Raw genomic sequence first — 144,179 nt, 5'->3', positions numbered from 1 at the left:
GGTAGCAGGCTTCAAACTAGTAACAGAAAGTTCTTCTTCACAAAACAAAGAGTCAACCTGTGGAACTCCTTGCTGCAGGAGGCTGTGAAGGCTAGAACTAGAACAGAGTTCAAAGGGACGTGAGATCAAGTCATGGAGGTTAGGTTCATGGAGTGCTATTAGCCGGGTAGGAGTGGTGTCCCTGCCCAAGGTTTGTGGAAGGCTGGAGAGGGATGGCATGAGACAAATGGCTTGGTCACTGTCTTCAGTCCATCCCCTCCAGGGTCCCTAGGGTTGGCCGCTGACGGCAGACAGGCTACTGGGCTAGATGGACCTTTGGTCTGACCCAGGACGGCCATTGTAAGCTCAGGGCTCAGGGTCGGGGGTCTCAGTGGACCACCTTGATTTTCATGCACACCTGCTCCTGGGTGGCCAGGTTGGCAGCTCTCCTGCCCTAGCCGGCCTCTTTCCTGTGCCTAGTGCGGAGGTCGTGGACAAGGTCCACGATGTCCGCACTGGCCCAGGCGGGTGCCCGCATCTTGCGGTCCCGGGCAAGCTCCTGGGAGCCGCCAGCCTGGTCCCGGGAAGAGGGGGAGGGCTGGGGGGCATCGGGTGGGTGGCTCAATCCATGCCAGGTGCAGGGTCTGCTGGCTGGGTGCTGGCAGGCTTGCACCTGGCACGGGCACCGTAGCCAGCCCGTGCCCCTTTAAGGGGTCCGGGGCCGGGAGGGGGGCATAGAGTTTCCCTGGTGTTGGCCAGAGTGGCCACCAGGGAAACCTGGGGAGGGCTAGCCTCCCACTCGTTCGAATTAAGGGTCTACACAGCCCTTAATTCGAACTAGTAAGTTCGAACTAGGCTTAATCCTCGTGGAATGAGAATTACCTAGTTCGAACTAAGTGCTCCGCTAGTTTGAATTAAGTTCGAACTAGCGGAGCGCTAGTGTAGCACCTATCAAAGTTAGTTCGAACTAACGGACGTTAGTTCGAACTAACTCTGTAGTGTAGACATATCCAGATTGATCAATATCTATTCCCTGCTTGGATGATCATAAACCAGCTAGGCTGCCCATACATATTCCACAATATTTGGTTAAAACTTACTCTTTTTGTGCCAGTTAACTTGTGACAATATTCAGAGAAAGGGAAGGAAAAATAGGTTAAATCAAAGCAGGAGCACATTCATTAAAAAGTGGACATATATTTACAATATCCATCCTGCATCAATGAAATTAAATGATCAAACATTTTATGTGGGTTAGTTCTCTTTTTAGCTTTTTTGCCCTTACACTCTGGAAAGATTCTTCCTTTTTAGACAAGAATGCATCATGCTACAGCAGTTCCATATTTATTATTATTATTATTGTTGTTGTTGTTGTTGTTGTTATATAGGAGACCAGGACCCATTGTACTGGGCACTGTTCAAACACAGAATTAAACATAGACCCTGCCCCCAAAGAACTAACAAGCTAAGTACAACACAAGATATCAAGTATATACAGAAAGAAAGATGAGAGAGGACAAAAGAACAATGAGACAATATTGATCAGCATTTCAGATCACGGTTTCAACATGCTAGCTACCTAAACGTTGTCAATTTTTTTGTTTGTAGGCATCACAGCAAAGGAAAGTTTTAAGAAGAGATTTGAAAGAAGACATTGAGGTAGTAGATCTCCTCAAAAGCGTGAAGGGACATACAGGAGAAAACATGAAGATACTTGTTGCAAAAATTAACAAGTGGGCAATGAAGGCTGACATTATTGGTTGATCAAAGGACAGTGAGGGTATGTCTAGACTACAGGCTTTTGTCGACAGAAGTTTTGTCGACAGATACTGTCGACAAAGCTTCTGTTGACAAAGAGCATCTAGACTACATCCAATTCTGTTGACAAAGCAAGCCACTTTGTTGACATGACAGTGTAGATGCAAAGGACAGTGTAGATGCAATAACGCCTTCTGTCGACAGAACTCTGTTGACAAATGGCATTATTCCTCGCAGAATGAGGTTTACAGCCGTCGACAAAACTGCTGAGTTCTGTCGACGTTATGTCAACAGAACTCAGCGGCAGTGTAGACACAGGTATAGTTTTGTCAATAAAAGTCCACTTTTGTCAACAAAACCTTGTAGTCTAGACACACCCTGAATGAAAGGAGGAGCGGGGATAGTCTGTGAAGGGTCTTGAACGAAAAGACAGTATTTTATGTTTGATGCAATGGAAAATGGGAAGACAATGTTGGGATGCAAAGAGAAGGGGTGAAAGGATCAAAGCTATAAGGTATGGAAATTACCCTTGTCAGTCACATTCTGAGTGCCTATGATCAGGAACAAAATTTCATTTGTCAAAGATGGAGAAGGAGCTGTTGGAATAATCAAAAGGTGATGTGATGAGAGTCTGAATGAGAATTTAAGCTCTATGAATAGATAGGAAAGGTTGTATTTTATTGATCTTATACAGAAAGTCTTAGGCAAAAATTACACTCAGCCTAGATTCAAGGCTTTAGAAAGAGGTCTGAGCCAAAGATGCTACTGGAATTATTGGACATTGTGTTCAGAAGTGGATATTAGACTTCTAAACACAAATATAGACTACAGTACAGGAACTTAAGTTCACTAACATTGAATTATGATATGATCTTTATGTCTACACCAATGCACTGTAACTACATTACAAGCAAAGGATTTACTTCTCAGTGGGTTCAAATAAAAAAGAGGGGTTTGTGAGAGGGAAAAGCATTTATTAAAACACAAATGGGCCATGTTCTGCTCTAAGTAATATATTCCTACTGCAGTAGCTGGGCAGGAAGAAATTGACAGAAATCACATTATTTGTAGTTTACTAGTCCAGAAGAGTCAACTGTGGTCATCTAATCTGACGTCCTTAAGGCAGGCAAAGAAAGCCGAAATACTAGACAAGCCAATTCTTTCAATGCATGCTCACTTTTTTCAGTTTTACATTACTTTGTAAGTCTTCCTTTAAGCCACCTTTGCTTAACGTTATGTCTTATTAAATGGGGAAAAAACTATGTTAATTCAGAATTAAGATTGCCAGTGGTATATAATCTCCTTGCAGAATATTGAGCTGAAAAAGACTTAAACTTCTGAAACCTGGGAAATATACAGGAAAGAGTGTCCCAATGCTACCTTGTGCCCAAATATGTCTTGTTAATGCACACATCTTCATCCTGCTTGCAAACTAAAGAGGATTCTATTTAACACTGTTAAAGAACAAAAATGCATACATGCAAATGAATAAAAAAAAATCACATACAGGGATTTTGTCCCAAAACGCAGGCAATTTTATTATTTCGCTGAAAGATTCTCTGATCCCTGTCCAATAGAAATACCCTCTGCTTCTGAAGTGACAGAGTTTATAATATTTCTGTACCATACCATATACCTTCTCTGGTCTTCCATGAATCCTCTGATTTTCCAATTAATGTTCTTTCAGTGCTTATTAAGAACTGTCATTGGTGTTATAGCAATTATTCAAATATGCAGACAAACCAGAGTAAACTATCACAGCTCCTAGACATACATTTCGATTGTGGTCCAAACCCGTTGTCATATGAGGTACACACTGAATCATCTATGCCTACATGAATTACCATAATGTCCAGTAGATCACAACCTCTTAAGTCATCACTTAGATGCTGCAGAATGGGCAAACGACAATGCCACATCTCTTTCCACTCAAAGCAATAATTGTCCAGGGATTGTCCAGATTCTGCATGTTTGAAGCCCTGTAAGCACACACACATATTTTCCCTCATTAGTGAATCTACCAGCACTGTCAGTTCCGAACATCCATTCTATGTGTCTTTCATAATGCCACATCAATCTGCCCTTAGATCCTGAAGTAGATAGATACTTGGCTCACCTTCTCCCTACCTCCAAGAGCTAGTAAAATACACTTCAGCAACTTCTCCGAGATTTGCATACCACCCATCTTTCTTTCCCATTCCCTTTGTTGATGCAACTCCTTGTCCCTCTCATGCCCCTCCAAAACTTTGATCTCCAGCTCCCCCTCACTTGATATATATACAGTTTAGACTGGCTGTTGACAGCTAAATTCACAGTGAACATACCCTGAAAATAAAAACACATTACAATAAAAAGAGAAAACTTGAAACAAACAACCTGAGTCAATTGCACAGAGGGTCAGATTAAAAATGTTCGTGGAGACGTGTTCACCAGGAGCAATGGTGATGGTACATTCCCTCAGATTGGGGAGAGGTCTACACTACAGTCTTTTGTAAGAAAAAGCTACGCAAATTGAGCCCTGCAATTTGCATAGCTTTTTCCAATCGCTTTTCCGGAAGAGGCTTTTCCGCCATTTGGCACAGTCTAGAAAGGTCCAAATGGTGGAAAAGCCTCCTCTTTCGGTGGATCCCTTATCCCTCATAGAACGAGGAATACAGGGCTCCCCAAAAGAGCGCATTTGCTCTTCTGCAAAAAAAGCGGAAGAGCAAAAGTGTTTCTTAGACGTGGCAGAGTTTTTCCAGGACACCTCTGGTATCCCAGAAAAACCCCACAATGTAGACATAGCCTAAGTAGGAATATATAAAGTGGCTGCATAGAAATCCTCTCATTTTTGTTCTTTATTGTTGCATGTACAAGTAAAGAAGCAAATATGTTCTTAAACACTAGTCTCAGTTTTGGTTCCCTAATATTTAGTAGGTGCATCCCCCTGGATTAAACTTGATCATGTTGACCCACATCACACAAATAGTTTGGTCTCTAGTGGTGCTGTGGGGAAGACAGGGTAGAAGTAATACTGAGAAACTTTTAATTTTGTAAAATCTTTTTTAGGGCTTAAATATGTTCAACATCTACATCAAATAATCCCAAATTTTGATTTTTTTACCCTATTTTACCCTATCCTTTTGAGGCACGTCAAATTTCAGAGTAATCTGACCAAGCATGTTCATTTTACTGAACTTAGAAATGTTACCCTTTAAATAGAAGTCACGATGCAACATTAGCTAAGTGGCACTGGGCACCATTATAATTCCACATAAGGAATTCCTAGTAGTACAAGACATTTAGTCTGTGTCTACACTGGGCCACTTATTCCGGAAAATCAGCTGCTTTTCCGGAATAAGCTGCGAGCTGTCTACATTAGCCGCTTGCTTTTCCGGAAAAGCAATGACGATCTACTGTACGAAATCAGCCGCTTTTTCGAGCAAAAGTCCTTTTTCCGGAAAAGCTTTTCCAGAAAAAGGCCAGTGTAGACAGCCAGCTAACGCTTTTCCAGAAAAGCAGAAGAAACGGAAAAAAGCGGTTTGGTCGCCAGGAGACCCCGTAGGAGCCCTGGACTTCCTGGTAACCTGAGCTCTTAAAGAGCTCGCAGGCTGCTGGGCGCACGTGGCAGGAGCGTGCCGCAGACTCTGCAGCCTGAGCTCTGCCACGCGCCCCTGTGCTGCCCAGCCAACCATCTCACCGTGCCATGGCAGCTGCACCCGGTGAGCCCCCTGTACCCCCAGCGGAGGAGGCCCCCAGGGGCCACAAACGGTGGGCCCCATCCTGGACCCCCAGGGAGCTGGAGACCCTCCTTGACCTATGGCAGGAGGAGGAGGGTCTCCACGACATAAGGTCTCGGCGCTGCAACGTGGACCTTTACACGTGGCTGGCCGAGAATCTGGCCCAGCAGGGGCACCCCCCCGGAACTGCGAGCAGGTCCGGGCGAAGGTAAAAGAACTGCGGCTGGGGTACGTCCAGGCCAGCGAGGGCAGGGGGGAAGTACCAGACGCCTGCCCCTACTACGAATGCCTCCATGCCATTCTGGGCCAGCCAGCCCCACAAGCCTTGGATGTGCCAGTGGACACCTGCCAGCGCCCCCCCGTCGTCTGACCCAGAGAGGCGGGGGAGGGAGAGGACAGCGGCGGCGCATCTGCTGGAGAGGAGGCCAGCGTAGCCACCACCCAGCAGGCCCCCTCCAGCAGTTCCTCCGAGGCCGAGGCCGGGGAGGAACCCACTGGTGAGTGTTTGCAGTTTGCACTACCAAAGGGCGGGGGGGGGGAGCCAGGTGCCCGGAGGGAGGAGGGGGAGAGCATGTCACTCAGGCTGCGTGAGCTGCACGCTGCGTAGCATTAGGCAGCAAGCAGCACGTGCAACCACATGCAGCCTGGTGACCGAGCAGCATGTGGTCACAGCAGGCAGCTGCAGGGCACGCCTGGGACCGTGCTGCTCACACACGTACGGCAGGACCAGGGGGAAGGGTGGATGCCGGCTGGAACCAGCCAGGGCCCCAGGGACCCAGCCCAGAGCCCGCACCTCCGCCAAGGGTGCAGCACGGAGAACGGCACACTGTCCCATGCCTGGCTGTGAGGCACAGCCAGCTGCTGTTGGGTATGCTGCAGTGTCATGGTCCTGTGACCGTGGCCCCCACTGAACCCCTCGCCTGCTCCCGGTGCCTTGGCTGCCTCCCCAAGGGAAGTCCCCACTGTGGCCACACATGTCCCTGGGCTACCGGGCTTGCGGGAGGGATAGTGGGAGGGAGAAGGGCCCCTGAGTTTTGCTGCAAGGATGTGACACTCTTTTGGTTCCGTCCAGGAGATATCCCATGCGAGGGGATCTGAGAGCCCAGACTGTCTCTGCCAGATGTGCTCCCAGGCACTGTGTGGGGATGCATCTTGCTCCCTGTCAAACACCAGTGATTAGCCCAAAGCTTTTCACAGTCTCCACCAGCAGGGAGTTCCACAGGTGAATGCAGCACAAGCACCCTCCCGCCCTCCACCGGGCCAGGACACAGCCACTTAAATTTAACAGGGTTACAAACTGTGGAAAACAAATTCTTTAATCTATCACGGGGGGGAGGGGTGCCCTTTGTAAGTTGTCATTGGTTTGTGGCGCATAAATAAATACTGAGACTTTTCAGTAAAATTTAAACCACAAACCATATTTACATAGCTAACAAACAAGCAAGAACGGTTAAAAGATGCATACTAAAGATTATTAAACATAGTCTAGGTGCAGGGAGGACAATTGGGTAGTGTTGCTGGCCACCTCAATCCTTTGGTCCTTCCAGGCCTCAGGAGAGGAACAGCCAGGAGATCCCTCGAAGACGACTGGAATCAGGTACGTTGACTTGAGCCTTCCGCACGAACCCCGAATCCTCTTCGCTGTTCTTCGGGACAGGAGATGGTGGCCTAAACCCTAGCCTAAACTAAAAAGAAAAACCCTAACTAAACCCGACACACCCGACGAACATTCACGATGACGGCTGATGTGCTTTGACCCGACACTTTACAATTGGGGGCAGGCAAGAGGAGGGGGTGGGGAAGGGTAGGGGATGGGAGGGAGTAGTCTGGGGAGACTCAGGCGACCCTACTATGGGGCTTGGGCAAACATGTCCACCAGGGCCTCTCTGATGCGCACCGCATCCTGGCGCGCCTGACGGATGGCAGCTGTGTCGGGCTGTTCGAATGTCTTTGCCTCAGCTGCCATCCATGCAGGGAGGAAGGCCTCCCCACTGTGCTCCACAATGTTGTGGAGCATGCAGCATGCGGCCAGTACCTCCGTTGCATCCTGCTCACTCATCTCGAGACGGGTGAGCAAACAACGGAAGCGGGCTTTTAAACATCCAAAGGTGAGCTCCACTGGGTTTCGGGCCTGGTTGAGGTGGTCGTTGAACCGGGCCCGGTTCTGGTCCAGCTGCCCTGTGTAGGGCCACATTAGCCAGGGCATCAGGGGATAGTCTGCGTCCCCGATGATGCAGATGGGCATAGGCACATCCCCAATGGTCAAGTCCCGCTGGGGGAAGTGGGTGCCCACCTCCAACCTGTGAAAGAGTCCAGAGTTGTGGAGAATGTGCGCGTCGTGTGCCCGGCCAGACTAGCCCCCCTAGATGTCCAGGAAGCGGCCCCGGTGGTCCACAAGGGCCTGCAGAACAATGGAGCAGTGCCCCTTTTGGTTCATGAAATGGGCTGCTCGATGCTCCGGAGCCCGGATGGGGATGTGGGTTGCATCCAGGGCTCTCCCACAGTTGGGGAACCTGAGGGCAGCGAAGCCGGCCATGGTAGCATCCATGTCATGCAGGCGGATGACTCTTGGGAGCAGAACGTCGTTGATGGCGTGGACCTGCAGAAGGGTGCAGAGAAACACAAGGGAACACATCACATACGGCAGGGGTGAGTGTGCGCTCCCTTGGGCCCCCCCTTGATTCCCTCTGTCCTCACGCACACACACACACACACACACCAGGGCCCCCTCGCCCCATGTCCCCCCCCCCACCAGCGGGCCTGTGCAAGGGAGGGATGGCCCAAACCCCTGGGTGACCCAGCCTGGAGTCTTGGCTTTCCCTGGGCATGGAGTGCAGTGCCCTCTCCCCACCCCACTCCGCCTGGGACTTACCTCCACGACAATCACACCGACGGTTGATCTTCCCATCCCGAATTGCTGTGCCACCGAGCGGTACCTGTCCGGTGTGGCCAGCTTCCACAGCGCGATGGCGACCCTCTTGTTCACGGGGATGGGTGTCCGCAGCCGGGTGGTGGTTCTCTGCAGCGCGGGGGTGAGCCAGGTGCACAGCTGCAGGAAGTCTCCCTGGTGAGGGAGTCCAATGCGATCGCTGCCTCCTGGTCCTGGAACACCAGGGCACCGGCCTGCAGCACGAGCCGCAGGCATTTGTACAGCTCCAACAGGGGCCCGAGCAGGCACAAGGCCACCCACGGCTCCATGGCAGACAGGGCAGGGCAGAAAAAACAAATCGCAGGGAAAAACAGTTGGGGGCCAAAGGGTGGTGTCCCCAAAACTCAGAGGGAAACCACCAAACCTGGTAAGGGTGTCAGTCCCTGGCAGAGGCCCCAAGGCACGGGAGCAGGAGACCAACGGCTGTCCGGCGAGACCCCTTTAAGCACGTGTCTGAACGACGCTCTGGCCCTGCCTCCAGAAAGGTCTGGTGGCCTTTGCCCTCTTCAAAATGGTTCCGGGCTTCTGCTTTTCCGGAAAAGCGCGTCGTTATAATGGTAACTCCGGGACCAATGTAGACGCTCTTTTTCCGGAAATACTTATAACGGAAAACTGTTCCGTTTTAAGCATTTCCGGAAAAGGGTGCCAGTGTAGACGTAGCCTTATATTTTCTAAACAATGAAACCTTTCTTTCTTTCTTTCTTTCTTTCTTTCTTTCTTTCTTTCTTTCTTTCTTTCTTTCTTTCTTTCTTTCTTTCTTTCTTTCTTTCTTTCTTTCTTTCTTTCTTTCTTTCTTTCTTTCTTTCTTAAATAAGAAAGGAATCTTTTCTTTTCTCAAAGTCAGATATAGCCACATAGGCTTACAGCCTTAGCAAATTGTAAAATGCTGTTTTTTTTGTTTTGTTTAAGTAGTCCATAAAATAAGTTTAATTATATAAGGCTATTGTGATGTCCTGTCTCTTTACATGTTTAGACTCTCCTTCTCAGTGCAAAATCTCAGTTTCATGTTGGTTTCAATTTTGCAGTGTGAACAGTAAACATTTGCATAACATCTAGATATAGAGACACAGCTCATTTAAGCACATTAGTATCTTTCTGCTGGGTTCAGATATAACGTTTGGTGATGAAGGATTCCATGAGTGTTTAGGGCTGCCTCTGCCTGAACAAGAAGAAGAAAAAGTAAGCAGATAATGCTGTAAAAAGGGGGAAAGCTCTCATATAGACACAAAGTAACATGCTGCTGTTTTTGCTGCTGGGACAACATGAACCAGAGGGAAGTATGCATGTAAAGATAGAAGAAATAATAAGTGGTTTGCAGTTACAGTTGGACCTGTTCAAACAAAGCAGTAAGAGGGAAGCTCTTAGCCCTCTGCGCTGACCATGTGCAAGCAGACAGACAGAAAAATAGACAGCCTTCATTGAGGGTCTATCAAAGTAATGATTCTCATGAGTAAGTATTATTCTTTATTCTATAAGTAAAGGCAGAAGTGATATGACACCGAAGGTTCATGCTGTACAGTACTAGAGAAACTCTCTAAGGATTCCACTCTCCCTACAATTCCCCTGTTCCGTGCATTCTTTACCTTCTGTTTTAGTGGTCATACTGACTAATAAAAATACTTCAATAATTTGACAAGAGATTTCCCCTAGTAGTTTATAGCAGAAACATAATTATATGCTATGGCATGAAGAATAACTAACTATCAAGCCAGACAAGGGGAAAAAGTTATTTTTTAAAAAATATATTCCTCCTGGAAATATTAAGAGCAGCATGTAGTGGTTTGTTTTGTGTCTATTCCCGGTTAATTTACTGTATTCTCACAATACCCTCTGTCTTACTCTTGAAAATAATGAACTGTTACATGCATTTTACAAGTTGGCCCTCCCTTGAGTGCTTTTAACAAGCTGTACCTTTTGAACAACCAGCACAGATTTAATGGAGATTGAGATAGGGTACAGAGAAAAGCTAAGAAAAAAAGATTATCAGAAAAAAAAGACTGCAATTTACTAGCTTGACATTTCCCTGCACTACTACTTCTCTTTTGTGCAAGATTTACAAAAAATTGCTTGCTGAAATAGTAACAATATTTAGAACTGTTGGAATTCATGGCAAACTACAAATATGCATTTGTCTCCCCTTCCTTCCCCAGTTTTTAACTATTTTTGTTAAACTATAACTAAATCTAAAATATCTAATATAACTAGTTTCTGTTGTGTTTTTGCAATGTTGGTCACAGAATATAAGAGTATGAGAAGGTGGATGAGTTAATATCTTTTACTAGACCAACTTCCATTGGTGAGAGAGACAAACTATTACACTTGGAAGCTTGTATCCTCCAGAAGTTGCTCTAATACAGTTATTACCTCGTTTAACTTGTCCCCCTAATATACTGACATAAATGTCCATTGTTTGAATAGGGAAATTATTTTCTCTAATCCAAGAATATTTTTTCCAGTGAGCCCTATTCAGCCTGTTATTTTCTAGAGTGAAGCCAGGTGCCTGATTTTCCATCATATAGTACTTAAGTGCAAAGTAGCATTTCATGCCTACTTTGCCTAAATTTAAATGTTTACACTATGTGCAAGGCAGTAATGAATCAGGTCCAACAGATCTCCTGGGCTCTGAAGCTAAAACAGCTGCTCCTGTTTACTTCCAGTCTGCACACAGGCAACGTCTTTAGATATTTAAAGAATATAATCCACAAAGAACCACACTGTTTTCTCAGCTATATACATCACAAAAATGTAAGGTGACGAATGTAGCACATATAACTCACTTTGGTAATTATTTCTTTTTTTAATGTGCCCACTGAATCATGCATATGGTATTCTGCCTTCTGTGCCTCTAACAACTCACCATAATATTTCCCTATTATTTTCTTTATATCCAAAAATAGTTTATTCTTCTTCATCCTTAATATGTAAGTTGATAATTCTCTGCCTCCTTCCGAGTTTTAGGAAATCTTTATTACAATCCTTGTGTTTGATATTTTACATTAATAGTTTTTTAAAAGAATTAGAATTTGTGTTGGTGTATATTTAAAAAAAATAGTTATGGTATATTAATAACTAGCACGTTTGCCTAGTGTTGCTCAGATCCTTAACTCAATTATGGAATTTTTTTAAGTAAAATGAAAATCTAAATGCTTTCTTTAAATGATTGTATTTTTCAGAAATACAATATTATTTTTATGAAGTTAATTTTTATTTGGATTTCTTAAAATAGGGATGGTTAAATTTTTTTTGCTTAATTTTTTAGTAATTTTTTAAAATGGTAATTCCATCAAATATATTTTTTTCATTCGTATGAACTCTTTATCATTTGCAATTGTAACCCACACACCTTCTGCGTGTGTACTTACAGAGAGAATTACAAGTCTATGCTGCAGCTTTGGCTAATAGCAAGGTGTTTTGAAGCTCATGCAGTTAAGCTCAGAGGTTCCCAGGTTCAATTCTGTCAGCAGACCACTGGGGTCTGTTGTCATTACACTCTGTTATTACAAAAATGGTTATAGTCAATGTGTTTCACAATAACATTTTCTTCTGGTTTTCAAACTTTAAGCATTCATTTAGCTGAGCCAAAACTCCAAATTTCTCCACATTCTCTTTTCTGAAAGGTTAATTGAAAAGCAATTCTTCACCAGGGGTGAAAGTAACTTAATATTTTTACAGGTACTTCTGTATCACAACCTTCACTCCCCCACACATCCCCTCCCCCCAAAGCTGGAGGCTGAGGAGGGACTGAGGGCAGGAGGCTGTGTTACCCCAAGTGTGTAAGTAGCAAACAGTTGTTAAGATGACACACAGAGCCTTTGTCGAATGTCAGGATCAACCATTCTATCAGGGTCTGTCACCTATGAATTAATTAAATATACTAAAGAGGAACCTATTTCCTCGCTCCTCTCCCTCCTGTGTAGGACTAGCAAAGAAGAGACTGTGAGATGCACAGATACTACTGTGACTTTTGGGGTAGGAGGTAATAAATAAGTAGCTAGAATAGTTTAAAAACAAATAAGACCACAAAGCAGGGTAAAGTAACAGTCCTCTGGTGAATTTGTGGAATTACAGAGTCCTTTTCGAAAGGATTGTTTAAACTGCTTTTTAATTCCATTGACATGAAATATATAGATAAATATGATAAACATTCAATACGGTAAGGTATATTTTAATATTGTTTTGAATATGAGGAAACAGTGTGCTTTTCCATATGAGACTTTAGAAATATTCACACCATAGACAAAAAAAAATGCTTTTACCTGTACATTCACTAGTGTAACTTTATTCCCTTTAATGTTGCTATCAAGATTAAAAAATAGAAGGGTACTTGCCTATCCAATAGTTGTATGTGCAATAGAAGTGTTTCATTTTCATCAGTGCCTTATCTGTCCTTGAAGACTGATAGGTAAGAGGTAAGAATTGGAAAACTGGTTGTAACAGGGTATCGTAATCTTCAATATCTAACCATGAGGACTGGCAATCCCCTGGAACAAAATATAATTATAAAACATCTTGAAGGTTTGTATTTCAATGCTTAAAAATAATGTCTCTCTAATGGCATTCCACCTTTCATTTCCAGTCCACTGCAGGCATCCCCTCTAGTAACAACAGACTGTAATACTGATGAACATTGACATTTGTTAATATTAAATAGCAAAACAAAGGCCTGGGAGATAATAAACCCTAGAGGAGAGTACCCACGGTTCTTAATTGTCAGTGCCACCACTAATCCCAGATTAAGAAATATACACAAATCTGTTTTATTATGATCTCTTTTGAAGTAGCTGCTCAGAACAAAACAAGAGTGAGAGGACAAGGGCTTGGGAATTATGAGACAAAGGTCTAGGGGAGAGACAGGAGTCTGATTGCAAGAACAACAGCTCAGTTCTAATAAGACTTTCTTCATGTTTTTATATTTAAACATTGTGGCATGTTGTTGTAAAATACAGTTAAATTAAGCTGAGGAACTTTTGACTGGAAAAAAAATACTAGCTAAAGCTACTTTGAAGCAGTGGTCATTCTTTTTAATTACTTCTGAATCAGACTATCATAGGGAATTTTCCTTGTCTAAGCTGAATTCTTATTTAATTTTGTTAATGAAGGGTGATTAAGAGGCTTAGCAGAGCTATAGAATAAATATGGCATCTATGAATGGAAATAGTACTGTGAAATTTTATTTCTAGCCTTCTCTGGAAATATAGCCTCAGCTTGCGATATAGTAGAGTATCAATTTTAAAAAGTGAAATTTTCAAAGCATGGCCTCTATGGTGAACATTGTGTATGCATTTAGTTCTGTAGGCAATTAATAGATGTCTGCTAAGAGGTATATGTGTGTGTGAATGCGGTAGAAATTGAACAGAAAGGAGTTAACATTTATTTTGCACTTGATAAATTTGATCATTTGTGTTTACAAGTACGCATGTAAAATTTTCTGTGTGAGTAATTTGTAAGCAAAATAGTCCTTACTATAGCACAAATGGGAACCAACTAGGAGTCATTTGGAAAGTTGACCTGAGAGATGCAACCACCTGACACAGAGAGACTGAAGAGAAGGTTGTTAGAGAGTCTTGTACATTTCCATGTCATATCTTATCTGGATTTCTCTCAAGTTTTTCATGTACTTTACTTTAAATTGTTGATTTTTGCTTCCAAATGAGTGCTATTTACAGTTTTTGTCTGGGACTGTACAAATGCACAAAGTTAAAAAAGTATGATATTTTTCTCTTGTCTTTTAATACTGTGATGCTAAGGAGCTAATTTTTTAAAAGCGTAAGCAAAATCATTTCCTTTAAGGAAGGATATGATACAAGTGAAGGTTATCAGCTTGCACAAGGTTTGAGGGGAAATTCTGAGTATAAGGGCAGCAAATGAAAGACAGAGTTGAGATTTAGAGAAGGACGCAAAGGGAGAGGGTAGAGTGTCGTGAGGGGATCAAGAAAGAGTCAAGGTTTGGAAATGCAAGCAGGAGCACAGCTATGCAAATGAAGACCAGAAGTTGGATTGTGGTGCAAAAAAGGAAAATAAAACCAGAGCAAGCATGACAGCCTCTGCAGCTATAGAAGATGGTAGTATTCTCAGCAGCATTTTCTAACATTCCAGCTTCCCCAACCCTGCCTTCTAGGGGGTGGCCAGTCCATTCTTCAGGAGGGGGTGATGGGGTTGCCCCTGGGGTAGGGCTTGAACCCTCAACTTCTGTAACAACAGAAAAAATGAAGTTTACAGGGTTCTTTCGAAAAAGGGTTTTTTTTAAAACAACTGCATCTAGATTGCTTTTTTTTGAGAAAAAACCTTTTTTGAAAAAGCAATCAGACATGATTATGCAAATGAAGCATGAGATATGTAAACCTGCGCTTCATTTGCACTTTTTATTTCCTTCATTTACATTCCTCTTTCGAAAGAGCAATGTAGTCTAGCTGTCCCTCAGTGAACTCCTTCCTTTGAAGCCATTTTTTTTATGATTCAGCAGAATCAATGGAAGAAGAACCTATGTCATCCTCTTACCTTAGACATGACCTTAGATATGTTATTATTTTCAATATTATTTTTTAGATCATACACAGACACTCTTCAATTATGTCTTAAATGCGGACATGGGACCTAGATGTTAAAAGCCAATGCTTTAATGAAAAGTACAACTAATCTCGCATATTAAAAGATAAAATAACTCTTTCTTATGTTAATTCTGGACTAGCTACATTAAATGTTTTTGAAGGCAGCAAGTTGGACTGACTTTTCTCCAGTTCCAACCTTCTGATCATTTCAACTTAATACTTAATTATGGGAAGAAAAATGGGGAGAACAAAATGGTACAGTACATGCATTTATTAGCATTTTTTTATTTTTTATGAATTTTGTTTCTTTTCTATATCAATTAAAAATCAGAATAAAAAAATAGTTGTGAAAGCCAAAACCTACATACAGACACACACAGACACAGACAGCGATATACACTCTCTTTCTTTCTCTCTCTAGTGACTATTTGTAAGCGTATTATTTGTTCTTCAGAGGCACTTACAGCACCCAATCTCAGTTGGTACCTAATTTTCCTAGGACTTTTAGACACAGAATAAAAGACAGCTCCTGTAGCGAATAGTATACAGTTGACAAAAAAAGATAGATAAAGGGTGGAAAGGGAAACAGAAGCACAGAAAAGTGAAATTACATTTCTGATGTTTAATGACTCATAACAGTTCAGTGCCAGAACCAGGTACCTAACTCAATAAAAATTGTCAGTGAAAATCTTTAGTTGTTTACATTGTATACACCATCAAAATATTAAACATATGTGTATGAAGACAGTTTTTAAAGCAAATTAGAATAGGCTATCATATAGTTAGAGACAGAAAAATATGTTGAAATATGTGTGTAGATTTTTAAAAGTTTAAATAATGATTAATGGCGATTGGATCAGAAATAGAATAGAGAGGTTTTCATTTCTGGGATTGTATCCATCGTAACGATTTTTTGCAAAACATTGCTAGTAATGATACTACCAGAGCTATTACAACAGTGGTAGTAATGATTATATTCGTACAAGTATCCAAAGTTTTACTATTTTTTGTCTAACTCTGTTTACAGTAGGTCTTAAAAAAAATCTGGTGACCTTAAGAATATAGGTGTTAGAACAAGCTATATAAAGTGATCCAAGATCATTCTAATCCTAGTTTTGACAAACCCTCAGATTCCCAATGATTCTAATGCTGGCGGGGCTCACAGCAGAAGAAAGCATGGATTTTGGTTTGAGATAATTGGATGAAGAAATGTAATCCTGGGTAGTATTGTGAGAGAAAGAAAAACACCAAAGTATGGTTAGAATTTTCCTCAGTGCAGATTCCCTGGTTTATTGTTTTGGAACCAGACAAAGTGGACTTTGTTAAACCATGACTCACCCACTTGAAAAATTATTCCAGCTCTAACAGTATTCCCATTCAATGTATAGTGAAAATCTTTCAAAAGAATGGAAATTTTTTAACCATGTCCACTGATCAATCTGTTTCACACATACAAAATGGGAAGTGATTGCCTAGGATGGAGTACTGCAGAAAAATATCTGACCCCCCCCCCAAAAAAAATCCCCACCATGATTCTGGGATGCATTAATGAGATTGTTGTGAGTAAGACACAAGAAGATATTCTTCTGCTCTACTCAGCACTGATTAGGCCTCAGTTCGAGTATTGTGTCCAGTTCTGTGCTTCACATTTCAAGAAAGATGTGGAGAAATTGGTGAATGTGCAGAGAAGAGCAACAAAAATGAATAAAGGTCTAGAAAACATGAGCTATGCAGGAAGACTGAAAGAACTGGGCTTGTATAGTTTAGAAAAGAGAAGAGGGGGCATGATAGCAGTTTTCAAGTATCAAAAAGAGTGTTACAGTAGAAGGGAGAAAAATTGCTCTTCTTGGCCTCTGAGGATAGGACAAGAAGCAAAGGGCTTAAACTGCAGCAAGGGAGGTTTAGGTTAGATATTAGGGAGGGATAGCTCAGTGGTTTGAGCATAGATTGCTAATCCCTAGGTTATGAGTTCAATCCTTGGGGAGATGATTTGGGGCAGAAATTTGTCAGGGATGGTACTTGGTCTTGCTGTGTAGGTAGGGGACTAGACTTGATGACCTTTCAAGGTCTCTTCCAGCTCTAGGCAATCTCCATAAATTTAAATTAGGAAAAACTTTCTAACTATCAGGATGGTTAAACACTGGAATAGGTTATGGAATGTCCATCACTGGAGATATTTAAGAGGAGGTTGCATAAACATCTATTAGAGATGATCTAGATGGTTGGTCCTGCTGTGTGGGCTGGGGATTGGACTTGATGACCACTCAAGGTGTCTTCCAGTTCTGTGATTCAGCCTAGGATTTTCCAGGATTTTAGGAAAAAAGCTGCATTATTTAGGCCTTTTCTACACTCACCAGCACCATTGATCTACTTCAGCTATCCAAATAATGTAGCTGATGTCAACATATCACAGCGGCATCTTGTGTGCAGTAAGGTTGGCAGAAGCTGCTCTCTCATTGATGCTAGCTATTTTCTTGTCTTGATGGGGTATCAGTGTCTGTGGGAATGCTCTCAGAGACTGATTTAATACATCTACAGCAGATGCGATAAATTGATGGCTGGTGGATCAATTCTTGCAGCATCAATCCATTGTATATTGGAGACAAAGCCTTAAGATACAGATACAGAAATACCGGATGAAGCCTTTTTGTACAGATTGCAGAACAGTGGAATGGCACAGAAAAGAGTCTGGCACAATCTCATAGTCTGGGATTTTGTTGGTGCAGATAATTTGCTTTACATAAAGGAGAGAACTGAATTTAAAAAAGAGACTAATTAGAAAGTTTAGTTGCAATTTTATCACAATTTGTTACCGTTTGAGTGTACTGAAGCTATTTAGGAATGTAACACTTTGAGGTAGATAGGAGGGAATGGAATCCACATCCCCTGATTCCCAGGTGACTGCCTTAATCACCAGGCTATAGAGCTGTTTGCTGCGTCTGGCCCAATGGACAGTTACGACTCTAGGCAGTGGAGGGAGATATTGAGACCAGATCTATACTGGAAGAGAAAATCGATGCAAGACATGCAACTACAGCTACATGGATTGCATAGCTGGAGTCAATGTATCTTGCATCGATTTTTTGGAGTGGCCCTACAGTGGAAGGTTGATGGGAGAGAATCTCTCATCAACTGCCTTTACTCCTTGCTACAAACACCAGAAGATTGACCTCTGGAGTGGCGACCGTCACATAAGTATAGGCAAGCCGTGAAGGTGACCCGCTTTAGAGTGGCCTGGTCGTAGGAGGGAAGTCTGAGTTCCAGTCCTGGCTACAGAGTAGAGATGAAAACCTGGGTCTCCAGCATCCTGGCAAATCACTAAACTAAAGGCACATACATATGTAGGGTTTATTGACCCCAGACATAATTTTTCTAGTTTGCTGAAAAGTTTCAAACATTTTCAAAACTAAATGTAAGGCTTCCCATTAATTTTAAGTTTGCAGAAAAACATCACCCCATATCAGATCACAGGTCAGAACTAGACTCCTCACCTTTCTCTCCCTGCCATATTTTAAGATTAAGCCCTTAGGATTTCATTGATTGCATCTGAATAAGTACAGGATTCCATACCCAACTTGTGAGCATATACCCTAATCTGTTTGGATTTATATGCAAAATATGTGGAAAATCAAATGATATCACATGTGACAAGACTTCTTGAAGCAGAATATAACTCCCTTTCATCACAGTACTTCACAGTATCCCTCATCTTATGCCCTGGTCATTATGTACTGCAAACAAAAACAGTATTTCCTGGATGAGAAGTATTTCTATGTAATTACTGGTGATTGTCTAAGAAGCATCCACATATAATTATGAAAGTATTACACTCACAGCACTCTTAGGTATTGCTGAAGATACTGTACATTAATAATTGCAGTGCAAATTAGTATACAAAAATTATATCAAATTTCACCTGTACTTATTATACTATGTTTAAATGCATTAAGTGCAAAGACATTACATGTAGATGCTTCTCAACTTGCATGTCAGACAATATCTGCCAATTTCAAGACTTCTGTGACTTCTATTTCTGATTCACACCTAAACATTTGCATTAAATTAATGCTTTTTTTTATGGCACAAGAGGTCAAGTATAACAAATTCTCTCTGCATATGTTAGTGTTTTCAGAGGCGACATTGCCAAATAGAGATTTAATATCACATTTACCACTGTTAAACGCCATGCACATTGTGGACAGAGAGTTGGAAACAATTGCGTTGAATAAGCTGCAACATTTCTCATGTTTCCCTTGTATTCCTTTAGTCAGACAAACAAGGAGAAGCAGTGCACATGCAATAATGGAACGGGAACAGACTGAAGAGCCATGCCATTAAGAAGTGCATTAAAGAAAGCCTCTTGAGCCAGTTCATTCTGCACAGAGGGGTCTCAGAGAAGCCTGTTCTCTATAAACAAAGCTCTTGAGATGCACTTTGTTGTGTACTTGCTGGTCAGAAAAGTACTGTTATCCTGTGTTTGTGCTTCTGTGCTCAATATTTCAATTGGTGTCATTTGGTGGGTATACAGCGAACAGTGCCCTTTTGTTTGTGCTAGCCAGGATATTGGTGAGCCATGCTTAAAGTCTATCTCCTACCATTAGAGAGTCCCAGAAAATATGTATATAATCATACCTTTGGCAGCTGATAAACATAGAGTCTTGCCTCTTGCAAGCAAAGCTATCAATTCAATTACAATAGAATTGCAAGTTTCATATTCAATTAGAAAAGAAATGCAGCCAATTTTAGTAGCTTCAGGAGATAGCTGAGTTAGTCTGTTACAGAAAAAAACAGCAAATGGTCTGGTAGCACTTTATAGACTAACAAAACATGTAGATGGTATCATGAGCTTTCATGGGCACAGTGATTTTAGTGTGTTTTCAAATGCTAAGAGAGCTCTCCTGAGAGCTTTTAGCAACCATTTTGTGGTTCAGACTACTTTAGAATTGGCTACATATCTCTTTCTAACTCAGAGGTGTTAGAGAGGGAGGGGAGAAACTATTCCCTTCCCCTTTCAGAGAACAGCAACCCTAATAAAATGGAAAAAGCTCACAGAGCCAGACTGGTAACGCTCCTGCAATTTATGAGCCTTAATTGGAAACACAAACCTCATGCATTAAAGCACTGAAAAATAGGGATGTTAACAACCAATTATTTTTGTAAATGGGTAACTGCAGTTACATGTGGGGAGAGGGGAGGAGACACCAGCTCCCTCCTACCCCAGTCCCCAGTGCCTCTGATATAGATGCCCAGGGTGAGATAGCGTAACCGTCCAGGTTAACCAATGAGTCCATGCTTATAGATTAACTGTGTGCATGAGTTACACACCAACATCCCTACTGCAAAACCAGGTATCTACAGGCTTTATATTATGGTGCTCACATCCATTTGTGTTGATCGGTATTTAGTCTGGGGGGCCCTAGGAGAATGGCTAGGAGTAGGAAGCTCTATATTTGTGGCTCTTTCGGTCTTTTATCTATTTATGCCTAAAGGAATCAGGTATATTATTCACAAAATCAATGTGAGAATGGAGGGAATCCTTGCCTTTGACTATTCTATCTCTTCATTGCTACAACATATTAGAACAGGATTATATGGTTGAGCAAGTTTGTCAACACTTTTCAAATAAATACCAAGTATGCTCTTTACATCCATGTAATTACATGGTAGCTATTGTAGTGTTAGCTACATATTTATTTTTGCTTTCGTAGACAGTGTTAAACCCTGCAATGTAGATGCACCCAAGAAAGATCTTCTGTTTCAAGAAATATCTTGTTCATTCCTCCTAGTTATCTTGAACCAAGTTCTTCTCCCATTTTTATTAATACAGCTTCAGTTGAAATATCTAACTAAGAACAAAATCTGACACTCAGCAAGTATTTTTTTATACATGTCCTGGAATTTAAAGAATTATTTATTGTTGTAATCTTGTAGAATTCATTCAGTAAAGGAGAGAACTCTATAGACTGATGTCCTCTGCTATATGAATTGGCATTTCTCCATTGATTTTATACCAGCGAATGACCTGACTCTATGTTCACAAAAAAAGTAAACAGCAGATTACAACGCTGTGATTTAAAATCAGTGCTGTGAGTCAGCTTCTGTGTATAAACAACATGGGAAGTTACCTATTTTGCATAATAATCAATGCTGTAACAAAACCAGGCAACCTTTGTGACATTGCTAACTGAACATATTGGTCATCCAGAGCTTCCTATTGGACAGAAACCATCTTCTCTAAAATCACAAGCCAATTACAAACATACGTTTTTGCCTAATTAGAATTATGGAGTTAATGACTAGCACTGTTTGAAAATTTTCTCCAGCTTTACTACTCATACTGATTTGAATTGTGCTGATTACACACAGTAGAGAGCCATGATGCACATGTATTAGCCACCCTCTTAGAATTCTATGCCTCTACGTTTCATGAGAGGATCTCAAGGCACTCTGGGACTCCTCCTATCCATAGTTCCATCCAACCTGTCTCACTGATGCGTTAACCGGCTAGAGTGAGATTTGAGCAGGTTACATTTTTCCAGGACTGTGTGAACAAGAACTAGTCAAGGAGATGCCTCTCATGGGCTACGTCTAAACTGGCATGATTTCGTGGAAATACTTTTAACGGAAAAGTTTTTCCGTCAAAAGTATTTCCACAAAAGTGTGTCTAGATTGGCACGGATGCTTTTGCACAAAAAGTGCTTTTGCGCAAAAGCATCCGTGGCCAGTCTAGACACGATTTTGCGCAAGAAAACCCCGATTGCCATTTTAGCCATCGGGGCTTTTTTGTGCAAAACAGTTGTTCCCTATCTACACTGGCCCTCTTGCACAAGTATTCTTGCTCAAGAGGGCTTTTTTCCGAGCGGGAGCATGAAAGTATTTGCGCAAGAAGCACTGAGTTTGTACATTACAAAGTCAGTGCTCTTGCGCAAATTCAAGCGGCCAGTGTAGACAGCTGGCAAGTTTTTGCGCAAAATCTTGCCAGTCTAGATGCACCCATTGTGTTTTGGTTCCTCTAGAGGAACTTCTTAATAGCTTTAATCAATAGAAGTTGACATGCTGATGCACATGTACCTGGACAACTGACTCTAGTGCCAGTTGCAATAGTTTTTCCCCTTTTGATATAAAAAAGGGATTGGTGCTCTACTAAATTCAGAGGCATTTGAGGGTAGCTTTTGATTCCTGACACAGACCAGAAATGCATTAAGCTGGGCTCCTGATGCAGCTGGAACTAATCAAGGGTGACTGGTGCTCTTGATCCATTGTATGGATGTTTGAAATAAGTCCTCATCCTTTTCTGTGGTCCAAACAGTGTGCAGCAAGTTGATAGTTCTTATTAAGTTGGATATTGAGGATCAAATCTAATGAATCAGTTCAGAGATACTCAAAGCAAATCAAAATTTTTAACACAGATTAAAAATAAAACTAGAACAAAAGAGAGGTCAGGACTAAAAGAACGAAAATAAATATTAACAGATTATTTTCCACCTCAATTAAAACAGGCAGCATTAATTTAGTCAAACTCTAATGGATCAGAGATAAGGCATATGAACAGCCAATAATAGGATAATGCCCTTGTACTGCATGATATGTATAAATCCTTGAGAGGAAAGTGATCATATGTCTTTTTTTGGCCAGGACAGTCCCTTTTTAAGGTCCCATTCTGTCTGTTCCATTTGTTCTTGCTAAATGATCGCTAAGTGACAAAGGCAAACTGGACAAATGCACAATATTGCCAAAAAAAGTGGGGGTGAATCCCTTTGCAAGGCATGACAAAACAGGTATGTGTGGGGCTGAGAGGCAGTGCCAGTCCCACATTGGAGGGAAGGCTAGTGATAGTGGCCCAGGTCAGCCTGTTCCATGCACAGGTGGGGAGCAGAGGAGCTTGAGTCAGCCCCACATGTGGGGTGGGGCAATAAAAAGGGTCTCAGGTTAGTCTCACACACTGGGAGGAAAGGAAACCTTGGGCTGTCTTCAGGCAGGAGGCAGGGAAGGCTTTGACCAGCCTGTGGACAGGATTCCCTGTAAGCAATGTGCTTGTGCGGTTGTTCAGAAGAGATTCAAACTCCTCCCAGCTGATTAGAAGGGTGCCCACAGTTAAGTTTTTTTGTTTCTGCTGGTGATGCACATACGAATGGGTATGTCTACACTACAGCGTTAATTCGAGTTAACTTAATTCGAAATAGTTCATTCGATTTAAGCTAATTTGAAATAATGCATCTATACACAAAAACTATTTCGAAATAGTGTTTTGCTATTTCAAAATAGCACGTCCACACTGAGTGGACCCTGAACCGAAGTTAAGGCTGGCCGGAACCAGTGCCAGCAGGGCATCAGGTTAGGACTTAGTGTTTGGGGCTGCTGCCTGAGGTTACCTGAGTTCCGTGCTTAAAGGGACCCTACCCCCACCCCGCTTGCTTGTCTACCTTGAATAGGGTACAGCAAAACAGTCCTGTCTTGGAGTGCCCTGAGTGCCCACACTCAGGACACCACAGCACTCAGCCACATGGAGCCAGAGCTGCCCCTGGGCACGCCGGTGCATCTCCTAGGGTTACTGCCATCAGCCTGGCTGCACGTGCTGCAGGCTGCCATCCGGGGGGTCCATCGGGGAGCTGTCAGGATCCAAGAGGCCCTGTGGGAAAGCATCCACACCGAGGAGCCCTCAGAGCCTCACCGGTCCTCCCCACTGGGGGCTCGTGCCCATTCCTCCCTCACGTCCTTACACTTTCCCCTCCCTAGCCCCCCTTCCTGATGTCAAATAAAATGCACTTTTTTTCAAACATAGAAACTGGGTTTATTGAACAAAACTGGAGGGGTGAGGATGAACCTCTGGGGAGACTGGGGAAAGGAGGCGGGAGACAGGAGGAGAGAGGGTGGGAAAGGGGAGGGGGAAAACTGGGAGGAGGGAGCTGGAAGGGAGAAGCAAGGGGAGGAAGGGGAATGGGAAGGGGAAGCTCAGCGCTCAGGGGTGGGGGCCTCGTCGGGTCACATTTCTCCCAGCACGATGTGTGCGGGGGCCTCAGTGTCCCCGGGGGGATGAAGAGGAGGGTGTGGAGGTTAAGGTGGGGGGTGTGGAGATTGAGGAGGAGAGTGAGGAGGTTGAGGAGGGAGAGGCGGGAGCGGGAGAAATGGGAGCAGGAATGGTAGCTGGGGGGCAGCAGGCGCTGGAGAGGCATGAGGCAGCACACTCTGAACGAGGGTCTGCAGATGGGTACGGATGGCATGACCCTGGGCAAGCAACTTCTTCTGGAACTCCCGTTCTTCCTGTGCCCGCTGCTCCATGATGCGGGTCAGGGCCCCCAGCTGCAACTCTCGGTATCCCTGCCATGTTGCGGTCGTTCTGTGGAGCCCTCAGGTGCGGAGCATGTGCCAGGCAGGGTGGTGCACCCTGCACATGCAGCTGGTGTGGCTGTGGAGAAAGAAGAGAAGTGGTCAGTTCTCTCTGGGGACACAGTGCTTGAAGCCCAGCCCCCCCCATGTGAGGTGAGGATGACCATGCTCTGCACCGTCAGAGCCGCTGTGCTTGCACAGAGGCCATGGTTGGAATGTCCTGCTATCCCTGGAAGTGGGAGCTGCCCTGAGACCGCACCCTGCCCCTGTGCTGTGTATAGTGTGGATGAGGTGGGAGGGAGATGTTAGCAGGGCCTTGTGAAGGAAGGGCATCCTGCTGTGTCCCGCCCCTGGGTCAGGAGCATGTCAGGTCTCTTCACACATGCATGTGGCTATCAGGCCACAGCCCCTGTGTGGCACACAGCTTGAGCGCCCTGTCCAGGGGTGGCATGGCATGCGCTCGCATGTGCACAGGTTGCTGCATGATCCTTGGTAAGCAAGGCCCACATGCGCGGTCCCTGGTCTCCCTCCCCACCCTCCCCGGGAAGAGGACAGTGATGGCACTTACATGGTGTGGCCTCCCCGGTCGACCCTGGTGACTCCGCTGCTGGGACAGCTTGGGGATCCGGCCACTGTGGCTCCCTCCGTGATGGCTCCTCCTCTGCGCCCTAGTCAGGGCCCTCTGGTTTCGGCTCGCTGCTCCCCAGGGTGGCATGGACTGTCCCACCCCCTCAGGATGTGGTCCAGTGCCTCAAAGTAGGGGCAGGTGTCTGCCCCTGCTGAGGAGCTTCCCTGAGTGACCCTGGCATATCCCTGCTGCAGCTCTTTAATTTTCAGGTGCACCCTTTCTGGGCCATGGTGGCAGCTATGCGGCCGTAGATGGCCGTGTTCCTCCATCTAGTGCAAAGATCATGGACATTGGGGGCCTGCCCCCAAACCTCAGTGAGGTCCATGATCTCCTCACTAGTCCAGGAGGGAGCACAGTGTCTACAACCCATGGATCCTGGGGGACTGGGCGGGGGACAGCTGGCTGGCACTGGCTGCCTCGCTCATGGTGGGGCCACTGAGTCAGGGGCAGAGACTGCTGGCAGGCTTGGATCTGGCACATGCAGTCTGGCCAGAGTCTACCCCTTTAAGGGCTTCGTGGCTGGGTGAGAGGAGAGGAGTTTTCCTGGTTTGGCCCAGAGTGGCCACCAGGGAAAACTGGGAAGGGCTGGAGGCCAACTAATTCGAATTACGTGTCTACACAGCACTTACTTCGAATTTGCTATTTTCAATATGGCGTTACTCCTCGTCGAGTGAGATTTATCAAATTCGAATTAAGCGTGCCACTATTTTAAATTAAATTCAAAATAGTGGTTTACATGTATAGACGCTATTAAAGTTAATTCAAAATAATGGCTGTTCTAAACATACCCAGTGTTCTTTAGTGTACATAAAACATTTCTCCCACACATGGTTGCAAAAGTTTAGAGGGAACATGGGCCATGGAATGTCCCATTTTTCCTTTAGAAAAATATCATCACCTATGCCCTATTCTAAGGGACTTTTCACTGCACCTATTATTTGCCATTGGCTGACCAGTCATCCTGTTGGTCTGTGAAATGTTATAACTGTGGTTAAGTTCCATTCAAAATTTAATTGTCATTCTGTTGATCTGTTTGTCAGTCCTCCTCTCATCGTTGTAGTGTCTGATCTGTAAACCTCAGTTACTGATTTACACAGCAATTATGTGAGAATATGATTATCTAGTCTAAGAAGTATTTGGTACAGAGCAGATTCACCTAGATGCACTAACTGCTTTGTGTCACTTTGGCAATATATAGACACCACAAACCTACCTTCACTAGCCAGATAAGACAAGTTACATCTGCTTGACATTGTCAGAGTGACATAAAGCACTTATGGCATAGCAATGCATCTGGCCATAATCTCAAAACAAAATATCCCATCATAAATGTAATGGATTAAATTCTTCTCTGGAACAACTCTACGGTCTTCAAGAGAAATATCCAAGGGAGGAATTTGGCCCACTGTTTCTATCATGACCATATAAACTGAAATTGTTTGCAGACTGTCAAGATAATAAAAACTGTGTAAAATGAAACTGCTGGTGACTCCAGTGGCTACCTTTAGGGTTGCACTGAGATTTACACATGAAGAGGGGGATAAAAATCACTTTAATCACAATTAAATTTTGCATGGAATGTCACCAAAGTTGTAACATTTCATTGAATAAGGGAAAATGTAATTTTCTACAGCAGTTCTGTTATTCCAATGCATAAAACCACATTTTCTGATTTTTTACTTTTCTGTCTAACATTGTTTTGTGATCTTAGAAATTAGAAGTAAAATCGTTCCTTAGAATTAAAAAATAAGATTTTAAATAGAGATAAACAAACATTTTAATGGCCCATAAAATATTAATCATATTTCTGGACATCTTCTGTAACATAGTCTGTTTTATTTAGTAATCATAGGTTCTCTCAATGCTTTATCATTCAATCCTCTGTTCTTCAGGTAATGTTATGGGAGTTTACTTTGTAAACACATAATTAAATTCAATGGTGCTACTCATGTGAGTAAAATACTCATACTATAAGTGTTTGAAGGATTGAATCCTTAAAGTATCTGTGACCATCAACAGTTACTCAAATTTTACATTATGTGACACCAAAGGCTCATTGTCTTAATTCAGAAATATTGACAAAGCTTCCCAATGAAAATGACTGCTTCATACCTCACCTCTAGTTAAACAGTGATCCAATTTGATTCTCTCAGCTAGCATATAGGAATGACCACATTCAAATACATTTGGTCTTTTTACAGTTACATAACTTATGTAAAATACAAACAATCTAATATTGTGTTTAAAAGATTAAAATAAAATGATACACATGGCAGTTCTGTTTATAGTTTATCTTTAGTTAAATTCTCTTTAACATAATAACTCTATTGACTCATTTTATTTATATGCATATGAATAAATTGACTTTTCCTGCCACGCACTCAAGGCACAATAGGAAACGTATATGAACACATTTTTATATGCAATCCAAAAACAAAGCACCTTCTACGTTTCTTTAGGAACAACCTTTTTTCATCTGATAAAGCTTGGCGATGGAAAGTAGATTTTTAGGTCCTAGGTCCAGACCAAAGGAGTAATGCTAAAGAGCCTCAAGGCTATTTCACCTTGCACTTGGTGGAACATCAACATTTAGCAAACTTTTGGTACCTCCACAATCTCTAACAATGCCAGCTCTATGCCACTCAGAGGGTGAGTCTACACTGTACTGTTTTTCTGGAATAACAGCCATTATACTAGAAAACAATACTAGTGTCCACACAGCATTTGTGTTATTTCAAAAGAAAATCGAAATAATGGAGGGCTTTTTCTGACATTGATAAACCCCATTCCATGTGGAATAATGCCTTTTCTGAGAAAGCTCTTTCGGAAACAGGCGTGCGTATGGACGCTCTACTGCTGTTATGTCGAAATAGCTCCTCAGAGGTCCAATCTAAATGTATTCCTTCCCAGTGTCCTGGGACTCTAAATCGCGATAGTGCATCCACATTAGGGGAGTCTTCCCTGTAGTGTGGACACTGTATTTGAAAATAAGTTATTCTGGAAAATATCTTCTGGAATAGCTTTTTCTGAAATAAGCTTGCAATGTAGACGTACCCAGAGATTCCCCTTTGTTAGCAAAGAAGCTGCAGAGACAGAATTCCTAACAATGTCAGTTGAAATCATTGACTATTTTTCATTAGAAAATGCCAATTTGTTGTAATTGAGTCTTTTTAAAGAAAATCTATCAGTTATAACAAAAATTTCATTGCAAAGGTTTCTCAGGTGTATGCTGGAATTTATGGTCAAAACTTGTCCAATACTAAAATTGCCAACAGTCTCATATTTCGGATATGAGAGGATACGAGATGCCCAGATTCAAGTTCATTGTCAGAAAAGAGTAGATTAGATAAATGTCTATAAAGGATGGTCTAGACAGTATTTGGTCCTGCCATGAGGGCAGGGGACTGGACTCGATGACCTCTCAAGGTCCCTTCCAGTCCTAGTATTCTATGATTCTATGAAAAGGAAAAACTGGGATTTTCCTAAGCTAGTTCTTCATCCTCTGGGTTAATAGTTATACAGTTAATCAGTCTCTTCAATTTCTCTTCCATAGCAAATTCTAGCTTTCCAAGGAAGTTTTCATTCTAATTCTGACTAGAAACTAGGAATTTTTATATTTTCCCACAGGAAATTGAATTTAAAATATTTTTGTTTCATAAAAATAAAAATATTTCCATTCAGGGTTTCTGAAACAAAATGAAGTAGCAGCCTGTCCAAACTGTCTGGGATTTTTCATAATGCCTCAACTCCAGAGTTTCCAGCCACTAACAGGGGAGTGAAAAAGTGCTGAGTACGTTGCCAAAAGGTACCAGAAGCTGCAGCAGTGCTCCTATAAACTATATTCTTCCCAGTCCCACAGCATAGGGGTATCTAACATGGAAGCCTGGGCTCTCTACTAGTCCAGCAGGTGAGCTGATAGATCAGGTAGGTTTTCCTCTGAATTAACTTTTTGGTTTTGATGAATCAGCATTTTCCGCTTTAAAAAATATTTTATTGGAAAGTTCACCATTATCTCTAGGTAGCTATTTTGTTTTAGCTCTCTCTCTTTAATGAAAAATTCAAAGGTCATGTTTTCATCTTAATGAAGAAAGAAAAAAAACCCTCAAAACCGTGAAAATTTTGGCAAAGTGGAATTCTTATTTTGTGGCAATTTTAATAATTGTGGCTTTTGCAGTGAATGCAAAATGAAAAGCATTATTGACATTAAACTCTACTGAACAATCAAGAGACAATGTGGTAATCTGCTGATCTATATGTGCCCAGATTGTCTTAATTTTTCTCTGGAATACTGGGAGTTGTCTAACATCTTCTGACAAAACAGCGTTCTAGTATATCTTATTTTACTTAAGGGGGCGTCTAGACAGCACCCTTCTGTCAGAATAAGCTATGCAATTTGTGCTAAGCAAATTACATAGTTTATTCCAAGTCTAAATCAAAATTGATTTTGAAATTTGGTGCTATCTACACAGCTGGAATAGCACGCCTGATATTTTGGGAAATAGCGGTTGCTTTTAAAGATGCAGTATTGCTATTTTAGGATACTTCCCATGTCCCGAAAGAGCAATGTAATCTAGACGTACCCTTATATTCAGTGTGGTGCAGTCTGCCATGTGAAAGGTATGATTGCACAGAACATCTTAAAAACCTTATTTTGAAAAATAGAAATAAAGCTTGAATGTTCTACCAAAACAACAACAAAAATAATAAAAATAAGAATTGTCTGTTCAAGTTTAAATGTGCAGAACACTGGTTTACACAAGGATAGGATGAGATGGATTGTTGTTCTTTAGAGTGTATTGTACTTGAATGTTATTTTCTATTGTCCAGGCTTCACTGTAGTAAACAAGACATGTAATTTTAATTAGTTGGCATGTTGTACAATAAACAAGGATGCAGCAGCTATTTAGACAGGAAATATAAATTCCATGTTATTGTATGATATTTCATTCTTGCCAGGTTCTAGACCCAGAGCAGGATCAGCAATTTATTAAACTTGCTTCATGTATCATGATGGATTTGAGGAGGGAATGAATGCTTTTCTTATATGAGTAACATTAGAATAATAGCTTTTAACTTCAGAAGGTACAATTTGTGATCATCTGGATGACCTCCTACATAATAATACATGTCATAAAACTTCCTCAAAATAATTCTTGTTTGACCTACACGAAGGCTGTCAATTGACCTTCATTAATGCCTACAATTGATGCAGGATAAGATTAACGTGTGAATATTTTTAACGCGTTAATGACAGTCATTAATGCTGTACTGCCCCTTTGAAGTGCCCTTTGAAGAATCCCCAGCTGATCTCAGTCTCCTAATGCACTGCCCCTTTAAAGCGCCAAAGTGGCACTTCGAAGGGGTAGAGCAAGTGGAGCCGGGTATCAGCTGGAGTGGAACGAGGTGTACTGGTAGTTTGAATTAGAAATCCTAATTCAAACTACCTACTCGGTGCCGCGTGTAGCTGCAGGCATGGAGTTTGGAGTAAGGGGGATTTAAAAATGGCGGCACCCAGTAACATGCAAATGAAGCCCGGGATATTTAAATCCCGGGCTTCATTTGCAACCCCGGTTGCCCTCATTTGCCTACCTAGCTCGAACTAACGAGCTAGTGTAGACATACCCCTAGGTAACCCATTCCAGTGCTTCACCACTCTCCTAGTGAAATACTCTTTCTTAATAGCCAACCTGGACCTCTCCCACCACAACTTGAGACCATTGCTCCTTGTTGTGCCATCTGTCACTATTGAGAACAGCTTTTCTCCATCCTCTTTGGAACCTCCCTTCAGGAAGTTGAAGGCTGCTATCAAATCCCCCCTCACTCTTCTCTTCTGCAGACTAAACAGACCCAACTCCCTCAGCCTCTCCTTGTAGGTCATATGCTCCAGCCCCCTAATCATTTTGGTTGTCCTCCGCTGGACCCTCTCCAATGCATCATCCTCCTTCCTGTAATTGGGAGCCCAGAACTGGACACAATACTGCAGATGTGGCCTCACCAGAGCCGAGTAAAGAGGAATAATCACATCTCTGGATCGACTGGCAATGCTCCCTTAATGCAACCTAATATGTCATTATCCTTCTTGGCTACAAGGGCACACTGTTGACTCATGTCCTGCTTCTCATCCACTGTAATCCCCAGGTCCTTTTCTACAGTACTACTTAGCCAGTCGGTCCCCAGCCTGTAACAATGCTTGGGATTCTTCCATCCCAAGTGCAGGACTCTACACTTGTCCTTGTTGAACCTCATCAGATTTCTTGTGGCCCAATTCTCCAATTTGTCTAAGTCACTCTGGACCCTATCTCTGCCCTCATGTGTATCTACCTCTCCCCCTACCTTAATGTCATCTGAAAACTTGCTGAGGGTGCAATCCATCCAGGTCATTAATAAAGATAGTGAAAAAAAACGGTCCTAGAACCGAACCTTGGGGCACTCCACTAGAAACCGACCACCATCCTGACATTAAGTCCGGATGCATTAAGTCCGGACCAGTCCGGATGCATTAAGTCCGGACCCATGGATTTGTGTACGTTTAGATTTTCTGAATAGTTCCTAACATGTTGTTTACCCACCAAGGGCTGTCCATCTTCATTCCATCTTGTGTCACTTAGTGCGTTAGTCCGGGAGCTGACCTTGTCTGTGAATACAGAAGCAAAGAAAGCATTGAATACTTCAGCTTTCCCCACATCATCTGTCACTAGGTTACCTCCTTCATCCAGTAGGGGCCCCACACCCTCTCTGATCACCTCCTGGAATGAGGTTTAACAGGTAGTTTGAACTAGGGCTTTAATTCGAACTACTGGGTCCCTGCCACATGTAGACATAGGCAGTTAGTCTGGACTTGTAAATTTCAAAAATGGCGACCGGCCAGGAAGATGCAAATCAAGCATGGGATATTTAAATCCTGGGCTTGATTTGCAACTTTGAATGCCTACATTAGCCTCCCTAGTTCAAACTAGGGGGCTAGTGTAGACATACCCAGGGTTATTAAAGTCCCCCATGGGAACCAGCGCCTGCAATCTAGAAGCTTCTTTCAGTTGTCCGAAGAAAGCCTCACCTACCTCATCCACCTGATTTGGGGGCCTGTAGGAGACATCAACCACAACATCACTGCTGTTGTTTGCTCCTCTAAACTTAACCCATAGACTCTCAACAGGTTTTTCTCCCTCTATATACCGGAGTTCAGAGCAATCATAGTGCTCTCTTATGTATAGTGCAACTCCTCCTCCTTTTCTCCCCTGCCTGTCCTTCCTGAACAGTCTATACCCTTCCGTGACAGCGCTCCAGTCATGTGAGTCATCCCACCATGTCTCTGTTATCCAACTAAATCATATTTCTTGGACTGGGCCAAGGCCTCCAGTTCTCCCTGTTTGTTGCCCAGGCTTCTCTCAATCATGTACAAACACCTCAGATAACCAGCTGATCACCCTATCTTCTCCATTCGAATCAGGGGTCTTCCTTTTTTGTTCGTTCCTCTTTGCATTTCTTCCCGGTATTCAACTTTCCCATTCCCCTCAGGGTTTTGGTCACCATCCCCCAACGAACCTAGTTTAAAGCCCTCCTCACTAGGTTTGCAAGCCTGCCTGTGAAGATGCTCCTTTCTCTCTTGGTTAGGTGGATCCCATCTCTTCCTAACAATTCTTGTGCCCGGAACAGAGTTCTGTGGTCAAAGAAACCAAAGCCCTTTCTGCGACACCACCTTCGCAACCGCGCATTTACTTCCTCAATTTGATGATCGCTGCCCAGTCCTTTCCCTTTAACAAGGAGGAGGGATGAGAACACCACTTGCACTCTAAATTCTTGGATCCTTCTTCTCAGCGCTACATAATCCGCAGTAACCCTCTCAAGGTTGTTCTTGGCCATATCATTAGTTCCCATGTGGAGAAGCAGGAAGGGATAGCGATCTGAAGGTTTGATCAGTTTGGTAAGCCTCTCAGTCACATCCTGAATTTGAGCTCCCGGTAAGCAGCACACCTCTCGAGATTCCAGGTCTGGACGGCAGATGGATGGCTCAGTCCCTTTTAGCAGGGAGTTCCTGACCACCAACACCCATCGTCTTCTTTTGGGGGGATGGTCATGGAACACCTATCCCTTGGACTACGCATCCCATGCCTTCCAGTAGATGGTGTTCCCTTGCGGTTTCTTCCTTGTGAGGTCTCTTCCAAAGCATTCCCCACTGCACAGCCTGCAGAGAGAGCCTGAAAGTGATTACTTACCTCTATAGCATTGGGGGATTCCTGTGCTGGCCTTTTCCCCCTTCTCAAAGTTACATGCTGCCAGTTCTCTTCCTGGTCCCGTACTGCCCTCTCTGGCTTTTCTGCCTGCCATGCTTGCAGGATTAAATGCTGCCTTCTATCGAGGAAGTCTTTATCCTCCCTGATCGAGCGTAGGGTTGAAACTTGGGCCTCCTGTCCTCTAATTTTTCTTCCAAAATGGCAATCAGCTTGCACTTAGTGCAGATGAAATCCATTCTTTCTTCTGGGAGGAAGACAAACATGGCAAATGCTGTGCACGTAACAACAGCAGACCTATCACCATCCATCCCTGTTGTCCTGGAGAAAGGATTTAAAAAGAAAGGCACGAGAACCTCACCTCCTTCCCTCTCCCTTTCCCAACTCCCTCTCTAAACTCCCTGTTAGCACTCACCTGTTCGCAAGCTCCTTGGTTGCTTGCTCACTGCTTTATAAAGCCCTGGACTGCCTGAAAGTCCCTCCCCCTACCAAGGTTCGGCCAACCAGCAGAGGCTTCTACAATTCAAACTTTAATTAGAAGCCAACAGTTTCCACCTGCCAGTCACAACACACACTCCATGAAGGAGAGGGGGAGGAGAAAGGGGAAGTGAAAAAAAAAGCAGCCTCACTCACAAACACGGGAAAAAAACAAACAAAAAAAACCCCACCACACACTAATCCTCACTCACAAACACAAGCTCAGCACACCATAAGAAAGCCCCCAAAACAACACATACTTCCCTCAAGAGTCCTGTATCTGCTTCTCCTTTACCTGGAGAACTCCCTCTCTAAACTCCCTGTTAGCACTCACTTGTTCTCAAGGTTATGAAAACGTACGTGATATTTTTAGCATACTCATTTAATGTTATTTTCTGTATGCCCTGATTGATTTACATTTTAAAATATTTCAGGATATGGAAAACATGCATGGAATAACTAAAGAAACCTTCATTTTATGAACATTTTAGCAGAAGGGATGAATATGAAGGGGTGCAAAACTACTGCGTTCAGTTTCCAGTTATGTTGCTTTCTAACTATAACCACACATGGAACTTGTCCCACAGTTTTAAATAATATATACATTTAGTTTTCACAACACGTCTTTGAAGAGTATAAATAGGAAAATATTTTTATTGTTAATCAGATGAGAAATGTAGCAGTATTGTAGTCTGTTCTGGTTCTTATCCATGACGTTAGCATGACTGTATCCATGATCTTAGTATATCTATATCAGGTTTCCTATCTGTGATCAAGTAAGCTGGTGTTAAACAAAGATTGTAACCTAGTTCTCACTTCACCCCATGTTTCTTCTACTAGGTCATAGTGCCTTTCATACAAATCACTAAACCTCTGACAAAAATGTTTACAATCTATAAAAGTGAAATAATAATACATATCATATATATAGAAGCCCAGTGTCTGAGAGTCTGTAATGCTGAAATGCTGGCTGTTCCCTGTGGAGGGCGCTGTTGCCTGAAATGCTGGGTGTTCCTTCTGGGCAGTGCTGTTGCTAAAATGCTGCCTGTTCCCTCTGGGCAGCCTGTGCTGCATGGGGAGTGCGGGGCCCAAATGGCCACTTGCTCCCCCGCAGTGGCCCGGCTGAGTGGCTCAGAAGTCAGCCGAGCACCACGGCGGAAGGCGAAGGGGGGCAGGGCAGTGACGTGTGGTGTGACAGCGGCTCCAGGCTCCCCCCCCGGGCCATGAACATCACTGCCCCACCCCCTTTTGCCTCCTGCCGTGGCACTCATCTGACTTCTGCACTGCTCAGCTGGGCCGCCGCGTGGGAGCAAGTGGCGCAAGTGACTGTTTGGGCTCCGCAGTCCCCCGAGTGAGAGGCAGGTGGGGGAGAAGATAAAGAGAGAGACAGAGAGAGAGGCAGGAGGAGGAGGAGAGCTGAGAGAAAGAGAGAGAGACGGCCGGACCGAGATACCGGAGGCATAGGAAAGAAGACCGACGTGGAGGAGAGACCTGAAAATCCTGTCTTATGATGGGCTAATTGGCTAGTTTACCTATAATTGTCACAGACTGTACTCTTTATCTTCAGTATTTTTACAGCGTATGACAAATTTTGTTCAAAGTATACCTTGTGAGGTATCATATGAAAACTGATAATCTACAGAACATTATTGTTATCTTAAAATGTGTGTAGCAACAAAGTATGTAAAGTTATAAGATTCTATGCTATGAAACATTTGAGATATGCACCAAGATTAGGAAAGCAGCCCAAATCAGTTCCTCATAAACAAAAAGGTTAGGCAGCCCATACGCTAGCTGACAACATAATCAAGTGGCCTATTAACGGATTGATTGACTATTGTTTGGCAGGAAGAAGCATGTGAGCAAGAAATTTACATCTTAGATTTGCTGTTGCCTGAGCTCCAGCTGGAGATGATTGTCACAGGAGAGAAATGCTATATGAAGGAAGCACAGAGGGCACAAATCATCTCTCTCCTCTTGTCTCTAATCATGACTGCAACATTATTTAAAAGACAGAGGAATGAACATTTAATGGGGGATGTGGTCTTGGATGAGTCAGCCAGACAGCTGTGAGTATGTGGTGAAAAAAATCTTTTTGCTTAAAGTTCTCTTAGCTTGATAAGATAAATATTAGTTCATTTTACATTTTAATTCTTTGTAACCAGTTCTGACTTTTATGCCTTTTTAATTATTTTAATGATTTAGAATCTTTTTATAGTTAATAAACTTTTCCTATTCTTTAACTAAACCAGTGTACCAAGGTGTTTTTGGATTGAAGTATCTGGGACCTTTTGAGATGATAAGATTTTTATATATCAGTTTCTGTTAATGAAATGACAGATTTCTATGAACTTGTACAGCACAAAAAAGAGCTGGACAGTAGAAGATACGCGTTTCTGGAGACATGTTTCTGACCCAAAATTTGCTGCTGTAACTCTGTGATACAATTCAGGAGTGGCTGGCTAGAAGCACTCATATAGTTCAGCTGGGAGTGATTTTGCATGCTAGAGGCTGTGTGAAAACAGACCAGGACTAGCTGTTCTCCCAGTAAAGCAATATGAAAAGAACCCTTTTCATATTGAGGGTTGAGATGACACAGCTGTTTTTCCTCTGTTCATATTGTACCCTGGAGAATGTCATAGTTACCTAGTCAGTAAATTACCTGAGCATATGGCTAAATTCTGAGAAGTGATTAGTTTCATTGGATTCAATGGGAGTAATCATGGGCTTGTAGATAGTCAAGTGCTTATGTACCTTGCTGAATCTGGGCCTAGCTTCAAGGTAGAAACCTGCTTTATTATATGTACAGTAAACATATAAATTACCAATCTTTTAAAAATGCAATTGCTACTTTAAGCATGGGCTGATGCATTTGATTATTTCTGAACAACATTTGGTAAGTTCAGCAAAGACTGGATGGCTTGCTCAAATATTTGACTTGCTCACGGGTTGATTTTATTTCTGTTGGGTCTCCTTCAGAAATGAACAGGAATGCTAAAAATGCTGATTATTACAAAAAATAACTTTCTTTTTTTCTCTCATTTCATCAAGATATTTAAAATACAGAGAAAAGTTTAAGATAGTAACTTAATTTGTTCAATTAGAGATGGGCAAAACAAAAGAATGAGGACTGGCATCACCTTGTGCTAAAATTATCTGAGTAACCATTTTAATTGTATGAAATCGAGCCATTTCATCTCCATTGTCTTGCAAAGTAAAAATGTTTCATAAAATATAAGTTTAAAATAAACAAAAAAATTAGCTGTGCTTTGAGACATTTCCAGAGGTTTTACCATGAAAGCACTACCAAAAATACATTTCAAGGATGTAAAATTAATGTAAATCCTAGCCATCTTTGTCTGGTCACTCGCAAAATTGAGAGAAAATCAAGGTGTGACCCTTGTGTGTACATATTTATAGGTATACCCAGGACAGCTATGTCCCTGTATTCATAAGCTGTAAAAGTCATTTAAAAATAGTTATTTTTATGAAAGTTATTGGAATTACATTCCTAGGGTATGTCTACACTGTTGTTCTTTTTTGGAAAAAGATACGCAAATTGCAAACTGCAATTTGAGTACCTTTTTCCGATTCTTTTTTTGGAAGAGGTTTTTCCAACATTTGGCCCATCTACACAGGGCCAAATGTGGGAAAAACCTTCTCTTTTGGAAGAACCCTTATTTATTACACCCGCTTTTTTGGAAACTGATCCGAAAAGGCGGATGCATTCCCTAGATGAGGCAGAGTTTGTTCAGGATACCGGAGGTATCTTGGGAAAACTCTATAGTGTAGACATAGCCTTAGAGGGCAAAACCTCTTACTTTCCTCTTTACCTTATAGAAAGTTAAGTTTGAATCTCTGAGGCTTGGCAGGAATAGTCTACATTCCATTCTGAAATGGCATAAAGAAGTGTGGAATCTGATTACTGCATACAGGAAAGCCTTAGCTATGTAAACAATTAATGATAACTTTAAATACTGCTCATATTTCTAGCTGGAATCAAACTAAGTCTTGACCAGTAACCAGAACGGGACAAACTTGAGCTGTACTACAAATTATTGTGAATTTAGTAGAATGATTGTGGAGAAAAAAAGTCCTACATTATGAATTCTGGATAATGAAAGCCGCCACATTAAAATGAGTTTTGCAACAGGGTGTTGTTTATTGATGCGAATCTTGGACCAACTGATACATGTTGTTAACCTATGTTAATGTATTTTTGACTCACTGTGAGGTTCTACATTAATTAAAAACAGGTTATGTTTCATGACACTGCTTTCATAACATGGTACCCAATTCTAATTTCAATTATACCGGCATCTCTAGGATCACACTCTTACGCATGCAATGTTCTATACGTGCATTTCTAACACAAATATATAGAAAAGACATATATGTATGACATATATGTATGTCAGAGCAGGTCCTAATTTATTCATGAGTATTAAGGGTGTCCCCTCCTTACCTAACAATACTAACAGTCCCACAATTGTACTGTGAGCTGATTCCTGAGTCTTTCGAGACAACACACTATTTTCTTTTTCTGGATTTTTGTCCATTGAAGCAAGGACTTTTTTGAATATTCAGTATGTTACTAGACCTTATCCCATCACCAGATGCTGCTTTTTAAACTAGATTGGCCTAACTTGTTTAGGAAATGGAAGATAGTTGAATTTGGAATCATTGATGTGTTCCGTATGGCTTGAAGGAAGCACATCAAAGTGCTGCAGGGACAAGAATATTTAAGAGGAGATATTGCTAAAAGCAATGACAGCACGAATAGTCCCCATGTACTGTACTTATTTACAGTTCCCTCAATAAGCAATAGGAGTGTGGTACTAAGCAACTTTCCACCATAGTAATGAAAAGCAGGTTGCTTATCAAAGCATGTACTATTTAGAACTAGAAGTGTAAGCAAGGTCTGAATGAGCTCTTCCCTGACAGATAGCTGGTGAAGGGGAGCAGACTTCAGGAGCAGACTGTATTTACATGACCACAGCCATATTTTTGGAAGCAAAGTTGTTAGGATATGATGAGTTGCATAAGGGTATTTTTATTTCAATGGAGTTGTAAGCCAGAACATAATATCTTTGTGCTAGAGGGAGCCATAAAAGAGAATCTTTAGCTGAAAGAGTGTTGTGCTTGTCACGCAGACTAATCTGTCACCATTAGCTAACTTTTATTGATGGTAAGGACAGACTTTTTGCTTGTAGGTTAACTTTTTTTTAAAATTGTATTTCCAGATAATCCACAGGGCCAGTTTGAAATAACATGCAGTACATCTGATGCCTTCATAGTTTCAAACAATACAAAAAGTTAATTTCCATGACTGTTTTTACTAGGGCTGTCAGTTCAGAGAGTACAAGATGATAGAATCTTGTATGCTCTGAGCAAAATGCACCTATCTGTTACACTGGGTAGGAGTTGGAAAGTGGGTATGAAGGGGTTTGGGGATGTGAAATCCACTCCCTCCCACCCCCCAAAACTGGGGCTAATGAAAGTATGATGACTTTTGAACATGTTCTTCCTCTATCAGGTGGCTAGAGCATCTTCAGCCCCTCACTTCCTCTTGTAAGGCATATTGCCGCCAGGGAATTTCTAAAAATGGAGATCCCACGTCCCTTCCTACTGGCCTCCATTATGCTTTCCTCACAGTCTATACTAATGATAGAAATGTAGCCGTGTTAGTCTGGTGTACCTGAAACAAAATACAGGACTATGTAGTACTTTAAAGACTAACAAGATGGTTTATTAGATGATGAGCTTTCGTGGGCCAGACCCACTTCCTCAGATCAAAACATCTGAGGAAGTGGGTCTAGCCCACGAAAGCTCCTCATCTAATAAACCATCTTGTTAGTCTTTAAAGTGCTACATAGTCCTGTATTTTGTTTCAGTCTATACTAAGATACTTTAGGAAACATTTCTGAAACTCATAATAGGGCTTACAGGTATAGCTGCTGTAGTATGACTGCTATCCACACATGACCTTCTGCAAAGCTTAAGTGGTACAGAGGATTTGTTAGTGGATCTCTATAACATGGAAGAAATGCGTTATTTAGTATAAAAAATGTATGATGGAACAATGTCAGATTTTCAGAAAAAGATGAAGAATAAGGCCCTATTGCATATACATGATATAGTGCACAAAGAAAAACATTTTTTTGTGTGTGTCTTCTAGCTGTAACTAATTTATATGGAAAATCGGGGTAGGAAACCTGGGATTTCAAGAGGAAATATTTTTAGTCTGGCATGAAGGGTGGTTGTGACATAGTAAAGAAGATGCTCTTATTGACATAATTAAGGGTTTCATGATTTATTTGATGTCCGTATGGTTCTTACTGTGCAAAACCAATAATACGCTATATGTAAACTATACAAAGCACAAAATTTGGTTGTTAATTTACTGGGAAGACTTTATTACATTTGATGTGAGGTTATAGCTCTTCCTGATAACTGGGGAAATGAACTGCTTAAGGCTCAGATTAATACAATGCAAAAGTACATTACTGGAGAAATGTTTGTTGAGATTCAGAGAAGGTCTGAAAGTGCTAAAATGAAACACTCATATAGGATGGTGCATGAGTTTAATATCTACCAAATAGATCAGCAGTGAACCATTATTTTCTGGTAGGAAAATGTAGTTAAAAGCTGAAATAATAGCTCTCTCACAAATGATTCACGTGAACAAAAGAACAGGCACCTTTCTGTTCAAACCAGCCTTCAAATTTTAGATCAATCCAGTCCACAAATTTTAAATAATGTAGTCATCCCACAAGCAACACTAATGATGAAGCATGAATTGGGGAATATGTGATTCTCTGCCACTTGTTGGGAATGATGTTACTGCAGATGGGGATGCTTAGCTTGTTCAGAGACAATAGTTGCTATATACCTGAAACTTCTAGAAAATCCTGAATTCCTCATTTCACTGGGGAAGGATCTAGAATGCTCCAGCAAGAAAGAGAGAGTTGTCCAGAAAGGAAGCATAGAATCATAGAATACTAGAACTGGAAGAGAACTTGAGAGGTAATCAAGTTCAGTCTCCTGCCCTCATGGCAGGACCAAGCACGGTCTATATCATCCCTGATAGATTTCTGTCTAACCTGCTCTTAAATATCTCCCGTGATGGAGATTCCAAAACTTCCCTAGGCAATTCATTCCAGTGTTTAACCATCCTGACAGTTAGGAAGTTTTTCCTAATGTCCAACCTAAACCTCCCTTGCTTCAGTGTAAGCCCATTGCTTCTTGTCCTATCCTCAGAGGCCAAGGAGACCAATTTTTCTCCCTTCTCCTTCTAGCACCCTTTTAGATACTTGAAAACCTCTCTGTCTTCTCTTTTTCAAAGTAAACAAGCCCAATTCCTTCAGCCTTGCCTCATAGCTCATGTTTAATAATAGTTGTTGCTCTTCTCAGGGCCTTCTCCAATTTCTCCACATCTTTCTTGAAATGTGGTGCCCAGAACCGGACACAATACTCCAGTTGAGGCATAATCAACACAGAGTAGAGTGGAAAAATGACTTCTCATGTTTTGCTCACAACACTCCTGTTAATGCAGGAAGGTGGAAAGTAAGAGGAAAGGAATGAGAAACCCCTCTTCCTCATTAGACCCTCCATTTGATTTTAAGAGGAATAAGGGATCTTCTGGAAAAGGCTTTATTTTCCAAAAGATCCCATCTAGACTGGCGCTTTTCTCCGGCAAAGCCCCGAGCCGGAAAAAAACAGCAGCCATGTTCATGCAAATGCCACGGGGGATATTTAAATACCACGCGGCATTTTCAATTCCAACTTGTCTCATTAGCATCCCTTTTCCGGAAAAGGGTGCCAATGTAGACATAGCCCTTTTGTTTTATAAAGGCCTTTTCTATTTCATTTTATATGGTTCTTATATCACCCTTGTGACTGTACCCTCTGAGCACCCTCCAGTAATGCTTTATGTGATCTAATATTATTAATAATATTAGTTAGTTAACCAACTAGAGGTTTGTTCTTTCTCTTATCCTTGCCTCTGGGGAAGAATTATATTCACAGTGGAGTGTTTTGTTTTAACAGGGTTTGAAGGATTGCTTTTTGTTTACATGTAGTCTGATCTGTGTTTATAGTGGAAAAGTCATGGTTGAAGAAGTGTGCCTTGCATCTGGAGTGGAAGGCGATGAGGTTTGCGAAGATCCTGGGTTTCTGTGAGAATTGGTTCCATGGTGTCAGTGTAGATATCAAGAAAGTGCTGTACAGATGGAATGGGATTCGGGTGCCAAACCCCTGTATTTTTTACAAACACAGGTCATCGTGAGACTTCCTTGCTTGTGCGTGCTTTATTAACTGTTTCTCAGACCTAATACATATCAGATCATTCATATTCTTGGGGTATGTCTACACAGCAACATTTTTTTGAAATAACATTAGTTATTTCAAAAAAACGTAGTCCGTGTCTACACAGCAGGTAGTTATTTCAAAATAATGTTGAAATGCTGTCAAGCTGGAGGATGTATTACTCCAACTCCTGTAACCCTCATTGTACAAGGAATACGGGAAGTCAGAGGAAGAGTGCTCTATTTCAAAATAAGTGCTGTGTAGATGTCCCCAATTTCAAAATAACCTATGCAATTGACAGCTTAATTTGAGTAGCTTATTTCGAGGTAAGCCCTGCTGAATGGATGCACCCGTGGACTCCCCCCACCACTTTCTGGCCCTTTTAACTAGGGTTGGGAAGCAGTTGAGGTGTGTCTACTCAGAGAACTCCCCTTATTAGGCCTCTCCTAGCCTCGTCTCACTCTGCTTCTCTTTTTCCCTTTCTCCTCCTCTAGTAATTCCTTCTGGTGCTCTTTTTTAAGCTGCTTGCTTGTTAATGGGGCTAACTAGCTTTTATAACTTCAGTCTGGCCTAGTAATTATGCATGACCATGATCATTTAGGGGTTCTTTGGGAAAAATTATTTAGTGCTAATGGTGTTCAAGTGCTGATTCAAACTCCATCTCTCAGCACTCTGTCACATTCCTACATAGAAAAGCTTTACTTTTTTGAACTTCCTAACAAACTTATGGTAGGGTTTTGGGTTTTTTTTACTCTTTTCAAAGATAGGTCCACTCAGTTCTGTCTGTATGTACAATTATGACCCCAAATAACACCTTTGAGATGTGCCTTTGGGTAACAACTATTCTACTTGTCACAAGCTCAGATACTGAAGAGATCTGACAGATAGGCAGATCCACCTAATGAATGATACCCAGAGGATTCAATTTTCCTGATTAAATTAAAAGAGAAGTGGCACATGCAGATTTTCAGTGGGTTAACCACTGTTTGGGGTTAGCATATAAGACTCCAAGGAATAATTCTTGATTCCTAGGTACTCAGTTAAATGTTTTAGTAAAAACTTTCTTTGAGTCAGGAGTACAGGAATGTCTTAGAATCATGGAGGTCATCAAGTCCAACCTCTTGCTAAAAGCAGGACCAATCCCAACTAAATCATCCCAGCCAGGGTTTTGTCAAGCTGGGACTTAAAAACCTCCAGGGATGGAAATTCCACCACCGCCATTAGACGTCCACCAATGCAACTTGAGACTACTGCTCCTCGTTCTGTCATCTGTCACCACTGAATATTTGTTTTGGAAAGCTGCAATTTCTATATAATATTTTGCCTTATTGTAGCTCTAGAACTGTTAACATATAATTTATTTCCCATGAAAAATCTTTCATGGAAAAAAATGATTCATAATTTCAGTTTGAAATTTTCAATTTTTTTACATAAAATTTTAATTAATTGAAATGATTGTTTTGTCTTAGTTAGAATGGGTATTTTTTCCATTTCTATATGTTTTGTTTTAATTTGGAATTTTGTTTTCCCCACTTTTGTGCTCCTTTCCCCCCTTTTTTTGTACTTACTATAATTCATTGAATTATATATACGTTTTCTCTCCCTTCACCCTCTACACACTTTGTTTCCTTTTTTATTCTTTTTATCACTTTAACTTTTCTGAAGATGGAGAAATTTTGAAAACTTTGATTGAAAAAAGTAATTAAACAATTTAATAGTAATTAAATGCACCTCTAAATCTAAAATAAAATAAAATACAAATAAATCCACTATTGAAAACGAAAAATACAATCCAAAGGTAAGTGAATGTGTTTCGTTTAGAAATTTCCTATAAAAATAGTTTTTCACTAAGATTATTTTTCAGCAGATGCATTTTTTATCAGCTCTATAGACTTTTCTTCTAAGAAAGTAGATTACAAGCATTTAGAGCATGATGTCACCTTAAATGGTAAAATAGTACCTTTGGAATTATATAATTTAAGATGTCATGGCTGTTAGAGCTTGATTTCATAAAATCTGCCATCCTTACTCATGCTGAAAAGTATCTTAGTTCTTGAAAATTTTAACTGAAGTCTCTAAACAGATTTCAACCAGAAGGAGATTTCCTTTATAAATCTTACTCACTTAATGGGAACATTTGGGAAATTAGATACTCCACACAGTGAGTAACATTGAGAGAATCTGACCCTTTATATTTAAAGAAAATTGGCTACTGAGAATTGTGAAGTTTTAGATGTAAAATTTTGTATTAAAAATGCATTCTGAAAATGCAGTCCTGAATACTGATAATATCTAATCCTGTGTTATTTGCAGACATTTATTTTACTATATCTTCAGTATCTGTTGTAGTTACTTTTGAATGCATATGTTGCTTTTATTATCTTACAGTTTTGTTGCTGTAGATTGTCATTAGGTATATTAGTAGGTCATGAAGTTCTGTTTGCAATGTCATTTCTCTGACCTCTTTGGCATCAAGCTGTTGACTTTTGTAATATTAATTGACTAGTTGTTTGACCTATAACTCTTTAAAAAACATTTTCTGTTGTTTAGTTAACATGCAATGCTGGGTGAATACACTCTAACATCCTGAAGATTGTCCCAGGTCAAAAGGACTCATGTAAATCTATTAGTTCTTTCATTTTTATTAAATGCTTAGATGCAATGTGCCTGAGCATTACAAGATGGATATTAAGGGATTTGATATAATTTTCACAAGAACTCTAGAAGTATTGAAAAGGGGAAAGTAGTGAACAACAGTCAAGGTAAAAATGAGGGGATCAAAATAAGAAATTAAAGAGGGGCAAAATGCGGGATACATTAGTACTAAACAGAAAAATTAAATGGGAATAGGAATGATTGTCTCGGTATACCAAAAGAATGACAGGAAACACTTGATATGACTTTTAATCCACCCACCACTTTATTATATAGGTGTTTAGGACTACCCAACAAATAAAGTGTGCAGTGCAGACAAATCCATACTTATTCAAATCATTACCCAAGGCTTCCATCATTTTCATGCTGGTCCCACTAGCCAACCCATGACTTGAACCTTATTATCCACTTCCCTCGTAGGAGGGTTAAGGTGGGCTATGAGATTGGGGATGAGAGGAAGGTTGGCTCCTTGACATACCACTCATAGGATTTCCTAATCCCTCTCACTTATTCTCAATCTTTACCCAGTACCACCTTTTAAGTCCTTTACCAGGCCATTTATCTACTCATTGGATATCGTCCCCGTGGAGTACCTGCACTGGATATCTGCCACAAGTGGGCAGCAGCAAAGGGGTAGGTAATGAACAATAGTCAGAGAAAAAATAGGGAATCAAATTAGGAGATTTAAAAAACACAAAAATGCAACATGAGTTAATACAAACCAGAGAAATTAAAGGAGGATAAGGATGGCTTTTAAAATGATAACAGAATATATAGTGAATTACTGTGGAATTAGTTAATTAGGGCCGGATTCTAATATTCTTATTAATGCTGAATTATATTTTACTCTTTGATTAATCCCATTAACATCAGTGGAGCTTCCCAGTAATAAGGGGCACTCAGAATAAGCCAGGAGGACAGACTCTGAACTTACAGAAGGTGGAAGATAAAAGTAATGATGAATCAAAGGTAATTATTAAATATGTCTAACAAAACATAGAGAGCCTGATGCTCCTCCCATGGTACCAGGAAAGGAAGTACAGGCAGTCCCCGACTTACGCGGATCCGACTTATGTCGGATCCGCAGTTACAAACGGGGCTCGCCCCGGAGGACACGGACTGCAGGAACTCGCGGTCCTGCCGCCCGTGTACTCTGGGGCTTTCTCCGTGTCTCCCTGGTCTGCAGACCAGGAAGCCATGGAGCAAAGCCGCGGAGGGGCTCGGGCAGCGGGGCAGCCCAGGCGCGCCTGGGCTGCCCCACTGCCCGAGCCCCTCGGCGGCTTTGCAAAGCCTCGGGGAACCCGGCAGTTGCCCCGGGCTTCCTAGAATCAGCTGCTGATCAGTTTCAGCAGCAGCTGACTTGGGGACGCTTGGGGTTCTTAAGTTGATTCTGTATGTAAGTCGGAACTGGCGGTCAGTTTCAGCAGCGGCTAAATCTGGACGCCAGTTCCGACTTACATACAGATTCAACTTAAGAACAAACCTACAGTCCCTATCTTGTACGTAACCCGGGGACTGCCTGTAAATACCAGCCAAGAGGAAGACCAAAGAGGTAGGGGAGCAGAAACTGCATGAAATGTTCTCTCACTCCCCTCTCTCCCCGGGAGTCTAAGGAAGTGGCTCTGTAGGGAACGCTGGAATCAGGATTTCATGGTTCAGAACAGAATAGTGCTTTCAAGCATACAGTCTTCTCAGCATGCTCTCTTAGTGATGTGGCTAATTTCATAGCTGACATCTGAACTGTAAGTATAATGAATATCCTCTAAGAATAGGAACGTGGGGAGTATATTGCAAGATGGGGGGAACATTTCTCAATGTGTGGTTGATTTCTCTGTTCAGGGATGTTTCTTGTAGAGGCCAGCTTCATGCGTTGCTGCCCTAGATCTGCAAGGATGAAACTTTAATTCCCCCATAATCCGATAGCTTAATCAAGCTTCAAAGCCATACCTTATGCCTATACCCTCAGGTCACAAATATCTTCAAAATAAGGGGGGGGAGATAAACAATAATTTTCACAGAGGGAATCTTAAGTGTCTAGACATGAGGGGGGGAAGCCAAATAAGTGTATGGAAAGAAATTCAATGGCAAAAAATAAGGTTGGAATAGTTTGACTGAAATATTTTTGCCAAAATTGAAATATTTTTGGTTGGGTTATGCTGTCTCATAAGAGTTGTAGTTTGGGTCCAGATGCTGCCATTCTCTTCTATAGGGTTAACTCTCTGGTCAGACTTCAACTCCCATGATGCAGCATCATCCCCTTTCCTGGTGTGCAATGGTGGTGCATCATGAGAGCCCCATGGCCATGAAGTGTGATGGAAGTTAAAATCTGACTGGGGAGCTGAGCCCATAGAGGAGAAAAAGAGGGCATGGGAAAACTGAGCTGGGATATGTAACTCATCATGACAGCCTTTTTGTAGGTTTAGATTTTGACAACTCTTACCAGGAAAATGTGTATAAAAATACATATACTAGGAGAAAGAAGTGGAAGGAACTAGCATGCTCAGGTCGTCTTTCTGGCAAAGAGCAGACAAACCATTTTTATTTTCTTTATCATAATGACTTTGAGGAGTATTCTTTGAAGGATGTTTGGAATAATTTGTGACACTGTATAATTTTTGCTCCCTTTTGGGACAGATTGAAATAAAATTAGTGAAATAAGGTGTTTCTTTTTGATTTTATCACAAAAACTTGTTATTTTTGCTGGATGGCTTACTACACTTAGTAAATACCTTAATAGTCTAATAATGTTTTTATTCTTCTTGTTATTTGCCTGTCTTTACTTTCACCTCTTGTAGGTGATGGAGCTGAAATATTTTTAGGAAGAATTTGAAAGTGCTGAGGGAAGTGATGTATAAAGATTTTAGGAGGATGTGTTATAATGGGTCTTGTGGAAGAAGGCATAGAAAAAAAATGTTAAAGAAGCTTATGAAAGTGGTATTACTAGGTTGGAGGAGGCCAGGGGAAGCAAAAGTAAAAAGATATAGGGAGGAACCGTGAGTTGGATGACCTTAAGGATGAACTTAAGGATGACGCAAGCAGTTTAAATGTTTTGTACAATGCAATGGAGAGCTGCTGAATAGTCTAAAAGAGAAGGCACATATGTTGTTGAATTTACAGAAAGAAAGGTGATTTGGGCAGAAGTTGTTCCAATAACTGGAGGGATTGAAACTGATATGAAAGAAACCGGAGATAAGGCAGGAGATAAAAACATTGCCAAGGGGATTAGCTGTCAGGATGAAAATGATTTTTTAAACATTTCGTATAGGAAAAAGAAATAGACTTTAGCCACAAATTTAGCTAAGGAGAGGGAGAACCAATAACATTTACTTGAGATAAGCATTTTTCAAAACAGGAGGAGATTACTTGCAATTACTGTCTGTCATATGTAACTTCAATGCTTAGTAAAATAATGTAATAAATATTAAGATAAAAAGATCACTATCTAGGTGTTAAAATACAAAACAAGTACCATGGGTTTGTACAGGATAAATCTTGTCAGAAAAAATATTTCCTTTGTTAATATTGAGATAAGCATGGGACTGCCCTTCAATAAATTATGGATACTCTGTGTAGACCTGGTTATAGGAATATTTACTGTATGATTATATTTCATTAAATACTGCGATGCTTACTGTATGAATCAGGGCTGCTGAGAAACAAACAGGAAGGCAAAGCAATGACTCAAAACACATTTTTCCTGAGCAAAATACTCAAAGGTTGTTACAAAACCATGAGAACCATTAGTCCAAAGAAGTCTTGATCAACTGCCCTCTGAAATTAACAAATTGGTTTTTTTATAAGCCAGGCCAAAAAGCTCTTGAACTGAGAAAAAGAAAAGAACTTTGGCTGGATAAAAATAGGACACTGGCTGTGAGGGAAGACAGTTGTGGCTGAAAAGCTGTTCAGACTGAAACATTCAGACGCTGTTGGGGATGTCTGAAGAAATTATCTCTTCCCAGGCTTCTAGGTACTATGTTAACTTGAAATTGTTTGCTGTGAGATGTGTAATGGGGCATTAAATATGTTATATGAGAATATATTTATGAATATTAATATGACATAACTGGATTATGCTTCATGCAAATACCTCATGTAAGGTATCACTGGGAACATTATTATCTAATAAATATGATTTTCCCATTTATATGCATGCATCATTCTTGTAGAACATGTTAGAAATATGGAATATGAACCTGTGTTATTAATGTAGTCATGCTAAGTGAGGGCCATTAATGGAGCTTCCAGGGTAGAATGGTCCATTTGCAAAGAGATCTCAGCATTTCAACAGACATGTGGGTGAACCCATGAAGTATGCAGACAGGATATTTGATGTTGTCAACTGATATTGGAATCCATCTTAAGCCACGTACTTTTGAGTAGCTGAGGGGGGAATCAAACTAAAACAAAGGACTCCCAATTTATGCAAATACTATTTAAGGATGAGAAGTTAGGTAATCCAGGTCAGTAAGGGTATGTCTACACCTCACCATAACTCAAAATAAGAAACACAATTTGAACGACACAAATTGCATATCTTATTTCAAAGCTATCTACACAGAACCAAATTTTGAAATAAAGCACTATTCTAAATCGTCCCTTACTCCTTGTAGAATGAGGTTTACCGGGACATTGGAATAGCAAGTCCAAAATAACCGGCTTGCTGTGAAAACACGGGATAACTATTTCGGGATACTCTGGTATCCCAAAATAGCGTTGCAGTGTAGATGTACCTTATGTGCTTCCTGGCTTCCCCACCCAAGAAGACTGCTATAAACACCTAAGACTGAACTGGGGGAAAGATTAGGCCCGAAAAATCTTACCAGAGCAACTTTGGGGGTGAGATATAATATATGACTTGTCTCTTTAGTGTATTAAGCTTAGCTTGCATGTTCTGTTTTATTTAATTTAGTAACATGCTTTTTTCTGTCTGCTATAGCTCATGACCACTTTTATACTTAAATCTTACCTTTTATACTTAATAAAATCACTTTTGTTTATGAGTAAACCCAATGTAAGCAATTGTTACCTAGGGGGCAGCAAGCAGCTATGCATATCTCTCTTTACCCTGAGAAAGAAGGTAAACAATATGAGCTCACCCATGTAGCCAGCTTGTGGAGTGGCTTGGGCTGCAGGGCTATTTGATTGTTGTGTAGACTTCTATACTTGGAGTACAAACTGTAGTATTTTGTGCAGTGGGAGAAGGTCTCAGAGATCAAGCTCCATCCTGAACCCAAAAGTTTACACAGCCATGAAACTATTCACTGCTTTTTTATTTGTTGTATAGATTCATTTCTTTGTTTTTAGACATACTGTGGAGTGCCTCAGATTCCTGGATGGATGCTCCACCCAAGCTGTTCATTCAGAAGTTTGGGAGGCTGAATTTGAAGGGTTATTGATTGGCTCCTGTAGAGAATCACAAAGAGGGTTAGGAAGCTACCTTAGGATTATTAGATGAAGCAATGGCAGGTTTTTATAATATTAGGCTGTTCCTAGAAGAGTCAGGAAGAATGTTAATGAAAGCTAATGTAGTGTTTTTATATGTGCTCTGGTTAAATACAAGTTGAGTGTTTTTTTTTCAAACCTACTCAATGCGTGCGTTTTAAAGACACGAAGGCATCAAAACACAATTGGGAAAATTTCAGGATCACCCAATATTTACATGGAAGGGAACTGAGAGTACACTCAGTGAGGTAAAAGGCTGTATTAGTGACAGACATACTGGAGTTGAACAGGGTGATGCTCAGGGAGGGGCAAGTAGTGGCAGCTTCAATCAGGAAGTGCTAGATAAGACAGTCATTCATCAGGATAGGTCAACGTTTCTCAAACTGGAGTCTGTGGACTCCTGTGGAACTCCAGAGGGTCTGCCAGTCCTCCTTTATGCCCTCTGGCCTTTTCATGAGTATGAATGGATATCAGCCTTTGTCTCCTCCTTCTAGGCACCATCTTCTAGTTTTATGTTAACAATGTAGTCTTATTGCACTGTCTTTCTCCATTTGACCAGCCTCGATTTCCACTTCAACATTTTCTTACTTCTCTCAAACTCTGTGTTTCTTCCTATGCAACCCTCTTTATTCTGTGTAGAGGGAAAGTCTGACAACATTATAGGCAAAGGGACAGATGTCACATATCTAAGCATGTAAAGATGTGAACAATAAGAATAAATAAATGAGTGTTGCTAGCCAAATTGGGTTTCAATGGCCTAAACCCACACACATTTACTGACATGAGTTACAGTAGAAAGTACTTCAGGAATTCACACGAATAACTTGTGTGAGTAAAGGTTGCATAATTGGACCTTAGTTTAGGAGGGACAAAATTCTAGTTCTGCGAGTTCTAGAACATTTTATATAAAAGTTCAGTGTGGGTCAAATAATGTCATTTTAAAATGAAGACTTTTTTTATTTTGGGGTGTCTCTTTCTCTCTCTACAAAACTTCAATTAGGAACTATTGTTTGCTGTTGATGCTATCATTCATTCAAACATGCACATAGAAATAATAATTGCCCTGTTTGACTTTACAAAATTTGGTCAATGAAATAAAACTATGACACTTGTCTAAACAAAGAACTGTCGACTCATATCACAAGCTCCTCTAAATAAAGGGCTCCAGTGCTCCAAATTTGTTTTTCTTTAATGAACCCAAGCCTTTCCACTGTCATTACTCATTCCTTCTCAAAACAGTGGAAAATGCAATACATTACTCAACAGTGACCCAGCATGTCCTAAGGTGCGTATTATATTGATGTAAATAAATGAGATTCTGGCCTACCCAAATACCAGTGTTTTGATTTGATAGAAATTCTGTGTACTTTAAAAGTTGTCATTAGCACAGTGATTATTTTCCCTGGAGGTTCTGATGATAATCTGAAGGACCACTGCTAGGTGCCTGCTTAGTATCAGCAAATTCACAGGCTAAGTGAGCTGTTGCAGCAGGGTATATAAGAGGAGTGGGAAGGGGAAAGAGTTAAAATTCCTGCCGATTCCTGTGCTTTATTCTATTGTAAGTTTTTCATTCTATAAAATGTTAGAGGGTTGAAGGTGTATTAGTTTCATACTCATGCCATGGCAAAGTTCAGCTGAAGAAATTATAGTGTTAAACTCTAGCATTACTGAGCATGAAATTAAAGCCAACCATACAGTAGTCATTTGCTATTATAAACTAACAGCAAATTAAAATGAACATGGTATAGTGCTCATACACATACAAATTATAGCTGCTTTCCTATGCTTAGGAGGAAAGTTGTCCCTCTTCTATTTTTCTTGGATATCCATCTTATAGAAACCAATACACATGTAAATTCTATTTGCCTTCTATTTGCCTTTAGGTGGTAACCAGTTTCATTTTATCAACAGGAATTCATTTTAGAAAGGTCACTGACTTAATGAAATTGTTTCCTATGTACATGCCCATGCCCTTCTTTGAGGAAAAATAGATTTGTCTTAACTAGGTATTCATCAGTACAAATTAGGTGGGAATATTAAACGCATAATCATCACACCAGAGAGAAATGAAAAAGCTCCAGTAGCTACTCCAGGGGAAAGTGACAGATATGGGGTGATGAGCTGTATTAATGGAAAAAGAAAACCTTTATTGGAATGAATGACTGAGGAGTCCAAACTAATCCCAATGAAGAATCTCACCAGAGTTGTTGGAGGCTAAACAAATTGGGTAAGTTTTTGGAACTGTTTGACAAAATATTCCGAAGTTAATAATTAAGTTATAGTTTAGCAAAAAAAAATGTTCAGTAATTACGTCACATTCACTAATCATATTTCAATAACACTAAGAAGAGATAGAGAGGAAGAGAGGTCAGATAAGCCAGTTGATTTAATAAGTCTTTCCGATTTCTAGCTGATGGTGTTAGAGTGCCTTTTTATGCATGGGAAAATGGGGAAGCTGATTTCACCAGGCAGGTTTCTTTGCATTTTTGGATTCCTGGTAAGAAATGATTGCCCTAACTGGCAATTTACTTAGATTCAGGGCAAAGGAGCAAGCTAAACAGAATCAAAAACTTGTCAAGAGTAGTATACCCCATACTTAACATCATGCTTAGAAAACAAATATTTGCAGGATTGGGCCCCAAGTTTAAAATTTTAGAAAGAACACGAGATGTGAAATAGTTTAAATATCATAAGCTTTTCAAAAGGAAGAGATTAATGATCATAAAAATATACTTGTGATTGTTTTACACATTTTGTCACCTTAAACAGTAAATAACAATTTATTCAGTTTTAACAAAAAGGCAACTTCAAAATGATCATGTATATACCATTTTTTTCTGATTTTGTTAAATAGGAGACAGCATTAGTGTAGAATACAAATTAAAACATGTTTCCTTTGGTTAGACATATTCGAGGCTGTTGTGGGTAATAAAATCTACATCCAGTTTTGCTGGTAGTTGCAGAGAAGTTTGTGAATATTTAGTTTCATATAGCAGGTTGGATGTTGGTGTAGCACAGATGTTAATAAAATTGGTGAAAGTTCAATTTGAAGTAATGGTAAAGTGCTTCAATTAACTACTTTTGGGGATCTATATTATATGAGGGAAAGTACTTCCTTAGATCTATATTAAAAAAAAAAACATTGCTCAATTGCATACTTAAAAATATTTTGATGGAAATTGCCAGTTATGATTCAGATGCTCTCAAGCTTATACTTTAAGATAGAGTCTGGGCTGCTTTCCTTATTAAAAAAAATTTATTTTGTTCAATATAATTAAAACAATAATAATTCGTTACCACAGCAACAGAGCAAGACAAGAGACTTCTCTGATGCTTTTTAGGAAAACGTGAAATCATTACTAATGTATAACAGCTGTTGAAATATGAAACATATGTAACTTACAGGTGGCACAGAAACTTTCAATAAGCTTGCAAGGAAAGCTGAAGTTTGCAGTAGAAGTTAGACTTTGCATCTGAGAGAAATAGGTGGAAAATAGGTACCAATTAGAAGTATAATATTTTTTTTAGTTAGGTCATCATAAAATCAGGAGTACTAATCTATTAAAGAGGCAGGACTCAAAAACTTGGCTTCTAATATATATTCAGATTGTGAACACAATCCCTGTACACATAGGATCTGATCACCATAGTAGGAGGTAGAACTACTAAGCTTGGGATATGTGAAATGTTCTGTGACACTGAAACCGTACAAATGTGTGAAATCTCCATAGGTTATATTAATTATTTGACCCTGTGTCACAGAAAGGGAAACAAGATAATTGTTTCTGTGCTCATTTTCAGCCAGATTGTTTTCCAGAGAGTGCAAATGATACTTTCAGCAGAATATTCTCAGGCAATTTGCAGTAGCTAATCACACAAACAGAAGTGAGCACTCTACCAGCCAAATGTTCCCTCTGCATAGAAAATTTGATGACATCTTAACTCTAAGACATCTTACTCCTGCAGTTAGTGCAACAATGAAGCTAAAGTGTATCATGGAGGGAAAGACAATGCCTCTGTTCTGTCTCTCCTAGTTAGAGCCCTGCACTGACACAAATTTTTATATTCAGATCTGCATCTGTATCCAAAAAATGAGCCCTGGATATCTACATCTACATTTGCAGATGCAGATAGCCACAGATTTGCATGGCTCTACTTGGACTAGTTTTACCCCAGTATAACTTCATGATCTTTAATGCAGTTACTCTGGATGCAGAGTAGTAAGACAGCAGAGTCAGGTCCAGAGAATTTTGGGTGTGCGGAAATAATGCTCACATTTCCTGCTGGCAGTTGATCATGCCAAGATGATCATGTGGAAAAAGGGACACATTTTTTCCCTATTCATAGACAGATAGACTTTAAAGCCAGAAGGGACCATCAGGATCATCTAGTCCAGGGGTAGGGTACCTCCAGCATGCCGACCACACATAGTTTGTCAGGGTTAGCTGCTGAGGGGCTGCCAGATTCTTTGTTTACCTGAATGTCCAGAGGCACAGAGCCCTGGATCTTCCAGTGGCTGCAGTTCACCGTTCCTGGACAATGGGAGCTGCGTGAAGTTGTGGTCCAGTCTGCACATGTTGGCTCAAAACAGAAAAACACAGCCATTGGGAGCTGTGAGTGACCATGCTTGCAGATGCTCAGGTAAACAAACAATCTGGCAGCCTGCCAACATCTACCCATGACAAATTGTGTGTGGACTGCAGGCCAAAAGTTTTCCACCCCGATCTAGTCTGATCTCCTGCACATGGTAGGCCAAAGAAACTCACTCCCCCCCAGCCTGAAATGGGCCCATAATCACTGGCTAAGTTACTGAAGTCCTCAAATCTTGATTTACAGAGAATCCATCACTTACTCTAGTTGAAATCAGCAAGTGACCCAGGCCCCACACTACAGAGATACGCAGGGACAACTTTCTAATGAGGTAAAATAGGCACATGCCTAAGGGGCGCCATCATTTCATTACCTCTCTACAACTGTGTGCAATACAAAGATCAGTTATAGGAGGAGGGGGAACTGAAGATTCTTTTCCTAGGTGCATGTAAGAGGTAAATCTGGCCCTGCTCAGGGGGTCTCTTTCAATCTAAACTGGGGAAAAATTACTTCCCAACCACAAATATAATGAGTAGTGAGACCCTGAGCATGTGGGCAATATCCACCAGCTGGATGCTATCTCTTTGCCAGACCCTGCAGTATTTGTTTCCATTTGGCCAGCTAGCATATGGCATTAAGCGTTTTACTACCCTCTAGCTTCTGTGTCTCAATAACATTTTTGTCTTCACAATTCTATTGCAATAGGTTTTGTAATTGTAATTTTATAGTCTACAAGAGAACTGGCAGTGGATTGGGTCTGGCTGATGGTAGCCAGGACTGCAACAAAGTCTATCAAAGATTAGCTTGAATAACTAGATGGGACCAAATGTAGTGAAAAAGTGTAAATTCAGAGGACATAGAATTCCCTTGAAGATTTCTTATTGTAATTTAAAAACATCTAAATGTGATCTTTAACTAAAAACATTATAAAACTATTTTGTATTACCAACTAAATTTCAGCTTCAGTATTTCCATGTGATACTAGCTTTCACATACAAAAACATAGTAAATTTTGAGTCTTTTTATGATAATGAGAGATTGATGTCAGAGGTTGGAAATTAAAGGAAAGAAAAATATAATGATAAAACAGATCTATGTTTTCCCAGAAATAACAAACTCCATCTAGGGTTGAAAGGAAACAAAAAATTCTTATGCTGCTGAAACAATTTTCCTCGTGAGTATTTGTTTCAGTAACTTTTCCTGACAACCATTGGGCCTGATCCATCAAGGACTTATGTATATGGTTACTGAAATCAGTGAGATTTTTCATGAATTTACTTATGTTCTGCATGTGTTGTGTGACCTACTGTATGCAGATAGGGCTTCTAATTCTCAAGGCTTGCACTTCTAAAGATTTCCGAACCTTTCATTTTTCATGGATGAGTCAGCGCTGAAAAGCTGACCACGACTCACTTCTTTGCAGCAGTTTCTGATCTCTACCCCGATCCTCTACCTTAAATCACTGCTATCTTCATTCAGCTAGCCTGGATAAAGTTACCCCAATTTAGGAGCAGTGTGGTCATTCTATATTGAATATGTTCATGACTGCAGCCTTTGTTTTGTTAAATATATTAAGAGGTAACTCTCTCAAGCTTATGATTAAGTATGTTTTGAACACTTAAATCAAGAAAAAAAGGGAAAAAATATTAATCTGTTGACTGAAAACTGGTTGAGGTTCAGTTATTTGACAAGAATGTGAATAACAATGTTCTACTTGGTTATGTTTTTTGTATTGAAAATTTTGCATCAGCGTGGCTGGTGACCTATCTTTGTCACAATGCCTACACTATCAAATAGTTAATCATAGCCTGATGATAAGAAGGTGTTAGATAGTATTACTTTATCTATTTAGAATACTCCGCAGACATACAACTGTAAAAATTGTGTAACTCTCTCCCCAAGTTTTATATGGCATTTATTGTCTTAGGCATCAATCCTGCAGGTACATGCTTAAACAGACTCAAGTTTGGAAGTTTGATCCCAGATCTGAAACTGGAAGAAGAGTTGAAAATGGGTCTCCTCCATACATCTCTCTTTATCTTTCAGTCTGACCAGAAAATCTTTTCTGGACCTGAGAAAACTTCACAATGAAAATTCTGCCAAAACTGATCATGTTTCCATATGGAGGTCCCAAACAGTATGAGTGTGTTAATTTTTTTCAAGATTCATTCCTAAAAGACAAATTCAGAGAAGAGAAAAGAAACTGCGATATCAATAACAGAGGATCATTTATATTTTGCAGAGGGGGGCTCATTATTCATTGTTCATTATTCATTATTGATATTGTATTATGTATTATTTAGTATTTATGGTGCATTATTATTACTAATATGATTACTTGTGTCTAAGTACATGTGAACATTGTGGAGAAGTAAACATTTAAGATGAATTAGAATGAGCACAAAGAGACACCTTGTTGAATCAAGATATAAGAGGACATTCCATACATAAAGGGAAGTGTGAAATTGTAGTGAGAGGTGGGGAAAAGAAATAAAAAGGCATCAAGGATGACAAATCAGAAGAAGGAATGTGATAAGACACATCATCCAAGATGTAGGCCATTCAAGTCCTTGAAATTAAGGAAGAGTAACCTAAATGTGATACAGTGTTCACAGGGAATCTAGAAGTAAGGTGTAAAGCCAAGTGTCATCGCCAAATTGTTTTACATGGAAAATAATTTTACATGCTGCCTTGTTTTGATGATGGAGTTCATTAAAGAATACTTGTACTTTAAAAGGAAGAAATCAGAGGTAAGGGAGTATCAGGGCTAGGTTGGGAGTCAAAGAAGCTTCTTCAAACAGGTGGCAAGTCTGTAAATAGTCAGCAGACAGTGACAGAAAAAGAAAGAAAGGATGTTGTGAAGTGAGGGAGGTGCAGAAAGATCACATTGGATCAAATATCTCTTTGAAGAAGATAATGGATCAAACTATTCAGCAATAAATTTTTAGAAACCTGGAAGATGATAAGGTGATAAGTAGCATTCAGCATAGATTTGTCAAGAAGAAATATTGTCAAACCAATTTAATATCTTTCTGTGACAGGGTAACATGCCTTGTGGTTGGGGAGAAGTGGTAGGTGTGATATATCTTTGTTTTAATGAGGCTTTTCATTGACCTTCTCATGAACAAACTAGAGAATTAAAACATAAATGGGGCTACTATAAGGTGTGTGCATAAGTGGTTGAAAAACTGTTCCAGGAGAGTAGTTGTCAGTGGTTCACAATCAAGCTTGAAGGGCATGTCGAGTGGGGTCCTTCAGGGATCAGTTCTGAGTCCAGTTCTGTTCAATATCTTTATCAGTGATTAGGATAATAGGATAGGGTACGTCTACACTTGCTCCCTGTCTCAAAATAGGGTGCAAATGTAGCCGACCAAAATTTCTAATGAGTGGGGATTTAACTATCCCACACTTCATTAGCATAATCTTGCCCGTGCACTATTCCGATCACCAGCTGATTCGAATCATGAAGTGTGCTCCAGGCCGCATTAGTTTGAATCAAACCCCTTGGTTCAAACTAACGTTACTCCTCAAAATAATGAAGAGTACTCACAGAGACTACCCATAGAGAGTACTCCTATAAATTTTTCAGACAATACCAAGCCGCAAATGCTTTGGGAGGGCAGGATTAAAATTCAGAGTATCCTGGAAAAACAGGAGAAATGATCTGAACTAAATAAATGAAATCCAATAAGGACAAAGAACTCCACTTAGGAAGGACCAATCAATTGTACATACAAAATGGAAAATGATTGCCTAAGATGGAATACTGGAGAAAGGGATCTGAGGGTGATAGCAGATCACAAACTAACTAAAAATGAAAAGCAACACATCACAAAAAAATAACAACATCATTCTGAGAGTGTTGTAAGCAAGACATAAGAAATAATTCTTTTGCTCTATTCTGCAATGATTAGGTCTCAGTTGGTGTATTATGTTCACATCTGGGTCCCACATTTTAGGAAAGATATGGATAAATTGGAGAAAATCCAAAAAAGAGCAACAGAAATTATTAAAGATCTAGAAAATGTGATTGAAAATGAACATTGAAAACAATCAGTTTTCTTTAGTCTGTACAAGAAAACACTGAAGGGAGCACATTAACAGTTTTCAATACATGAAATTTTGCTATAAGGAGAATGGAGAAAAATTGTTATCTTTAACATCTGAAGATAGAACAAGAAGCAATGGGATTAAATTACAACAAGGGTGGTTTAGGTTGCACATTAGGAAATAATTCTGACAAGGCAGTTAATCATTGGAATAAATTACAGAGGAACATTGTGGAATCTCTGTCATTGAAGAGCGGGTTAGAAAGAAAACTCATCAGGGATAGTCTAGGTAACAATCAGTCCTGCCTTGAGTTCAGGCCATTGGACTAGAAGACCTCTCAAACTCCCTTCCAGTCATATGATTCTGTGATTCAAAGTCAGCAAGGCCCTGGGCAACGAGGGAAAAAAATTTGACCGAAGAAAGAACGTAAGTAGTCAGCATCTTGAAAGTTGAGATCATTAAGCCCCTTTTAACACAGTACTTTATTTTACAGTTTAACCATCATTTAGATTTTCCTGGTTTTCCAATATTGTTTGTTTTAAATTAAAAAATTCGTGTAAGTGCCCTTTTAAGTAATTGATATGTATTTTTTGAACTTCAATCCAATTTACTAAATACATTACCTATGGAAAGTTATTTACTGAGTCTCAACAATGTGCTCAATCCTGTACTATCATAGACACAAAAAATATTACTGCCTCAAAGAATTTACAATCCAGTCCAGGCATAGACAACACCATTCAGAAATAAAAGTAATACATTTAATGACATAACAAACTTCAGACTAATAAATCTCCCTTTGTGTAATAATCTATGGAAGAATCTACAAAAAGGTGTTTGAAAAAGGGATTTGAATGGAAAGAGTTCATGTACATGAAATAGGAGATCTGTAAAAATATAATAGGTTTATAACTAAAAAAATTCAGAGGCAGAATGCCTGTCCTACCCATCATCTCTGATATGCTATGGAGAAATCATTTCTGTCTGTTCTCTACCAGTGATTCTATTCTTGATTGCCAATTTGTCAAATTTTCCAGCATGCACCTTTCTACATTCTCCCATGTATGGAGAAAGCCCCTGTACATATCACCACAGCTACCTCTTTATCCTCCACTGTGAGATGTACACAATTCTGAGAATATTTAGGCAGTTGGGCAATAAACAGCTAAGCTCACCTGAAGAAGTGGGTTTTGCTCACATATTGCTAGTCTCTAAGGGTACGTCTACACTAGGTCGTTAGTTCGAGCTAGGTAGGGTAATGAGGGCAAGCGGAGTTGCAAATGAAGCCCTGGCGCCGCCATTTTTAAATCCCCCTTAGTCCGAACTCCGTGCCCACGGCTACACGCAGCATAGAGTAGGCAGTTCAAATTAAAGATCCTAATTCGAACTACCGTTACTCCTCATTCCCTTGGTGGCCAGGCTGTCAGTCATTCAGCCATAGACATCTGCAGTCCTGTGCTTGGTGCAGAAATCTTGGCAGTTTGCCTCTTCACTCCAGATGTCAGTGAGGTCCAGGATCTCCACATCAGACCAGGAAGATGCATGCCTCTTTTGTCCCCAAGCAAGGTCCTGGGAGCTAACTGCTGACTCCCTTGCATCTGTGGAGGACTCAGTGGGAGCAATGGAGTCTCATGGCAGCCAAAAATGTTGGTCTGGAGATATACCTTTCTCATAGAGCTGGAAGGGATCTTGGGAGGTCATTGAGTCCAGTCTGCTGCCCTCATGGCAGAACCAAGTACCATCCCTGACAGATTCACCCCAGATCCCTAACTGGCCCCCTCAAGGGCTGAGCTCATAACCCTGGGTTTAGGGGACCAAGGCACAGACAACTGAGCTATCCCTCCCCCAACCTGCTATGTGGCTCAGGGCTATCCAAGCTTTCCATGAGACACAAGCCCTTTCCCCTGAAACTGCAGCTTTAAGGGCTGCAGGGGAAGGGGGAGCTACAGAATTTTGTTGGGTGGGGACAGAGTGGCCAGGAGGCCACCTGTGGGAAGGGCTGGAGGCCTCTTAATTTGAAATGACTCCATCTACCCTATCTACACATGCCCTATTCCAAAATAGCTATTTCAGAATAGGTGTTATTCCTTGTTCAATGAGGGTTAGAGAATCTGGAATAAGATGCCCGTTATTTTGAAATAACGGATTTGCTGTGTAGATGCTCAGAATGTTATTTTGGAATAATGTCCGTCATTCTGGAATAATGCTGCTGTGTAGACTTGCCCTAAGGTGCCACAGGAATCCTAGTTTTTAAAGCTAAGGGTATGCTGTGACCACTGTTTATCATTCCCTTCATAATTGTCTCTCATTTTCCATGTGCTCCTCACAGCTGTTTGCTGTTCTAACCTGTTGTCTCTCAATATATAATTAAATTGCAGGCTTTGCAGGGAGGACTTCTTACCCATTCATACAGTGCCTGAAAACAATGGGCCTCTGATCCATGATAGGGGCCTCCAGTCACTACCATAATATCTATAAAATAAAATTATAAATTTAAGAGGAAGGAAGAAACAGGTGATAGGAAAAAAATAAAGAGTGCAAGATTGAAGGATGTGCCGACGAAGAGTTCTGGGGTCAGCAGATCCCAGTCTAGACTGCCGCGCTGTGCCGACAAACAGCTGAGCGGCACAGTGCGGTGGCCATTTTGATTTAAATGAAGCAGCGATTATTTAAATCGCTGCTTCATTTCCCTTTGTTGTCCTGCCTCATCTACATGGCTCTGTCGACGGAGTCAAGTAGTCTAGACACACCCTCTATGTGGAGATAGGGTACAGGAGTGGGGGGAGGAGGGACACTTTAATATCAGCACCTACCCTTCTCCCTCCCATACCCTACACAGCAAGCAGGAAGCTCCCAGGGAGCAGCTCCAAGGCAGAGGGCAGGAGCAGCATGACAGTGGGTGGAGGAGCAACTGAAGTGCCAGAGCTTAATAGCTTCCTGGCCGATCCAGTCAGCATCACCTGACAGAGGCTCAAAGATCTACTGGTAGATCCCAGTCTACTGGTTGGTGACCACTGGTGTAGTAGATCAAGGAGTTATTCAGTCTTAAAACTCCCAGACAGCATGGCGTAAGATTCAATAGGACAGGTGATGGCTGGGAGGCAGTGATTTTTAAAGGAGCACCCTCAAGGAGAAATACAGGTGCAGTTGCTCTTACAATGATAACACTCATCTAATTTACTCCCCTTTTCATGCATTAACATGGAATTGACACTAGGAGTCAAAGGCAGTATAATTTATATGCTGAGAAGCCAGAAAGGGGAAGTATAGAAATAAAGCAATTAAATGAAGTGAATATGGAGTGTAAATTTAAATAACTGCCTTCTACTTCAGTTTATAACTTGCTTCCAAATAATCAGAATGCCACTTGCACTATAGCTTTCATGTTGGTGAGTAGGTCTAAGGGACTCTGAGACTGAAAGTGCTTACATGTGGGCTATCCTGTTTAATTGCACCCTCCTTCACTTCATCTCTCAGTTTAGTCCTGCATTTAGTTTTGTTTGGTGCATGAAGTGTATAGACATGACTACATGACCATTATACAGTTGTTGTTTTTTTTCTGCTTCATAGATACTATTTATATCTCTGTTAACAAAAACACACATGTTCTTAAATACTATTTTTCTACTAGGCGGAATCCATATGCTTTGCGGATTGCACACTTGTTCAGCAACCTGGAAAATCCATCACAAGATACTATACAAGTGAAAAGCATATAAGGAAAATCCTGTGTTTTAAAATAGTCAACCTCCTCTTTGGAAAGACTTGGGTTTATTTCAGGAATTTGGAAGCTCTTGAATTGTGTCATTGCCTGCTTTGTACTAGAGTCTGAGGCCAGGAGAACAGTGCTAGAGGCCTCTGCTATTTTTATCTGGAGGGAGCAGAACATATTACATTGTTTTTAAGGAAATGTCATTTCCATGATATTCTGCTAGCTAGTGTCACATGTCTCCAAGGTGAGCAGCATCTTACAGAGCATGGCTGTGTGTTGGAAACTGGACAGAACAGTTCCCCACAAAATGCTTAATGATTGGGGCAGTATTTTCTCAACTGACCAACATTGCCATTAATTTACAATTGTGAAGTTGTGATGTTTTTATAACAACAGTGAGTGTGTGTGTGGGTTTGTGGACATTTGTGGTTGGCAGAAACATTTTCTCTGTTTTTTTTTAAACCCAAGATGGGTAGTGAAATGTAAGCTGATAAAAGCTGGAGGTAGCTATACTGAGAAGATGGAGGTCTGATTTAGGTCAGACATCAGAATTAATCACTTCAAAAGTCCTACCATTCACCAGAGTCTAAAATTTTGATTTCAGTTCAGAGTTGGTCAAGTTATAGCTTTCTTTGATAAATGTGTAATGTTTTAGGATATTAAATGTTCCTTTTACTTTTATTTGTCTAGTCTCATAATTGTGTATGGCACTTTAGAGGCGGAATACTAAAAAGGTACTTGTGTATATTCCAGTTAGATAAAAAGGAGAATATAAGAAAGAGAACATAAAATGTCATATGGTTTGGATTGTTCATGTTTCTGGTGTCTTCTTATGTAGTTTCCTAAGTTTAGACTTATAAAATGACTTAGGGTATGTCTACACTACAGTGTTATTTCAAAATATCTTATTTCAAAATAGTTATTTGAAAATAGCTTATTTTGAAATAACACATCTACATACAAAATGCATTTCGAAATGAGTGGACTCTGAATCGCATTTAAAGCTGGCTGGAACCAGTTCCAGCGGGGCACCAGGTCAGGACTTACTGTGTGGAGTTACTGTCTGAGGCTATCGGAGGTCGGTGCTTAAAGGGACCCCTCCCCCCAGACAACCAGTTCTCAGGTTTCTCTGCTTACTTGTCTACCTCGATGAGGGACATCAAAGCATTTTGTCTCTGCGTGTTCTGATTGCCATCACTTGGGACACCACAGCACTCTGCAACATGGAGCCAGAGCTGCCCCTAGCCACTCTGGTGCTTCTCTTGGATGTGTTGCTGTGAGCCTGGCTGCACTTGCTGCAGGCTGCCATCCAGGAGGTCCATCAGTGGGCTGTCAGTAGCCAGGAGACCCTACGGGAGAGCTTCCACCCTGAGGAGCACTAGGAACCTCTCTGGTTTGCCCCACTGGAGACTTGTGCATCATTCCTCCCTCACGTCCTTCCACTTACCCCTCCCTAACCCAGCTTCCTGATGTCAAATAAAATACACGTATTTTCATGAACACAAACTCTTTTTATTTAACAAAAGTGGGGGGGAGGGAATGAAACTCTGGTGAGACTGGGGAAAGGAGGTGGGAGAGGGGAGAAGAGAGGGTGGGAGAGAGTAAGGGGAAACCTGGGAGGAGGGAGCTGGAAGGGGAAAGCAGGGGGAAAAAGGGGGAGGGGAAATCTCAGGGCTTAGGGTTGGGGGGTCTCGATTATTATGCAAACCTGATTGTCATGCAAACCTGCTCCTGGGTTCACATGTGGCCTTTGGTGGCCAGGCTGGCAGCTATCCTGCCATAGATGGCTGTGTTCCTCTGTCTAGTGCAGAGACCATGGACATTGGGGGCATCCCCCCCAAACCTGAATAAGGTCCATGATCTCCGCCTTGGACCAGGAAAGCTTCTGCCTTCTCCAGGCCCTGGCAGGCTCCTGGGAGTTGGCAATTTGGTCCTGGGGAGCGGTGGAGGGCTGGCTGCCAGTGGCTTGCTGGCTCATGTTTTGGGGCCGCTGGGTTGGGGAAGTGACTGCTGGCTCTGGGCTGGCAGGCTTGGAAATGGCACAGGCACTGTGGCCAGAGTCTACCCCCTAATGGCTCTGGGAAGGTGGGGAGGGAGAGCAGTGTTCTTGGTTGAGGCCGGAGTGGCCACCAGGGATCTCTGGGAAGGCTGGAGGCCCCCTATTTCAAAATAAGTGTCTACACAGTACTTATTTTGAAATAACTATTTCGAATTTGGCGTTATTCCTCATAGAATGAGGTTTTCCAAATTTGAAATAAGTGCTCCGCTCTTTCAAATTTATTTCGAAATAGTGGTTTGGCTGTGTAGATGGTAGGAAAGTTATTTCTAAATAAAGACTGTTATTTCGAAATAATTTGCTGTGTAGACATATTAGTATTAATATTTAGATTTTGCATTACTATATATTTCAATATTTGCATGATTATATTTCAAAGCAAGGATTACGTGTTGACGCATCATTTCCAGAGTAGTCAGTTAGGAAAAGAAGGATGTCTAAAAGATGCAAATCAATTATAAGTGTGGATGCAGTGACCTTAATGGCACATCTACACATGGCAGGGCTAAGGCTGAAATAAGCTATAAAACTTGAGCTAAATCAATTGCATAGCTTAAGTCAAAATAGCTTAATTCGACTTTTGGTGCTGTCTACACAGCAGGAAGTCCAAGAAAGAGAGCTCTTCCTCCGACTTCCCTTATTCCTCGTACAATGAGGGTTACAGAAGTTGGAGTAAGAAGTCCTCCAGCTTGACGTTATTTTGACATTATGTGGAAATAACTGTAGTGTAGATGTGGAATATCTTACGGTATGTCTACACTAACACCCTAGTTCGAACTAGGGTGGTAATGTAGTCAACTGGAGTTGCAAATGAAGCCCAGGATTTGAATTTCCCAGGCTTCATTTGCATCTTGCCGGGTGCCGCCATTTTTAAATGTCCGCTAGTTCGGACTCCGTGCAGCATGGACTCCGTGCAGCATGGACTAGGTAGTTCGGACTAGGCTTCCTATTCCGAACTACCGTTTCTCCTCGTTTCACTCTGCAACATGGACTAACGAGGAGTAATGGTAGTTCGGAACAGGAAGCCTAGTCCGAACTACCTAGTCCATGACGCGTGTAGCTGCGCGGCACGGAGTCCGCACTAGCAGACATTTAAAAATTGCGGCGCCTGGCAAGATGCAAATGAAGCCCGGGAAATTCAAATCCCGGGCTTCATTTGCAACTCCAGTTGACTACATTACCACCCTAGTTCGAATTAGGGTGGTAGTGTAGACATACCCTTATTTCAGAAAAAATCTCAGTTAATCCAAAATAATGCTGCTGTGTAGACATAGTCTAATTGCCTAGGTGTCCCCACATTATGTTGAGCTCATATACATCCATTTGTCCATTTAAGAAAGAAAAATACTAAAACCATTGTTGATTCCAGATTTAGAAATGTGTCAACAAGTGCAGCTAAGTATCTTGTTCCACTTGTCACCCACCTCACCATTGCATCGACCTTTTGAAATTTCAAATGTATCTAAACATACTTAACGGGTGAATATCCAAATGTGGAATTGAAACTATTTAGCATGCATGGAAGAGCGCATGACCTAGAGAATGGGATAAAATTAAACACAGGAAAACATTAGGAGGAATGTCCTGACTAGTGAGACCAGTAAGCAGGTAGCATAGTCTATCAAGGGAAGTAGAAGTTAAATATTAGTACGAGGGTGAGGGAGAGGTAAAAGGTACCTTTTTGATACCTTTCCTGTACAGAGTGTTGTGCAGTTCTTGATGGATTTCTTATTTTATATCCATTTTTATGGCTCACTTAAACTTAGTACTACATGAAATTGTTTTATTTGGTTTTATGAGTTTTCAAAGCAGACACAATCAAAATATGTAAATGACAAGCCACCTATTTTCCTTATTGCTTATTTTCTTAGACTCACAATTACACATCTCAAAGAAGCAAGGAATGGCAGTAATCTTCTGCTTATTATCTTAGCACAGCATGTGGAACAACAGCAATTCTGATCTCTGAGGAAGAATTTCAACAGGAGAGTAATGTTTTCATCAGTGGTCTTCTGCTCTTTTGTCTCAAAATAGATTTTTTGTGATTTCTACTACACAGCACTGTGATAAATTCATAAAGTCTGGGGAATGACCAAGGAGCAAGAGGTATGGACAAAATGTTAAATTAGATGGGTAGTGAAAAAAAGGGAAATAATGGCTCTGTTGGGTGCTACTTATATTTTTAAGGTAGTGAGGAACAGTTTAGGAACCTACTATTAACATCAATCAGAATTTAATTAATTAGATTTTTATTATTATCAGCAAATCTTTGTATGCCACTTTGAAAAAGTGTCCCTGGAAGTTAATATATTTGTGTGAGCATTTACATAAACAAGAGTTGCTAAAATCTCTTGATCATGGATATTTTAGTGTTGGTATCTTTGGAAAGTTTTGCTTTAGTCACCAGATTTCAAGATTGCTTTGTTAATGTTTCTTAAAGGTTGAAGATTCAGGTTTTGAGGGAAAAAATCCCACACTATTAGTGAATACACTTATTAAATTTTCATAACGATCATAAAAATAATTGCCATTTGGAGCTTGTCTTGTTTGGTATTTATTACCTGCTGGAAGGTACTTGAGTTCTTCGATTCACAATGGTCTCAGTGCATGTTAAAACATGAAGTATATCACAGAGTCTGTCCAACACATCACAAAATACCTAACATGATTACATGGGGAGTCCAGATAACAGCTATTCAGGAATTTTTTTAATGAAGCTTTTTCTTGTCAAAATTAAATATCATACATCAATATATACATTTTGACAAAAAATTTTGTTCGGTTTTCTTGGATCCATTACAGAATTCCAGGATAAAAGGAGAGAGAGAATCCACAAAGTTATCTGATGATTAGGATGATGATTTGGAATGTGGGGGACCCAACTTTAAGTTACTGTTCTGCTAAATTCAGATCAGGAATTTGAATTTTGATCTTTTATATCCTATGTGAGTACCCTATTAACAAAGTTACTGACTGTTTTGGGGGTAGGGACTTCTTTTTTTTCACAAACACATTTGGTAAGTCTCTTGCTTGTCCCATGGAGAAATGAAAAAAATTCCAACATCTCCAAAAGTTTTGTAAGGTAAGAAAACTATTGCCCATCCACTTCCATTTTGCCCATATCTTGGTGAAACAAATCACGACAGCATAGAAAAGATATTGATCTTCCAAAAAAATTATCAGGAAAAAATCTTTTGGGAGTGGGAAAGGAGACTAGGGGTATGTCTACACTACAGCGTTATTTTGAAAAATCTTATTTCAAAATAGCTTATTTTGAACACATAAAATGCATTTTGAAATAGCTTTTTGCTATTTCAAAATAGCACGTCCACACTGATAGGATGCTGAATCACATTTAAGGCTGGCTGGAACCAGTTCTGGCAGGGTGTCAGGTCAGTAGTTACCTTGTGTGGCTGCTGCCTGAGGCTATGTACGACCTGTGCTTAAAGGGACCCCCTCCTCCCCGGACAGCCTGTTCTAAGGTTTCCCTGATTGCTTGCCTACCTCACTGAGGGACAGCAAAGCATTTTTTTCTCTGCATGCTCTGGTTGCCCTCACTCAGGACACCACAGCACTCTGCAGTATGTAGCCGGAGCAATCCCTGGGCACTCTGGTGCTTCTACTGGACGTGTTGCTGTGAGCCTGGCAGCACGTTCTGCAGGCAGTAACAGTCTCCCTGGTGTGCCCCACTGGAGGCTTGTGCCTCATTCCTCCCTCATATCCTTCCACTTACCCCTCCCTAACCCACCTTACTGCTGTACAATAGACACATGTTCATTACAACAAAGCCTCTTTATTGAACAAAAGAGGATGATGGGGTGAATGAAACTGAGGTGAGACTGGGGAAAGAAGGTGGGAGAGGGGAGGAGGGAGGATGGGAGAGGGGAAGGGGAAACCTAGCAGGAAGGAGCTGGCCGGGGGAGGCAAGGGGAGAAAGGAGGAGGAGAAGCTCAGGTCTCAGTGTTGGGGGTCTCGCCGGCCCAACTGTCTCCCAGTACCGCAGGTGAGGGGGCCTCGGCATCCCTGGGGTGTGTGGGGAGGAAGAAGGGGGAGGGGGAGAAGGAGTGGGAGGGGGAGAAGGAATGGGAGGAGGAGCGGTAGCTGGGGAGGCAGCAGGGGCTGGAGCAGCAGGAGGCTGCAAGCTCTGCCCCAAGGTCGATGATCACCTGGGGAGCACGGACTGTCCTGGCCCCCAGGATGCGGTGCATAGCATCAAAATAGGGGAAGGGGTCTGGGTCTGGGTCTGGGTCTGGATCTGGGTCTGCCTCTGGTTGGGAGCTGCCCCCTGTGGCCCTGGCATACGCCTGCCATAGCTCCTTTATTTTCATGTGAACTTGTTCCTGGGTTCACATGTGGCCTTTGGTGGCCACGCTGGCAGCCATCTGCCTGTAGACAGTTACATTCATCCATTTATTGTGGAGATCATGGACGTTGGAGGCATCCCCCCAAACCTGAATTAGTTCCCTGATCTCCGCACTGGACCAGGAAGGCGCCTGCCTTTTCCGGCCCCTCACAGGCTCCTGGGAGCTGGCAGTCTCCTCCTGGGGAGCGGTGGAGGGCTGGCTGGGTCAGGTGCAGTGACTGCTGGCTCTGGGCTGTCAGGCTTGGAGCTGGCACAGGCACTGTGGCCAGAGTCTGCCCCTTTAAGGTGTCTGGGGAGGTGGAGAGGGAGAGGAGTTTTCTTGGTTGTGCTCAGAGAGGCCACCAGGGCACCCTGGTAAGGGCTGAAGGCCCTCTATTTTGAAATAAGTGTCTACGCAGTGCTTATTTCAAAATAGCAGTTTTGAAATTGGCATTATGCCTCGTGGTATGAGGTTTACCAATTTTGAAATAAGCCCTCCGCTATTTCAATTTAATTTTGAAATTTCGGTTTGGATGTGTAGATGCTGGTAAAGTTATTTCAAAATAATGGCTGTTATTTCGAAATAACTTTGCTGTGTAAACATACCCTGAGGCTTGGTTTATACTAGGGGATAAGTTCAAATTAAGATACACAACTACAGCTATGTTAAATTACATAGCTGGAGTTGAAGTATCTTAAATTGAATTTTGGCACAGTCCACACTGCAGGAGGTTGATGGGATAACACTCTCCCTTCCTCTTCCCTTACTCCTTGTAGGAGCAGGACTACCGGAGCTGTTGGGAATACCCTCTCAGTTCTAATTAGTGTGTCTTCCCTAGACCCACTAATTCGAATCCCGGAATATCGACTGTGTAGCTTCGATCTTCTCTGTAGTGTAGACATGGCCTGGGAGTGTAGGATGAATAAAACTTATTTCTTAGCATTTTTTTCCAAAAATGCAGAAGCCTACTTAACATTTTGTCAGCTGCTTAACAATAGATCTGGACAAATTTTTCAGACAAATATTTTATTAATTGAAAAAGCAGTTTGGGATCAACTGAAATTGCTTAATATTTTTTTTTAAGTAGAAAATGTCTTGTTTCTATATTGCAAAACAAACCATTTCATTTTTTTTAATTTCAAAATTGTTTTATTTCAAAATTTGCTTACATTATTTTTAAAGCTTCAGAGGGGTAGCCAAGTTAGTCTGTAACAGTAAAAACTTAAAAAACCAACTAATAGTCTGGTAGCACTTTATAGACTAACAAAACATGTAGATGGTATCATGAGATTTCGTGAGCACAGCCCACTTCTTCAGATGACCGGAGTGTTGGAAGTGCAGGACCAACATGCAACACTCTGGTCATCTCAAGAAGTGGGCTGTGCCCACGAAAGCTCATAGTACCATCTACATGTTTTGTTAGTCTTTACAGTGCTACCAGACTATTTGTTTTTTTTTTATTATTATTATTTTTAAAGGCTATCCTCTCTTTTACCACCCTCAAATCCTCCCCACTTCCAATATCAAACATACTTCTAACAACTTCTAAACATCTTAGGCAATATGAAACATTTTTGACAGGGGGGGCTATTGTTTCAACAAGAAAATAAAAACAATACAAAATAATTCTGGATTAACCTAAAATGATTTTTTTTTCTTTTCAGTTCATCCAGCGAAGTTAATATTCTGAACTCTACTTGAAAAGCATTACAAAAATCATTGGAAGAGAGACTTTGGGAGCAGGAATGTGTTATATGTCATTCAATTGTACATTTTCACTTTCTTTTTTGCATTAGTATCTCTTTATTCAGGAGGAGAAGTGCACAGTACTTGTTTTTTTCTCTCTGATATTGTGTGGAATTATGTATCTGATATTCTGAAATTTTTAATTTATTTGTTCTGGCTAGTTCCTGTAATGATTCAGATATTTACTCTGTTTTTTCAAGCAGATTTAAGCTCATTGGTGACCAAATTTTTATCATCTGTGCCATAGGTAAAAAGCCATTCTGTAGATGCCAAAAAAACCTTGCTCATTTTCATATGTTTAAAAGAAGCATAAAACTTTTATTTTCAAAGGTATTTTGGAATAGTGATCTAGATACTTCATGTATTTGGTACTAGAGTCTGGCCTTTCATCTGTAGATGCTATTTTAAATCGTGTTTAGTTAATTTGTTTAGAATGTAAGCTCTGTGAGCAGAAACCTTCTTTATGTTCTCTGTCAGGACAGTGCCTAGCACAATGGTATCCTGGCCCTTGACTCAGGCTCCTATGTTCTACTGCAGTATGTACTAGTAGTAGTAGTAGTTGTTGTTGTTGTTGTTGTTACCCTTTGACCACTGTTCAGGGAATTAGTTGATGGTTTCATCCCAGTTGCTATTTGGCAGATGTACCCATGGGGGAAAAAACGGAAACCAACATGAACACTATTGCAAATGGCTTCTCTGCTGGGACTACCAGCAAGGGAGCAATTTAGTACTGAAGACTGAATGCTATCCCTACAGGTATCCACTTAAAAAAATGCTGAGGTACATTGGCAGAGAAGCATGATGAAGCTTGTCCTATCAGTTCCTAAGCTCTAACTCTCTTTGTTAAATAGAGTGCTTCATGCTCCATTGTTATCCTGGCACTTTTTAAAACCACTATTTTAATACCAGCTTTAGTGTTCAGATTGATTTTTCTTTCTGGATTTACTCATGGGGGAGTTCATAATCTTTAATATTCACTCTGGAAACATGTTTGTAAGAGTTATGCACATTCTGGAAACACAAAGACAAAATGCATGAACTCTGAATAATGAATATTTGCAATGAATCACAAATGAAATAACTAAATACCAGGAATTATTTGCAGGATGTATTATTTTCATATTAGAATAACATTAAAACACTCTGGAGTGTTGTAGGCATAAAATGCCATACTGATTGTGTGGCTCTCAGACATTATAGGTAATGAGGGCCATCTAACTACCTAATTATATGTACATATAATAACAAGATATGTTTCTCAATATGTAGAAAAATCTCATCCATCCCAGGAAAATCCTTGTGCAGGCCAAACTACCCCTGTGAACAACTTCATCTTCTTTCACAATCCAGAGAAGTTTTTCCCCACCTCCTTGCTCTGTTCTTTTTCTGTGGGGCAGTCCACACAGAATGATCCTGCAAAAACACCCTATCTTTCCTTAAAATAAGATTCTAGCTCAGGTTCTATATGCCAAAACCACTCACCTAAGCAACCTAGTCCATATATGCTGTTAATCAAGCACAAATTTATAGAGCTTGTCTACATTTACAGTGCTTAATTTGTAATGAATGAGATGCCACAGTGCAAGCAATTTGTATCTTCCATAACAGACACTGAAAGTGCAGAGGTGCCAGGGATATGAATGCCAAATCTACAAGTGCCAGAGCTTAGCCTAAGCAATCCCTGGCACAAATTAAGCACTGAGCACAGCAGTGATATAGAGGAACCTAGCAAAGGCACTACCTATGCCAATGAGAGACCTTTTCCCATTGGAGTAAGGCAGGGATTTTCAAACTTATGGAAATATAACTATGTTGCTCAGGGGGTTTAAAAAGCCACACCTCTGGACAAAACAGCTACACCAACCAAACTCCCAACAAAAATGGAAGAGCTTCTTCCATTAACCATAGCTACCACCTCTCAGAAAAGTGGAATACCTTGCATCAGGGGTTCGCAAATTCTGTGTTGCAGTTTGTTAAAGACAAGCTGCTAGGTGATCATGAGAAACTTTTTTTACCTGCAACTCCACAGGTATGGGGGATCAAAGCTCCAATTGGCTATAGATTGCAATTCCTGGCCAATGAGAGCTATAGTAAATGGTGTCCTAGTCCACACTACATCCCATAGCTCCCATTGGCTGGGAACGGCAATCTGTGGCCAACGGGAGCTGCAATCATCCATACCTGGGGATGCACAGGTAAACAAAGTGTCTTACAGCCACCTACTGGCTTGTCTTTAACAAACTGCAACACAGAATTTGCAAAACCCTGATGCAAGGTATTCCATTTTTCTGAGAGGTGGTAGCTATGGTTGATGGAAGAAGCTCTTTCCACAGTGGGGCTGTGTCTAGACTGGCAAGTTTTTCCGCAAAATCATCTGCTTTTGCGGAAAAACTTGCCAGCTGCCTACACTGGCCGCTTGAATTTCCGGAAAAGCACTGACGATCTCGTGTAAGATTGTCAGTGCTTTTCCGGAAATATTATGCTGCCCCCGTTTGGGCAAAAGTCTTTTCTGAAAGACTTTTGCGCAAAAGGGCCAGTGTAGACAGCACAGTACTGTTTTCCGCAAAAAAGCCCCAATCGCGAAAATGGCGATCGGGGCTTTTTTGTGGAAAAGCGCGTCTCGATTGGCCACGGACGCTTTTCTGCAAAAAGTGCTTTTGCAGAAAAGCATCCTGCCAATCTAGACGCACTTTTCTGAAAATGCTTTTAATGGAAAACTTTTCCGTTAAAAGCATTTTCGAAAAATCATGCCAGTGTAGACATAGCCTGGGAGTTTGGTTGGTGTAGCTGTTTTGTCCAGAGATGTGGCTTTTTCAATCCCCTGAGCAACATAGTTATATTTCCATAACTATGAACCTGAACTTAGGCTCAATATGGAAGTAACTGAATGAAGTGTAAAGGCCTGTGATATACACGAGATCAACAAAATAATAGTCCTTTCTGACTTTAAATTTTACAATTCTGTGAACGAGTAGGACATGACAGTATGTACTATTATGTAAGCTATTGTTCACCAGGAGTTGATTGCATGGACAGTATTGCTCTTTGTTATAAAGTATTTTAACCAGTTTTCTTGTCACTACTTCTTCTTTTTCCTTCATTCCTTTCTTGTGGATTATTCTTTTTCTATGATTGGTCTTGTTAACTTTTGCTAACAGATTCTAATCAGTTACAACAGTACTTCCTCTTCTAAATATATGGGGAAAATCTTGGCAATGGTTTAATATCCATCAATAATGTATTTCCTTTAGCTATACAGAAGATGGGAGAGGCAGTGTCATAGGTTTTTCTTTCACCTGTAGCTAAACTGACAATTTTTTTTATTAAAAATATGCCAAAAATCAGTTCCATAATTCTGTATTAAAGCACCTAAATAAATGGCTAATTTTCAACAGTGCCAAACATACTCCAGCTACTCTGTAAATCAGGTCACTTTCAGGGTACATCTAGACTACACTCTAAAATTGAAATAAGATACGCAATTTGCACTATGCAAATTGCGTATCTTATTTTGAAATAGGCTATTTTGAGACATCCCTTATTCCTCATGAAACAAGGTTTATGGGGATGACAAAATAGTGTTTTTGTTACTTCGAAAATTATTTTAAAATAGCGGACGCATTCTTTGGATGCGTGGTAGCTATTTCGGATATCTCCAGTATCCCGAAATAGCCTTGCAGTCTAGACATACCCTTACTGATTGTCTAAATATGGTTTCAGGAGCCTAACTTTGGCCTCTTAAAAAATGCAGGCACTCCAGGCTTATGCATACTTACCTCTTTTAGTTAGCTTCACTTTCTGTTTTCTGCAGAGCTACCTGATCATGGTATTAATCAGATATGTACTTTGTGGCTCCTATAGTAGACAGCTCATTTCTGTAAATGCCTGTTAATGTCAGTGTTCAATTCTGACCTTTTTAGTCACCTAGAAGATAAATAAAAAGTTTAGAACTCTCTGTCTAGGGTGGCCTTTTATTATTTGATTTGTTCAGCTGCAATTATGTCTATTTTTAGCAGTGCTAGGCATATTGTAATTGTTAACAGCACTGCCTTACTGCCGAGTGACTTAACTTTATGAAAATAAACTGAAGCACAGCTTCATCTTTATATGAAACGGAGATTAATGGTCTAGAAGAGCAAGACATTCTAACAGAAGAATGTCAATAAATCATTTAAAACCCTTTGTTGTTTTTTAGCCAGTTCCAGTGAATACGTTGGTACTTTATGCTTCATCATTTTCATTATGAATTATGGAAATACAACAGATGTGATATGCTTTGCCTTTCAACATAGAACCTTTCATCCAAGATTCTCATAGTTTCTTTACTAACATAATGGAATTAAGTCTCACAGTAGTCCTTGTGATTAAGTACAACTAAGTACAAATCTAATATAGTTTTTTTATTATTTTATTTATAGGGAAATACATGAAGGAAGAATGCAAGCGTCCCCAGTTATGTGTTTGCATCTGTTTGCAGAGTTCCTTATAGAGCCTGAGTCTTAGGGTTCATCTACACAGCACAGTTATTTCAAAATAACTGACATTATTTTGAAATAACAATGAGAGCATCTACACAGCAATTCAAATAATTTTGAAATAACAGATGTCTTATTTCAAAATCTGTAAACCTCGTTCCATGAGCAACAACACTTATTCTGAAACAGCTATTTCGGAATAGCTGTAGTGTGGATGCTTCACTGCTGCTATATTGAAATACCTCCTCCCCTGAGCCATTCAGAGTAATTACTCCCCAGTGCCTCCTGGGGCTCCAATTCAAGGTAGCATGTCCACATTAGGGAAGCCTGACTTGGACTAATTTTGAGGTTTCCCTGTGGTGTAGATGTGCTCTTTTGAAATAAGCTATTTTGAAAAAAAAATCTGAAATAGCTTATTTCAAAGTAAGTGTGCTGTGTAGATGTACCCTTAGGTTACATCTAGACTACAAGTCTCTTTTGAAAGAGGCTTTTTCGACAGAATCTTTCGAAAAAGCCTCTTTTGAAAGAGAGCATCTAGACTGCAACCACTTCTTTCAAAAAAGCGAGCCGCTTTTTCGAAAGAGAGCACCCAGGCAGTCTAGATGCTTTCTTTCGAAAAAGCCCTGTTTGCATTCAAGAATACCTTTTTTTCAAAAGAGCATTTTCGAAAAAGGCATTATTCCTCATAAAATGAGGTTTACCATAGTTGACAAAACTGCCGCTTTTTTTCAGTTTACTTTCGAAAGAACGTGGTGGCAGTCTAGACGCAGGGGAAGTTTTTTCGAAAAACGCCACTTTTTTTAAAAAAAACCCTGTAGTCTAGACACACCCTCTGTGACTTGTTAAAAGACAGCCTCAACTATATTTTAGACAAAAGACCATCCTATCACTTGAGGTCACCACATAAGGAAACATTCCTATTATTTTTAATTAAATCTTTCTGTCCTGCTTTTATAAAAGAATTAAACTTAATGAGATTTATTTAGCATTTTAAATATTTATTTATTGATGTGAAGTGATGGAAGTTTCCTGTCTTGAAAAGTTTACAGTTGAAGGCCTTATTCAGGAATGCACTTAGACACTTGCTTAACTTTCACCATGGAAGTAGTCTCAATGAGGTGAATGGGGCAATCCCTTTTCTTTTGTACTTCTGTCCCAGCATCCTGCCCCTCTTAAGCCCATTCTCCATGTCCAATGGGCTCCTCTTCTCCCTCCTTCTTTTATATTCTTCCCCATGTTGACTTTGGCTTAGTTATAACATACTTTCAAGAAACCTTTGCTCAGTTATTATTACCACTTTGGCTAATTGCAGTGTGACTATATCTAATGCTTTGTAACACTGATATTTGCTTGGGTATAATATTTCTGGAGATGGAAATGCATAATCGATGCCAAATCCCAGTGAAAGGGGGAGATGGTGAGGCTGGGCATCCCTCCCTGGCAGCAAGGACTCTGGCTGAAGAGTTTTAAAGATCATATGACTTGACTCCTCCAGTGTTTAATGATACAAATGGTTAGAAGCAACTGAAAATCCTTGTTTCCAGTTGGAAAGTCCTAGAGCTGACTTCACTGTGGAACAGGTCTACAAGTTCCACCTTGGATATTTTGGGGGGATAGTGAAAGACAACACAGAAAATGCATGAGGATCCTCAGTACCTGCTAAAATAATTGAGATCTGAAATCACAAAGAACTGGATTAAAAGGCAGAATCTCAAACCATGATATTGTGTGAGCAACCATGCAGCCAGTGGTGGGAAAGAGGGAGCAGTTGCAGGACCACTGATCTGAGAGCCTGTTGCAGAGGCGGCAGCAGCAGATGCATTACTCAGTTGGTTCTATGTTGGGTTGTTAAGAGAAATGCCTAGACACTGAACCTTGCCCCTTGTTGGTGCTGACACCACCTGGAGGGAGGGTTACATATTCTGTTGGGCTACGTCTACACTGGCCCCTTTTCCGGAAGGGGCATGTAAATTTCACTAGTCGTCGTAGGGAAATCCGCGGGGGATTTAAATATCCCCCGCGGCATTTAAATAAAAATGTCCGCCGCTTTTTTCCGGCTTTTAAAAAAGCCGGAAAAGAGCGTCTAGACTGGCCCCGATCCTCCGGAAAAAGCGCCCTTTTCCGGAGGCTCTTATTCCTACTTCAAAGTAGGAATAAGAGCCTCCGGAAAAGGGCACTTTTTCCGGAGGATCGGGGCCAGTCTAGACGCTCTTTTCCGGCTTTTTTAAAAGCCGGAAAAAAGCGGCGGACATTTTTATTTAAATGCCGCGGGGGATATTTAAATCCCCCGCGGATTTCCCTACGACGACTAGTGAAATTTACATGCCCCTTCCGGAAAAGGGGCCAGTGTAGACGTAGCCTTGCAGAATAGAAAAGGCATCATATTTCCCAATGTACGTCTGTAGCCATGTGCTTAATTGGGAAATAAAAATTACTTTGGGGTGAATTCTTACGTAGTTTTCATATGCAAAAATTGGGAGGCCAAAAACAATATTTGAATGCAACGGTAATGCATTTTAATTGTTTAAAATAGAGTAAATGTTATTTTCTCTATATTTACCACCATATATGGAGGGCCCTGTTTAAAGCAGCTTTACAAAGCATCATAACTTGACACTTGAATACTGCTTTTGTGTACTGATGCAAATATTTTTCAAATGTTAATAGTTTGCACTGTGTGACTGATAGCACCTGTCTATTTACACCATATGCACTGTAAATATCTTTACACAAAATATGTTTGAGAGGTATCATCTGAAAAACTCTAGTCAACAATATTACAGCAATGTACCAATATTAAATAGTGGTTTGAGCATTGGCCTGCTAAGCCTACGATTGTGAGTTCAATCCTTGAGGGGTCCTGCTGTGAGAGCAGGGGACGGAACTCGATGACCTCTCAAGGTCCTTTCTAGTTCTATGAGATGGTATATCTCCATATATTATATTATATATAAAGTTATTCATTCTTGATGTATGATATTTGTAGTACATATTAAAAACTATGTGGCCCTGACCAGTAAAAGTTGTTGAACAGGTCTAACTGAAACAAAGGAAGGTTGTTAGCCTCCATAAGTAATAAACAGATTTATTCAGAGAGCCAGAGGGGGAAGAGATAGGATACAGGACAATCTGTGCTATACCCTGGAATGTGACACACCTATGTTAATCCCAACAGAGTTCTGCACCAGAGCTGTGTAAAGCTTTAATTATGAAACCCAAAATGATACAAGACTCACCTGGCCAGGGGTTTGTTCAAACTCACAGTTTGGCCATTACCAAATTGCTCACGAAAGCTTGCAAACATTGGACGTTTTTTTCTAGTCAGTTTCTGATTTATTCAGAAACCGTCTGAGGCTTGTGGTTTCACATGGTTTTTGATGTGAAATGAGGTGAAACTCAGGGGTTTGGAAGTAGTAGTACTTTGATATTTTTGGATGTGAATTTTAAATTTGGGCACCCATGTGAATCAAAACCAAAGAAAAGATTTGAATGAATCCATATGTGCCCAAACTATTGAGTTATTTCAAGTGGGAATGGAGAATCAGAGGTCAGGTAGGTAGTTAGGATAAGACATATTCTGGAGTGTTCTCATGTTGTGGGGTCAAACAGAACACAATAGGAATGGAGAGAAAGTGTCAGTAACTGCAAGAAGAATCGAACCATGCACCAATCATACTAAATGAAGGACAACATATGGGGTAGTTTTTGCTGCTTTTATGATGTGCAGAAGCATTTTATTTCCCAGCTATACTCTTTGGCAAATGAACTTCAGAATCAAAACATTAGTGAACAGCCTTGCCTTTCTAACATAGAGGGGAATATGTTGAATAGGCGCTTAAGTGGAACTGAAAAGCTGTAACTGTGGTTTATTGTTATGAAATAATTTGCACAACTCCCTTAATTCAACATGTCATATGAACTGTGGTTAAATATCCATAGCTTATTTTGAAACACAAATTAATTATCTATTACAAGCATGCTATTGCTTATCTCTTTCAAAGCTTCATTATTATGCAAATGACTCTAATTAGTTCACTGCCAGACAATAGTTCTGTAGAGTCACTTTCTAAGGTTTAATATGATGATTTGGGTTCCTAAATATTTATAAACAGCGCCCCTGAAATCAGCTTTACGTAATAAGGATCATTCTGAAAGTCTCATTAGTTCAGTGGAATTAATCTCAAAGAACAAAGGCAAAACCTATTTTTTTCTGAAGATGGTATCTTTACATTTTCACACAAAGTATTAGTAGATCGGGGAACAACATTTTATTTTAATAGGAAATTAACTTTAAATTTCTTGCCATATAAAACTGTGCCTATTTTCTTCCCAGTATTTTCTTTGATAAAGCAGAGAACACACATACACAAAAACTTTATTCGTCATAAAATGAGTCTGATGCATTTAAAAAGTAGCCTTTGCAGTCAGAATAATTATGTAGTATAGACACAATATGTCATGTGCCAGATGCTGGAACTAGGGATAGTGAGGGTGCAGCAGCACTCCCTGACTTAAAGTGGTTTCCATCATAAACATGGTTTACAATCTGGTTCGATTCAGTACCTCCACTGTACAAATTGTTCCAGCATCCCTGTCATTTAAAATAGTAATCCAGTGCTCATTAAAAAAAATAAAATAAAGGAAATGTAAAATGTAAGGTTTTTGCAGCAAAGTTAACTGGCCATATGCATATTTTGTGATTTCTTTTAAAAAATATATCCTATGTCTAGGCATAGTATTCTCACAAGTCACTTTTGAATGTATTCCCTGAGAGCCAGGGGTATGTGATTTGAAAATATCAACTTACCAAATAAAACAGAAGGGTTCTAGAAAGTTGGAAGGAGAATGGGAAGGATTCAGGTCTGAACCACCTGGGGGAAGGAAGCTGTGGCACATTTCCTAGGCTATGGCAGTTTTATCATGTAATTCAGCACAGCAGAGTACTCAGTTTTCAAGGGCAAAAACTTAGTTACATCAATACCAAGTTATGTTTGGTTATGTTTTTCCAAATAACCTGGCAAAGAAACTGTATCAGCCAACTGGAATGAGAGTTTATCCTAGTGGTTGGAGCAGCTGTCCTCTCTAGTTTAAAAGCCAGTAAAGAGGCAGGACAGAAGCAAGACCTGCCCCTGCAATAAGTGTCACATGGACATACTTCTCCACCTGTGCAGAGGTCAGTGCATAATCAGGCTTGTATGTGGTTAAGGTAGTTTGTAAAGAAAGCCTATATTTCCTCACAGCCCAAATTTATAGACAGCTTAAAGGCTTTTGGCTCAAACATATTTCAAAAATTCATCATTACAGAAAAACAAAGCATGCAAAGTTCTATCTGAAAAGTGATATTTTTCCAAAAAGTTATGAAAATGTAAAAATAAGAAGTTATCATGTGAAACTTCCTGCAAACTTAAGTATAGTATTTGCTAATATAGTTATTACTGGACATTATTCTGACCCATTATCCTTATATTTGCACGATAATTTACATTATAACTTCTTGTTTTGAGCTGCTCATTCTTTATTTAAATATAAATTCATAATAACTTACTGGGGAAGATGTTTGGTCAAATGATCAGGAATAGGAATTTCATACTTCCCTCACGTTTTATTGCCTAAAAAATAGTTCAGAATGTAGAGTACCTGCCATGACATGAGAAGAAAGAAGCCAGTTAGCAGGTGACAAACTGACTTGCTACATCTTTGACAAGAAAAAGCCAGAAATGGTGGGGGATGAGAAACAACATTAGCATCAGGAAGAGAAAGACACATGTACATAGCTACATTGTCATGACAGAAGCCGGATGACATCCAGCATGGTGGAGGAAAACCTATTGGACTTGATGTGGCTTGTATTTATCCTTCCTTCTCTGATGTCTGGTTCTGATTTAAGCTGTAGTGAAAATGTCCATAAGTGCTTTCCCACACCCTAAAGTTCCATACCACTTTCTTGTTCTGCATATGTTTGAGAGGGGCCATACCCAATGAAACTAACTTGTACCTATTACATGTGTCCTTATAGACTATCCCGTTCCCCAACATTTTCCCCTCTCCCACATTACAGAAACCTGGTTCTGCCAGAGAGCAAGAACTCAATAGCTACCGCATCTTTGAAGAAGTTCTTTCCTGGGGAGAGAAGCTTTACGCCCTCTAGACAAAAAAAAATGTGTATTGAGGGTAGGATGGATAATCTCATAATCACAGACAAATATTCATGGGTAAGTCTACATTAGCCCCCTAGTTCAAACTAGGGTGGCTAATGTAGGCATTCAAACTTGCAAATGAAGCCCGGGATTTAAATATCCCTAGTTTCATTTGCATGTTCCTGGGCAGGCGCCATTTTTAAATCCCCTTAGTTTGAACTGACTGCCTGCGGCTACACGCAGCAGTCAGAAGTTAATCCGAACTAAATCCTTAGTTTGGATTAACTGTTACTCCTCCCGCAATGAGGTGTAACAGTTAATCCGAACTAAGGACTGAGTTCAGATTATCTTCTGACTGCCGCATGTAGCCGCTGGCGGTCAGTTCGAATTAAGGGGATTTAAAAATGGTGTCCGCCCAGGAACATGAAAATGAGGCCAGGGATATTTAAATCCTGAGCTTCATTTGCAAGTTCGAATGCCTACACTAGCTCGAACTAGGGGGCTAGTGTAGACATACCCCATGACATCTAAATGATTTAATAATGGATTCTTAGATACAAATATTCCTTTTCATTATACATTTTGCCCTCTGCTTCTTACCTGCAAGCCTACCAATCATTTTGTCATTAGCCATTGGGGATGCTGAGCACCCAGCAGCTCTCATGAAAGTCGCCTGGAAATGATGAGTGTTTAGTACTTTTGAAAATCAGATCCTTTGGGGGGCAATTAAATACACATTGTAGAATCTTAATCTTAGGCCCTTGTTTCTTTTACATCCCAGTCAATGTGAATGTACAACCAGTTACTGAAAATGAATGAGCTCAATGGGAAGAGCTAATAAAGGGTTAAGATAAATCTTAAAGCCCCCCTTGAAATCTTACACTGAGACAAGAGGGAGAGAGGGGAAGATAAAGACAGGGAAGGTACTTGGGGCGGGGAAGTAACTGATCCCAATTTGTAGGGTTTTTACAGTTTAAAAAAGCTCCATTTTGGTATACCACAGATTCATGAATTATTTCTGTCCTTCTTCCCCCTACATGAGTTTACAATGAAGAAATCCCGTGCCACAGTTGCAGTGCTATAACTACAGAAAACAATTTAAAAGTCTGGATTCTTTAGTAGTTTTGAAGCCCTCGGGAAATATTCTCACACACAGTATGGTGTTTATGTCACAGGATTTAGCTGAAATCTTGAGAATGCTGATTTTTTTCAGTTATTTTTAAACTGTGTATGTAAAATTCACACGTAGTAGAAAGAAGCAAACCTGAATCACAGCCAAATGACTCCTATATTTGCTTCTTTTCAGTCCATAGATGACATCCAGGTGACAGGAGTGTTAAATAAACTTTAATGGGACCAGGATTTCATGCTGTGTTATGCTGAATCTTTGGGATATCTGACATTGTGGTGTTTGTGCACTTGGGAAGCACTACTTCATATGATACTGATTTTGTCATATCAACTTTGATTATCCTGTATTAGTAGTGTATTACCAATTAATCTAATACTGAGTATTTTCTTTTAGATGATATACACCATGTAGGATTTATGCAAAAGGTCATGAAACTTCTTATATTTATTTTCATTAAATTTGTCATGTAATTTCACCATTGGAAGGAAGTACTTAGACTAGACATTAATAACAATAACAAATAATAATGAATATAAATTATACACATTAGAAGAGAGTGTGCTATAGTATTTGCACATTACACTTGGGACTAAATGCTCCCAAAGGAGAAAAAAAGAGTTGAGGAGTGGGTAAAAAGAAAGAAAACAGTTCCAAGAAGTAGGAGAAACAGTTCCAAAACTAAAAGCTTAGAAAAATGTCACATTTCACAACTGTTTTAGATAATACAAATCAAATTAAAAAATTAGAAATGTTGATAACTTTCATTTTTGTTGAAGCATTGCATTAGTTTTCTTAGAGCCAGTACAATAATAATGAGTAGAATTAAAACACGTAAGTTAGTCACCCTTCAATATGCAGTGTACCCCAAGAGATGTTAGTTTTCATAATATACTCAACATTCAAAATTTCTGTGTGAAATTCTCCATGCTACCATTTTTTTCTCCCTGGAAAAGCAGTTGTCTCCCCTTCGTTATTCCCGTCTCACTTCATTTTCTCAGGTAATGCTTCAAGTGATACATTCTGGCTTCTCATTCAGTATTCTCTAATTTCAAGTTACAGCCAAGAGGGTCAGAACTTCTGGTTCAGGCTTCCACAGCTGGGGGGGCGGGGATGTTATTTCCAAAGATAAGATCAATTTAAAAGGTAATGAATCTTTCCTGGACCTGGTATGTGGAATTACTGCTGCTTTGGCATAGGTACTTTATGAACCATAATCAGCCAATAATGCTAAGACATTTAAAGAATACACGGTTTATTCAAAACACCAAAGGAATTTTTTAAAAATGGCAAAGCCTTAGACTGTACTCTCAGGTTAATTTATCATGAATCTTGCTGCATACACATTTTAAGATACAAATGCATCACATCCTGAGTTTAGCCAGGTCTCTGTTCCCAGTTCTGAGTTCTTTTTCCTCTTTTCCTTTTCTAAATACTTGTCACAGATCTGTTTTATCTAGTAATGGAAGCTAATGGGTGACAGAAGAGGGCTCATGTAAGGATTACCTGTTGCCCTTGAATTCTCACTCCCCCTTGTTCTAGGGCGCCTGAGAGATTAGGCTATGAAACTTAGTGAGGAGGAAATATGGGTCAGCATGGGCTGGAAGGGATATCTACGCATCTGGATCTCCTGTGAGTCTATCAAGCATGTCATCAGCTCTTCCACGATCTTCAAGACATTCTTCTTTGTCTTCACTTTGCAGCCACTGCTCACTTTTTCTGTCCTCACGCTCCATCCAATGCAGCAGCATTTTCCTCAACTCATTTAATCACATCCTGTTCAAGCAGGAGGATTGCATTTGCTCTTTGAACATGTCATCTCTACTATGTTTTCGCTTTTGGATCTGTGATAGCCAAACAACTGGAGGAGCCAGAACCAGGAAAATATGCAGCAGGCTCATTGTTGCATCCTCTGAAACAAAAAACGAAGGACAGACTTTACAGGAGATACATTGTGGAGCATAGAACCTAATCACATTGTCTGACCCAACTGACTGCTGATACATTCTTCACCACGACTCACTATGGAGCAAAAGGCCACCCTGCTCCTATATGGGATTAATACTCTTCCTCCTTCGCCAATGAAACTGAGGTGATGCCAACAGAATTTCCAAGCTCTAACCTCAGGAGAATTGGAGCAGACATAGGAATTTGGCTGTGGGGGATATCTGAAAATTTTCCTTGGCCACATACCTCTACTAGAAAAAGAAAAGCATAGTTGAAAGCCATATCACTAGAAGGCTGCCTTGACATATTTCTTCCTTTATTCCAAAGAATGGCTGCTTTTAATATTCCTGGGGGCAGGAAGGGGGAACCTCAATCTATTGTTGGGACATTTTATCCTGTGGGGGACAAAGGGACACCATCCACACTCCCTAGAAATGGAATGGGTTGTGGGAGAACTCGGTCTCAGGTTAAACCCAAAGGTTTGGGGGTTACAAGGGTAAGAAGGGGAATATGAAAGCTCAGCCCTAGAGGTTCTAAACAGAGACCTTGTACAGGATGGCTGACAAGTGATTTGGTATGAATTTTTGAAGGATGTATGCTGGATTACTAGCAAAATGTTATCTAAGGAGGGGAAATGTGAAAATTCTGAAACATAATGCCCAAAGTGCCATTCCTAGAATAAATCTATCAAGGCAATAAGCCTATGAGTGCCTCTCGGGTGCCAGTCTGCACTGTAGTTACATGCATTTCTGTAGAGGGAGATGTGACATTGACCATATCTGGCTTCATCTGGAAGAAACCTTATGGAATGCAAATAAATGTTATTGAATTAAATGAATGAATTAGGATTAAATCCTTTAACATTCATCATTACAAATGCAAATGTTTCTACACTATTAAGAGACCACATGGAAATTTGTTATCAGGGAGACAAGATTAATTCAATCTCTGGAAGGTATCAAAAAGTTCAAAAGTTTTTCTGGAACAATACTTATGAAGGGTGTTTCCTACGGAAATGACTTGAAGTGTAGGGATTAGAAATTCTTCCCCTCCAAAGCCAAGCTTTTGAAAATATGTCCTGAGGAGGGAGACTCTTTGTATGATATCTATCTGCTTCTGGAAACTCTAGATCAGAGGTCTCTGAATTGTACAAAAATGAACTGAACATGTTATGAGTGTGCTTGTTCTGAGCAGTACTCTTATGAACTTGTAACTACGAAGTTGCCTGTAGCCTGAGATATTGCGAGCTAAGATTCACTCTGGTGAGCTTATTAGCTTTTGTGTTGGTTCTTTTCTTAGTTTTAACATTTTTCTCTAATTCTTTGAATATTAAGAATAAAACAGGCTTATGTAGAAAGAGACACATGGTAACTTATAGCTATAGCAATTACACTGTTATCTATCTTTCAAGAGAAAGTAAGCAGGTGTCTCCGGGCAACCTGCCTGTGCTGGGAATAATAAAGGATAGGGAATGGAAGGAAAGGGGAGAGAAGGGAGTAGAAAGGAAATGAATGTTGCAGCCTCGGAATATGCCGGTCAGAATGGAGAGAGGTGCATATTTCTACCCAAGAAAGGCAATAGCTAGGAAGCTGAATGCCAAGATGGGGGAACACTTGCTGAATCTCTCAAAAAAGATACAGATGCCATTACCTTGAACTGTGACAAAGCTTATTTTGAGAATTTGGCAAAAGCTGCAGAGGAAGGAATAAGATCTAATAAATTATGACCTAAGTTATTAAATCACGTTGATCCAAAACTGGGTTTCTGCCGATAAATGAGGCTAATGGTAAAATATGTGTAAACCAAGAAGTCCTGCAAAGATTGAACTTAAGCTACCAAGAAGTGACCATGTCCAGATCTGACTTTATTAGCAGTAAATGCAATCCTTGACCTGGCAAAGAAGCTCTGCCATAAAGAAACTGAGAAGTGAGTATACTCCAAGACTCACTAACATAGTGTCTGATCTTCTCAGGTGCTCCATAAAGACTGTAAGTCACATTTTATTAGTTTTTTTCTTTGGGCATAGACTACTGGGAAGATACCAGTGGAGTGGAAAGAAATGATCCTTATATCTCTCTGTTAGGGGAAAGACATACACAATGAGTACAGTAACTACAGACTCATAATAAGACTTTCCTTTCTTCCTGGAAATGTTTTCACATATGTCTTGTTTACCTGTATCCAACCTTTCATTATGAAATGCCATCACCCGGGACAATTGGTCTTTTCTGCTGGTGATTCACAATGGGCCTGTACAATGGGTCCCATGGCTGTCAATTAACTGATATCCATCATGATTCAAGCGGTCTTTGAGACCAGCATACATAGATCTAAAGGCAGCCATTGATTCTGCTGACAGAAGGCACCAGTGTTTTTCACATCTTCTTGAAGCTAATTCAAGACCTGCATAATGACTCAGGACATGGCTTCATTGGCCATAGGTCTGACAGGAGTAAAGCAGAGATATCCTGGCCTCATCTATGTTATGCCATGCAGCAGATTGGTTTCCTAAACATATCTCCATAGATATTGTCACAGCCTTTGGTTCAATTTCTTTCCCTATCTAGATTATGCAGATCATGCCATCTTCTTTGGTCAGGATCCAGATGATCTCAAAGATTCAGTAGAGAGCTTCCAGTATAAGTCAGCTGCCCTTAGATTAAAGTTTTCGAAAGCAAAAAAAAAAAAATCCAGAGTGTTTACATACAGGGTGTGTTTAAACTACATGGCTCCGTTGACGGAGCCATGTAGATTAGGCAGGATGGAAAAGGGAAATGAAGCGGTGATTTAAATTATCGCCGCTTCATTTAAACGGTCACTGCGCTGGACCAATCAGCTGATTGTCGGCACAGCACGGAAGTCTAGACGGGGATCTGCCAACTCCAGAACCCTTCATTGGCAGATCCTTTATGCCTCATGAAACGAGGCTTACAGGATCTGCTGACGAAGGGTTCTGGGGACAGCAGATCCCTGTCTAGACTGCCACATTGTGCCGACAATAAGCTGATCAGCACAGCGCAGCGGCCATTTTGATTTAAATGAAGTGGCGATTATTTAAATCACCACTTCATTTCCCTGTGCTATGTAAACTAATCTACATACCTCGGTCAATGGAGCCATGTAGTTTAGACATACCCAAAGTGGTGATACAAGACATCTGCTCTTATGGACAAACCATAGAAATAGTGGATGACATTATCTGTTTAGGCAGTAAACTGTCATCAGCTGGGCACAGCCAGCTAAACATCCTAAGGTGAACTGGTTTAGAAGCCTCAGCCTTAAGACATCTGCAAAGGATCTGGACTCAAAAGAAGTCAAAGCTATTTACAAAAGTACATATTTACCAAACCCATGGACTTCTCATCCTCTTATACGGAGCTGAAACATGAAGGTTGCTTACACAAGACATCAGGAGGTTGGAGACATAACATGATGTACCAGCAGCAACTACTGAGTAAAAGATTATTTGTCTTTATCAGAAACAGGAAGATAACATTAAGAATTGGACTTGAATGGACTGAAATCCTCACTGGCCATTGCCATCTGGCACTTTTTCATCATGTTGCCCTTCTTGTACATTGAGTTCTGAAGAACATGCTTGAGGTCAGGAGGGATCACTGTCTGGTCATCGACTAACGCTGTAGTCACCCATGCTTAACCTCATTTCACCCGATCAGTAATAATTCAGTGAAGGGCCTAGATGCCTGGAATAAAGTTGAACAGTATCATCATGGACATTAGGTTCTATGGATTTCTATTGTCTAAGTTTGCTGTTGCATTTCTCATAGTAAATCCTTCTATATGTAGAGTACTGCATTCTAACAGGTAAGTCAGTTTTTAAAGGTTTTACTTTCATGATTCAGGTGAACTGCACATGTATTCTCCACCAGTAGTTCAGTCCAGGGCTCCTTTGTCCAGGTTTCCAGTCCCCCAGCTGTTACCTCTCCTAAGAAAAGACATGCTTCTCTCTCCTTCCCAATCATGCTATTTCCAGGCTGAACAGTGCTCTTCCTTCACTATACATTTCCTGGAACAGATACGACACCCAATGATACCTGCTTGCTTTCTCTTCAGAGACAGTTAACAAAATAATTGCTACATTTGTAAGCTACTACACCACATTACCTTTACAAGCTCATTTTTTCTTGAGGTTACAAAGCATTAAAGAGGAAACATATTACAAATATCCAAAAGCCTACACCTAGGTAAAAAGTCTCACAGAGTTAACTGCAATGATGACATGGATTGAAGCAGGAGGAATCCTGTAACCCAAAGTGCAATGGAATTCCTTGGGGTTACTAATTCATCATAACTTCCACTCAGCACAACTACTTTCCTGACATGTTCAGTTTGCCTTTTATGCAGATCAGGGACCTCTGTCAACCCGTGGAACTCCTTGTCAGAGAATGTTGCAAAGGCCAGGACTTTTGACAGGGTTCAAAAAAAGAGCTAGATAAATTCATGGAGGCTAGGTCCATCAATGGCTGTTACCCAGGATAGATAAGGATGTTTCTCAATGACTGGGAATGGGAGATAGGGATGAGATCCTTTGATAATTACCTGTTCTGTTCATTCCTCGGGGGGCACCTAGCAGTGGACACTATCGGAAGACAGGATACTGGGATAGATGGACCTTTGGTCTGACCCAGTATGGCCACTGTTATGTTCTTATGAATTTCTCAAAGCATGATATTCTTACAGAATGGGTCTCTCTCCTCAGGATTACCTTCAAAACCCTCGCTTTGGAGGTGAAAGTTTGAATTCCCCCTTGCCTCAAGGTAAGTTCCTAGGAAATTCACTTCACAGGATCATTCCAACAAGAATGGTGATGTTTCTGATGTCTTCCAGAGTTTGCATTAATCTGGTCTTCCTGCTAAAGAAGCTCCATATAGTTTCAAAATGCTACATAAACATTTGCATGTCTAATAAATGAACTCCAAAAATTCTTTGAACTTAATTCTTTGAAGTTTAACTGAATTTATTGTGGTTTCTCCAGGATAGTATAGCGTGTTGTCATTTTTGGTTTAAAATTGTTAATGATACACATATGAAGTACGGAATGGTGTGGTGTGGTATAAAGGTTACAGCAATGAGAGTTTGAGATAGATATATTACCTAAAGGTGATGAAACCTTTAGTGAATTGTGCAGGTCAACCCAATTGAGTACTCATAAAAATCTTTATAGCATAGACCATACTAACGTATTCTGTACATGCTGCATATGTTTCAATCTAAAATATTTCTAAAATAGCTTGCCTGTTTTCACATTTTTATTGGGGCTATTTTTGTTCACCTGTGAAGCCAAGCACTGTAGTTAATGGAAGCCTCACTGTTCAGGACTCGAAAGGAGCCATAAAAAACTGTAAAAATGATCAAAAGTACTTTTTCTGTACCTAAAAATGTCACAGCTTTAAAATTCATTGTCTCATGCCCTCCAGAGCTAGAAGCACAAGCTGGTTCCCTTTAGGAATCTGGCAGTCTCCCAGTTCCAATGGCATACAGCCCTTGGCTCAGATAATCTGCATTGTCTAGCTAAGCACCCATTAAGGCCATAAATATTTTATATGATTTTTCAAAAAAAACCAGACAATAGAACATTGTATATACCTATGTAAATTAATTAATGAATAGCCTATGGCTCAGAACTTTGTGCCATTATTGACTTCTGTGCAAAAAGGGTGTAAATTGCTGGCACTCTCATTTGGTACTCTTTTACTCTCATGCTGCACTCTCCTGGAAGAGGTGCAAGTGACTGTTTAGGGTGCAGTGTAGTGGAAAAATAAGTCCAATGTTTGTGTAGAAGGAAAAAATTAATGGTCTGTTCCAAAGCTCATTGGAAGTCAATGGTGTCAATTCATTGACTTAAATTAGATTTGAATCAGACCCTAAAAGAGTTAAACAGAAACAGCCGAACTAAGTTACGGGTTGGAAAAGAAATAACTAACTAAACATTTTTAAGACAAGCAGTGCAGATGAAGAAAAAAACGTAGTGTGGGATAAAGGGAAATAAGTAAAAACAATGAGCTAAAGTGAAGAAATAAATGTTGGGATTAATATAAGAAAAAAAATGTGGTGGTAAAATCGATTAGCATGGGGTATAAATTCTAATAGTTGTGTCTATGCATGTAGAGACATATAGGAAAGTACTAGAATGAAAACTGTGTTCTGCATGGAAATATAAAGGATTGATCAACCCTCCAATAGTAATGAAATGAATCAATGACCTAACGAAAGCTTTTTATCTCTAATTTTTGTTATTTTATGAAAAATCAGTTAAGTAATTGAATAGGTTTTTTTATTATGAATATTGTTTTACATTATTGTAAAATACTGTGTTAAGAAAATCAGTTTTCAGTCAGTTCAGAAGCACAATGACACTTGTTAAGCCACACATATCATTTGAATCACCAAAATTATATTAAATATGTGAGCTCAGTTTGTATGTCTGAATCCCTTGCCAGTTACTGCATGTCACCTCTTGCCTTTTGTGGTTGTGTTGGTATTTATGAAGTTTTTGTATTGAAGATGTAGTTTCCTACTATTTGTGTCTTGTTCTGAAATTCATCCAGTTGGCCTTTCATAAGTGGCCCTCCCACTTAACATAGAAACTTTACCATCTGACTAAAAAAAAAATGCAGAGTTTTTTTTTTATCTCTGATGAAGCTACTGGGACTACAAAGTCAATCAAACACAAAGAAACAACAAAAACAAGAATAAAATGGTAGACTTTAAGCATTAATCATTAATTATGCTGTGATAATAATAGTGATAATTGAGAAAAAACACAAAGACCATATTGTGAAGAGTGAGGGAACAAAATGAACATTCAGGCTCTGTAGCCCAGAATAATACTAGAATAATGGGAAAATATTAAATGTTCCTCTCATATTCTTTCCCATAATGTTTTCTGAATAAAATACTTAAAAACATTCTTTTTAATTAACAGACACAGATATTTTAAATAAATCTAATAAGGGAATAGTCATTATTGAAAAATATTGAAATTAATCTTATTAAGCCAGATTTATCAATGCAAAAAGATTAAACGTATCTTTTAAAATATTCTGAACTTTAACAGAGAAATTGTTGTGATAAACAGTGTTCCCTCCAAGATTTTCCATCCTTGGGCAGGTTGAAATTTCTTATGTGCAACACTAATATTGAGGTAGTGTGTGAATGTGTACCCACCAGTGCAAAGAAAAAATGTAGATATAAATATATATTTTAAATTGTCCATAGGCATGGAAGAAAATATTTTTCAATTAGCAATAATGACGCCTCTGATTAATCTCATTGGCTACAATACTGCTACTGCGCAAAGCTTAAAATAAGGGATAATTAACAAGGAACAATGCTTTTTTATGATTATTTAATATGAAATCAATTAAAAAGAAAATGAACACTACCCTTGTCTGAAGAAGTGGGTTGTGCCCACGAAGCTCATGAAACTATTTATATATTTTTGTTAGTCTAAGGTGCTACAGGACCATTGTTGTTTCCAAAGATTTTTAGTTAAAGACTAAGGGTATGTCTACACTGCAACCCTAGTTCGAACTAGGGTGGCTAATGTAGGCATTCGAAGTTGCAAATGAAGCCCGGGATTTAAATATCCTGGCCTTCATTTGCATCTTGCCGGGCGCCGCCATTTTTAAATACCCCTTAGTGCAGACTCCATGCCCGTGGCTGCACGCGGCACGGAGTAGGTAGTTCAAATTAGGCTCTCTAATTTGAACTACCGGTACACCTCATTTGAACTAGGGTGGCAGTGTAGATATACCCTCATACGGCTACCCCTTTGAGACCTTGGAGTACATGTATCGTCATCCTTTCTAACAGACAGATGCATGTTTCAAAGATCTTGCATATAAGATTTCATCCTACAAAACAGCTAGAATCACACCTAGTACTTGCTACTTCTGACTCATAAAAGCCAGTACTCTATCAGATAACAAAGATCTGGTCTTAGTGCAATACAATTTACTATGTATTAATTAGTAATACAGGATTTTAAAAAATCATTAAGATCAGAGTCTTAGATATCTGCAACACTCAAAAAAATTCTGTTCAAAGAATCTTTTTCTTTCCTATCTTTAGCCATTAACACAGGGGTGGGCAATAATTTTTGAGGGGGTGGCTCTCCAAGAGTTTAGTAAATGGTATATTAATGGAGGAGGTGCGGGGTCTGGGACGGAGGTTGGATTCAAAGAGACACTGGAGTGTGAGATCTGGGTCAAGTAGGGGATTGTGATATGGGCCAACAGACTAGGGGAAAGTAAGGATGCAGAGCCTGGGAGCGGTCTGTGACCTGATGCAGGAGTACAAGAGAGGGTTCAGGGATTTGGACTCTGACCAGTGATAGTGGATTGGGGTGCAAGTGTAACTGTCACAAGGCAGATTTGAACCTGGGACTTCTGGAACTTAATGTGGGAGCCTCTACAGCTTGAGTACAAAGCCAGTTGGCTCGGAGCTTAAGCTGTAGAGCTCACTTGTTCTTAGCTCTTGCTGTAAGTGGTCTAAGCACCACTACATGGGACAGTGAACCACACTAGGTGTGTGGGTTACACAAGGTCTGGGAGGGGTTTGTGACCTGAGGAGGGATGTAGGAGGAGATGCAGTATCTGGGAAGGTGTATGGGGTGTGGAGCAAGGGTGCAGAAGGTTTGGGTTACATGGGATAGGAGGGCAGAAAGGGGGCAGAGGGAAGAAGGGGCTCAGGTGCCAGATATAGGCTGTGGCTGGGAGAACTTACCTGGTACCCAGCCAGCTAGCCCAGCAGGTTCTTTAGCCAGGGTCCCTGCCTTCCATCCCCTTTACTTGCTCATAGGAGCTGCAGGCGCCATCTTTATTGCTCTGAACAGAAATCTGTGAGCCTAGGGGGATAAGGGCAGAGGTGTAATTCACATGCTCCCTGTCCTGCAAACAGTCAGCTGCTACTGGTCAAAACCAGACAATGGGAGTTATTAAGGATGGGGGCAGCATGAGAAGCTTGTCTCTCCTCCCTCCAGGCTCTTAGCATTCGGAAACACACACATGGCCCCGCACCCAGCTTCCCTGAGTGCCGAGTGGGTGTGGGGCAGGCAGGGAGCCAGCTGATCCAGCCCACAGATCATCTTTTGTTCTGTCCTGAAGTAGAAGCTTGAGCCAGCTTCTCCATTTATAGAGAAGGTGAGTGTCATTCCCCCTTTCCCCAGCCAATCAGCTGAGCTCCCTGCCTGGGAGGGAGCTCTGAACCTCTGCACAGGGCTCAGAAAAGAGCTGTGCACCAGCATGGGCACAGAGCTCACCAGGAACCTTGGTCATCCTATGATTTGCAATTAGATCAACAAAAAATGAAGTTTCACAGGGAGACAGTCATTATGCCTTACCTCTTCAAAGTAACGTTTCTCAATATGGCTACGTCTAGACTGCAAGCTTCTTTCGAAAAAGGCTTTTTTCGAAAAAGAACATCTAGACTACAATCAGTACTTTTGAAAAAGCAAGCTGCTTTTTCAAAAGAGAGCACCCAAGCAGTCTGGATGCTCTCTTTCAAAAAAGCACAGTTTGCATTACATAGCGCCTTTTTTCGAAAGAGCACTTTTGAAAAAACGCGTTATTCCTCGTGAAATGAGGGTACCGCCGATGAAAGAAAAGCTGAATTCTTTCAATTTAATTTCGAAAGAACGCAGTTGTAGTCTAGACGCAGGCGAAGTTTTTTTGAAAAAAGGCTACTTTTTTTGAAAAAACCCTGCAGTCTAGACACAGCCTTTATGTGTGCTTATATGGCATATGTAGTATATGTATATGTAAATAACATAGCTGGAGTTGGCATACCTTAAGCCGAGGGGAAGGTTGATGGGTACAAAAGTTCATGTCAGCTTCCCTTACACCTTGCAACTAGAAAGAGTACTGATGCCAATCGGGGGTGTCCTCAGTACTTGATTTAGCGTGTTTTTATTAGACCCACTAAATTGAACACCAGAAAAATCCATCTCCAGCATGGAAAGTGGAGACATGGCCTTGGTGTGTATATAAATATCTGAATATGAAGTCTATATTTCAGACATGTAAACTATTAATAATGAGCTATTTAATTGATATATTTTATCTTTTTTGTATACGTTTTATAGATTTCTTGTTTTTTCAAATATTTTATGCTTGTTTCATGCTAATAAATTTCACTTTCTGGATGGGTCACAAATTACGTTCATTGCATATATTGTGATTTATGGTATGTTATCTCTGTGTGATAGATTATTTTAGAAATACAATTATATCCTCTGAGTGGATGAGTGAATTGATTTTAGTAAAGGCTGTGTTGAAGAGCAAACACCGTGATTAAGCAAACGGGCCTTGGATTCTTTCAGAAGAAAAGGTGACAAAAAGGGTAAACCAATCAAAAATGAACCAAAAACAGGAACATGCACATGGAGAATCTGCATTTGATGCAGAGAACTCAAAATCTCCTGATGCATCATTTTGTTTACATGTGTATGATGTATTCCATTTGGATCCAGACTTCTAGTGGAAGACAAATCCTTCTTCTACTTTAACAATTCGCTATCTTAGCTTCCTGGACCATGCCATAAAGGAAAAAGAAAAGCTACATACTCTGAAAAGGTTATCTTGACAGATATCAGTCTTAAAATGGTATGTGTAAGTGCATAGGAGCGGGGGGCTTGGATTCCTTTTGTAATCTGACTTCACAATATGTTCAACATGAGAAAATGAAAAAGGAAAGCTCTCTTCAAATTAACACGTCTAAGCCAGTATGTGAAGAAAATAAGGAAGATCACACACAACTTCATATATAAAAATGATCTATACAAGGGTGAGTATCTCTTTTGACTACCAAAGAAAAGTGTACAACTTTGGAGTTGGAGTGGAATTTATCTGGCTTTATATACTATATGACTGTTGCACAGGCGTTTGTGATTACAGTGGAAGAATTGGGAGACTGGAGAGTGTTACAATTTATCATATGGCAGGTATTAATATTTTATTCACGCAAAGCTATACTGATACTGCTTGCATGGAAATTTGAGATATATCACTCAAATACATTGAGATCTGATGGTGGTTGATTTTATTATTAAAAATCATGTACAACTCTGTGTATGTATTCAGTGTTTACAGATATAACATACATACCACAGACTCATTCTATAATCCATTGTAAGTCATTTGACATGTGGTGATGCATAACAGTTGATAACTGAACCCACTGAAACATAAACATAAGCTCTGGAAGAAATCAGAGGGGGGCACATGTGCCCGCCCACATGTTCCCTCTTCCAGGCGTCATCTCTAGACCTGTGTCTGCCTAATAATTCAACACAAGAAAATATATATGAAATTTAAAAAAATATATATTAAGTGAGAATTAGCTTGCCCTGGTTAAATTGAATGCTGAAACATATGAATATTTATTTAATGGATTAGGTGCGGCATATAGTTAAATAGAGTTTAACTTCTAGTTTCATATACATTATATTTGGAAAAGGAAAACCTGCCCCCCACCCTGAAGTTAATAGTAAAACTTCCATTGACTTGAATAGGACCAAAGCAAAGATTAGGTCTGGAAGATACCTCAGGATACCCCTTGCTCCAAGCAGGGCAAATACCAGTTAAATCATCCCAACCAGGGCTTTGTTAAACCAGACCTTAAAATCCTCTAGGGATGGAGATTCCACTCCCCTCTCCAGCAACCCATTCCAGTGCTTCACCACCCTCCTCGTGAAATGGTTTTTCTAGTGTCTAACGTAGGCCTTCTCCACTGCAGGATTTCACCTACATTACCTGGTTTGGGGCTAACCAGATATCTTATTTGCTTGAATGGGTTTGCAGGTATTTTGGTTTACATTATGAGATGGCCTCATGGGGTTGAGAATGTTCTTTCATCTGGTCAGTTAACATATCTTTGATATATGACATCTGCAACAATAATTATAAAGAATCCTCTACTATGACAAAAAAGAAATGAGGGCTCAGAGTAGATTCTAATAACTAATTAGTTACCTCCTTTCCTCTCATGAAACCCCCCTTTTACCCTATCAAAAGAACGTAAGCTATTCTTTTAGCTACAGAAAACAAACAGGGAGATACAATTCAGTTCATCTCGTCAAGTTAACACTTTTGATGGGCCAATTGTCTTGAGATTTCTTTTGTGACTGACATAACACCAAAATATATTTCAGCTATAATTTTTAACAGAGAACAAGATTTGGCTGTGTATGACATCCAACCAGCCATGAAGAGAGCTAAATACAGTGGCTACCCTGGAGAGAATCCAGCAGCCACCCCAACTGAGAGCTCTATATAACAGATGGGACGAGGATGACTGATTTAATTAGAATATTTTAGTAGGAGAATGAAGAAACATTGCACTGCTCTGTCAGTGAAAAAAACCTCTATTAAATTCCCCAAATTAATTGTTCCATGGGGAGGACATGTCAAATAAAGCATATCTCACTGTAATCTATTTTTTATTTGGGGGAAATTCCAGATGATGATCATGAAAATGAATCAGTTACCCTGTATATTATAATATACCTAAGGTCCTACTACAGAAATTAGCATTTATAGATAGTCAAATATTTCTCTACCCCTATTAATTAAAATGTTCACCAGCTTTAATTTTTGTATTTTTATCTGATCTCTGCTGTTCAGCCTTTGAAAAGATTCTTCATTGAATAAAAAGTATTCTCACTCATGAGTTCAGAAAATAGAACCTATAGTGATAAAGAAGTCAGTTAATATACTTCATAAAATGTATAATCTTTGTCCTGGACAAAATGAAATTCCCTTGAGGTTCAGTTAATATAAAAATAGGAGATATTTTTTACCAAAGAAAAATATATTATTCTATTGCTTTGAATTGATCAATCATGAAAACGGAATTATTATTATTTTCTTTTATTATATAAGCTTTTATAAATTGTAAAAGACTTTGAGGTCTTTTCATAAAAGCCTAACAATTGTTCCAGTAATGCCTTATTATGTAGTCAAAGAGCTAAGGATTCTGCAAATTATTTTTCCAATCCCTAATAGAATCTGTATTAAATAATTTTAGCCAAGTGTATTCCTATCATTCTGGTTTGAACAAATCGTATATCTTAAACAATATACCAGGCCTACAGATGATAATGAAAGAATGACATACCACAAAGCTTAGCAACACAGCGCTTAACAGTAATTCAATTGTTGGAATAATGGAATCTATGTCAATTAACCATGACAGAATCTCCTATTCAGTAACTGTTCAAGTGCCAAGAAAAGGAACAAAAAGTCTAGCTAACAGCTCTAGAAGAGAGCAGCTTGGTATTATTCTTGGGTACCTTCATATTACATGAGATTACAAAGGCCTGGGGACTGCTAAAAGTACATTGAAGGGAGACAAGCAGGATACTTATGAATAAAAGAAAAGCTGAACCAGAGTCCGCTATTCTTTGTAAAATAGTTTTTGCACAGTAATAATTCACATGAGTCCAGAAATGGAGCTGGAATATATTCTTTGAATATCAAAGGTAATAAATTTAAAATTAATGGAAAGAAACACTTTTTATCCAGCACATAATTAACCAGTGGTACTTATTGCCACAAGATATCACTGAGGCTGACAGCCTTGGTAGGATTCAAGCAGGGATTAAGTATTTATATACTAATGAGAATATTGGCATGTAGTAAGATCAAGTGTTTTCAAAGGAATATAAGCCATACTTTGGGCATAATCTGAGCCTTTTTGTTGATATACTGCAAAATTATTAAAGTCATTCACTAGTAGCCTGGCAGTCTCTTAGTTTTCACTTCTATACAAAGGCTACATCTACATTAAGAAGTAAAGGTGCTATTCCCCTGCCCATATACACATATTCAGTCAATCAAATCTACTGCAGGTGTAACAGGCACAAGTAGGTACACGTGAGCAGTGGAATCTCACCCCAAACTCATCGTGCAAATGTAGCATAAAAATGGAATTTGCAAATATTTAGTTTGAGATATTTAAAAGAAAATGTAGTTTGACTGATAACTTTGAATCCAGATGATAAAAAGTAGCTTAAATAAAATCCGTATGACCTTGTATGTTTTAATAGGTTATCTTGCACTCTTACATCAGAACATAATATGATGTAACTGAGTTTGTTTGTGTTGTTTAGGGAGAGGCATAAGGATCTTGTGCAAAAGGGGGGTTTTGAGTAAAACAGAAGGAGCTACACTGCTTCTTTTTGTGCAAAAACCCCTTGCGCAAAAGAAATGGCAGAAAACATGCTAATAATGTCGCAACTTATGCTAATAAGTCCCTCATTAGCATATTGTCTTCCACAAAAATGTGTAGTGTAGACATAGCCTAGGTGTCTTCACTTATATCAGAAGCAGGCAGGTTTACAATGATTTGAGGAGAATAATGGACTCCTGCATAAGAAAACCAAGGGGAGAAGAGACTCCTATTAATTCTTTTCCACTGGCATAATGTTTGATCTATATACAGGTTGAACCTCTTAAATCCGGGACTCTGGTCTGGTAATATCCATGGTCAGAGTCAGGGAGTCCAAAGGGGCAGGAGGGATTGTCCCACAATCAGACCGGTGAGTCCCATCCCTAGAGAGCCCCAGACAGGCAGGGCAGCAGTAGGACCAACAAGCCCCATCCCTCTGGATACCTGTCCCAGTGTGCCAGCAGCAGGGTAGCTGTGGAGCCCTGTCCCAGGGGAGCCCTGGCAGGACACAAGTGCAGCAAGGCCATCAGCAGCCAATGAGCCCTATCCCCGGGAACTCCAGCCAGGCACAGCAGCAGTGGGTCAGCTACAGAGCCAAGTCCCCTGGAAGCCCCAGCTGGTTGGCGGCAGCGTGCCTAGCTCACACCCTGTAACAGCAGGACTGGAGCTCAGTGGCAGTGGGGCTGGAACGGAGCCAGCCAGAGGGAGGAGCAGTATTCTGGGAGGCTGGTGGCAGGGGACATCCCCTGATGTGGCAAATTCCTTCACTTAGGACTGGTCAGGTCCCCAGTGTGCCGGGTCAGGGAGGTCCAAGCTGTACTACTTCTACAAGCTTCTCTGAGTACCTACTAGTTTCAATAGATTTAAAGGGCTCGGCACCTTGAAGCATCAGGGATCTCTTTCCAAGTCACTGTCACACAGTATTGGAATATGGTTGTGAACCATTCTGATTTGGGGATATCACAGATGTAAAGGGGAAGCTCAGGTTCAATTATTAAAAAAGGAAGTATCTACCAAAATAGTCTTGAAGTATGAATTGATGTAAAGGGAGTACTAGAGTTGAAAAGGAAAGGGCAGCTGGGTACCACTTTTGGAAATGGGGCTGAGTAGGCAAGAGGGAACCTAAAGATTTCAGTGCATGCTTTATTTATACACAGAGTTTTGGCATGGGTGCAGAAAACATTTGGCAGATCTGTCTCAAAAATGTTAAGTATGTCTGTGCTCTATGATTGTCTTGCTGTCTCTGAAATGAGATTGTTTGTCTTGGAATTAGTGGAGCACAGATACCAAAATGAGACCTGTGGGAAGAACTTCACATCCTCAGTGAAGTCATTAGTCTGTTTCTGACCATTTTTATGCTTTTCCCTCAGTTGCTGGAATGTTGCCTGCGGCCCTTGCTCCTGACTCTTTTTTTCCTTCCTTCTAAGAATAGAGGAACCTGGGACTGAAGACAGACATGATTATAACTAACTTCAGATGTTATATGGCAGATGTTACGTTATGTGGCTTTGCCATGGTCATAAATCTCGGTAAAACAAAATTTTAAAAAAAGAGAACAGAAAGGGAGAGGCTGGCATGAAAATACCCAGTCCATTAGCCTCATCATTAATGCAGATGTCTGCAGCTCCATTATTACTTCCAAACTGTGCTTGGTTCAGTACTCAAACAATCATTGGTGGCTTTAATGTGAGAAAGGATAAAATTAACCAAAGGGGTGAAGTGACTGATGAAATCCAGAGCATCCCATATATTCTAAATGGAAGGGTCATTTAAGGAGTAGCATGATAAGACCCATCAAGAGTTTCAATGAACAATCTGAGTTCAGTAAAAGATGAAATATATGGTATTTTAAAGCTACTGCGATGTAAGATCAAGTACATTTTTCATGGGGTGATAGGAGAAGGCAGAAATAATGAAAACCCCCAAAGGATCTTTGTTAGTGCACACTTGCCTGCCATTTTGGATTTGATGCTACATCTATGTTCAGATATGAACTGTTTGAAAGGACTCAGGTCAAAAATCACAAACCTGATTAGAGTTTTAGATTTGTCATTAAACCTAAAACAAAGCAAATTTTTTGTGGTTTAACTTCACTAAGTTCTTGGATTTTGCTAGCAAATTTTACAAAAGCTCTAGTTATATGGCAGCATGCAATAGATAGTTAAGGTAGCGTCTCCTCTTGCTGACCTAATGAAATGAAAGCAGCTAAAGCAGGTGTCCAATCTAATCATTTGCCTCATTGTTATAACTCCGCACCTAAGAACTCTGCAAAGCTTACATATAAACTTGATATCATTCGGCATTCTTTTGCTCCCGTAATTTCTGTTTGTTAATGAGTAGAAAAATGGACTTGCTGTCAGCACACTGCAACAGGGAACCATAAATCAGTGGCAGGCAATGCTTTAAGTGTGGAACTGGTCCAAGTATTAGTTAACACTGAAAAGCAAAAATATTGTTCTTTTATTCTTTATTTATGATTTTTATTATTCATTGAAATATGCCCTATTTGCTTTACTGTCAGTGCAATGAATTGGTATTTAATTCAATGATAGGAAGTGCCCAGCGTGTGTTTATCCAGGAGAGACTAGAAAACATTCAGGTCCAAAAAGCTCTTTTAAAAGTCTTTTCTTTCTTCTAATTTATTAATCAAAAGACAAATGGCTTTGTCATCAGTACATTCCTGCAAGGAAACACATTTATTAAACAGTGCCTTATAATGTCTTAATCCCTTGTTTCCTGTGACTATATTCCTTAAATTTACTCTCAAGTCATTGACTTTCCTGTATTTTAATTTCAATGTGGTTTCTCTTTTTTATATGTAATGAACTGGCAAATGTAAATTATACTATTTCTCTCTGCTTGTGGGAGTCAGAACTTCTTGGCTGTGATTCATAGGCTACATATTGTTTTAGAGATTCTCTTTTAGCTCAAGTGGCAGAGGCCTGTCATTTGGGGTCTGAACCAAATTCCAGTACATTCATTGGAAAAAAAACCAATGACCTCAAATGCAGAAACAGGTTCCTCAAGCAGGGGAATCTGAATTTTTGCTTAGCTGTCAATATGAATTTTCAAGTAGTCAAAGGGTCTGTCAACCCTACAGAGTTTTTTTTGAAAAATGGCCATTTTTCTGAAAAAACTTCAATTACGTCCATACTTCAATTGCGTTCTTCTGAAAGAAAATTGAAAGAACAGAGGGCTTTCCCGATATTGGTAATCCTCATTCTACATGGAAGAAGCCTTTTTCCGAAAGAGCTCTTTCAGAAAAAGGCATGTGTGGACAGGGAAGAGGGAATTCTTTCGAAAGAAGAGGAAAGAGGAAAAAGCACAGATGCCATGGTGGCCACTCCGTCCATAGTAATCACAGCTGAAATGCAAGATAGCATACATTCAGTGCGGACACTATATTTTGAAAAAGCAGATCGTTTTTTCGATGCACTTTGGCAGTGTGGACGCTCTCTTTCGGAAGAAGTTTTTCCAGAAGATCTCTTCCGGAATGTTTCTTCCAAAAGAAGCCTGCAGTCTAGTCATAGCCTGAGTGTCCAGCATAGGCAGAACTGTAAAGATCTGTAAAGTTACTGGCTTCTTAGTATTATTCAGCACCTGAAGGATGAAATACTTACATACTTAGAAATAGGGCTTTCTGAATTATTTAATTGTAGTTAACTTATCTGATTTATACTTTTAGCCTAAGTTCTCTTTAGCTATGTCTAGACTGGCATGATTTTCCGGAAATGCTTTTAACGGAAAAGTTTTCTGTTAAAAGCATTTTCGGAAAAGCGCGTCTAGATTGGCAGGACACTTTTCCACAAAAGCACTTTTTGCGGAAAAGCGTCCATGGCCAATCTAGACGTGCTTTTCCACAAAAAAGCCCCAAACGCCATTTTCGCGATCAGGGCTTTTTTGTGGAAAAAAATCTCTGCTATCTACACTGGCCCTTTTGCGCAAAAGTTTTCGGAAAAAGACTTTTGCCTGAACGAGAGCATCATAGTATTTCCGCAAAAGCACTGACAATCTTACATGAGATCGTCAGTGCTTTTGCGGAAATTCAAGCGGCCAGTGTAGACAGTTGGCAAATTTTTCCGGAAAAGCACACGCTTTTCTGGAAAAAGTAGCCAGTCTACACACAGCCTTTGAGAACTGAATGCAAGAAAGTGATATCTTTTTCAAATGTGTTTATTTGTAATTTTATTTAATTTTATCCTGGAATTTGTTCATTCATTATTTGTTATATTTTCCCAGCTGTTTATAAATTTAAAATGTAAAAATAAAGACATAGTAACACTTTTGCAGCTTTTGTCTACTGCACTTTTCTTTCTGGCTTATGGTTTATTTTTAACAAATGACTTCTTTTGCTGTCAAAACAGTACGAGGGAAGTGGAATTGTTGTTGAGAGGTGCCCAACAATTCTAGGCTTATATAATTCAGAACTTGCAACGTCACTGAAAAAGAGGGTTCCTTTATTATTAGGAATGTTAAAGTCATAAGACTCACTTTGTGGAAGCATTGATAAATATTAACTGTAGGGTATGAAATGAAACATTCCCAACCACTGAGTGGTTTCTATTATTACTGGGGTCAGTGCTATATGATGTCCTGTGTTTCTGACTTGTTGTAGTATTTTTTTCTCGGGCTCCTGTGTTAATACAATACAGCAACCACAATTAAGGAATGAAATCTGTTTATAAATTAGGCTTTTTGTTTTTGTTGGTGGTTGTTTATAATACAATATTTTATTGTGCTATTTAAGCATGCAATTTCAATATAATCTGCAGGTACAGCAAGGACTAAGTACGCTGATGCTATTTACAGAGTTCAGTTTTGTAAGTTTACTTCTCAACTGAAGCCCTAGCATGGAAAAATACTTTCACCTGTACCTAGTATGTGAGTAATTCCATTGAAGATATACCTGAGTTTGCTGTTCTTAAATACCTTACTGAATGAAGACCTAATCTCATACATCCATTTAGTTAAACCTCCTAAACCATAAAGAGTTGCTATAAATGTCTACAATCATAAGTACTTAATTTTTAATAGATCTATATATCTTCTTTTGATGCAGTGTCCATTGATCAATATCAGTGGAAAGAATCACATTGATTTCAGTGAGATTTGAATTAGGACTTCGAAGAAGAATCATCCTTGAATCATTTGAAATTACACGACTGTGGAGGTGTCCAGCTCCTTTTTTTACCGATGTATTTCTTATGAGGTTTTTTTCTCAAAACAATGGGTTATATAGGCCAGAGAGGACTATGTCAGTATAAAGGGTGAGTTTGTGGAAATATATAGCAAACATAGAGGTTTCTACATTAAGCACACTCCCTGCTGTTGGCATAGTGAAAAAAAGATGAAACTTTTGAAAGCGGATAAAACCCAGAAGCTATCAATCCTAGGCTATGTTTCTGACCATGATAATTTTTGAAGGACAGCGTGATTTAGAATACACAGTAAGCTGCCGTAACTTAGTACAAAGTTCAATCACATAGGGTATGTCTACACTACCACCCTAGTTCGAACTAGGGTGGTTAATGTAGTCATACGAACTTGCAAATGAAGCCCGGGATTTGAATGTCCCGGGCTTCATTTGCATCTTGCCGGGCGCCGCCATTTTTAAATGTCCGCAAGTGCGGACTCCGTGCCTGCGGCTACACGCGGCACGAACTAGATAGTTCAGACTAGGCTTCCTATTCCAGAACGAGGCGTACAGATAGTTCCGAATAGGAAGCCTAGTCCGAACTATCTAGTTCGTGCCACGTGTAGCCGTGGGCACGGAGTCCGCACTTGCGGACATTTAAAAATGGCGGCGCACAGCAAGATGCAAATGAAGCCTGGGAAATTCAAATCCTGGGCTTCATTTGCAACTCCGGTTGCCTACATTACCACCCTAGTTCGAACTAGGGTGGTAGTGTAGACATACCCAGGGGCTGTACCATTTGACTGGAGAATTGCTAATATAGTTCTGATTTTTAAGAAAGGGAAAAAAAGCGACCCGGGTAACTATAGACCTGTTAGTTTGACATCTGTAGTATGTAAGATCCTGGAAATACTGAAAGGTGAACTGTCAGGTTGGAGGAAGGTTACTACCGTGAAACAAGGAGTAACGGTAGTTCGGAATAGGAAGCCTAGTCCGAACTACCTAATCCCTGCCGCGTGTACTAATCCCTACACGCGGCACGAACTAGATCCCTACCTAATCCCTACACGCGGCACGAACTAGATAGTTCAGACTAGGCTTCCTATTCCAGAACGAAGCGTACAGATAGTTCTGAATAGGAAGCCTAGTCCGAACTATCTAGTTCATGCCACGTGTAGCCGCGCGGCATGGAGTCCGCACTAGCGGACATTTAAAAATGGCGGTGCCCGGCTTTATGCAAATGAAGCCCGGGAAATTCAAATCCTGGGCTTCATTTGCAAGTTCGTATGACTACATTAACCATCCTAGTTCGAACTAGGGTGGTAGTGTAGACATACCCATATAGACTAGTGATAGAATTTAGGGAGCCCTGAAAGGAGACCTGAAATCCAATACTCCCTCTTACTCTGTTTTTCAAAGGGCGCCTTGTCTGAAAAAGGTGTATTGGAGACAATGAGAGTCATGAGGATCTGTGACTAAAGCCTTTAGTCAAAAAAAGTGGCACAAGCCCGTGAAACGCTGCTCTATTTCCATCTATGTGTGGAATAAAGTTTGTTATATGCACCAAAGCATGTGCAGATGTGCATCACCGGTATAAACACGTACTGCGGTCTATGGGAACTATGGGCACTCTACTAATCAGCAGAACAACATTTGAATCTTTCCTGAGTCACTGCCCGTGCACTCAGTTTGCAGGAAACACCAGTGTAAAATGCATACATACTGCATTTTAGTCATACCAAAGAATCTTGCCTAATAAATTTATAATTTATTCAGACTATCATCTTTCATTTTTTCCAAGCGTTTCTGAATTAAGATTTTTCAGAAGTCTTTATTATATTTTGAGATTTTTGCAAGTGATAAGATAAATATAAATGGCTGATAGCATAGCAGTCAGAAAGACTAGCATGGAGTGATCCTATGATGCTGGGTAACAAGATTACATGGATTTATTGTTTAGTCTTTTTAATATTATATTCTGCATTGATTTGGTTTGAAAGGCTGGAAGTTTCAACAACACTAAGTACTTCTATTGGAAAAGGATTGAAGTATAATGGTGTTTTGCTTTTATTACTTTGTTTTTAAATTTCCAAGAAATTTGTCAGGCTGACATTTTGTGAGGAAGATTTGATGCCACACATTAGCAGAATTACATTGCCTCTTGGATTCCTGCCTAGACACTTTTTTTGGTTCTTTCTTGAGACTGGGTTTTTTTGTTTTATATTAAAAGTCATTGAAACAAATATATATGGCTCCTTTTTTGTTCATGGAAAATCATAATAAGATTTTATCTTTTATTTTTATTTTTCTATTCTTTATTCATTTTCCTGAAAGCTGCTGTGAGAATTTTAGAAGTTGTTTCTTTTTTCAGAAGCACAAATTGTCTTTTATTGTTGTCATTGTTGTTAATCAGAGGCCTTCATGAATGAAGCTTTTTAGTAGAATCTGAAGGAAAATGTTCTCTGTGAATTTGAAAGTTTACTATTACAGTACTCTACTTGACCCAATTAGAATGGATGGTGGATGCATGTGGAGTAAATATGTTAATCATGTTAATAATATGTAAATATGTTAAACATCTTCCGCATTTATAGACTTTTGATTATTTTTAACTGAATTGTGGTTTTCACTAAAATAAATAAGCCTTAGTAGTCCATAAATATTTGGCATTGGTCAATCAAGTCACACTTCCTCGTGAAATAAGTCATCTGGATAAAATAACCCTCGGGAACACTGGTTTGTCCTTGATGTCACTCTCTCCTCATTCTCCTTTCATTGTATCTTCTGCTCATTTTTTACATAACTTACTTTGTGTTTGTCCATTTTTATATGATTTAGATATTTTATACATACTTTCCACATCACACAGACTATAAGCAATAATCAACCATTCATTTAAAATATTTCAGATAACATTTGTGATGTTAACAAAGTTATTTCCTCCATGCCTTTTCAATTTGTTAAAATTTCCTAGACTGAAGAACATTTTGAAATATTTGTTTCCCTGTTAGGTCTTTATGATTTGTTAGTCACTCAATATCCTTTTCTTTAAAAAAAATAAATATATGGAACTCCTTGAGTCTATCACTGTAAGGCATAGGTTCAGATCCTTTAATCATTTTCACAGCTCTTCAATGAACCCTCTCGAACGTATGAACATCTTTGATTTATGGGCATCAGAGTTGGACACTATCCCAGCAGCAGCCATACCAGTACGCATTGGAGAGGGTCCAGCGGAAGGCAACCAAAATGATTAGGGGGCTGGAGCATATGACTTATGAGGAGAGGCTGAGGGACTTGGGTCTGTTTAGTCTGCAGAAGCGAAGAGTGAGGGGGGATTTGATAGCAGCCTTCAACTTCCTGAAGGGAGGTTCCAAAGAGGATGGAGAGAGGCTGTTCTCAGTAGAGACGGATGGTAGAACAAGGAGCAATGGTCTCAAGTTGTGGTGGGAGAGGTCCAGGTTGGATATTAGGAAAAACTATTTCACTAGGAAGGTGGTGAAGCACTGGGAAGTAGTGGAGTCTCCATCCCTAGAGGTGTTTAAGTCTCGGCTTGACAAAGCCCTGGCTGGGTTGATTTAGTTGGGATTGGTCCTGCCTAGAGCAGGGGGCTGGACTTGATGACCTTCTGAGGTCTCTTCCAGCTCTATGGTTCTATGATTCTATGATTCAGTACCAAACACAGAGGTAAAATAAGCTCTCTATTTGCATTCTAAATTCTGCTATATTTTTTGAAGAATTTTTAGACCTCATTTCATTTGTGTTATAGTTTAAGCCACAGGCCATTTTTAATATTGGATTTCACAGCAGATATGATCCAGATGTTTCATCACTGAATATTTAGGGTGATGATGTTAAACTCAGTGGTAGGTTTTATGTCCCTCACAAGTGTTGATATGCACAAACATTGCTTTTTTATCTAAAATGAACTTCCTATTGGTCCCAGCTGTTCACGTTCCCAGTTGCCAAATTTTTCACACAAACCTAAGTGATCTCTGAAATAACATCTAGAAGCGTTATGGTCTAAGACAAAATAAAGGACAGGGTGACCCTGCTATAAGTCACCCCAGTATACATTCACTCTGCACTAAAGTCATTGATGGGTGTAGGAATTGATGCATTATAAGTCCTCCCATTCCCAACTCTTATGTCATGAAAAAAAATTGTGCAAATGGAAGTCAGAGACGGGAAAAAAATCCCCTGCTTTAAGTTTTTTGCTATAAATCCAAGTTTTTTGGAACGCATCTTGGACTTATAGTGTGGATGTCCTGTAGTAAGAGTGTTAAAAAATTCTCCATTAAATCTGGTTTTGATAGAAAACATGGCTTTTGAGTAAATAATTTTGTTTTGGTGAAAATATTTAAAAGAATGCTGCCACAATGCCAAAGTTGAAGTTCAGGTTTCTCATATCCCCATTCTTCTTTGTGAGTTAGTTTGTCCAGCTGGACTACAACTCCCATGGTGCACCCCAATGACTCAGCTGCTGAATCTTAAATGATGCTAAGGCATCTGGCTGATAACAGGAACAAGGACTTGGAAACAATGGGGAATTGAAATATCAGAACTCCAACTCCCATGAGGCACTATGACAGAAAAAAATTGTTTTGAAATACTGTTTTTTTGCCAGAATATTTTAGTTCACAGCCATAAATGTCTGGCTTTGATTTATTTTGCAATAAAATAAAATAAAATAAAATAAAATAAAATAAAATAAAATAAAATAAAATCCCGAAGTAAAAGGTCAAAATTGCTGAAAAGGTTATATTTCGAGGAGACCAAAAAGTAAAATAAATAAATAAAAGTAAACCAAAAACATTTTCCAACTAATATAAAAATTAATGAATATAGGTGGTCTGAATATGGAAAAAGTACTATTACTTACTCAATTTTTCATAAACCTATGTTTACAAATAAGTCATAATAGTGTATGGTAAATCAGTAAAGTGACAGATGGAATTATCTAGTCATATTTATTGTAATTTTTTATTTGTAAATTAGCCTCTGTGATTAATATGAAAAGTTATTGTAGATTCTAATCCCTCCTCCCTAAAAGATGAAAAATGAAGTAAGTCAATACACTTAATATGTGCAAGTACATTATCCACTGGAAAAAAAATCCTTGGTCTATGTGAACAGAAGTCCTACTGAGATTTCAATAGCACACTCTTTTTTATATTTAAGCAGTTTAATAGATTTGGCAGCTTAATAAAATCCATTTCACCGTAAACCTTATAACATCCCACTTTTTCTCTTGTGCATGATGTAGCTCACACTGTCTTCACATAGAGGGCAGTTTATACCTCTGTATTGCAGTTCCACATGCCATTTACATCAGCCTTTCCCCAGACAGACAAAACTGAGTAGAGTCCAAAACATTATAATAACATTTGTCTCTGTTGTTGACGGGGGCCAGCACATATTAATTTGTTATTTGCTGCATATTTATCAGCCAGATTGCAGACTATTGCCATACTGAGGCTGTTAAAAGCCTTTATCAAAACGGATGCAGCTGAAATTTAATGACTTTGATTGTTTATATGGTATTGTTGTGTGTGTGCATGTGCATTGTGTGTGTGTGAAACATTATAACAATGTATGTATATATAATAGTGTATATAGACCATCATTAGTTTCACAAATCAATAGCTACCAAAATATTAATTCAGAAATCCAGAACACTGAAAATGCTTGTACCTATTATGGCAAAAGATAGCTTCTTTTTTCTGCTGCAGTGCAAGCCCTGAATTTTTTTTCATGAAATAGCATTACTTATAATAATAATTTGTAAGTATTTCATTTCCCAGAATCTTTATGGTGCAACATCAGTTGAAGGAAGTTTAATCAAAGTCAGGCAAGCTGACAAGCCTAACACTCGTTTGCATATTCTCTGGACTGGACAGACTCCACCTGGAAAAAAATATGAATTTTCTTCATCTTTCTGGAAGATCTTTTACTATGAGCAAAAGTCCCATGCCCAGCGTATAGAATTAATGTTTACCTGCTCTTAAGGCTACAGCTACACTGAGAGATAAGGGTGTGATTGCTATGCTCTCGTGCAACTTGCGAGAGAATAAATAGCAGTATTGCCACCTAACACAGGAAGGGGCAGTGAAGGCACAATTGAACCACTTTAAGTGCATAGTGACCAGTTTCAGGCAAACTTGTATTCAGTTCGACTCAGCCAAGCTTTCACTGCTAACCAGCCCTTGTGCTGCTGCAGCTACATGGCTATTTTGAATAGAGTTAATGCACAGATGAACAGGAACAATCCCACCCCTAGTTTGAAATGTAAACATAGACTAAAAGAATGTGAGAAGAGGAACTTAAGTGTTGTGAGATTTATAGATGAAAATAGCTATATAAGAGCTAGGTGTATTACAGATAATATCCTTATGATCTCACTTGAAAATCATCTACTTTGGGAGTAGAATTCTGGAGCTTCACAGAAGAGATCCTGTACTCACCATACTCCATTGCAGGAATTACTTCTAAATATACATTAAAGATCCTATTCTTGATAGTATAAGCAGTAAATCTCTCATGTAAAACAAAAGATAACAAGACAAACCATACTGGTTATAGCTCCATGTTAGCATGAAATATATGGCATTGCATTCCCACACCATAGTTTCCAAACATACTGAAATCTATTGTAATTACTAATATTTTGTACATCAGTTTCACTATAGGGAAGACTAACACTTTGTATTACTAATTAAATTACATGTTGTCTAAATGTTTATATGAGTTTTGAGTAATACCTGAACAAAGCGCACACAGCAAAGATTTTTTTGTTCCTCCCACAGGAAATTCCAGTATTTTGACATTTGTTTTCATTCCAAATTGAGATAAAATAAGGCAGTATCCAAATATTTCACAGACCAAAACAGTCTGAAATAGTTCGATTTGAAAAGGTAGAAACAACTTTTTTCTAAGTGAAAGATTTTGACTTACCCAAAATGAAGCATATTGAAGTTTTCCACACAGATCAGAAAGTCCAAGAACTGCCCATTTTGAATTCAATTTTCATTGTATCCATGCTCACTGCCAATTGGTCTGGGTGAAAGTTGGACAGCTCACTGATGCATGGCCAAAACAAGAAAGAAATTAATACATACATGCACCGATAGGACTAGGTCTAGGGGGATGAGCAGAAGTAAGGTGTGATTGTGAAGGTAAGAAGACAAGGTGGAAGGAGGAAGTGTGTGCATTCCCTCACAGTAGTCAGAGTTGCACCAGTGCTTTGAAATGTTTGGCAGCAGTGACAAGGCAGTCAGATGTGGCAGCGGTGACAAGGCAGTCAGATGTGGCAGCGGTGACAAGGCAGTCAGATGTGGCTGCTTGCCATTGCCATGAAGAAGGAGGCTCCCATTCCGATGGTGAGGGACTCCATGATGAGTACCTTGTTGTGCCATCTCGACAACAGGCACTACAAGGTGCTGGGGCCCCAATTCACACCTCTGTTCAAAAGATGGTAGCCCTGTACCACACATTACAACAACGTCTCATTACCCACCGCCCCACAGCATCTCCAGGTGGAGGACCATTCTGAGGGGGGCACAGGGCCTCGGGCAGTGCCCCCCAGTTTCCCAAGTGCAGAGCCTGGGACAACACCCCCTGCTGCAGGCCCTGCCCCTCTTCTACTCCACCCCTTCCTATGCCATGCTCACACATACCACCTTAGGGTAGAGTACTTGCTTTCCACCGCTGCTGAGAAGCTATGTGCAGCAGGCCAGGAGATGACAACAGGGTAGAATGGAATAGGCTGCTCTGGCTCCCACCACCTTCATGGTGAGTAGTGGGGGGAGGCAATCTCTGCTGCTGCCATGCCAAACCCTCTTAATCGCCCAGGCCTTCTGGTCCCCGGGATGGTTGGGACAGCCACCGCAGGGCCCCCAAAAGCAAAGGGCCTAGGGCAGCCAACTTCAGGCATCTTTATGAACAAGAAGCTCTGCCTAGGTGCAGCCACAAATACCATTTGTGCCTCATCGTGGGCATTGTGATTGAGCAGTGCTCTTATCTGTGTGGTGGAAGAGGTAGATACCAAGACACAGGCCAAAGTACTGCAGGCACAGGAATGGGCATGAAAGTGCAACAGAGGGGCATGAACACTTAGAGCACTTCATGCGAAGCGTCTGCAGGAGAGGAAGGGTTGCCTCACAATGGAGTGTTAGTGAAAAGGAAATGAAAGGATTTGTGATTGTCATTTCGAATTCAAAGCTTTCAATTTACTAAATAATCGTGATTTCTCTTTTGAGGTATTCTCAGAGTTCTAAGCCCATCTGAGGAAGGGGACCAATCTGGTTGGGCATATGCGATACGGGCAATATAAGCTGGCTTGCTGTGCCAAATGATTCATGAGAAAACCAACTCCATCTCCTTAAAAATATTCTTTTTTCATTTAGACACCAGGCAGTAGCTGTAGTAGGTGTTGCCAGGCATCTGGTTTTTGACTGGAAAATGCATTCAAAAAGGGGACCTGACAGTGTTTGTTCATCTCTGAAGACCAGACACACAAAGTCTGGTTACTGTGTATGGAGAAGTCAGAGAGATGCTGGGTTATTACCCACACCAGACTCTACTCAAATGGGGCCATCTCCTACCTTTGTCAGGTGGCTGTAGCTCTGAGCCCCAGCTACACAGGTAAGTACCTCCTTTGACTGGACAGAGGGGAGGAGTGGAGAGATGTGCAAGTGTTGGGGCAGCAAGAAAGAGAAACGAATAATGGGTGAGGCCTTGGGAAAAAGGTGGGGCAGGAGCAGATCCTCAGAGGAAGAGTTGAGGCAGAGGAAGGGTCTCAGAGGAAGAGGTTGCATGGTGGAGGATCCGGCATTCCTGCTGGAGTGTCCAGTTTTTAAATATTACAATGTTGGGAACTGTGATCTGCAGGCACTAGAGCATACAAGATATCACTTTCATTTAAAAAGCTAATCCTCTTAGATAGAAACAACAACTAATATAATCATCTTGCTAAACCTCCCGGCACCCCACCAAGTAGAGCTGGAATACTACCATTTAATTTATGTGAATAGAAGGCTGTACTATCTTATCGCTGGATGTGTCCTGTATACCTACCAAGGAAGCTGATGGAGAAACTTGTGTTCCTCAGAGCAATAATTGTGGATACTTATTCTCTGTTAGATGAAACAGGAAGTCTATGTCACCTGAAAACGGACACTTCCCCTGGGAGGAGGAGCAAGCAGCCCCAGAATTGTTTTAGAAAACTAGAGCAAGCGTGCAAATAATAAAAACTGTGAGGCACTACTGGGCCTTGGAGTAGCTCTAACTATTTCAGTAGCCAGGAAGAGAAAATTAGGCAAAGAGCAGTGTGTAGCTTAGAGAACCAATCTCACCAATATCATACCTCCTAAAGTAGAATATGTACTGATTATTTATTTGGAAGATAGAAGCCTGTAGGTGTGTTCCAGTAGTAATTACCTTATTCATTACCCAAAGTGAAAGTTAATTCAATTTATTTCCAATAAGGTCATCTTGCAACCCACCTTCACTCCTACACACTTAACTTCGTGGATCCCTTTGCATGACTTTGATACAGAAATTAAAGACATTATTACCAATAACCTAGAATAAAATTTTAACACTGGAATAAAAGCCTGAAGTCACAGTCAGATTTTTCATATCTCCTCCAATTTAAGGGAGCTGGAACACTAGGTGGGCAGGGGAACTGGGGCAAGTCCCAAGCTTGCTCTCCAGTTAGTGCACCAGGCAGACAGAGCAAGGCAAACAAAAATCTGGGGAGCAGGGGAATCAAGCAACCAGGAGACCTGCTACTTCTCCTCCTCCTTGTATAAACACAAGGTTAAGGTTACGCTGCCAAGCAGGTCCAAAGCCAGAGCAGTCCCCATATGGGACTCAGGCAGCAGTTGAGCCCAGTGATCTCCCTCCACTCAGCCTTTCCTTGGAGGAGCTGGACTCAAGGCTGTGGATGGGGGCTCAGGCTAGACACCACCCTTTTCAAGGTGGTGGGTTGCAGATAGTGAGTGATGCCTGTAACTCAGCCTAGGCCACAGACCATCTGTCTCCAAGCACCCTGAGACCCTCTTCCCATGGGGGACAGGCTGTGTGCCCAGCCACCTCACACCCTGCAAGAATAAAGGTGTGAGCTGGGATTCACTCTCTCACGGTCCTTTGGCATATGGAGGGAGCTGCTCCTAAGCACCCAGTGCCTCACCCTACCATGGTTTGGCGCCAGCAGGAAGCATTTCAATGCAGTACCAGCCAAGCAGGGCTGCATCGGTGTTAGTCTCCTCCCAGAGCAGATAGTACAGTGAGCTGGACTGTTCCTCAGGACCAGGTTACTGGGTAGCACCAGTGGAAAACAGGGTTGAATTGAGGGGTGGGGGAAGCAGAGGCAGAAGTATGCCAGTACTGAATGATTTGGACACTTTCTCACTGGTATGCCACTGTACGTTTTTACCAGTACACAGTGCTGATCCATTTCACCTCTGCTCATTACCATTATGTACTGTTACTCCATAGAGTCCTCTGGTAAAAGAAATCAGAAATCACAACTCTCCCAAGGTTTTTATGTGCTCTGTTAGATTATTGGGGCTTTTTCTAAAAGACAAATAGGGTTAATGTGCCAAAAAGCTTATTTCATCCACAGCCTCCTGGTTTGTGATTCACAGAATCCCACAACATCTAAATCACTGCTTTAAATCCAATTGAGTGACTGAAAGTCATCATTCCATCATCATCTAATAACTAGTTAGGGGTTTATGGTATCTGAAATGAATTGGTATTCATAGCCTGGTGAAGATATGACCTCAACACACACACAACAACAATGCCACATAGCTGTCCTTATTACCCTCCTCAATAGAGGGACTAAGAATAGGGGGAGGGGGAGAGAAAGTACAGAGTTACTTTATTTCACTTGAAGTTATCCTTCAAGGTCACAATTGCGATACACTGGAGGGTTGTTGTTTAAAAGCTAAGGCTTTCCATGCTGATTTTTTCCTGAATAGAGGAATTCAGTCTGGAAGACTATCAACCAAACATCTTTGAGGAGCATTAAGTTCAACGTTATGATACATTAGTAAATACAATACTAGTGAAAAAAATAACAGTATAAGAAACCTCTCTGCAGCATCAGGTCAAAGTGAAGGTGATACTGGATATTGTTATAAATTAAATTTGGTTTTTAATTGAAAGCATAGATCAATGGATGTTTTCAGTTGGCTTGTTAAAGTACTTTGCACACATGGCTCTATATAAATAATTTTTGATTAAGCAAAAATTCCTCCAGCTTCACAGATAGAGAGCCAGCAGATTAGCCCATCTTTACTATTAAACACTCTGGCAGATAGGCCAGCTGGCATTACAAATTGAAATGGCAGTGATTCTAACGATTAGAGCTGATGCTGATCAAAAACTCTTCATTGCCGATAATATTTGTTGTAAATGTTGGCAGGTTTTGTTTTGAAAACCCTTGGGGGTTTAGAGTCATTTTGAAATGTATACCTGCCTGCTGCACAATGCTTTACAGTTACTTAGAGCAAAGAAAAACATTGGCATAAAAGATTATTCTACTGGAATGCTATGCTGTGGGTTTTTTAAAACAGCATTTGGCCAATATTTGTGGCTAAGTCTATACAGCATAGCTCTTCAATGTTTGTTCTAGAAACCATTTTAAGATATGTTGCAGATTTAAGTCCCAGTTCAGCAAAGTCCCTGAGTGTGTGTCTTCTGTTACTCCTGGGAAGAGCCTTATTTTAAGTAAGTGAATAGTCATAGTGACTTCAGTGGGACTCCTGAGCCTCGTAAAGCACATGTTTAATACTCCCTCAATAGGACACTTGATATGTAACAACAAGAATGACATTACGGTCTTCCTCATGGTTCTGTATTTTCTTTTTCATCTATGAAACAAATACTTTATCTTATTGCAGGCAATCATTTTGGGTTAACTATAGGTTGACCACTAAAGTATTGTTTGGGAAATTGACCAGTAAGATTACTCAGCTGCCTGCTTGCAGGTGTTTTAGTAGCAGTGAGTAATATGTATTTTGACTCTGGGTCATGTGAAATCTGCCAGAAAATATACCCTTTATCAAGAATTTTCTCATTTTAGACTAATATGTCCTTTTCCTTCCTTTCTGGCATGTGTATTCTTAACTGAAAGTATCAGCAATGAATCTTACACACTGCACCATACTAAAGTCCTGATCCTTAGCCAGTTTGGGAGACATATGATTGAGACTCATCGGTCGCTTTTCCGGAAAAACTTGCCAGCTGTCTACACTGGCCACTTGAATTTCCACAAAAGCACTGACTTCATACTGTAAGAAATCAGTGCTTCTTGCGGAAATACTATTCTGCTCCCGTTCAGGCAAAAGTCCCTTTTGCGCAAAGCTTTTGCACAAAAGGGCCAGTGTAGACAGCTCAGATTTGTTTTGCGCAAAAAAGCCCTGATCACAAAAATGGCCATCGGGGCTTTTTTGCGGAAAAGCGTGTCTAGATTGGCACAGACGCTTTTCCGCAAAAGCACTTTTTATGGAAAAGCGTCTGTGTCAATCTAGATGCTCTGTTCCGAAAATGCTTTTAACAGAAAACTTTTCCGTTAAAAGCATTTCCGGAAAATCACGCAGCCATGAAGTAAGTAGTAGAATAGCATTACAGAATTAAAGTTTATGAAAGTATAGCTGATGATTTTCTACCACAAAAGGTAGTACCACAAAAGGTAGTACGGCTAATAGGAGAACTTTATTTTGGCTCTTATTGTGATGGATAAGGGAAAATTAATCATTGGATTTGGTGCTGATGATTTCATAGGGAACAATGGTGATAATCTAATTACATTAATAGGGGCAAACAGAAGGCAATCCCAAATAACAAAGTATTTATTTGATGCTTCAATATGATTAAATAACCAAAACTTGGAAAAATTATGAGCAAAATACTTTAGGAAGAAAATTTAAACAGAAAAATGTAAACAAAAATTAGGGGTTTGTTAAGAACAGTTTATTAAAAGTCCAAAAGCCATGACTTCGCAATCAACCAAGAGGAGAGTTTTTGGCTAAGCATGCATCTTTGTAATGGACTGACGGCAACAATTACAAATAAAAAAACAATATGTAAATAGGAAAAAGTGACAATAGATAAAAGATGATATAAATAAGAAGTTATAAAGTGCAGAAAACTAATAAGGGAAGCTAGAGCCATTAAGGAAAAAGCTATGGCTGCCAAAAGTAACCACAATAAAAAATCTTAAAGTATATTTAGAACTAAATAAATGCTACCACTAGCAGAGGCTTCTTACTAGATGGTGATGATAAAATTGTTAATGATAAAGAAAAATGCAGAGGCATTGAATACATATTTTTGTCCTGTATTTGGAAAGAAGTAAGATGATATGTTAGCTGATGTTAACTGTGGTGCAGTACTTTCCAGCCCACTCATCACTGGCAAGATGTGCTAGTGATAAATAGTTTTAAATAATCAGACCTAATAACTTACACATAAGAATCATAGTAGAGCTGGCTGAAAAGATCTCTGGCCACTAATATTAATCTTATATAACCAAGGAAATTCCAGAAGACTAGAAAAGAGGTAACAACGTACCAGTCTTCAAAAGACAAGTAAATGACCCGGGTAACTGTATGCCAGTTAGACTAATATCAATCCCGAGGGTGGGAGGAAATAATATTTCCCACTATCTATATGAACAAATGGAATCTCCTTCTTCGCTCACACAGTCTCACTTTCTCTAACATTCTTCTTTGAAGTAGTAGCTTGTTGTGTTACATTTTCAAGGTAAATCCTTTCAAGTATTCTTTAAGTGTTCACACACACTCCTCCATCTCCAAGAGATATAAATTATGCTGACATAGGCTGTACGCTAGACATAGCTTTACAAGGATGTTGATAGGAGGAAAGTACATTCAGCATTTTTAATCATCGGTGCAATCCTATGTATGCCAATTTTGTTAACATGGATGAAGTTCATGGATGTATGCTGTACTGAAACTGAGACTGATTTGAACATTCTTCCATTCGAGGTCAACATTTCTCTCAGACCTACTGCAATGTGTCCAGTACAGGATACTTTCATAGTTTAAAAAAACCTTTAACCCTATAGAGTAGTTGAAGATTTTAGAAACTTCCTACTTCTAACACAAGAACAATCTGCACTGCAAAGAAGTTTTCCTCTATTCTGGATTGGCTATGACCATTCACCTGTTCACATTTTTCTATGTATTACTGTTTCCCTGACCTGCCATAATAATAATAGGATAAATACCTCCTCATTTAATCTCTCTGACAACCTAGCTTTGTACTTATATCACTTCCATCACTGGAGTAATGATTACTTCTTAGGGTCCCTCACCAAAGGCTCTTGTGTAAATTATATGGCCATGGGATAAGAGGGAAGGTCCTTTCTTGGATTGAGAACTGGTTAAAAGACAGGAAACAAAGGGTAGGAATAAATGGTAAATTTTCAGATTGAGAGGGGTAACTAGTGGTGTACCCCAAGGGTCAGTCCTGGGACCAATCCTTTTCAACTTATTCATAAATGATCTGGAGAAAGGGGTAAGCAGTGAGGTAGCAAAGTTTGCAGATGATACAAAACTGTTTAGGATAGTCAAGACAGAAGCAGACAGTGAGGGACTCCAAGATCTCACCAAACTGAGTGATTGGGCAACAAAATGGCAAATGAAATTTAATGTGGATAAGTGTAAAGTAATGCACATCGGGAGAAATAATCCCAACTATACGTACAGTATAATGGGGGCTAATTTGGCTACGACAAATCAGGAAAGAGATCTTGGAGTTATCATGGACAGTTCTCTGAAAACTTCCACACAGTGTGCAGCGGCGGTCAAAAAGGAAAATAGAATGCTAGGAATTATTAGGAAAGGGATAGAAAATAGGACCCAGAATATCTTACTGCCCCTGTATAAAACTATGGTACCGCCCACATCTTGAATACTGTGTACAGATGTGGTCTCCTCACCTCAAAAAAGATATTTTGGCATTGGAAAGGGTTCAGAAAAGGGCAACTAAAATGATTAGGGGTTTGGAACGGGTCCCATATGAGGAGAGGTTAAAGAGACTGGGACTTTTCAGTTTAGAAAAAAGAAGACTGAGGGGGGATATGATAGAGGTCTATAAAATCATGAGTGGTGTGGAGAGGGCCGATAAAGAAAAGTTATTTATTGGTTCCCTAAATAGAAGAACTAGAGGACACTAAATGAAATTAATGGGGAGCAGGTTTAAAACTAATAAAAGAAAGTTCTTCTTCACACAGTGTGTAGTCAACCTGTGGAACTCCTTGCCAGAGGAGGCTGTGAAGGCTAGAACTTTAATAGAGTTCAAAGAGAAGCTAGATAATTTCATGGAGGTTAGGTCCATAAAAGGCTATTAGCCAGGGGATAAAATGGTGTCCTTGGCCTCTGTCTGTCAGAGGCTGGAGAGGGATGGCAGGAGATAAATTGCTTGATCATTGTCTACGGTCCACCCTCTCTGGGGCACATGGTGCTGGCCACTGTCGGTAGACAGGATACTGGGCTAAATGGACCTTTGGTCTGACCCAGTATGGCCATTCTTATATTCTTATGTTCTTATGTATGGAATTGTGTACGTATAGAAGGAGAGACATCATGCCTAGCCTGAAACAGGAAATCTTATTAGTACCCTCCTTCAAAGAATTACAATGTTGGAATAGCAACCGCTAATGCTGGCAAAGGGCTCTGCAGACCTTAGAGAAAAGGTTGAAAGAATCATTTGTAAAATACACTGACTGTGGGATTTTATAGCTGCACTGTGCCTGGAGTAATTTAGTACAAATAAATAGTAATTACATTGTAATTTTTCTGTCAAGTTCTGTGACTGTTCCATGCTGGGCATGATGGCTATGTCTGTTCATATATGAGATATCCCTTGTTTTAATTTAGCTAGTTTTGAATACTCCAATCCTGGATTACTTTACTTTCTGGGGTTTTTCTTTGTTTCTTCATTTGTTTATTTTGCATTTGAATGAGCCCACTGCTTCAGGTTAAACGTAATTGATATTGCCGCACTTCATCACATCTCATGTCACTATTTCACATGGGTTGATCACAATATGACAAACTGACTCAGGCTCACTTAATTCCAGGCTCAATATTTCTTGAAAGGTGTGTGAACTGTTGCCAGCCTGCTTTGAATGCTCTATTTATCTTTTCTTAAAAAAATCTCAAAGCAAGGGAATTCTGTGCATGTTGGGATCTTGTTTTGAAATCCTCCCTTAGGGTACGTCTACACTACCCTCCTAATTCGAACTAGGAGGGTAATGTAGGCATACCGCACTTGCAAATGAAGCCCAGGATTTGAATTTCCTGGGCTTCATTTGCATAAAGCCGGCCGGCTATACGCGGCACGGAGTAGCTAGTTCGGATTAGGAAGCCTAATCCAAACTAGCTACTCCGTGCCGCGTGTAGCCGCGCGGCATGGTGTTCGAACTGCCGGCATTTAAAAATGGCGCCGGACGGCTTCATGCAAATGAACCCCTGGAAATTCAAATCCCGGGCTTCATTTGCAAGTGTGGTATGCCTACATTACCCTCCTAGTTCGAATTAGGAGGGTAGTGTAGACATACCCTAAGTACCTCAAGGTAGAGCTTGCTGCAGACCCAAGACCCTCTCAGCCAATCATAGCCTGACTTTATGTTGTTATATGGCTGATTGCCTTCTGGGTCTTAAGGAGCACCAGCATTAGTCAGCAATGGCTAAACTACTACCCACCACTTTTTTTAATGATTGGAAGCTCCCCTCCAACTTTTTTTCCCCTCTCTCTTCCTTTCTGTGCATTGCCCACCCAGCCTTGTACTGGACCAAACAAATCACATTTTACCTCTGATTATGTAAACCGCTCAAGCATTCTGTTAATTATTCTGTTTGCTACATGACATTCCCTGCCCTCAGGGGGTATATCTACACTACCACCCTAGTTCGAACTAGGGTGGTAATGTAGGCAACCAGAGTTGCAAATGAAGCCCGGGATTTGAATTTCCCAGGCTTCATTTGCATAAAGCCGGGCGCCGCCATTTTTAAATGTCCGCTAGTGCAGACTCCATGCCGCGCGGCTACACGCGGCATGGACTAGGTAGTTTGGACTAGGCTTCCTATTCCGAACTACCGTTACTACCGTGAAACAAGGAATAACGGTAGTTCGGAATAGGAAGCCTAGTCCGAACTACCTAATCCATGCCGCGTGTAGCCGTGCGGCACGGAGTCCGCACTAGCGGACATTTAAATATGGCGGCGCCCGGCTTTATGCAAATGAAGCCCGGGAAATTCAAATCCTGGGCTTCATTTGCAACTCTGGTTGCCTACATTACCACCCTAGTTCGAACTAAGGTGGTAGTGTACATACCCTGAAAGTGATATTGCACTTGATCACATGGATATTATTCTTGTCAAATATTGATTTCACAAGTTTTGGTTAGCAGGGTAGTTCTGGAAGGATAAAGCTGACAACTAAATGGAGAGAGGGGGGATTAAACTGCACTACAATTGATGTAGTTTGCCTTGGAGGCACATTAGATTTGTATGAATAGAATGTTATCAGGCTTATGCCTAGTTCAGTAGGCTGGGCCTTAATAGGTTTAATAGCACATGGATCTAATATACTAAACTCTTTGGGGTTCCCTGATTAAGCATGTAAAGGTACATCTACACAGCATGCTTTTTTCAAAATAAGCTATGTCGATTTTTTTCTGAAATAGTTTATTTCGAAATAGCACATCTACACTACAGGGAAGCCTCAAAATTAGTCTGAGGCAGGCTTTCCTAATGTGGACGTGCTACCTCGAATTAGACAGAACCACAGGGGAGTACTTACTTTGAATGGCCCGGGGGAAGAGCTATTTTGAAGTAGCAGCAGTGCCGCGTCCTCATTACTGCTATTCCAAAATAGTTATTTCAAAATAATCATTATTCCTCGTGGAATGAGGTTTACAGATTTTTAAATAAGCTGCCTGTTATTTCAAAATAATAGAATTGCTGTGTAGATGCTCGCATTGTGCGGTGTAGACACACCCTAAATGAATCAGTTAATGCATGTCTGAATATCTGTGATACCATAGGAGACTTTTTTTACTCCATTATCCATCACTAACTTTCAGTACTTAGTAGTGACATGAGACACATCAGCCACCTATCTCCTGGCTGAGTTGTCCTCTGCTGTGGTAAACCACCATCATTCCTTCCATAATCACTTTCTCAATATTATTTCCATCTTGATACTTAATGTGATCAAAGTACATAAATTTGCTTCTGATATTTTCTGACATTGATGTCTGATTCTCTCTAATAATATTTCTAATATAAAAATTGTATTTTTTATCCACCCAGGACAAACACAAGAGCCTTTCCCTGAACCACATTTATTCTTTGGAACACCTTGCTTGTTCAGATACATATGATCCAAATTCCTATGTTTTTAAGTTCATGTGATACCTGTATGGCTTGTTTGTTAATTGTAGTCGTAGCTTGCATCGAGTTTTTATTAGTTGGGTCAGATCTCTATCTACCTTTAATATCATCTTCCTCCATGACCTTTTATTATATTTGGTCAATGAAAATACCTCTTAGTAAGAAGTCTGACCTTTGTGAATATATATTTTGTATTATTACTTTCTTTATAATTCTCAAACTCCATACATTTTTCCCTTATATGTTTGTTTGACTTTGACTCTGCTCAGCCCTTACATTGTCTCCGACAGTCTTCTTTGTCAAAGCCATTCTTTTTCACCGTGTGTTATTTTTCCATCACCTCAAAAAACCTCAGCTAACCATGGTACAGTAAAGAATGAGTATTGCATTAAGATGAAGTCACACCTTATCTCCCAGTCTTTCCAACTGATATTATGGCAGCATACATAAGAACATAAGAACAGCCATACTGGGTCAGACCAAAGGTCCATCTAGTCCAGTATCCTGTCTGCCGACAATGGCCAGCACCAGGTGCCCCAGATACACTACACTGTAATTCAAATTTAATTTATATATAATAGGTATGCATTTCCCAATGAGTATGTTTTTAAACAGACATATTTAATATCAAGAAAACAGAAGAAATTACAATTCTGTAAGCCCACATATTCAGAATCACAGAAATCAGCTTAGTACAACTTTATAGTCAGATTATCTACTATAAAACGGCAAGCAAGAATATATATATATTCAGTCTAGCTGCAACATGTTGAATGTTTTCATGCTATGACCAGACGCTAAGACTGTCAATCAAAGAAATCTGGTCATGTGTTCCAAGTGTCAATCCAAATTACATATGGGCTCATATTGATGTAGCTATATTTGTCCTACTACGCACACAAAAAGAAAAAACTCAAAAAAAATCATAATCAGTCTTCTTATTTGGCTATGAAGAAATGTTTCTACAAAGAACCCACTACTTGCAAAACAAAATGGAATCTATCTTCTTTTCCCTAAAAAGATATATAAATGAAGGAGGGATTATGAAATAGTAATATATAGTTTCAAACTGGATTTTGGAAAACTATTTCAGTACTTGTATCCTAAATGAAATAGAAAAGTATCTGTCTGCCTCATCTTCTGAATGGGAAGAATCTGAAATCCTGGGATAGATTATTCATTTTCTGAGCATACATAAACTCAGCACATTTTTAACTGTATTATTATTTGACAATATGCATTAGAGCTGGATTAAATATTTTTGATTAATAGTTTTTCATTAATTTTTTTGAGTCCCCAAAAATTGAATCCCTCTTTGTTAAATCTGACAAAATACTTCAGTTGGGGAGGGCGGGAGGTGGGAGAGGGGGAAGAAACTTGAAATGTTTTGTGCCCACTCTTTCAAAACTTTTTAACCATTTAGTTTCAAAATGTTTTGAAACTGGTTTGATCTGATATTTGGTCATTACAAAAAAAACACTAAGGAAGGATGAAAAATATATCAAACAGCCGATTCAAAACAAAAATAGCATTTGTATTGTATTGTTTTGTATTGTATTATTGAATGAACTATAGATGTTCTGCCTTGATTCAAGATGAAGTATTTTACCAGCAAACTTTCAGGATAAACAGATTTGAGTTCAGATCAAACTGAAGTTCTTTTAGATTTTTTTAAATTTTGGTCCCCAAACAAATTCAATATTTGCTCAACCCAAATATATACATATTACATATTAATGCTTTGAACAAGAATTACCATAAATATGAATTACTGTGGCACTAGTAGCTAACCAAATATTGTACAGTGTTTGAAGATACTTTAATTACACTGTAAAAGGCCATTTAAAATATTTAGAAAACATAAAAAACAAGAAGAATCCTGTAGAACCGTAGAGACTAACCAAAACTATATAGATAGTATCATGAGCTATCTATAAATTTTTTGCTTAGGCTTTTAAGGTACTATTGTACCCTTGTTATTTTTTAAGTTTGTTTAGTTAAAGGCTAACACAGCTACCCCACTGAGATTTTAAAAAATATTTAAGTTAGATTGAATGCAGATGGCAACCAGCAGATCACTTCCTATTCTATTATCAATTCAAACTACAGAATACATGGCACACCATCATCATATTGGGCCCTGATATTCTTTAGAAAGTATATATGCTACATACATTTTGATGAAGGACTATGATAATAATACAATTGCTTTTAAACAATATCAATTTACTAGGATTTCAGTAGACTTCATAGCTGTGTATCTGTCATCTTTTCTTTGACTTACAATAGAGATGTCTGAAAACTTAAATGTTTTCCACAGATATGTTTTGAAATTCATAAATCAAATTGCTTTCACTGTGTTCATGCTCTTTTGTTTGTTTTCTACAAAAGTCAAACAAGTGAATTTACTGGAGGGAGAAAACACATTTTAAATTACTATTACAAAATATAAAGCAAGTTTTAAATGTATAATTTTATTTGTTTTAGAAAGTAAGAATTACTCTAATACAGGTGGACCACTGTGGTCCAGCACTCTCGTGACCTGACCAATCCTGAATGAGGGAATTTTCACGATCTGGGGAGATCCCCTGACACCGACCCCTTCCTCTGGCTGGCTCCACTCCAGCTCAACTGCCACTGGGCTCCAGCCCTGCTACTACAGGGCTTGGGTTTAGCATGCTGCGTCCAGACAACTGGGGCTCTTTGGGAACAGAGCTCCCCAGCCACCAGGGCCCCGCTTCTGCCTCGCCCAACCAAGGTTTCTCAGGGACAGGGCTCTGCTCTGCTCTGCTCTGTCCTGCCCAGGGCTTCTTATGGACTAGGCTCTGTGACTGCCCCACTGCTGCTGTTCCCAAATGGAGCTTTCCGGGGACGGTCTCACCAGCTGCTTGTGGCCTTGCTGCTGGAATGGGGCTTCCCTGGAATGGGCTCCATGGCTGTCCAACTGCTGCTGCACCGGGAGAGGTCTCCGCAGGGACAGAGATTGCTGGTCCCACTGCTGCCCTACCTGGCTGGGGCTTTCTGGTGCTGGGACTTACTGGTCTGATGGTGGGGGTCCCCTCCGCTGGACTCTCTGACTTGTTCGCACTCCTGGCTCCAGGACTCTCTGGTCTAGCAACATACGTGATCTTGCCAGACCACAGATACTGCTGGACCAGAGAGTCCCAGATTTAAGAGGTTCAACTAGTACAATCAGGTAACAGAAAAATAGTGTATTCTACATGTGACTGGGTCAATTATTTGTTCTATATTATTAGCAAAGCTCTAATCGATAATAAGCTAACCTTGAGATTCAACACACTTTAGCAAATCATATTTACCACAAAACTTGAAAACTGAAAACTTTACTTACAAAGTTCTCTTATTTTGATGTTTTGAAATTCAGTAGGTGTATTGGCTGAACTCGAAATAAGCTACGCAATTTGAGTTATGCTCATTGTGTAGCTTAAGTGGAAATAGCTTTATTTTGAATTTGCGCACATCTACACAGCACTTATTTCAAAATAGAGCATCCTTACTCTGACTTCCTTTACTCCTCATACAGAAGTCTGAGGTTTACAGAAGTCAGAGTAAGAAGCCCATTATTTTGAAATAAATTGCTGTGTAGACGCCCAATACATTATTTTGGAATAAGTGAAGTTATTCTGAAATAACGCTGCTGTGTAGACGTACCTTAGATGTCCTCTGAATTAAAGTCCATTTTATCTGATTTTAATGGATATTTTATTCTTAGTATTCCCATTGAAACCAAGTAAATCTCAGAATTGCACTTAATTCAGGCATATGGATCTACTTAACATGGTTTCACACTAAATTTGTACAGTGCTTGATCTTCTTACAATAAAATGGCACTTTTTTTTTGTCACCAGCACATTCATGGCCTACAGCTGACTGCTTTTATAGTTTTTAATTAAGGTCTGAAGTGGAAAGTGTCTATTAATCAGTGAGTGAAGTCAGTTATAAGAAAGAGGTTGTACAAAACCTGTGCTAGATGGATTACAGTTACATCACTTTTCCCACCTTTGTCTTCATGATGAAGAGAAGCTCATTCAAGTTAATTATATCATAGTGGGAGGTCTGGAAGTCAGAGAGTATTTTGACAAGTGTGCTGGATTATTTGAAAACTGGAAGTTTTATTAGTCTTTCATTTTTTTTTACAAAAAATATTGAAGAATCACTTTTGTAGTATGTAGGTGAAATGTTATACATTACGTTATTTTCCTATGGATTTTCCTTCTTAAAAATGTAATTTTAAAATGTCAAGGGTCTGGGTATACATTCCCAAATAAGTATTTGTAGAATGTGAAAGTCTACCAAAATACTATTTAACAACACATGTGTACTTGGTGTAAGTTCTCAACATTTTTTATAGGGTGATTGCTCCTTAATAGATTTTCCCTTGTCTGTCTTTCATGGACATTTGTTTTACAGTGGCATTACTGTGGATTTACACCCTCTAAAGAAAATCAGAGTCAGTCTTCTTCTCATAGGGTGCATCTACACAGCACTCAAATCTCAAAGTAAGCTATGCAATTTGCTCTATGCAAAATATATTTTGAAATAAAGGGCGCATTTAAAGACACGGAATTGCTATTTTGGGATACTTCCAGTATCCTGAAATAGACACACTGTCTAGATGTAGACTTATAGAGCACCTCTATTCCCATTTACAAATACACATAACATCTTTGGGGAAGATAAAGCAGGCACTGACCATGCAGAGTGGTAACTGGTAAGTGCGAATGTACTTGCATTGTATTCAGAGATACAAGTGTTAGATCCTTTTAGAAAAAAAGTTAATCATAGTGTCTTCTTTTCCTTTTCCTTTCACATTGTCCTGTCTCTCCCCCTGCTACTTTTCTCCTTTAAGTTCTCTTCTACTTTTTCCTTTTACATCCTTTGGTTTTTGAATGGTACTCCTCTTTCTACCCACTTCCTTGGTCCTTGGTTCCTTCTTCCTTGGCCATGATTCCCATCTGCCTCATTTCCTTCTCCTTTATTCTTTGGAACATTCCTCTCACAATGAGGGGGTAACAGCTACAGCCGCTGCTATATTAGTTTGTGATGGTAGCTCCTGTTTTTCCTGTCTTTGCATTTAACTGGTTCCTCTTTGCTTCCAGCTATGTCAGGTGGGGGCAACGGGGAATTGAGAAGGTCAGCACCATGTGATTGAGCTCTCTGAAGACCACTATCCAGTTCCTCATAGCTCACAGTTTGGAAATGGCTATGCATGGTGGATTTGTTATACAGGAGGTTTAACTCAGTCAGCATTGTTGTCTTTTCTGGCCTTTTGAAAAATAAGAGGTATTAGTTCCATATCTATTTTCTTATATAACTTCAAGTTTTCACATAATCTAAGTCAACCAGGTATATTCTGTATAAGATCAATAAGATAATTTAATTGTATTGCATACGTATTAATATTTTTGGCCTCAATTTGTCCAGAATGAAAGCAAAAGTTGACTTGATTCTTTCAGTTGAAAATTTTAAGACTATGCACATACATGTATTATAAAGAAAAAAAAGAACTTAAATTTTTACTGTTAATAATTCATCATACTTTATTTTTCCTCTATGAAATCATTTCAAATCAGCTTCATCTTAAGGATTCTGGGTAGAGTAATGCCAAAACATCTTCTATAGCAGTTAGTACTATAATTAGAACCACCACGAGAGGACCATGAAAACACTATGGCTATGTCTACACTGGCAGCTTCTTGCGCAAGAACTTGCTTGCTGTCTACACTGCATGAGCTTTCTTGCACAAGTATATTTACAGTATAGCATTGTAAAACAGGGCTTCTTCCAGAACAGTTATTCCTCTCCCCACAAGGAATAAGCCATCTTGTGCAAGAGCTCTTCCACAAGAGGGCAGTGTAGACAGGCAACATGAATTCCTTCCGCAAGAAGCCCCTATGGTTAAAATGGCCATCAGAGCTTTCTTGCACAAGAGAGCATTTACACTGCCATGGATGCTCTTGAGCAAAAGCACATCTCTTGCGCAAAAGCACATGGTAGTGTGGATTTTTTGCATAATAACTCTTCCGCAAAAGAGTTCTTGCGCAAAAAACCGCCAGTGTAGACGTAGCCTATGTGTATAAATGACTATATTATAGCAGATATATGGGTTTACTTGGTGTTGGTCTGGTTGTCATAGAAAATGAATCCTCCACTAAATAATTTCTCCAGAGCTTGTAAATATTGAATAATTATAGCACAATTATATGTACTCTAACAACTTCATTAAGTAAACTACCTGTTGTTTTTGTTAGTGTTATTCTGAGACCCGAGATCGTTGGTGCAAGTCCCAGTCCTACCTAATCAATCCCAGCCCAGTGTTTTATATTTTGGTTTCAGAAGACCAGCTTTGGTTTTGTACTGGGTAAGAAAGAGATTGATTGGGCAGAAAAAATAGATGTGTTCTCCCTTTATGTGCTTCAAAATTCCCATTAAATGATCTTACAGTAATAGGAGAATATGTCCCAAATCTATTTGTGTGTGTGTGCATTAAATGACAATGGTCTTTAATGCCCAAATCTTCAAAGGCTGTTAGGTGCCTAATATACGTGTCATTGCATACTGTGGAACAATTTGGCTTGCTGCCTCTGATACTATTACTTTAAAGTGAGGCCATTGGCATTTAGCATTGTTTGACTCAAAGGTAACAGGGAAATTATGTCTTTATTCATATAAGAGAGGCTAGTTGTAGATATATTTGTCATAAAATAAAATAAATCAGTCAGTGTGATAGTGGTAACTTTTCTTCACATTCCATCTTACTGTAACAACAGATTGTGTGTGTAAAGTAAGTCAGTAATTGCCATTAATATACATAATTTAAAAACAATACACTCCCACAAAAAATCTGATTTGGAACTTGTGTAACGATGTGTTCAAAGATCCAATTACATTTCAAAGGTAAAAAGTCCAATTTCATTATATAAAAATGGTTACGTCTCAAATGACAAATAAAATAAAATAAAATAAAATAAAATAAAATAAAATAAAGGGGGTGGAATTTTAGAGAAAATATCCTAGTGATTCCTGTATTTCCATGAATGAGAAATACTTGCTTAGGTATAAAAGAAATATTGTTTTAATGGATGCTATGAAAGATGAAAGCTTATTAAACAATGTACAGGACTGGCAATAATTTAATTACCTAATTCTTGATCAAAGATCTTTAAAAATGAGTGACCAGAAACATTCAACTGTGCAATTTTCTAACAATTCAGTCTGTGCCAATCCTTTCTATTATACAAAGCCACTAAATATAGGATTTCATATCTGGAAGTCAAAGGGACCTTGAGGCTCAGAACACAAGCCCCATCTCAGTTTGGTGGTCATGAACATGACTCAAAGAAAAAGAGTAGGAATGGAATCTCTTTCTTACTTGCCATGAGTGGGAAGAGAAAGATGCTGTTCGTAAGAAAGAACTCATGTAAATGAGATTATTTTATCTAATAAATAGTAAAATGCATATTTTTGCCACTATTCTTATTAGAAACTGTATTAATGTAAGTGTGATGAAAACCTGAGAGAATCATAAAGTAAGTGCCTTCTATGCTTAAGCTTGTTTACTTTCATTGTTTCTTTTATAAAAGAAACACAAATGGTCACATTCTTATTGGCCCTTGTGGGTAGGCAAGAGGGAGGGCACACACAAAAAAGCCTCTCCATCTCTATGTAACCTATAGCAGGACAGATTTCAGTGAACAGCATGGAGAAGGAAGGCAGCAACAGGTAAGCAGGAAAAGTGCCTTTGAGGACAGATCAGAAGACAGCTTAGGATATGTGTGTAGCATCTCAGAAACTGAGGATTTTGCACAGACTACGGCTCTTACGAAAGGTTATCATCAAGGAAACTCTTGTTCTTTCTAACACAGAAAAGCAACTATACTATCAGTTCAAGAGAGACTTTGGATTGCACCTTTTCAAGTAGTTGTGGTCTGTATCTGCTGCCTATTATTCAGTGTATACTTTAAGTAGGCATCTAGTGTAGAAGATGCTACAGTGACTGACAACTGAAAAATGTCTCTTTTCAGGGAACTCTGAGAAGCTTAAAACAAGAATATACTGGAATGCAAGTATGCCATTGGCCAGTATCAGGGATAAAAATTGTGAGGCCAGGGAAAAGTGGATGTTACCAATGCCTGTGCTTCATAGAGAAACCAGGGACAATCCTTCAGCAGAACACAAGCTATTTGTGTGTTGTCTGCAGTTATTTGTTTTTGTCTACAAACCTTTTTGACCTAAAGGAGCACTTCCATCTTGTTTATTTTTAAATTGACTAATTATAAAAGAAAAAAGTTTTCTTTAAGAGAATCCTTTCAACTGTATGTCCTAGTATTTTTTAAAAACTCCTTTAAAAATTGCATCAGTGTTTTCTCTCCTTCCCCATTAATATTTATAACAGTCTCTTCAGCAAAGGAAAATTTGACTACACACGGGAGAAATGAAATTTGTTGTATACAGTGTTGTCAGATATTAGAATCACAGAATAATGTTTTGGGTTTTAACCATTGTAACTAATCATCTTAGAACTGTAAAGAGATACTTGCTACCTAGTCATTTGCATTATTTAGATTATTTTATTTTATAGTGAAAGGCTGGGCAAAAGATTAATAACGTCAAACATGTTTGGGTCTGGTCTTCCAACAATGTGCAGAGGATTTATACATGTAACTCAGGGTAGCATTTAATGGGAGATCCTTAAGGTAATCACCTGGGCTTTAATGAGATAAGACCTTTCCTCTGTGATTCAGTGTATCACACTTTCTCAGAAGATTGAATGTAGCACAAATAATAATAGAGACAGTTTTACATAAACAAAATATAACGGGACCTACAGGGTAATTTTAACTAGGAAATCAGTATGAATATTAACTATCTTCTGTGTGAATATACTGCATTTGTTAAGCAGGTAATTGTAAGTAGCCTAGATTGAGTGTTAAAATCTGAACAACAATAATTACTATGGTAATGTACTTGTTGGATTTTCTTTAGAAAGACACTGCTGTGCATGTGTTTAATAAAGAACCATAGCCACAAGCATTTATTCATATGAACAGCCCCATCCGCTGCAATGTAAGGATACTGCCCCCATGAATAGCCATTACTTACATGTCTGACTGCATGATTTGAACCTCAGTAATCTGCAAGGAGAATTAAGAATTTTAACTAAATGGAATCTGGTCCTGCTTTCTTTACACAATAACAACAACAAAATCCTCTGAAGTAAAAAAGCAGTTAAAATCATAGAACCATAGAGCTGGAAGAGAGCTGAGTAGGTCATCAAATCCAGCCCCCTGCCCAAAGCAGGACCAATCCCAACTAAATCAACCCAGCCAGGGCTTTGCCAAGCCAAGACTTAAACACCTCTAGGGATGGAGATTCTATCACCTCTCTTGGTAACCCATTGCAGTACTTCACCACTCTACTGGTGAAATAGTTTTTCCTAATATCCAACATAGACCTTTCCCACTGTAATTTGAGACCATTGCTCTTTGTTCTGCCATCCAGCACTAATGAGAACAGCCTCTCTCCAACCTCTTTGGAACCTCCCTTCAGGAAGTTGAAGGCTGCTATTAAATCCCTCCTCACTCTTCTCTTCTGTAGACTAAATAAGCCCAAATCCTTCAGCCTCTCCTCATAGGTCACGTGCTCCAGCCCCCTACACATTTTGGTTGCCCTCCGCTGGACTCTCTCTAATGTGTCCACATCCTTTCTGCAGTGGGGGGCCTAGAACTGGACGCAGTACTCCAGATGTGGCATCACCAATGCAGAATAAAGGGGAAGAATCACTTTTCTAGATCTGCTGGCAATGCTCCATCTAATGCACCCTAATATGCCATTAGCCTTCTTGGCTACAAGGTCACACTGTTGACTCATATCCACCTTCTCATGCACTGTTATCCCCAGGTCCTTTTCTGCTGGACTGCTACCTAGCCAGTCAGTTCCCAGCCTGTAACAATGCTTGGGATTCTTCCATCCTAAGTGCAAGACTTTGCACTTGTCCTTGTTGAACCTCATCAGATTTCTTTTGGTCCAAACTTCTAATCTGTCTACATCACACTGGACCTATCTCTTCCCTCCAGTGTATCTACTTCTCCCCCAACCTTAGTGTCTTCTGCAAATTTGCTGAGGGTGCAATCCATCTCCTCATCCAGGTCATTAATAAAGATGCTGAACAAAACTGGGCTTAGAACCAATCCTTGGGGCACTCCCCTTGAAACCAACTGCCAACCTGACATCAAGCCGTTGATTACCAGCCATTAGGCCTGACAATCTAGCCAGCTTTCTATCCACCCTACAGTCCCCTTTATCCAATCCATACTTCCTTAACTTGCTGGCAAGAATATTGTGGGAGACCTTATCAAAAGCTTTACTAAAGTCAAGGTATATCACATCCACTGACTTCCCCATATCCCCAGAGCCAGTTACCTCATCATAGAAGTTAATCATGTTGGTCAGGCATGACTTGCCCTTGGTGAATCCATGTTGACTATTCCTGATCACATCCCCCTCTTCCAAATGCTTCAAAATGGATTATTTGAGGATCCTCTCCATGATTTTTCCAGGGACTGAGGTAAGGCTGATTGGTCTGTACTTCCCTGGACTGTCCTTCTTCCCTTTTTAAAAGATAGGTACTACATTTGCCTTTTTCCAGTCATCCAGGATCTCTCCCGATCTCCACGAGTTTTCAAAGATAATGGACAAAGGCTCTGCAATGACATTTGCCAACTCCCTCAGTACTCTCAGAGGGTATGTCTACACTACCACCCTAGTTCGAACTAGGGTGGTAATGTAGTCAACCGGAGTTGCAAATGAAGCCCAGGATTTCAATTTCCCGGGCTTCATTTGCATGTTGCCGGGCGCCGCCATTTTTAAATGTCCGCTAGTTCGGACTCTGTGCCCTGCAGCTACACATGGCTTCCTATTCCGAACTGCAGTTACTCCTCGTGCCACAAAATAAAAAATAAATCTGAGACTAGGGTTTTTTATTTCAAAAGGGCTAACTTTAATAAATTAAGGAAATTAGTTAGGGAAGTTGATTGGACTAAAGAAATTATGGACCTTAAAGTGGAGGAGGCCTGGAATTATTTTAAGTTAAAGTTGCAGAAACTGTCAGAAGCCTGTATCCCTAGAAAAGGGAAAAAATGTATAGGCAGGTGTGTTAGACCAAGCTGGATGAGCAAGCATCTCAGAGAGGTGATTAAGAAAAAGCAGAAAGCATATAAGGAGTGGAAAATGGGAGGGATCACTAAAGAAAGCTACCTTATTGAGGTTAGAGCATGTAGGGACATGTTATTAATCCCTAAATGCATAACCTTACACTTCTCACTATTACATTTCATCCTATTGCTATCACTCCAATTTACAAGATCATCCAGATCTTCCTGTATGATATCCTGATCCTTTTCTGAATTGGCAATAGCTCCCAACTTTGTGTCATCCGCAAATTTTATTAAGACACTTCCACTTTTGGTGCCAAGATCAGCAATAAAAAGATTAAATAAAATTGGCCCCAAGACTAATCCCTGAGGAACTATGCTAGTAACCTTCCTCCAACCTGACAGTTCACCTTTCAATATTTCCAGGATCTTACATACTACAGATGTCAAACTAACAGGTCTATAGTTACCCGGGTCGCTTTTTTTCCCTTTCTTAAAAATCGGAACTATATTAGCAATTCTCCAGTCAAATGGTACAGCCCCTGGGTATGTCTACACTACCACCCTAGTTCGAACTAGGGTGGTAATGTAGGCAACCGGAGTTGCAAATGAAGCCCGGGATTTGAATTTCCCGGGCTTCATTTGCATAAAGCCGGGCGCCGCCATTTTTAAATGTCCGCTAGTGCGGACTCCGTGCCGCGCGGCTACACGCGGAACAGACTAGGTAGTTCGGACTAGGCTTCCTAGTGAAACGAGGAGTAATGGTAGTTCGGACTAGGAAGCCTAGTCACCCCTGTTGCTCCTGCCTCTAAACTTAACCTAAAGACTTTCAACAGGCTGTTCTCCCTCTATATACTAGAATTCTGAGCAATCATACTGCTCTCTTATATACAATGCAACTCCTCCTCCTTTTCTCCCCGTCCTGTTCTTCCTGAATAGTTTATATCCTTCCATGACACTGCTCTAGTCATGTGAGTCATCCCACCAAGTCTCCATTATTCCAATCAAATCATAGTTCTTTGACTGTGCTAGGGCTTCTAATTCTTCCTTTTTGTTTCTCAGGCTTCTTGCATTTGTATACAAACACCTTAGCTGTCTAGTTGATTGCCCTACCTTATCCATTCAAATCAGAGGTCCTCCTTTGTTGCTCCTTTCTCCTTGTGTTTCTTCCCAGTATCCCAAATCCCTACTTACCTCAAGGCTTAGGTCACCGTCCCTCAATGAACCTAGTTTTAAGTCTTCCTCACTAGGTTTGCAAGTCTGCCCACAAAGATGCTCTTTCCTTTCTTGGTTAGGTGGATACCATCTCTTCCTAGCAATTCTTGTGCCTGAACAGAGTCCCAAGGTTGAAGAAACCAAAGCCTTCTCTCCTACACCACCTGCGCAACCACACATTTACTTCCACGATTCACCCTTTTCCTGAAATAGGGAGGATGGTCGAGAACACCAATCATGCTTCAAATTCCTTGATCCTTCTTCCCAGCAGTACATAATCTGCTGTGATCCACTCAAGATCATTTTTTAGCTTTATCATTAGTTCCCACATGGAGAAGCAGGAAGGGGAGCGATCTGAAGGTTTGATCAGTTTTGGAAGACTCTTGGTCACATCCTGAATTCTAACTCCTAGAAGGCAGCACACTTCTCACAATTCCAAGTCTGGACAGCAGATGAATTACTCTGTTACTTTTAGGAGGGAATCCTCTACTACCAACACCCGTCTTCTTCTTTTGGGGGTGGTGGTACTTTGGCCTCAAGTCCTCTAATTTTTTCTTCAAAAATGGCAACCAGCTTGCACTTAGTGCAGATGAAATCCCTTCTATCATCTGGGAGGAAGATAAACATAGCACATGCTGTGCAAGTAACTACAGCAGACCTATCACTAACCATTTCTGCCTTCCTTCACAGAGGAAGGAGGGCAGGAGAGAAACAAAATAAAAAAAAGACCACCAAACACTATGAGGCTTCCCCCCAAGTGAACTCCCAGGCAAACTCCCCTGTTGGCTGCTCACTGCGTTTGCTCTGGCTGCCTTTTTTATAAGGCTGAGGGTAGGCCTGGCTCAAAGCTTTGCCTCTGATGCAATCAGCCCCTGAAGGCTTGCCTGGAACAAAGCACACCCAATTCACATTTTTCCAAATGCTGCTCTTTTCAAACTGCCAAACACACAGTCAAACAAATCCCCACAGACAGACAAACACTTTGATACTCACCCGACCAGCTCACAATACACTTCCCAAAAGCTACACTTACCTGAGCTCCTCTCGAATGTTTCCCAGGCAAACTCCCCTGTTGGCGCTCCCTGTTCGCTGCTCACTGCATTCACTCTGGCTCCAGTTTTGAGATCACAGTGATTATTATATTGTATGCCTACAACAGGGACATGTGTTTCTTCTTTTGGTATGCTCCAGCTGGAGTTCTATTTTTTTTGGATCCACTTAAGCCAGTGGGAGCTTTGTCAATGTCTTCAGTATGGCCAGGATTTCTCCCATAATGTTTTCGAACTATTCCTGTTTTTAGTTCTTAAAAACAGTATGTTATCTGCTACATCTGAATGAAGTTTCTCCTCTTATCCCATTCTCTGTTTTTAATTCTTTGTTTCTGCTGTTTATTTATCTGCTTTTATATCCTTTATTTATGGCCACATGTTTAAGGATATTTTGTATTAAAGAATGTCATTTTATTTCACTCACAGCTCTGTTCCTCCATTTTCACCAAGGTTAAATGGGTTTTATTGGAGATACAAGGTAGGTGAAATAATATCTTTTACTGGACCAACTTCTGTTCATGAAAGAGACAAGCTTTCAGGATACACATAGCTCTTTGTCTGGTCTGGGAAAGATACTCAATATGCCAACTAAACACAAGATGGAACAGATTATTTAGCATATGAAGTTAACACATATTCAAAGAGACCATTCAAAAAACCTGATAAGGAGAAGTAGGTTTTGTTATACTATCTGGGCATGACAGACTATACTTGGACTTGTTTGTAGTGGCCCTATTAATTTGCTGATTCTTTCTTAACCAAAGAAGTTAAGTTTTGACTGAAAAAGTCATTGGGCAAATAAACTTAAGTTTTGAGATTCATCACAAAACCTATTTAAAATAATAATAAAATTATAAACTGAAGAGATATATATTTAAGAAACTCTATGTTGTCCTCTGATTGTATATGCCATTTTTTTTAATGGGGCATCAGCCTGGCCTCTAATTATGCACCTACAATTTTATAAATTGTGAATGTCTATCAATGTTAGCCTAGCCCTCATCCTTCTCTTCCACCATGCTACTTGTATATGAACTCTGGTCACTGGATTCACATTGTTGTGGATGCTGAAATCCTCTTCCACTCTGTCTTTGGTTGTCCCTCATCCTATAGGCCAATAATACAGACAGATAATATAGAGAATGCCTTATCTGGAAAGCCTTCTTAAGTCACGCTACTTCAGGACTGAAGTGATGCAGATGGCTTCCCTATCTAGCACAATTCCATCTTATTGTGGGGGTTGTGATCAGTCTTGTGCTGGATACAAATACTTGCCAAATGTGATTATAGATTGCATGTAAATTAGTGATTTATCACATCCTTATACATACTTAGCAGCTATTCCCAAGCAATATATAGCCATGATCATAACCATGAGTTTCTTCTGTACCAGAGATTATGATAGGAAAACATAAGAACACAGCTAAAGAATAGCTGCCTAACATTCATGCACATGAAATTTTTCTGTTTATATGGTTCATTACTGTGGATATGTATGCTTGTGATGTTGGAAATATTCTTGCAAATAATACATTCATTACCCACAAGAGTTTCATTTTCTGATTGTGTGGCACATATTTTGATGATATTTTAGAGACAAGTATCTTTCTTTAATGAAAATGCACAAATGAGATTTCAGAAACCATTAAAATAAAAGTGATTATTATGCAAAGAGAAACAAATGTCTTGATGCTGAAGGTGTACATTTGTGAATCATGAATTGCTTGGGGGATTCTTGGAATACAGCAAGAAATGTACAATGTGTAAGAAGCAAAAAGCTTAGCATATTTTGAAAGATGGATGTCAATAATTATCATAAGCAGTGGCTGATTCTATTGGTCTCCACTTGCTCTTTGTTTTCAATGTGCACTCCAGAAACTCATTTTAATATATTTTTAATATATATCATTTTAATATATATCATTAATCTAGAAATTCTGCTGTGCAGTAACATTCCCTAAAAAGTTTTTTGTACTTTCCACAGGTCAGAGAATGTTTGCTCAGTCGTTTAATGTACTAATAACTGCCTACACTCTAGTTGCCAGCTGGTATAGAATTGCATTTCTCATAGTAATTTATTTTTATCCTTTGGAGTTGTTTTAACTGTTGGCTTTCGTGACTGTTCCGCCTTATCTAAAAGAAAGGTTTGCATAAAGTAACAAAATGCTGAACATTTACTTCTCCATAACTGCTTAAGTATATATTTCTGTGTTTGCTCCTGGCATGTTATCTTTCTCATAGTCACACATTTATGTAAATAGGAACTGAATATAAATGGACCCTTTTCAATTTGACAGATTGAAGAAGAGCAGTAAGAATTCAGCTTCCCTCGCACAAGGGAAAAAAGTTTTTGTCATTCTCATTTTCAGCAAGTAAATATATTAGCCTGGTAGATTTTACTTGCCAACGTTCTCACAGCTGTGGACAGAAGACAGCAAAAGGAGGAACATCTAACCCACTCCCCTCCTCCAAGCGATGATCTGCAAAATAGTAAGGTCTCCTCTTGTCTTCTTGAGTAGCATAAATGGAGGGAAGTTAAATTGAGAAATGGTTAGGGAAAGATGAAGGAGGGATGAGTTTTAAATTCCCAATCCCATGAAAGCAAGTCTGTGGGGGTATGTCTACACTACAGCAATAATTCGAACTAACTTAATTCGAATTAGTTAATTCAAACTAAGCTAATTCGAACTAGTGCATCTAGACCTAAAAACTAGTTCGAATTAGCGTTTTGCTAATTTGAACTAGCATGTCTACATTGAGTGGACCCTGAACCGAGGTTAAGGATGGCCGGAAGCAGTGCCGGCAGGGCATCAGATTAGGACTTAGAGTGTGGAGCTGCTGTCTCAGGCTAGCTGAGGGCTGTGCTTAAAGGGACCCGACCCCACCCCGGACAGACAGTTCTCAGGGGTTCCCCGCTCGCTTGTCTAACTCGATGAGGGACAGCAAAGCAGTCCTGGCTTAGAGTGCCCTGAGTGCTCACACTCGGCACATCACAGCACTCAGCCATCAGCCCAGCTGCACTTGCTGCAGGCTGCCATCCAGGGAGGTGGGTCAATCGGGGGGCTGCAGGAGAGCTTCCACCCCGAGGAGCCTGCAGAGCCACCCCAGTCCTCCCCATCGGGGGCTCGTACCCCCTTCCTCCCTCACCTCCTTCCACCTACCCCTCCCTAGCCCCCCTTCTTGATGTACAAAATAAAGGACACGTGTTCAAAAATAGAAACTTTCTTTATTGAACAAAACTTGGGGAGACTGGGAAAAGGAGGTGGGAGAGGGGAAGAGAGAGGGTGGGAGAGGGGAGGGCAACTAAAATGATCAGAGGTTTGGAACAGGTCCCATATGAAGAGAGGCTAAAGAGACTAGGACTTCTCAGCTTAGAAAAGAGGAGACTGAGGGGGATAGGATAGAGGTCTATAAAAGCATGAGTGGTTGGAGAGGGTGCATACAGAAAAGTTCTTCATTAGTTCCCATAATAGAAGGACTAGAGGACATCAAAGGAAATGAATGGGTAGCAGGCTTCAAACTAATAACAGAAAATTCTTCTTCACAAAGCAAATAGTCAACCTGTGGAACTCCTTGCTGCAGGAGGCTGTGAAGGCTATAACTAGAACAGAGTTTAAAGAGAAGTGAGATAAAGTCATGGAGGTTGGGTCCATGGAGTACTATTATCCAGGGGGTAGAAATGGTGTTCCTGGCCTCTGTTTTGGAAGGCTGGAGATGGATGGCACGAGACAAATGGCTTGGTCATTGTCTTCGGTCCATCCCCTCCAGGGTAGCTAGTGTTGGCCGCTGTCGGCAGACAGGCTACTGGGCTAGATGGACCTTTGGTCTGACACAGTACGGCCATTCTAAGCTCAGGGTTCAGGGTCGGGGGTCTCACTGGACCACCTTGATTTTCATGCACACCTGCTCCTGGGTGGCCAGGCTGGCAGCTATCCTGCCCTAGACTGCCACTTTCCTGTGCCTAGTGTGGAGGTTATGGATGAGGTCCACGATGTCTGCACTAGACCAGGCGGCTGCCTGCCTCTTGCGGACCTGGGCAGGCTCCCGGGAGCCGCCAGCCTGGTCCCGGGAATAGGCGGAGGGCTGCGGGGCAGCGGGTGGCTGGCTTGAGCCATGCCAGGTGCAGGGTCTGCTGGCTGGGTGCTGGCAGGCTTGCACCTGGCACGGGCACCGTAGCCAGCCCGTGCCCCTTTAAGGGCTCCGGGGCTGGGAGGGGGGCAGAAGAGTTTCCCTGGTGGTGCCCAGAGTGGCCACCAGGGAAAGCTGGGGAGGGCTAGCCTCCCACTAGTTCGAATTAAGTGGCTACACAGCCCTTAATTCGAACTACTTAATTCGAACTAGGCGTTAATCCTCGTGGAATGAGGTTTACCTAGTTCGAATTAAGCGCTCCGCTAGTTCGAATTAAGTTTGAACTAGCGGTTTGCTAGTTTAGCGCCTATCAAAGTTAATTCGAACTAACGTCTGTTAGTTCGAATTAACTTTGTAGTGTAGACATACCTTCTGACAGAAAGCAAGTACATGGTGTGCAAGATCTGAGGGGTCTGCTAGATGTGTTCAAATTGGATGGGAATAATGGCTAGAGGGCTAGAGCATGGCTAGAGCATGGATGGCATATGAACTGCTGTCTGAGGGAGGCTAGCCCCCAGCTTTGCCCCTTCCAACCAAGGCTCGACCCCTTGCTTACTAATTAAGCAGAGGAAACAACAGGATTGGCAGTAGGGATTGAGACAGCCTGAAAATAGGGAAAGAAAATGGGAAAAATAACAGAAGGGAAAATGAGCAAGGAAAGAAGAAGTAAATAAACCTACAATCTTGCTTCTCCCTCCCACACACACACACTTTTATTTCAGCCTTTACTGTAGAGGTTGTCTGCAATCAGGTGGTTCCATTCTATTTAGGTTTCAGCAGGGAGAGAGTTAAGAACACAGCTACATGCCCTAAGTACAAATCCTATCAAACAGTTTAGCAAAGCTAAGCAAACTGCCATGGGTTAATCCATTCTTCATGCACATTGTAAGTGTGCTGTGGTGGGAAATAGGACCTGCATTTTACACCCACTGCTCACCTTTAGCCAGGAATCTTTTCATTATATCTTTTCTTGTTTGTTTGTTTGTGTGTTTGTTTCTGAAGCACAGTATCTATTCCTTGACATGCATTGTTCTCTGGCTCCCAACAAACTTGTGAGTGCCATAAAACAATTAATTATTATTATTTTTTGAACAGAGTCTAATTTAATTCCAGTTATGGGTGTTTATTGGTAACCTTTCTTAAATCAGTCTCTAAATGTGAATTTTTTTAAAATGCATTTGGATTGAAAATTAGAGGCATGAAACCTCAGAGGTGTGTTTATGATAATTATTGGATTGACATAAAAAATCAAGTAAAAGCTTTCAAACACTGCATTATCTTCATCAGCCAGTGGGGATAAAATGAAACAGAATATATTTTATAGTGTCAAGCTTGTGTGAGATTTTTGGTTTGTTCCCAGATCTCAAACGCCATTAGAGTTGGGGAATTAGCTGAGAGTTGGAAATGGGATCCGACACTGCACAGACTGTGTTTCCCCCCAGTCACTTACATGTATACTTCTATGTCAGATAAATGGTTGCCATGATGAGCAATGCAGCGTGAAATGGCTTTCCTTTGAAAATCAGTTTAATCTGTGTCCCTTCTTTCTTCCTTTGTCTTGCCTCACACTATGAACTAGAGAAGTAGGGTGTTAAAAATGGCCTATAAAGTTGTTTTTTATTTTTTTTCTGAACCCTATCATACGTTAACATTTATGTTTTTAAGTCATCCTAGTAACATTAAAAATCAAAACAAAAAGTAAAATAGTTTTTTGCCTCTGTTTTGTTCCTCCATGAAGTTAACCTTTTGGCCACAATGTTTTGCCCTCAGCAGGAGATGTAACTCTGTGTATGTCTACACTGCAGTGCAAGCCTGAGCTCAAACTTAGGTTGACAAATTACATTAACCTAGAAGTTACAGGGTCAGAATCCAAGCCATAAGAAAATAAGAATGGCCATACTGGGTCAGATCATAGGTCCATCTAGCCCAGTATCCTGTCTGCTGACAGTGGCCAATACCAGATGCCCCAGAGGGAGAGATCACAACAGGTAATTCTCGTGATCTCTCCCTGTCACCAACCTCCAGAGAAACAGATGCTAGGGACACTATTCCTACCCATCCTGGCTAATAACCATTGATGAACCTAACCTCCATGAATCTATTTGGCTCTTTTTTTAACCACGTTAAACTTCTAGTTTTTACCACAACCTCTGGCAAGGAGTTCCACAGGTTGACTGTGCGCTGAGTGAAGAAAAACTTTCTTTTGTTTGTTTTAAACCTGCTGCCTATTCATTTCATTTGGCGACCCCTCATTCTTATGTTATGGGAACATATAAATAACTTTTCCTTATTCACTTTTTCCATACCTGTTATGATTTTATAGACATCTACGATATCCCTCCTTTATCTCCTCTTTTCTAAGATGAAGAGTCCCAATCTTTTTAATCTCTCTTCATATGGCACCCATTCCAAATATCTAATAATTTTTGTTGCCCTTTTCAGAACCTTTCTCAATGCTAGTATATCTTTTTTGAGATTAGGTGACCATCATCTCAAAAGTATGCAAGATGTGGACATACCAGGGATTACATAGAAGCAACAAGATATTCTCCGTCTTATTCTCTATACCTTTTTAATGATTCCTAATATTCTGTTTGCTTTTTTGACTGCTGCTGCACACTGAATGGATGTTTTCAGAGAACAGTCCACAATGACTTCAAAATCTCTCCCTTAGGTAGTTATAGCTAAATTAGTCCCCATCATTTTGTATGTATAGTTGGGATTATTTTTCTCAATGTGCATTATTTTCCATTTATCAGCATTAAAATTCATCTTCCATTTTGTTGCACAGTCACTAGTTTTGTGAGATTCTTTTGAAAGCTCTTCACAGTCTGCTTTGTTCTTAACTATCGTAAGCATAAAATCATAGAATCATAGGGCTGGATGAGACCTCAGGAGGTCATTGAGTCCAACCCCCTGCCTAAAGCAGGACCAACCCCAACTAAATCATCCCAGCCAGGGCTTTGTCACGCTGGTACTTAAAAACCTCTAGGGCTGGAAATTCCACCATATCCCTAGGCAACCTATTCCACTGCTTTACCACCCTCCTTAATAAAGTAGTTTTTCCTAATATCTTCCATGAGACTTTCCCCACTAAACCAAAAGAGTAGTTTAATATCTGCAGCAAATTTTGCCACCTCACTCTTTACCCCTTTCTCCAGATCATTTATAAATAGGTTAAATAGGATTAGTCCCCATGCAGACCATTAGGGGACAACATTAGTTATCTCTCTCCATTCTGAAAAATGATAATTCATTCCTACCTTTGTTTCCTGTCCTTTAACCAGTTATCAATTCATGAGAGGACCTTCCCTCTTATCCCATGACAGCTAACTTTATTAATAACCTTTGGTGAGGGACCTTGTCAAAAGTTTTCTGGAAATCTAAGTACTGGATCTCTGGATCCACTGGATCTCTCTTGTCCACATACTTGTTGACCCCCTCAAAGATCCTTCCACCGTCTTCTGATTCCTGAGCTGAAAACACACCAGCAGAGAGCCTTCTGGGTTTGTAGCTGAGACTGAACCGAATAAGCCTGTTGCAAACTGTTACATGATCATGTATCATGGTCATGAGAACATTGCCTGATTTAGGTAACAGTCTTGGGCAATGCCAACAAAACTAGATTTTAGTAAGAGGACCAGGAATGACCACACATACAATGAAATTGCCTAAAAGCAGGGAGCTTTGTAAATTTACTGGATCAGTGCCCTGAGCAGGAGTGGATTAAATTGCTCAAGAGTAAGTACTGGAAAACCAAGCCCTAGATTAGAGCTTAGAGCAGGGGTGGGCAATAATTTTTGATGGGGCCCACTCCCAAGATTTTGGAAAGTGGTCAAAGACCTTACTCTTCCATGATATTAATGGAGGAGATGAAGGGTTTGGGGTGGAGATTGGGTACAGAGGGGAGCTTGGGGTAAGGGATTGGGGTGCAGGAGGGAAAATGGGGTCTGGGAGCAAGGTTGGATGAAGGAAGAAGTTGTAACCTAGGGCAAGGAACTGGAGTGCAGGGTTTTGGGATGTGACCTAGGGTAGGATGGGATTGTGATCTCAAGCAAGAGATTGAGATGCCAGATCTGGGAGAGGGTATGGGTTCATATGGAGTAGTAAGGCAGGAATGTGGTGCAGAGGTTGGGGAAGGGAGGAGCTGAGGTGCCAGAGACAGGTTCTTGCCAGGAGACTTACCAACCAGTAGCCCAATCAGCCTGGCTGCCTGCAGAGCTAAAGATTTGCAGAGCTTAAAATGTTTCTTACTACTCAGCCTTGTGCTTGAGTGAGTGAACAGGAAGGCTGTGCTTTGAGGCTGCCTGTTATTCAAACAGGCAGCTCCCATTGGCCAGTGTCTGTCCAGAAACCGGCCAATCGGATTGTGTTGGGGGCAGAAGCAGCGTCTGAATCTTCCCCCCTCCACTCTGGTCTCAAAGAGAAAGCACACAGTAGCTGCGTTCCTGAGCAGCATGCAGGACAAGCAGGGGAGCCTGCTTGGGGCTCCCTACTGCATCCACAGGCCAGATCTGGTGGCATGGTGGGCCAGATCTTGTCTGTGGGCCATATTTTGCCCAGGCCTATCTTGAAATAACTTGCTGACATGAAGCCCATTTTCTGAGGCATTTAACTATACTGGTCATGATGCATGATGACCTGCTCAGCTGGGATGGCCCACAATCCAG

The 144,179-nt window shown here is 40.2% G+C and overlaps 1 long non-coding RNA gene and 1 pseudogene across 1 annotated transcript; both read right to left on the bottom strand.

Annotated features, from left to right (window-relative positions):
• Positions 1 to 82,728: 82,728 nt before the first annotated feature.
• Positions 82,729 to 135,437, bottom strand: LOC112547101 (uncharacterized). Its single transcript, XR_012901444.1, has 4 exons — positions 135,366 to 135,437; positions 110,461 to 110,585; positions 92,931 to 93,051; positions 82,729 to 84,147 (listed from the first exon to the last, which is right to left on the bottom strand). It is a non-coding gene; the product is annotated as an uncharacterized LOC112547101 (long non-coding RNA).
• Positions 91,393 to 91,505, bottom strand: LOC112547103 (U4 spliceosomal RNA; annotated as a pseudogene).
• Positions 135,438 to 144,179: the final 8,742 nt, after the last annotated feature.

The sequence above is a fragment of the Pelodiscus sinensis genome, chromosome 1, assembly GCF_049634645.1.
Source record: "Pelodiscus sinensis isolate JC-2024 chromosome 1, ASM4963464v1, whole genome shotgun sequence".
NCBI lineage: Eukaryota > Metazoa > Chordata > Testudines > Trionychidae > Pelodiscus > Pelodiscus sinensis.
This window is presented reverse-complemented; position numbering and strand designations above follow the sequence as displayed.